The 141,027-nt window shown below is 41.8% G+C and overlaps 8 protein-coding genes across 9 annotated transcripts in view; all 8 read left to right on the forward strand.

Moving 5' to 3' along the window:
• The window catches only part of LOC118782028 (C-type lectin domain family 18 member A-like), a 15,415-nt gene extending 2,968 nt beyond the window's left edge, over positions 1 to 12,447 (forward strand). Inside the window, exons 3-12 of the mRNA XM_036535243.1 lie at positions 4,303 to 4,533; positions 4,788 to 4,885; positions 5,249 to 5,370; positions 6,412 to 6,519; positions 6,880 to 6,972; positions 7,330 to 7,436; positions 7,874 to 8,003; positions 8,225 to 8,321; positions 8,559 to 8,650; positions 11,462 to 12,447. Of these exons, the coding sequence (XP_036391136.1) occupies positions 4,303 to 4,533; positions 4,788 to 4,885; positions 5,249 to 5,370; positions 6,412 to 6,519; positions 6,880 to 6,972; positions 7,330 to 7,436; positions 7,874 to 8,003; positions 8,225 to 8,321; positions 8,559 to 8,650; positions 11,462 to 11,499 (1,116 nt within the window). The 3' untranslated portion in view covers positions 11,500 to 12,447. The remainder of the gene's footprint in view (positions 1 to 4,302; positions 4,534 to 4,787; positions 4,886 to 5,248; positions 5,371 to 6,411; positions 6,520 to 6,879; positions 6,973 to 7,329; positions 7,437 to 7,873; positions 8,004 to 8,224; positions 8,322 to 8,558; positions 8,651 to 11,461) is intronic.
• A 17,134-nt stretch (positions 12,448 to 29,581) lies between these two features.
• Positions 29,582 to 77,416, forward strand: LOC118782462 (RNA-binding Raly-like protein). Its single transcript, XM_036535831.1, has 8 exons — positions 29,582 to 29,750; positions 36,896 to 36,971; positions 64,531 to 64,581; positions 71,735 to 71,901; positions 73,170 to 73,283; positions 74,410 to 74,579; positions 76,487 to 76,540; positions 76,709 to 77,416. Exons 1-7 carry the CDS (start codon positions 29,714 to 29,716, stop codon positions 76,523 to 76,525), a joined length of 654 nt encoding a protein of 217 aa, XP_036391724.1. The 5' UTR covers positions 29,582 to 29,713; the 3' UTR covers positions 76,526 to 76,540; positions 76,709 to 77,416.
• A 5,493-nt stretch (positions 77,417 to 82,909) lies between these two features.
• uraha (urate (5-hydroxyiso-) hydrolase a) lies at positions 82,910 to 86,162 on the forward strand. Its single transcript, XM_036535832.1, has 4 exons — positions 82,910 to 83,036; positions 84,319 to 84,461; positions 84,753 to 84,888; positions 85,456 to 86,162. The coding sequence occupies exons 1-4, from the start codon at positions 82,983 to 82,985 to the stop codon at positions 85,543 to 85,545; spliced, it is 423 nt and encodes a 140-aa protein (XP_036391725.1). The 5' UTR covers positions 82,910 to 82,982; the 3' UTR covers positions 85,546 to 86,162.
• Positions 86,163 to 86,639: 477 nt separating this feature from the next.
• pdcd5 (programmed cell death 5) lies at positions 86,640 to 89,660 on the forward strand. Of its 2 annotated transcripts, XM_036535660.1 has the most exons (7): positions 86,640 to 86,792; positions 87,796 to 87,819; positions 88,415 to 88,458; positions 88,837 to 88,898; positions 88,993 to 89,084; positions 89,291 to 89,362; positions 89,478 to 89,660. In XM_036535660.1, exons 1-7 carry the CDS (start codon positions 86,727 to 86,729, stop codon positions 89,523 to 89,525), a joined length of 408 nt encoding a protein of 135 aa, XP_036391553.1. In that variant the 5' UTR covers positions 86,640 to 86,726; the 3' UTR covers positions 89,526 to 89,660. The 2 variants fall into 2 exon arrangements, with proteins under 2 accessions (XP_036391553.1, XP_036391554.1); XM_036535661.1 differs by lacking the exon at positions 87,796 to 87,819.
• Positions 89,661 to 91,168: 1,508 nt separating this feature from the next.
• On the forward strand, positions 91,169 to 95,900 carry mvda (mevalonate (diphospho) decarboxylase a). The gene is made up of 10 exons (XM_036535640.1): positions 91,169 to 91,384; positions 91,719 to 91,789; positions 91,930 to 92,044; positions 92,430 to 92,576; positions 92,769 to 92,968; positions 93,321 to 93,395; positions 93,680 to 93,898; positions 94,022 to 94,137; positions 95,372 to 95,480; positions 95,629 to 95,900. Exons 1-10 carry the CDS (start codon positions 91,309 to 91,311, stop codon positions 95,707 to 95,709), a joined length of 1,209 nt encoding a protein of 402 aa, XP_036391533.1. The 5' UTR covers positions 91,169 to 91,308; the 3' UTR covers positions 95,710 to 95,900.
• Positions 95,901 to 97,711: 1,811 nt separating this feature from the next.
• On the forward strand, positions 97,712 to 101,127 carry LOC118782156 (cytochrome b-245 light chain). The gene is made up of 6 exons (XM_036535439.1): positions 97,712 to 97,900; positions 98,363 to 98,432; positions 99,161 to 99,235; positions 99,437 to 99,520; positions 100,100 to 100,181; positions 100,555 to 101,127. Exons 1-6 carry the CDS (start codon positions 97,843 to 97,845, stop codon positions 100,744 to 100,746), a joined length of 561 nt encoding a protein of 186 aa, XP_036391332.1. The 5' UTR covers positions 97,712 to 97,842; the 3' UTR covers positions 100,747 to 101,127.
• A 2,425-nt stretch (positions 101,128 to 103,552) lies between these two features.
• tcf25 (transcription factor 25 (basic helix-loop-helix)) lies at positions 103,553 to 121,277 on the forward strand. Its single transcript, XM_036535886.1, has 18 exons — positions 103,553 to 103,868; positions 104,302 to 104,451; positions 104,744 to 104,815; positions 106,502 to 106,629; positions 107,273 to 107,338; positions 107,454 to 107,536; positions 108,671 to 108,801; positions 109,042 to 109,141; positions 110,103 to 110,196; positions 111,393 to 111,485; positions 111,824 to 111,929; positions 112,874 to 113,033; positions 114,754 to 114,841; positions 114,954 to 115,112; positions 115,704 to 115,794; positions 116,107 to 116,186; positions 118,672 to 118,747; positions 121,083 to 121,277. Exons 1-18 carry the CDS (start codon positions 103,653 to 103,655, stop codon positions 121,248 to 121,250), a joined length of 2,061 nt encoding a protein of 686 aa, XP_036391779.1. The 5' UTR covers positions 103,553 to 103,652; the 3' UTR covers positions 121,251 to 121,277.
• A 9,602-nt stretch (positions 121,278 to 130,879) lies between these two features.
• mc1r (melanocortin 1 receptor) lies at positions 130,880 to 131,851 on the forward strand. Its single transcript, XM_036534754.1, has one exon. The coding sequence runs from the start codon at positions 130,880 to 130,882 to the stop codon at positions 131,849 to 131,851; it is 972 nt and encodes a 323-aa protein (XP_036390647.1).
• Positions 131,852 to 141,027: the final 9,176 nt, after the last annotated feature.

Below are 141,027 nucleotides of genomic sequence, written 5' to 3' on the forward strand. Positions count from 1 at the left end.
CTTTTTCGTGTTATTCGTGTGTGTGTGTGTGTGTGTGCACGTGCACATACACATGCGTGCACAATCTGTAGCAGTGTGTGAAAGTTCACCTGTGGCTTGTCTGTACCTTTGGGTTTGGATCATCTGGGCAAAATAATTGACTAAAAGCTTGCATAATGGGATATTTCTACTGTAGCATTTACTGTTGCATTCTAAGACATCCTGAGCATGTAGGGGTAACCTACTAAAGATTTTGTTAAGTCTCTTCTCTCATTTATTACCTCATACTTTTCATATTCATTATATATATAAAATTATCTAATTTGCCAAAATTTCATATTATGACTATGTTAATGATACAGTCTGGCATCCCATAAAGCTATATGCACATCTAAACATGAGAAACTTGTTTTTTTCTGATGTGCAATGTAACTCTTAATTATAAGAAGTATAATTATTTTTGAATATTCTTTAATGTCATTGAAAAATCAAAAATGACATTTTTTCACTGTTGTTTTGGGGTTAACTATCTTACAAAACTTAAATACTGTAGAACCCAGAGCTCCAAAAGAGGACATGATGTTACATGTCCAATTAATGACTTACATTAAACTATTTCTCTGGTTATTATATTTGCTGATGTCATCAATGTCACCAAGACAAGCATTCATGCAAAGAGAGGGGTATTGTAGTCACAGAATAGTTATGGAAATTCTGTCACCAATGCTAAATGCACAGACACATAGGACTAGAACTCTGTGAAAAGTGACATTGAATGTCATAAGCACTGTAAGTAGTTTTTAATACCTCAAAAATGTAGTTGTCTCAAACTGTCAGATTCATACTACTCATGCTGTTCATGCCAGTAGAAATGATGCTCTTTTGAGTGGGTCAGTTTTAGAGCACTACGCATGAAAAGAATGTCAATGTGCTGAGTGAAATAAAAACTGAGTTAAATCTATACTGCATAGCATGCACCCATTCTCTCACACTTTTAACAATAATAAAAGACAGGGAAGGGACTGCAAAAACATACGATGTGTTCACTGAACCCAGAGTGAAGCATGCACATACAAAATGTAACCATAAGCAAATGAAAGTGATATTTTAACTTACAGTATGGTTAACAAAAGGGACCTCTTAGAAAGGCATGTAATTCAAGCAAAGTACCAGTGGCAGCAGTATTTTTTTTAAAGACCAACCACTGGCTGGCCTTGGCTCAGACCCAGCACTCTCTGCTCTTTGAATTTCACTCAGGAGGGAATGACTTTCAGAATATTGTCTCTGCTGGTTTGATATGAGCAGAGGAACATGTCATATAGCCAGCCACTCTGCAACAAAAACAACAATGCTGAATATGATCACAGTGCTGTAAACAGACATTTTCTACTCGATGTTGATCTGTCCAAAGGGTCTTCAGAAAGAAATTACACTGACATCATGGCAGATCTGATTCCATCTTTTTTTCGGGATGTTCACTTCACAAGAAGGAATGAATCAAGCAAAAGCACAAGTGGTGGGCCATACAGAATGCCCTCTGGCAGGCCATAGCTGCTTCAGGGAAGGACATTGCTTCGTGGCACAGGGGAAGCCTTAGAGGTGTTGAAGGCCTGTAAATGGATTGCTGGAGGAATGTCAGAGTGGCTACAGTGAGAAAGTGAGGAAAGACAAGGGGGCAGAGGGGGAAGGGAGGTGGTTATTGATGGCATGCCCAGATTTCAGATTTTTCTATAGTGAGGAGAGTCAGATGGTCTGCATGACTTCCCATTGATTTCTGCCAGTGTCCCTCACTTTCCCAGCCATGTATACATTTCAAGCTGGTGAAATGGGAAACAGTCTGGGGGGCCCTACCATGAAACCGTATCTGCGGAAACATCCCCTTGGTTTCACGCTGAATGCAGGAGTGGTGACAACTGTTGCCCCAGCAACACGCAATGGCAGTGTGGCCATCTTACATTTAGCCAGGACACTCTGCTGCCACTCGACAGTCACGAGACGCGGAGGGGGTCCTTTTCAAATGCATACGGCTCAAGGAGACATCCACAGCCATTCTGTCTCAAACAAACCCTCCCTTCTTGTTTTGGGTCTTTGTACTGTGGTATAAAGACCTTTTCTTGAGATAGCTCGGCTATGGCCGTCCTTATTCAGAGGTCTGATCTTTGTCCGTTCGTGTGAAATCAGTGTGTTGGTTTAAGGAAGATACAGACACTTGCAGATGTTGCAAGCATCTGTTTTGCTTGGGTTGGTACTGGCGTGAGTCATCATTTGGCTGACCCAGTTTGAAGGCACTGCTCTATGATAGGCCTGCTCACCACAGTTGTTCTGAAAACAGATGGGGCCCACAATCTAACCTTGAGATAGTGCTAGAAAAGAAATTTCTCTCAGCTGCTTGATTGGTCCCTGCCAGCAACTCCTTATTATCACATCTCAGTTTTTGACTGCTGCTCCTCCCACGTCCCCGTCAGACCTGACAAGCCATGTCCAACAGGGCTGTTTCTCTGCGTTCAGAGTGTGTCCACACATGAGAAAAAATTAATTTTCTCCTAGAATCTTTCCAATTTTCTAAATTTACAGTTCAATAAGCCTTGTGTGCAGCACATAAATTACACTGAACATTTCATTTAAAAAGAGGACGTTACATTTGTCAAAAGACAAAAAACAAAGTGGACGTGTTGTCAAACTGATTCCTTTGTGCTGCGCTGTCACAAAGAGCCCCGCTAATGTATCATTTATCCGCTTGATTTACAGCGCTTTCAATACGTTTCTCTGCCTAAGATGTGACACTAAAGGAGAGAATGTTAATGGGCTGGCTAATCTGATCCTGTCACTTTGGAGACTCGCACTTCTCATCACCCTGGAGATAATTAAAGTGTGTTCCTCTGCGTGCTGACCTAGTCTTCCCAGCTGAGCCTCTCTCCTCTCTCTCTCTCTGTCCCTCCACCCCGGGAGCTCCCCTCTTGGCATGAGATGCGGATTCCCAGCCCTTAGGCCGTCTGACAGCTGAGCCCAGCAGCTATCACCTTGCAGCTTTCTCTTTCCCCCCTGTCGCTAATTTGGGCGGGCTGAACCAAAATAAGTTAATGAGACGCTGAAAGGCAGAGAAGTGAAAGTCAGGGGGTGTGGGGTGCCCTCTCCAGAGAGTTCCATGAAGTTCCAACAGGAGTCACATGGTCCCCTGGGTGCAGGACAGGGTGCTGTACCCTCTAAATGGAAGCATGATTTAGCAGCAGTTTGGATTCAGACTTTAGGCTCTGCACTTATTTTAACTCTCCATGTAAATGTGGTTGTAGTGGGTACAGCCTTCTAGAAGAGAGTGAAGGAGAAGTCAAGGTGCTTGGTAATACATCTGCTTTATTCAGGGAGCGGGCTCAAGTAAAATTCTTAGTTGTCATGCTGAGTTTCCTCTTTAGTGCCTTTTGCCACATGCAAACAATTGCAACTAAAAGGCTCAGTACCTCGTGTGCCAATCAATGTTACACAGAGTAGAAAGGTTTATTTTTTTAAAATTCAGACCATTATAGTTGGATCTACATTAAAAATGTGTCGCTTTTTTCACCAAATTTACAGTTAATTAAAAAAAAGATATGATGTGAAATCTGACCATGTGAAACATCCTGGACAGGTCAGCAGTGAGACTGGTGACATCACCTTTACTGGATATGCAGAAACTTGCCTTTAGATTCACAGTGAATATGCAAAATCAGTACATAATAACAATAATTTTATTCAATATTGGCATTGTTGATTTCTGTCAGTTGGCCTCTATTAGATTGGGTTTTTTTTGGGGATGTAGTGTGTTCAATACATCAGGTTCCAGTCACAGTTGGTATATTCAGCTATACACACATGGGTGGGATATTTTATATAAGTATGCAGGTGAATGACCTCACAAATGTCAGTTTAGGATGCTCCATTTTAATTCACCTTTTTCTATCTGGAGTTCAGAGTATCTATGTCTGTAATTCAGCTCAACCACTAGATACCCATGAAAATACATGGTCATTTTTATCTTTGTCCAACTTGGTAATTAAAGTAAAAAGCAGGAATGGAAACTCTACTACATTTGTTCCCAAAATAAGTGGTAGAAAAAGGTGAGGTGAAGATGATAAGCATAAGGTCAAAACATCTGATATTGTTGAGTGAGTTTCCAGTATGCAGGGGTGGCACCGTGAAGCCTGCCCTAGGGTACAAAGGGAGGAAACAGACTCCTGGAGTTCAGGCGTCATACTGTATTTTTTATTGTTATTCATTTACTATTGCTGTCAAGGTCATCCAGCCATACTTTAATTCATTGCACTGAAAGCGGCTGCTGTTCTGCCTCAGGAGTGGAGTGAAAAGCTGGCACTGCTTGCCCAGGAGAGAGTGGCATCCTGTTCCACAGACCCCACCTTACAGGAGCCACACTCTGACCACGTTGGCTGGAACACCCATCACTCAAGCCTGGGGGCCACATCATTTGCAGAGGTCATTGATACCTGGTTCCAGGAAGGGCGGCGCTACAGCTACCTGAGTGGCCAATGTGAAGAGAACAGCACCTGCCAGCACTATACACAGGTGGTCAAACCTGGGAAAGGCATCAACATTTACCCTTCTGATATGTTTTAGGACCTGCTACACACATATAGTCATTTGCTGGCTTGGGATAGATGTCAGATATTGCAAGTCTTTTCAAATATACTATAATAAGTGAAATTGAATGTACAGTAAAATAAACTTCATTGTGTTATACTGTTTAAACAAAATTTCTGTACTTCAGCCTCTTATAATTCAGATTATCTCCCTCATCTCTAACTATCTCTGAATTGTAGCTAGTATGGGCGACATCCAGCCGTGTGGGTTGTGCACAGCAAGTATGTCAAACAGGAACTGTTCAGTGGGAGTTTTATGCCTGTGCATACTCCCCTGGGTGAGTCACTATGTCTTTCTTACCATAACTAAGATGTCTTTCTTTAATGGGGTGTGGGTGTTCACCACAAGATTAGTATTACTCTAGGGGTGAGTTAAACAGGTAAAAAGATATGATAATTTAGTTTGCGGGTTTTGGGGCAAGATTAATTATTGTATTAGTGTGTTAATTACTGTCCCTTCATAATCTAATATGCATTGTTTGGTTTAATTGTGTTTTATGAATTAATACTTGTAATATAAATAATAAATAATTACTGGCACATGTCTAAAGTCTGACAGATGTAAATAAACTTCCTAAGTAGCTATCTGATATTCGTGAAGGTGAAGGTGATTAATTAATGAAGAGGTTTGCTATTATCAGGGGGAACTGGGAGGTGAATGGCCGGATGGTGGTGCCCTACAAGGCCGGGGCCTACTGCTCTCTTTGTACCTCGGACATGTCTGGCTGCTTCCGGCTCTGGGACCATGTGGGAGGCCTGTGTGGTGAGACTCTTCTCCAGTTCCAACCTTACCACCTCATGGGATTTAATGATATTCAGAGATGTTGTTGTACTTAGTGGAATCTTCCTCTCTTTTGTTAAGAATTGTCTAGTCTGCTTCATTTGTTAGGCTCAAAGCAAAAATAAGTAACAAAGGAAAGTTTGATATTTCCTTCCTTAAGTTAATTGAAATAGAAGAAGCGAAGAGATGCAGTGTACTGTAAAACAGCTAAGCACAGCTCAACACAGTTAATATTACCTTGCTTAATATCCTAACCCCCTTACCCACATGTTTTTTTAAAACCACTTGGAGTATGCAGTATGAGGTATGGGGTATGATATCAAGGTATCATTATTACAGATATGTTCTGTGAATCACAATTCATGATGTTTGCATATATATGGCATTCAGTTATTGAGTATCTTACTAGCTCTTATGTTGAATATAGCCTATCAAAATCTGTGTGGGGAGTGATATTGTATTCTACACCAAACCTCACTCCCAGATGGTGTCTACTACCATTTTCGAGTTCTGTCTGTCTCTTCTTGTTGGTGTCATTCTGATTCGTTCATTTTAAAGTCAGTTTTGCATAATTATACCATTACTTTTTTTCAGTGCTGATAACAAGTTACCTCTTATCTTTCTCTGCCTTGTGTCTATGTGTCATGTGCTGTCACAGCCACTGCTTTTTTTTTCCTCTGCAATTATTGCATCGTGAAAAGGTGTATTACAAAATAAACTTTGATTGGCAGATTGAGATCAGTGTATGTTGCACTCTTTGGAGCAGTAACTGTGACACAAAGCCTCTCTCTCTCTCTCCTTTCTGCTATCCTGAGGTAATTATGGTTGATTATATTTCCTCCTGTTTCAATAATGCGTGGAATAGTTCATTAGCAAAGCAGAAGTTTGAGTCTCTGTGCAAAGAGCAACACAGATGCTTCAGTAAGGCGTATAATAAAATATTAAATTTCAGTGTGGGAGTGGGAATGTTGAGGGGGGTTGTCCTGCGCTCTGTCCCTATTTGTGTGTTTGTGTGTGTTTTAGAGACCCCTCGGAACCCTTGTCGGATGAGCTGCGGACAGAATGGACACCTGAATGTCTCCTCCTGTCAGTGCCGCTGTACTCCTGGGTTCACTGGGCGCTTCTGCCAGGGTACCAGTTTTGCAATCTGCCCGTTTCACGCCACAGGCAGCCCTCATGTATCAAGTCATGTACCATGACTGATTAATTCTTGCGTTATTTCTCTGATGCAGTGTAAAGCAGTCCACCAACAATGTGTTTGTACTGCATTGTCCAGATGGTGTACTGGCAACGTGTCCGTGTTGCCCTGCACATTCAGAGTGTGTGCACTGCACTGGCGCACTGGCAGTGTTTCTGTGCTGCAGCAAAGAATAGTGTGTCTCTGCCAATCCTTACTAACAATATTACTGGACTCAGTTTTATTAAAACGGTGTAAAAGTACACCTGCATTTCAGAGTATGAAGGCAGACTGACAGCGTGTCTGTGTTCCAGTGCGCTGCAGTGTCCAATGCGTGCATGGGCGGTACAAGGAGGAGGAATGTTCCTGCCTGTGTGACGTGGGCTACGGAGGAGCTGAGTGCGCAGGTGAAAGCATGCAGTGAGGCTGAGCTGTGGTGAGCTCATGGGATATGCTGCCCGCTCCTGTACGAGGGGGCACCAGTGGTGTGGTGGATGGGGAGGGGACTTACGGGAAGGCTCCTGCACAATAGGTGGGCCAGGTGACAGCAGGCAGAATCCAAGTCAGGAGCCACCTCCGTCTACTGGGAGGCAGTTGCTACTTTCTCTCTTGAATGGCTGGTCATTTCAGTCCGCAAGAAGAATGACTGTGCTGATGTCTTTTCAATGTACTGTCAGATTAGGACAGATTCGAGCCTCAGATATATCATCTGTTTTCTCACTGAATTAAATGCCAAGCAGCTTTCTTCCTCTTGTCCTACACAGAGAAGTTGCAGTTCCCCTTCCACAGCTGCGATGTGCGGATCGACGGGGAGTGCTTCATGGTGTCTCCAGAAGCTGACACCTACTATGGAGCCAAGGCACGCTGTCAGGTGAGCCTTCACATGCTGGGAGAGCATTTCTGTCTGTGTAATCATGGAGAGACAAAGCAGAAAGGAGAAAACTTCATAAAAGCACTGTTACATTTCGCTGACAGTTTTGAGATCCTTATCCTTATAAATCTGGTAAAAATGAAACTAAATGCACATTTCATGTATTGCCCTCTTTTGGTGCTCTAGAAGATTACAGTGGTCGTCAGGAAAGTGTCCCTGGTAAGAAGTTCAAGCTGTAGTCTGATATTCTATTCTTGTCAATGAATATAAGAGTAATTAAAATTTCAGTTGTGCGTGCTTAATCATATTAGCGTGTGTAGTGCATTCATGTGTATGGTGTTCTTGCAGACGTATTTCATGTATGGGTGTGTTTGTAGTGTCAGCACACGTGTGTGTGTGTGAGAATGAGTATACATGAATACTTTGTCAATCCTCAGGAGAAAGGAGGGATCCTGGCTCAGATACACAACCAGAAGGTCCAGGATATCCTGGCTTTCTACCTCAGCCGGCTGGAGACCACCAATGAGGTCACAGACCCAGACTTTGAAACACGCAATTTCTGGATAGGTGAAGGCCGCCTTCTCTCCCTGCCTGTTCGAGTGTTAATCTTGAGAATGTAGTAGTTTTTGGCTTCAGGCAGTGATCAATATGTGGAGTGTTGAAAAGGAGTGTGTGAGGTACTCAGTGGCTATAGCTTACAGTGACTGACATGAGTAGAATGCCCCCAGCTATGAGCCTCTAGTGACAAGCATTGTTGAAGTGTGTTACTGTGAGATTCTCCTACCCAGGTCTGACCTATAAAACATCAAAAGACTCGTTTCGTTGGGACTCTGGAGAGACCCCCGCTTTCACCAGCTTTGCCTTTGGACAGCCGGATAACCAGGGGTAAGTAATGAGGGATCATTGGACCCACAGCTTCACTCTGTAGTTGTGATTCTCTAAATTTTGAATGTTGTATTTGGTTGTCTCCACTGTCAGAATTTTAAAAGATGCATGCATTGCTTGCATGTAGTTGTAGGATGAAAACACCAAATTCAGGAAAATGCCATACTGTTCAGCAAATAATATTTTCTAGCTCCCAGATCTGACCACTAGGGGTCTCCCTGTTCTCTCTGGCTGTAGCTTTGGGAACTGTGTGGAGCTGCAGGCAGTCAGTGCCTTCAACTGGAATGACCAGCGCTGTAAAACACGCAACAGATACATTTGCCAGTTTGGTGAGTCCAATTCTCTCTCCCCTCTCCATATCCTATCTGAGAGCTGGGCAGTGAAAGATGGCGGGCCTCGTTGAGAGATCATTCTGAGAGCAGGGAAGTGTTGGACAATAAAGCCTTTTCCCAATATTACAGTAACCAGAGAACATGCTAGGCTATTTTCTCAGCAGTTTAACATATATTGATGTAATTACATTACATATAGGAAAAAAATAAGAGCCACTTTACACTGTTACCATCCCCTCCCAAACAATGCAACGTGTGGCTGTTGGGAAAAAAGCCACACTTTTGAAAAAAGCTGGAATTTTCTTGCACAGACCTCCATATCGTAGGCTTTAGTTCGAAGCAACAGTTGCAGACTAACCAATGAGAGCTGTGGCAGTAACAGGCTGGGAGTATACAGCAGGGGACTATTGATGACACAATAGCCCATGGTTAGGAAAAGTATGTATCTGATTACAAAATGCACTGTGGTTTTAACAAACCACTGTTTAAAGGTCAGTGCAAGTCACACAGTAGAATTCATTTTGCAATAACATTGGCTCAACAAAAGGTTTGGAGTCATGCATTATGCAATGCATAATGAATCCTGCAGACCCTCACCTATTTTTATTGCATAGCTGCATGCTTTGCAAGTAAATTGGACTTAATGTGTTTGCAGAGTCGAGATCTTTTATAACATTGTTAAAAACAAGTGTTGGCTTCACTGACCATTTCATTCCAACCTGACTCTTTCCCATCACGCATTTAAATTGATAGCATTCTGTTGCACATGCATTTTTGGTACAGCATTGTCGCACCAAAATTACAGGCATTTGAACATGCTAGCTAGCAGTATAGCATTCATCTGAATAAATAAACTAAATAAAACAAAACTACAAGGAGAGTTAGGACATTGTAATGAGACCAGAGGGTGAGAGATTCAGATAATTCAGTCTGAATTATCTTGAAAGTCTTAAAATTATAGAACAGATGACAAATGTAAAAAAAAATATATAAAAATGCTTATCTAAGCTTCCCTTACTCAAAGTCATGGAAGGCTGTCTGGTGCAATGAAGCAACAACATGGACTATTGGATCTGCATAAATAATCCGCTATTACATAGCTCTCTTCACTACTCTATGGCTGTATAGGTCTGGAGTGCCACTCAGGAGAAGTGCTGTGTTTTGGATGCACGCTATATGGCATCCCAGTATTAGGCATGCAATACATAGTGGTAAACAGATCAATTTGAAATAGTTGTACTGTGCAAAGATAAGATAACATTCATGATTTCTGTTTTTTCATGATGAAAAAAATATATGTGAAGTGGTTCAACATTACTGTTTATGAAAATGATACTTATTTAAGGAGGTAGAAAGAAGGATATGAACCTTTAAGGCTGAACATCTGAACTTTTAAGATTGAGAATATGTCCAATGAAAATGTACAAAAAAGTAAGAAAAATTCAGTGAAACCAACATTTGATTTAGCAGTTTGCCTAACAGTAGTGCACTTTGATGGTGGAATGCGTCTACTTTTACCACACAAAGAATTAAATTATCTTCTTTGTGTCTCCGGAACTTGGTAAGTGAGGACTGGCATAAAGATTTCTTGAATGAAAAAATAATGGTGTTTTCTATGTATTTTCTGATCAATGAATCTGTACATGTCTAATACATGGTTCAGAAATAACCAGTTAGGACATGTCTATGTTTTAGTGTATCCTTCAATGGTCCTCAGCTACGCAGATAAAGACAAAGACAGACCTTGAAATAAAATGTTGGTATACACTGATCAGGGTGCACTCTAATTTTATTACAGCCATTTTTTATCACAAAAACTTTTGACACACTGTCATTGCATTTTAATGATGCACACTTCTGAAGCACTCAATTCTAATCAATGGGGCGTGGTGTAAAGTGCTTTTTGTGATCAATATGTGTCACTACCATAGGGTGACAGACCATATTTAAATGCTCCCCTAGGACACACAAATCCATTGCATAGAGAGATTAGGAAACAAAGAGAGTTGTTTTTTTGTATTTTATCTCTGCAGGAGTGATGCGTATTGATCATAAAGTGTACCTTATTGTATGCAGCATTGCCGCATGATGTTTTAACAGTTTATTGTTTAGAGCTGTTCATCTTTTAAAGTAAAATGACAGGAAGGTGCTTGTTTTAGCTTAGAGATAAAGCTAGAAAAAAGATGGGTGCACCTGGATCAGTAGGTGACTGTATATTTTCAACACACCTCCCATCCACACGAGGCCTGTTTAAAAAAATAAAACTCAGCGGAGCAACAAATTGCAAAATAAATTAATTTGGCTGCGATTAATAGCCTTTTTCCTGCCAGTTTAATTGGGAAGCTGCATCCACGTGCAGTTTGTTAATTGGCAGGAATGAGAACGATAAGTGAGAAACACAGAGCCTGAAGTGTTGGCAGTGGAGTTGGGTGGGGGCACGGGGGTATGGGGGGGGGACACCAGGGCATTCTGTACATTATTCCCATTTAACTGCAGAACTATAGAATTATATGTCTACATGTTGACTAAAAATATGCTGTTAAAAAAAGCTAAACAGAAAATAAAATGACAGTCCTGAATTGTAATTGTGCACTAGGAGAAAGTTCTAGCTTGGAATTAGTCACTATGATGAAAGGCTTTTATATAGTCTCACATGGAAAATTAATGTCTGCAATCCTGAATCAAGATTTTTGTAGCTCTTTGGATTATGCAGGATTTGTCCTAAACCATTTCAGATTGTTTTATCACTCATATGTGGCATTCATTTCTGTTGTTTGTGTGTGTGTGTGTGTGCGTGTGTGTCCACAGCTCCAGAGCACATAGCCCTCTGGGACGATGGTCGATGAAGGAGCAGCTATCTGCATTTGAAGAACACAGTTCCAGGGGAGCAGAGTGGAGAAATGTGTTGGCTGCTCTCTATAGTTCTTAGTTTGAGTCAATGTAGTGACTGGTCTTTTATTGGGGGTGTGCAGAATGCTGAATCCCAGGGGACCATCTCCTGGCCAGTAACATGGCCTGCACTCAGTGTGACAGCCCTGTTCATATGTCCTGTTCCCAATGATGTCTTCAAACCCCCAGTCACTGATAGACCATCACACCCTGCCATCTATTCCCAGTCACGTCTGAGTTAGTGCTGTTGTCTCCTCCGTGGTTTAGCCAAAGACACAGCCCTCCTTTCCCTCTCTAGAAGTTCCCTGGCACGGCAATGAAAACCAGTACTTCCCTCACAGCTCCCCAGCATGCCACTCCGCTGCCAAGTAGTGAGATGCACAGCTTTAGTTAAGTATTGCTACACACTTCAGGGAGTTTCCCAGACTTTACGGACACAAAGCCACTCTGCAGTATGCCTTCTACCAGCCTGCACGGCTGCATCCTCCCTCACAGAGATTCAGATGCCCCGTTGCTCTACAGCCCCTTCACTCCTCTACAGCAGCTCAGCAGTCGGCAACACTGAACCTTTAGTCTTTGGCACATACATATTAATAAAGCAGATAAACACATTGCTGTGAAATGGCAGCACTAATCCAGACCTGCTGGAGTGAGCTGCCTCACACCCACTGGGGAATAGCGGGCTCGGGGAGTGGGGAGCCAGCCTGCAGCCTTTCAGAGGTCTGGGATGAGAGATATCCCTGGCACCCCTCACCCACCTGGCAGCTCAGCCTGTCCCCTCTCTCTGTATGCCGCTCTCCAGGGGTCAAATTATATTAGTCCTGGCCCATCCAAAACCATGTCCTGTCCAGTTACAATCATGTCCTTCCCCAAGGACATGGAGATGCAGATATTGATAAATATGAACATATTTTTGGTCCTCTTGCTAATGAGCTCAATTGATGCACCTAAATTTGTAAAATGAACTGAAGCTGATTGTTGAAGTCACATGTAGGTTGTTTCAATACCTAAATGATCACTATCTTTGAACTGTAGATGGTATGTCATAAAGAGAAGGTTCTGTTAGATGTAGACAATGTACTTACATTTTATAAGTATAGATTTTACTGCAATCTGTGAGAACGTTAGAGGTATGTGAATGTATACCATAGTAGCATATCTTAAGCACTGAGGTTCTTATGGATCCCTGTTAATTCATAAACATTAGGTTTTAGTTACCTTATCTTTAGTGCATTGACTGTATGTCATGACCACTGTTTGAATAGATCAATGAAACATTTAGTTCAATAAATATAACAATGTTTAACTAATATGCTGTGCATTTTACTTGTAATGATAAAGTGCATATATGTGCACATAAGCATGTTGTTTCTAACAGTCTTCTCATATGTCTCAATGTGCCTGCTGGCTTAGGGGTGAGAGCAGTGAGAATGGTACTTTCCTATCAAGACTGGAAATATGAGGCAAATATCAGTCTGAAGGTGATCACTTAACCAACTAATTTTCTTAGGCTGATTTCCTTTCATTGTTGATGAATGTGGACAAAGTGAAGTGATGAATCTGTGTAAAAAGAGGTGACATGCCCATGTCCTGGGTCTGAAATAAGGACATGAAGCTTTTTGTTTATATCCCTCGTAGATAGTTGTATCTGCCTATGTTTCTAGGAGGATACAGAGAAAAAAGACCTTTGTATTGTCACTGTTCAGAGTTCAGTGCTCATTGCTGAAGGTGAGGTTAGCAGCCGAAAATGTTGTGGCTAAGGTATTTACATTTCTTTGTGTGGTTGTTGCTATATAATTCCTGCTGACTTGGCTTGATAGTGTAAGATCCCTGCAATAACAGACAATGTAGTCAAATTTAATTATTCTTTTCTTTATGACTAACATTTTTTATTATTCTTGCGTAGACAATACAGAATAATATACACTTTGAAATCAGCCATTTTCTCGTGCAGTTTGTATGACTTGCCATTCAATGAATATGTGTTCCTGCAATGGCTAACATGAGCTTGTTGGCTCAGTTTAAATGATTTTAACAATCCAAGAAATGTTTTTCAGTCATAAGCATAGTAAGAGAATCAACACAAATTTGTCACGTTTGAAATCAAGTGGATGACCCTATGTACTTCATAAGTAAATTGATCTGGCAAGGTATGCATAGTTATTGAGGAACCTGTGATGCTGCTGTAGTCTTGGCCTGCTGTGATGTGGGTCAGTAAGTCCAGCTTGCTTCTTCTGTCTGTAGACTTTTGTTTTCAGATGGGAACTAAACTGGACCGAGACCAATTAATCTATAAATCAGCACGAAAGCTCTTTATGAGGATTAGATCAACGGCAGAAAACATGGATTATGAATGCGCAAGGAAGTTGAGGGGTTAATTGTTTGGGCAGAGGAGGTTCAAGATAACCGGAGTTAGATTGTGCATGCGCATTTATATTATCTCTTATTATTCCAATCTGTAAAACCCCTCATGGACTCGTATGGCCACCTTCTGTTTAATTCGCCTGTCAATCATCTTTTACAAGTAGCACAGAAGTGCCTGCCTCTGTTATGCAGAGGAATGGCAGAAGACCCCCGTGCCCCAGAAGCAATGATTTTGTTGCATAGATGCATAAGTCCCAATACACACAGGATGTGTGCCCATCTGGATAGTTCTCACTCTGGGCACAAGCTGTGTGGGATTTTAAAAGAACCATTTATTTTCTGTTAGCTATAGCTAAGCTATTTTCTCTGTGTGCCTGGACTGAGAACCTTCAAGCTGGGAACTTCCACTGTAATTTGAAAGAAAAGCAGGGTTATCAAAAAAGCGGAAGAAATCCTCATGTTTTTCTGGACTGCTGTAAGCTGCAGATAATAGAAAATGGGACAATTTGGATGATTTCAACCCCCCCCCCCCCCCAAAAAAAAAAAAAAAAATCAATTATACTCTTTACTCAGTAATCTTTCACCCCTCCCCCTTCATCATCCCAGTTCCCCTGATAAACCCTTATCTTCGTCTCTGAGCCAGTTTTCCTGATAGAAAATAACAAATTACTGCAGATAATACTCAGACTAGACTTGGTTTGCATTGGACTGTTGCCTGTATTGTCTGAGGTAATACTTGGCAAGCACAGACTCTGAGTTCCCCAAGTCTTCAAATGGAATCACATTCTCTCTCTCTCCCCCCTCTCTCCCTCTCTCTCCCTCTCTCTCCCTCTCTCACAAACACACAAGCTTTCCAGATTCATTCATTTGATTTGCTGTGAGTACACAACCAATTTATTTTCCACAACACAATAAACAGATGGGGTCACACCTCATAAAAGAGAGACACTTATCTAACTTTCACAGTGATGCAGTTTTAAGTGTCAGATGGAGTTTACCATGAAAATGCTCTCAGAATTATAAAGTAAGGCTTTTGATCGATTTATTGATCGTCAATCAAGCACAGATAAAATCATTCTGTTGATGTGAAACATCCAATAGAAATCAAGAGGTTCTGAAGCTCTTAAAAATATTCATTATTTTACGTAATAAAAAAGGCTGTGGGCAAAAAAAATTGTAGCATTGAAATACAGCAGCTAGTCCTTTTGTAAAGTGTGCATGGTGAAATTTGCTGGGAAAGAGTGCTGGCACTGTAGCATATAATAGACTGATCCTTCGCTGGGTGCAGGGCTAGTGAGAGAAAAAAACTGCATTGGCAGTACAACTGCAAGTCCCCAGGTCAGAAGAACACTCAACTCATTTCCATGACAATAGCAGCTAATTCAACTGTCACCACCTCCGGGTCACCTTCTGTTATCCGTGGCACATGATGTCCTTATCGTTTGAGCTTGGGGACACGCCTGGCCTATGAGCCCAAAAACCTCTTCAGTCAGCACTTCTGTTGTATGGCCTGCTGCACCAGGACCACTGCTGTCTTGGGAAGGGATGGATGAGAGGAAAGCTAGCACATTATGTGGAGCACCTCTACTCCAATTAAGAAGATTTTTGGGTCTTTCTGTCTTCCAAAGACTTAGTGATAGGTTGTTGCAATGCCTCAGGATTGATGCATTGATGCCCCCTCCAACAGCCAGGGCTATGACTGACAACTCTGTGATCATTAATTGCTGAAAACTACTTGTCTTTCCACGGCATATGGCCTCATCAAGTTCCATAAAACTGCACTCTTCTCCCAGCATTAGTGAAGTCAGGCAGTTTGGTCCTTGTGACCCCCTCCTGTTCAATATGTGTGGGGCCTTGTACCTCCAGAATATTGAGTGCTTGATTTATGTGGAGGGATTCCATTATGATAGGGTGCTGCAAGCCTTACTCACTCAATCAAATCTCTCCACGGAAGGGAGGGATGTGTGTGCTAATCCACTATGATGTATCTTGACACTTCATTTTATCTCTACATCCCTCATCCTCATCCCCACGGGGTCTGATTGCTGTCGTCTGCAGCGGTACAACAGGGTCACGCTTATTCATCTGTTTATTTATTTGGGCCTTTTGAATGTACCCTGTGCCTGTTTGAAAGTCAGAGTGTCCTGCACTCTCTGCAGTTGGGAGAGCCAGTCATTGGGAGCATTTCCCTCCAGCCGCACCGGAGGATCAGAGCGAGCTGGACAAGCTGCTATTCTGGCTGAATATGAATGCGTGACTTTGTGATCCCTGGGTTGTTACCCCAGCCAAAGAGTGCCAGCTCCTGGCCTGTGCCACTGAGCATATTGGAAGACACTTTAAGCAGTGTGCCCAACATTTGGCAGGATCTCTGCTCTATAAAGACAAAACGGAATTCTGCATCTGCTTCACCTCTTGTCGGCATGTAAGACAACTTGTGTCAGCTCATATGTTTGGGAGTGTTTTGCCTGTATTCCTGCTCATTAATCAAACAAACAAAGGTCTTTGGTATTCTCCTCTGTCTCTCTGTGAGCACAGCTCTCCTTCTCTGGTGTTCCAATCTCATTTGTGCACAGCTGACCTGCAAATGGAGTATTGATTGCATTGGTGCAGTGCATGAGATTGTGCAGAGATAGGTGCTACATTGAGGCATGAGAACCTATTGGACTGGAAGCATGTTCACAACTTCCATGGCTTTGACACAGCTGTCTGGAGGCGTATGCGTGCGTGTGTGTGTGTGTGTGTGTGTGTGTTCGTGTGTGCATGTGTGTTTGTGTGTGCTTCCTGGTGTCCATATGTATGTCTGTATGCATGTGTGTGCTTTTGTGCCTGTATGTTAGCGTGTGTGAGTGTTTGTGTACATGTGTGTGTGTCTGTGTACATGTGTATGTGTATGTGTACATGTGTGTATGTGTGCATGTGTATGTGTGCATGTGTATGTGTGCATGTGTGTGTGTGCATGTGTACGTGTACATGTGTATGTGTGCATGTGTGTGTGTGCATGTGTATGTGTACATGTGTATGTGTACATGTGTGTATGTGTGCATGTGTATGTGTGCATGTGTGTGTGTGCATGTGTACGTGTACATGTGTATGTGTGCATGTGTGTGTGTGCATGTGTATGTGTACATGTGTATGTGTACATGTGTGTATGTGTGCATGTGCATGTGTATGTGTATGTGTACATGTGTGTGTGTGTGCATGTGTACGTGTACATGTGTATGTGTATGTGTACATGTGTGTACGTGTACATGTGTATGTGTGCATGTGTGTATGTGTGCATGTGTATGTGTACATGTGTGTGTGTGCATGTGTGTGTGTGCATGCTTGCACGTGGCCGTCTTCTTGCCACAGTCCCAGCTAGGGCACGGACAAAGTCGCTATGTCTGCCCGCTTCTCCTGTGGTGCCCTCCAGATAAGGCAGTGTAAAAGGGGGATTCGAAATTGAGGGGGGCTGGAGGCACTGACAGTGGAATTAGCTGCCATTGTCATGCTAATGGAGGCTATATTTTTCACTTGGGTAGGACAGGGACGCTGCATTGTATGGCAAACGGGAATGCAATTTCTCAACTGGCGGCGATTGGAAAGGGGATGACAATTACAATATCCTTTGAAAACGAATGTCTCTAAATGACTTTCCATTCAGGCGAGGAGAGGGGGCCACGAACCAATTAAAGTGTGTGGTGCAGTGCTCAGGGGAAGTGTAGCTTCCTGTTATTTAAAGACCCAACACTTTCATTGAACCTGTGCACTGAGGTGTGCCTCTATACACAAATACACACACACACACACACACACACACACACACACACATACACACACTTTCACACTCCGAATTCTCCCACTGCGTTCATGTTGCCTTCATGTTTTTCAGTTTTTTTCTGTTCTGTTTATTGAGTGTTTGACTGCAACAACTCAAGCTCAACAAAAGACCTTCTCTTGCCTCTGTGGACATCTTAGATTTTCTGCCAACATTAAAGGATTTGCTTTCTCTGTCAGAGTCATCCATCTGTCTTGAGTGAAGGAACCTAGGATTTCCTCATTTGTGACCACCAGGATGTCTGTGACTGAATGAGTTATCTGTGGGTTCAGTGAAAACAAACCGTTGAAGTTCAAATTTGTATATATTTTTCATTTGATTAAAGTACCAGAAAATCTGTAAATGTTTCACTTTTTGTACGCATACATATATATATGGAATTAGGACTTGTCTGACCTGGATGCAGCGTTAGTGATTAGTGATCATAATAAGATTATTTTAGGTGTAAACAAATGGTCTTCTGGACAGCAACATGATTTTACTCAGTTTTATTCTGAGAATTCCATGCAACAAGAATCTTTTCATGTCTGGATAGCAGGGGCTTCAGGTATTTAAAAAAAGCATAGATGAACGCCCAAAGTTGAAGGAAATGGATAAAGAATGGGAAATTAACAGCACCAATAACCAATTAAACATCAGGGGTTATAGTCTGCTGAGGCCCCAGCATCCTTCCAGTCAACCAATCAAATCACCTTTTGGCATTATGAGGTGAGCCTTCAGAACTTAAACCAAAACAATATAGCTATTGCCTTGACATTACTCCTTGAGGACAGACTCCATGTGGGACTCTCTGACCCAAAGGAGCCAGATAGCCTTTGGAGTCAGATAGCTAACAAGAGGGAACATGCTGATGATGTCACCTGTCAGATCATTACAATCCCATATTATGACCCCTAACTCATCATCACACTTACAGTCGGGTTTATGGTTTAAGATCCAGATCAGGGTCAAGGCAACTGCCACAATACTCACAATGAATGCAATGAATATTGTATGTGCAATCGTGAAATATATTCACTTTTTCCCAGATCTCAGTTTTGAAGAGTGTGATGCCCTCAGAACAATGTATGTCAACTGTTTAACAACAGAAAAATGGATCAAATGGTTGCAGATTAAATATTCAGAACCACAAAATATAGGGCTTTAAATTCCAGATTAGTTCTATAAAACTAGCTGCAGATGAAGGCTGGCGGAGAAAGATGCAATTACACAAGGCGGTGATGATAACTGTACTGTTCTTGAAATGAAGTTCCACTTTGTAATGGTTGATTTGTTCTGTAGGTATTCCTTTTATACATCGAAGTCTCAAGGCGGCCCACATCATCACTGCAATCAGCAGTCAATGAGAGTGTTTTACATTTCAATAGTAATGAGGAATGTGTTCCTGTATCTGGCGCGTAGCGGGAGAGAGTGGTGGTGTGAGCCCGGCGGGCTGAAGGGGGCGGATAATCACAGGGAGGCATGGCAATGAACCCGTGGTGAGGGGAGCATCGATTGCATTCTGCCTTGAATGTAGAGTTGGTTAGTTAACTTAAGAACACGTGTTAAGCTTTGCCTTCTCTCAGGAAAACACCACCTTTGAACAATTAGGCTGGGAGCTCAATAATGTACGAAAACAAAGTGTCTGGAGAGGGAGCCGGGTGGCTGTGATGTGAATATAAGGTTGCAGTGATTAGACCTCTTCTTCGCAGGCCTCTTGGCTCTGCCTCTCCCCACCACTTGTAGAGCAGAGATCTGATCAGTGTAACCTTACATTCACATCACAACCAGCCCACACCACCTCCAGACACTTTGTTTGTTGTCCCCTTGGCTATGCCTTCCACCGACCTCTCGGAGAATAGCTAGATTTTTTGTCATTGCTTTCATCAGTCATGTGAAATTATAATTATTCTGTCAATTTAAAGAAAGAATTAGTTGTGCTATGGTGTGTGTGTGTGTGTGTGTGCATTCACATGGGTGTGCGTATGTGTATGTCTAGATTGAGGAGTGATATCAGTATTTGCCTTTGAGTTTTTTTTTAATAATCTGTGTTATCTGTGGTATGTGAATGACTGCTTTCAGTACCCTGACATTTGTAGGCTGGCAACTGTCAATTGTGTGGGATTGACACTGTGGTGCACCAGAGGCTTAAGCCTGTGGATGATCAGTTCTGTGGGAGGATTCATTCCAAGTGAGAGGATATACTGAGGTAGCCAACATACTCTAGGTTTATTGAGTGGTCAAAAAATATTTTTATGTTGGAGCTCATTATTGAGGAAAATTAATAATATTTTAGGACTATTCAATTATTCTATTAGGACTGTTCAATCTAACAAACTGTACTGTTGGATAAATCAATCATTGAATATATCCAATATATGGCAAAGAATGTATTATCCCATCCTTTTCACCAGCCATATTCTGTCCTTCCCCTGCATTGCAGGTTCTTGTTTTTTTTTTGTCCGTCTCTTGCTCTGAATAGTACATTGTATCTGGATGCAAGATTAAATTTGATAAGAGTTAATGAGAAAACTGTATTGTGCTGAAAGATAATAGCGTGTGTGTGTGTCAGCTGAATTGAGAGAGCAGGCTCCTTTTCAGAGGACATGAGCAGATCGGGCTGTTCCTACACACCCAACTGTCAGAAAGCAACCGGTAGTATTACGTACCTCTTTTGGGTTCTGTCTGGGTCACGTTTGAGTGCAGTGGTCCCACAAAAGGTGACCTTTTCTGGGACCACCAGTTTCTACTAGTTCTATGTCCAGTTGTGTTTATTCAAGACTTTTTAATCAGTGTGACATCTGCTTATTATGCCACACTTCATGAACTGCAGTAGATTACACATCTTTTCAGCCTGCATGTCACAGGTTGGTACTCCTTTCCATTAGTAAGTGACACAAACAACACTAGAGCAAATGCAAAAAAACTGAGGTAGATTAATTAGGTGCCATGGCTCTTACAGGGTCTGATGGTTTATCGTAAACCATGTCCAACTGTTCCACAGTAAACGGCAATCAAGGTTATATTCTCCTCTGAGATGCATAAACTGTAGCTCAACCCTTAAGGTACTTTGACTGCTTTGTCAATATGCTGCTGACTGTTTGCCAGAATGGTTTGGAACTCTGTGTGTGTTGGGTGGCACAGCCAGCAGCCTTCCACTGAAAAACTGGCAGACATTATATTTACTTGTTCAGCAGACCCACCAATCCAAGGGGACAGTGGTGTGTTGTTTTCATAGAAGGGAAAAAAAAACAGTTAAACAATCGGTTTGATAAATGCACTCAGAGACGGACATGCTTCTCAGAAGTAACATAGGGTAGCAGTGAGTGTGTAGCCTGGGTGGAGGCAGCACTTCAGTACAGCACTTCTGGCCGTATCTAAAGTGCCTCCCCCTGAGAGCACCAGGCAGGAGGGGCCTAGAGAATTTAGCTCACTCATGGGGCTGAGCTCCTCTCTGAACAGGGATATTTTTTGGTCATTAGCTGCTGAAATGTTTTTTTTAGCAGTGGGGGTAAGGGAAGAGGGGTGGACGTCAGAGGGTAGACAACAAAAATAAATAAATAAATGCAAATACAAGGAGAGAAAGGGCCTCTCAAGGATGTCATATCTTAATTAAAAATGACAGTGTTAATTAAAATGTAATCATTTCATTCGTTTTCTAATTAAAACGGAGGCAGCTGATAGTTTGTCTCATTAACTTCAAAGAGCGCAGTGGCGTGGCGGCTGGTGTTATCATGTGTGGGGATTCTCTGAGCGGAACGCGAGCCTGGGACGGAGGAGGTGAGGCAGCTATATGCGGCAGGGCCAGGCCCTCTCCGTGGGGCTAGCCCAGACTTCCCCCCTGCGCACAGGAGAAACGCAGGCAGAGAGCCAGGGCCAGGTCCCCTCTGCCACCAGGAGCTGCATTACAAACTGAAGTGGGGAATTTTCAAGTGTGAGGGTTCATTGGAGCCGTGCTGATATCACTGTTTAAATGTATCCATGGTAGCACCAGTGAGGGCTGATTTTGTATTATAACTCCCCGCTGTGTGAAATACATGTGGAACCGCTTTTCTGAGATTTTAGCAAGCGTAGACAGGTTAGAGGTGGAGTGTCACAGGAAAAAAAAAATGGGCAGTGATACTGATGTGGGGAAATGACAGGTACTGAACTACCTCAGTAGCTAGAGTGACAGTCTCATTATGGGACAGCCCCTCCTGTCTGTGGCCCTCATAAACTGCCTTGACAACACACTGACATAAGTCATGCCATTGAACCAGGTGACAGGTGACTGGAGGGGCTACCACCGCGCTTGGCTGATACCCACCTTGTCTCACACAGGGACTGACACTCTCTGAGAGCCAGCTGTAGGGCATCCTGGGTGGATCATTGGTCTGTTGTCTGGGTCATGTCTGGGTCACAGCAGCTCTCTTTCTGGTTTATTGTCAACCTTTTCCCCACAAACCTTGTGAGACAAAACCAAGCGTGTGGCCAAAGACGCGTTCAGGCGAAGGAGTGCCCTGATGTTACTCCCTCGGTTCATTTTCCAATGATATGCAGTACAGCTGGGACACACAAAAGCAGAGTTGGATAGTGGATAAAGACTTTTCCTTCTTTCCTGGAAAGATGAGGTAAGAGAGACCTATGAGTTTCTTAATATATCTTAAAATATCCAGGTTTTTATGCCAGGCATAGGTTTATAGAAGATTATGTGCCTTTTATTTATAATATTGACATTTTTGGAGAACCATTTGGAGATACTAATTTGAGATATCTCCCAGCTCATGTTATTGCATTCTTACATGGAGAAATTATTACATTTTGAGTTGAATGCATTTTGTGATCTGATAAAAAGGGGCTTGTAGAATGAATTACTGCAAGCTGCTGAATACAATGAGATTGGGCTTTGAGGGAGGGGTTAGTTCCGGGTGAGCTTTGAAGTCTTTTAATTCAGGGCCCCTGCTCTCTGCTAGATTGAAGACAGCAGGACGTTTCATTATGGAGGTAAGTTAGCCTGGGAAAAGTCAGGAGAATCAAAATGCCCAGGAGGGCCTCAGGCAGTTCTCCCCACACCCTGTTGGGGGCAGCACTGTTATGAGTAAACAAGGGACTGGTCCACAGCCTGGTTCAACCAGCCAGTTCCTCAGAGGACAGACTGTCTCAAGTCGAGCCCTGGCTCTGAAGTCTCAAAAACCACTCTCAAAGCTCCCACCATGGCAAATGTGCAGGTCAATCATGCGCAAGACTGCAAAAAACTAAAATCCATAAAATTCTTCACAATCGATTTTTGAGTAGGCATCGTGAAAAGAGGTCCTACACTGAAGTGCAAAAAAACTTCATGTGCCCAAATCCAATCCTCATACCTATACTGAATTTGATCTTGCAGCAAAGCCCTTTTCAGTTAAATTATAGTTCTTTACTTCAAAGGCAGTTCTTTTTCTGCTGTTTTTTGTGCAAGCATTGTTGCTGTATTTATCACGGATAAATGCTATGTGCAATATTGATCTGTCTACGACACTGGAAGGCCCACATTTTAAAACCACCTCTGAACGTGAGGTGAATAGATTGGAAGGCTGGAAGAGGGAACCGGTGCAGTCAGCCCTGTCATGCTGGCAGTGGCAGCAGACCCAGTGTGACTCCACAGCTTGCTTTTGGAGCAGGGAGCCAAAATCAATTGGAACAGGAGTCAGGAGAGATTAGAGAGCTTTTTTGTTATACCGAATGAACACCCCTTCCAGCTCCGACACGATACATGTGCACACACCTGACACGGTTGATTACCCGGGCCCAGGGATGGGACGACCAACAGGTCTAGCGCCGTTATCCAGAGCACCTCTCACCGATTCCTCTCCTGATTTATTTGCATGTCACAGTCAGCACCGCTTGTGGTCTAGCAACACGTTCTGACTCCTTTACATTTGAGGAGGACCAGCCATGCATAGCACCAGCACGGAGAGTCTGACCTTGGCTGTACCAGGATTCCAGTGGAGTGCCAGCGGATCATTTGTCAGCATTTGTTTCACAAAAAGGCTGTAAAACAGGCCTCCGTTATAAAACCAGGAAAGAGGAAAGGCTCTGCCCCTGAACAGTGCCATAAAAGTCATCTTCAAGCAGCTGTCAAAAACACTGCCCCACTTCAAAGGAGTCATCTGTGCATATCTCTTCAAGTCCTCTAATGACAACAAGCACTCATAAAGCAGGACAATGAAATCTCCAGGAAATTACTATATGGGGCAAACCTTTTGTAGATCATGAATCACTGGCTGGCTGCTGCTCTGCTGTACATGAAATCTTCACTCTCATGCGCACAGAAGACCAGAGTGAAGTGCAGATTTCTTTTAATGTTTATACATATGCTGTGAATATGGATATGTATTGGTTTCTTTATTACTAAAAGAAACATAGGGGCTCCCAATGATCAAGTAAGTTGGTAAGCTGCTTGTTGTGAATGCAAGCTGAGCCCTGGTACAAAACCAGTGATGCTATCTTTTGACTGCGATCCAGTTTCCACAGTGGCAAAACAAATTGGCTTTGATCCATGAGAGATTGGGGATTTCTCACTGTTCTCAGACGCATCACACTTCATTGAGGTGCCAGTGAGTCACTCAGTTGATGTCAGTGCAGTGGCATTTATCCTCCAGTTGGTACCCACTTCACTGTGGTGCACTGTGTGACCTGCAGTGTGAAAAATAGGTGTTGGCTGTCCATGAATGTGAGAATTGCATTTGTCTTGCTTCAGGGCTCCTGCATGAGCGCAGAGGTTGTCTTGGTGAGAGGATTGTAATGTACAAATGGCAATTCCAAACAGGGTTGTGTAAAGGGGGAAAAAAGCATAAAAGTGGTTCATCTTCGAGAGGATTTTCGGTAGTGGGCTGAGCACCACTTCATATACGTTTAAGCAGCAAGTAGCAAGGTTAGATCGCTTTGATGATACGGATGGCAATAAAAATGACAATTATTTATAAAACGCTCTAAAACATATGAAATATTTCAAAGGACGCATCCGTTGCATTGGTGTTCTTATATTGAATATACATTTATAAAGATATAAGGTACTTCCATATTGTTCGTCCTTTTGGGAAAACCTCTTGCAGGAAATATGAAGGGAGGTTTTTTTTTTCTATTTTTTCCTACTAGAAGAATCAAATTGGACCCATAAGGTGCCAACTATTTTCCACCCACTTCAGAAAATCATTTTCCTCCTTATTATTTTAGAGGTTTGAGGTTCCCCCTGTTAATTAGGAGTCACTTCTTCATAAGGAAATCTAAACACAGAATCAGATCATTACAGCTGCTGTGAGAATTGAAAATATTTCTTCTTTTCAAATCCAAAGCTCTGCCAAAATTATAACTGTGCCTCAGTGTTTCAATTTCATGTATGGCCTATTGTCTGTGTAATCCAAAGATCACTAAATAAGGAGATATCTCCCACCCTCCCATAAATGTACTTAATTGCATTCGACCCTAATTGTCTAAGCATGGGACTTTGTTGGAATGAAATATCTATTTAATTTGAGCCAGCATTGTTTTTTTAATTATTTTGAATCTCCACATATGTACTTCAATTTGTTGATGTTTCAGTGTGGAACAGGCACCGGTTATGAATGTCTGGTATCAACATTATTGAATTAACCTGAGTTAACAGAAGAGAACAAGGCCTTCCTTTGGGACAAGATGTATTGGATGATTGATAGTGAGTTCTTAAATGTTACACAGTTAAATCGTACCTCACTGTGTCAGTGTCATTGTATATAGTCAACTGCATCCTAAATTGGGATTATTTTACTTTTATTTATGGTAAACAGGATGCTTTTATATCCTTTAATGTGATTTCTGTCTTGGCTGATTGGAAAGTCGTCAGTAAGACTGTTTCAAACAAGGGAAGAACCGTCATTATTGGGTGCAACTTGAAACCAAAATTTTGTGTCTGTATTCACAAGACAGTGAATATTTTCCTGAAATATTGATCTGAAATAATTTAGGATTCAAACTTATGGATTCCTCACATGTATATGCCCAGAAGGCTACACAAGACATGAGGTTCAGTTCAAATGTGTGGGAGATAAAGTAAATAAGGAGCTGCTGGTGCATAAACAGTCAGTCAATTAGAGATATGCACAGGAATGGCAGCTGAAAATCCTCCATGGTTCTTTTTAATCTGAGACTCTTTGGCATGGGTTGCGGTTCTGTGGTTAGTTTATGCCCAGGTAGTGGAAAAACATCTCCATCTTGGTGCCAGCACTCTTTACCAAGTGGCTTCCCTTTCATCACTGCTAACTCTGACATATGGTGAGTGGTGTATGCCCAGATTCAGAAAAATCATGAAAAAGGAGAAAAGAATCAAACTTTGTCCACTTGAATCTGCTACATGGCTTTGGAGATAATTGGTCTCTTTTGCTGAATGCATTAACCAGAAAATGTTTAAAAAAAAAAGAAAAAGAAAAAAGAGAATTAAAAGAAAAGGCAGACAATGATAATGAATGAGCTCTCGGTCGCCTATAAAGCAATGCGCAATGGTGTGGTGCAGTGGTGCATTTAAAGAGAAGATTAATATGTCAAGATGGAGTAATACCTCTGTGAACGCTCGACATGTGCGTGCGTGTGTGTGTGGTTCTGCTGGCCGAAGCCTGGGCCCAGCAGCAGGGAGAGGGGCTGGCAGGCTGCCTGCTGACAGCAGCCCAGATTGGAGCTGGTTTCCTGCCTGATGAGAATGGATGTGTCCAGACCAAGCAGGCAACACCCCCCACTCTCTCCTCCTACCTCATTCTCAATTCGTGAGAGTCTGCAGGCCCCTCATAATTCCATCTCTGCCACACCCCTTTCTCCCTCCTCCAAGTTACTCCTTACTTTCAAAACCTTGCTCCTGTTTCTTCAATAACTAGAGGATGAGACTTTTAAAAGAATGCCAGGCAGATTTATAGAGGAAGTTCCAGCTGAATACCCCTGTTCCCTTCTCCTTAATTCTGCTGTCAGGTGTATTTGGATCATTGTAAGAATATGGGGAATGTGCAGAATGATGTCATAGTGGATGATACAAGATAGCAGACCTCCATTTTAAGCCTTTAAGAATAATGAACACATAGAACAGAGTGTTAATGTGATAGCTGTCAGAGAGAGAGATTTAAATATAAAGTTAAATAAACTTTAAATATATATGACTGATGCATAGGAAAATCACACTGCTTGTTTATTAATTGAACCTGTTCTTTAAGCCTGGGATCATGTTAACAGAAGGCTGATTGCAAAATGAAAGTCATTCAAGGTGCATTCATTTATGTTTCAAATCAAAGAGATGCTTTAACGAATGTTTTGACTGTTCCCAGGCAAGAGTGGAGAACAAGGTGCTAAGATCCATAAAGAGTAATCAGGACAGCAATTAGTTGTTGTTTAGATGTTACTATCTGTGGGTTTCTAGATGTGTGCTCCCGCAATCTCTCTCTCTCTCTCTCTGTATACAGAGAGAGATAGAAATATAGAAATATGTATATACTTTTTTTTTCATTTCATATTCATTTTTTGTTCAAGAGATCACCTTTCATAACATAACCTTTCATAACCCCCCTGAAAAACATGGCTCTTGTTATAGAATTTTTTTCTTAATTCTTTTAGGGAAAATGTCTTTAGAGGAAACAGGTCTTGAAGAGGAAAAATCTTTTTTTTTAAGTTAAAGCATGATGTGATCTGGCCTGCTTGCCTGAAGATTAAGGGGTTTTGTCAGTGTGCTGTATTATTAGAGTGTAATTTCCAAATGCCTGGGGTAATTGGAATGAGCAAATTACAATGATGGCTGTTTCAAAGTATAGGATGAGACTTATTAATAATTCTCACCTCATTGATTTTTCTTTTGGTTTAACAACACTGCTCTCTGTGGATTGTCCTCTGAATGCTCCAGAGAGGTTGAAAAGTGAGGGAAGAGAACACTGAGCAGTTTCACTCTCCACACACTGAACCCCCAGCTGGGTGGTTAACAAACGGAGCAGAAATCCTCCAATTAGGGAAAAGAGTGAGCCTCAATAACAGTCATACATCGATGTGTTTATTACACGAAATAGACTCTATTTTAAGGCTCCTCAACTGTGGTGCTGAAGAAATTATTACATACATACTGGGTTCTAATGTGCTCCTTCTTGACCCCATTTTACAAATTGATTCTGTGTTGCTAATCTCTTACTAGGTGTTTAGCTACTAATATCAATGCTCCTATAGTTACTTTGCAAGCTAGCTTCTTTACTTACATTAAGACAGCTAGAAAAATGCTTCTTGAATTTGACATTTTACACATAGCCATGTTTCATTAATGCCACTAGGTAGCTATTTAGCCATCTAGGCTTCTAGACAACATACCACTAGCAAGTGAACAGAAAAGAGTACCAAGTCTATATATTCAAAACAACATTACACTTACTGAAGTCACCACAATTGACAAGTGTTGTAGTATCAAGTTGTAAAGACCACATTCTCTTCAGACTGTAAGGGGAAAAAACAACAAGACCAAGTTACACAGAAGAATTTGGGAAATGCTGGGTCACAATGCTTTGTTGTAATTCTGCTTGTTCAGCTGGTCATGTGAGCCAAATTGTTAGCGCAATTGTTGATGTCAATAATTGGAGAATTAATGGGAGACCCTTTTTTGTTCATATGGGTACCATAACATTTTTGTACATGTAAGTACCTTTTTTGAAGACTGAAAGCATAATTTATGGACATTACATTTTATTATTATCAGTGTAGTAGATGATATGTGGCATGTTGAGCATCACACTTTTTACAGTTTTTGGGTGCATATCTTTCTTGTGCTCCCTCTCTTCAGTATTGGCTTGTATAGATGTTTTTCATTCCCTTTGTGAATGTGTAGTTAATTAACCTTGGTTAACTTGAGTGAGGTCCTCTGTACCTGCCAGTAATCTTTTTATCTTCCCATTTAATTACTCAGGAATGAGAGATCTGTGTTTGTGTGTGGTCACTTCTTCCATATTCATAACATTCCCTTCTTTGTATCAATACTGTAGAGTGGGTCATGTGATCAACTCATGTCACACAATGCTTTTCCAATTTCCTGGTGGTTACAAAAGATTTTAGGGGCTTTGATTTAAGGAAAGTGCAGGGATGAGAGATTGATTGAGCACTGTAGCGGTCGGCTGGATGAAGGCTCTTCTCCTCTCCTGTTTTCATTAGTACCTCTGTGAAATGCTTCTCTGGCTAAGATAAGCCTTAATTAATGTCTCTCTCTCAACAAAAGGGAGGCTTATTTTCTCTCTGTGCTGGCTTATAAGCTTCTCATAGATTAAGGTTGATGTGTTTGTCTCAACCATTAAGCTTCAAAGGGACGCTGTAGGCTGGTGCATTTGTTCTACTGTGCTCATTTTGTTGGCCTCTTTTAATATTGCAACGTATATGTAAAATAAAAAGACTCGGTCATTACTTCATGAGATGAAGAAAGTGATTCACCATTCATTTTCATGAAATGATTTGTTATGCTCAGGCATAGGGAAGAAATTCTTTTAAATTTACATGTGCTTTCATTTTTGCCTGATTGTGCAAAGGGCCCTTCTCTGTTGTTAAATGAATGTCATAATTTGAAGGTGAACTTCTCCTCTGCTCTGGCTCTACGCACCACACCTCAGCATGACCTGGGTAGAATTTCCTCAGTTCTCTGCAGCCGCTGACATATCTCTGGGCTGAATTCCTTAGCTGTGAGACTCACTGAGGCAGGCAGCTCTCAAGCAAAACCAGCTGCACAGTTCACTTCCCTCAGCCTCCTCCCCCTCTCTTCCCCCTGCCAGCTTCTCATACAATGGGCCAGCCCGGTTCCCCCCTTCTCTTGCAGCAGTTCTAGAGATGGTACGGCCTGCCGGTACAGTTCTGGGAGCACTGTCATTGATTCAGTAGTAACAGAGCAGACAGCTTTCAGAGTGGTTGCACTGAGACAGAGGAAAACCGAGGGAGAAATTGAGAAAAGAGGGAAAGACTCTAGCCATCTCCTGCTTCTAGTCCGCTGTCGCCCACCACCTCCTTTGCTTCCTGTCCCTGCTATGACCCTGTTTAAGAGTGAGCATCGCAGCCCGAGACGTGAGTATTCCGGGGAGTCTCTCCCTCTCTCTCTTTCTCTCCCTCCCTCTCCCCTTCTTCGCGCTGTCATTGTCTTTGTGGGTCCAAACAGCACGGCAGCAGCAGGCGTCCACAGCTCGCATGAGTGACTGGCCAGCAGTTGCTCGGGGACGGAGACAGGGTCAGCAGGATCATGAGCAGGGGTGACAACAACTCTGGTGTTTACTCCCACCAGCAGCTGTGGAGCACACACTCACTGAGGGCAGGCAGCCAGTCAGCCAGTCAGCCGAGTCACCGGAGAGGAGGAAGTGCGTGTGTGTCTGCGTGTGTTTGTTTGTGTGAGTGAAGCGGGAGGTGGGAGCCGAACCAGCTAGTTAAGTCCATGACAGTTCCTGGAGTGGTGAGAATTGATCGGATGCTGAAGCTGGGGCCTGAGAAACTCTGCAGCTGCCACTCACCGGGGCAAGAACAGGATGTGAGGCTGGTCCTCTCTGGTGAATCTATCAAGAGGGGAGGAGGCAGCATCCAGGACCGAGGGGCTTGAACTGACCCTGCTGGCCAGCTGAGGTTTCATATATACTGGGCAATCAGCACACACTGTCTGTGCAGCTGGAGACCCTATAAGGGGACAGTATGTGGAAGAAACTGACATTATTAGACACTATGAGGGAGTGGACACACATGGCTGAACAAGTTGTACAGTATAATGTGTCTCTCCTTCTGTTTTTGTCCTGCTCTATCGCCATGCATGCATATCTTCAGATAGCCTCGGCTATCTGAAGAGCTGCTTTTGATACGATGTGCCTCAATGAACTCAGATGAAGGAAAGTTATGACCCATTGTAAAGGAAGGAGAGAGAATTGAGACAGTGGGACTATCTGTGTGTAATGGGAGGGTCATCCTTGTAGTCTATCCTAACACGAACATGACATAGTCCAAAGGTTCAGTTCGTATTAATTAATTAATGGAAACTGAAAAATGGAAACTGCCACTATTACACTGATTTGTTGTTGTCTGTGCCACTGTATAGCACAGAAATTGTTTTATTTTCTAATTTATAGCATATTGCTGTCACTTGTAGTGTTCATGTACCCCTCAACTTGTGTTCGCTGTCAGATTTTAAGTGCTGGATCTTTTGAATTTATGTGTATAATGATAATATGGAATTATATGTAGTTTTTTTCACAAAGTTGTGAGCCTTTTTAAGACTGTAGCTTGAGGACTTGTACTGAAACACAAACAAGTGCTATATGTGGGTGGAGAAACAATGGTGTTGAAGTACTGGTGTCTCAGCAGGTTTAATGGAATGAGTTCCTCACCTTTGCAGTCCTTTTTTTGTTGGCCTGTGAATTCAGGTACCCTCAGCGTTGTTAACGGTTGCCGGATCTTCCTTGCTCAGTCTCCAGGCTGCTGTAGCCCCACTGAACTGTGCAGTGCTTGTAAGACAGTAGAGCAGTTTTCACTGGGTCTTTGAGTCAGGGTTGGAATTGGAAGTGAGTGGCAGAGGTAATCCCCCGGTCTGGTCTTGAGCTCATTTGATGCACTGCTGTGATCGACAAGTCTGTCAGCCTGCATCAGGTGAGGAAATCAAAGTGCGTTCACACTGAAACGGCCCCTTGTAGGACCTCTGCAGTCTATAAGTGCCGCGAAGTTCCCTTATGAACAGCGGTGAGTGATGATCTACTGTTTGTTCACCACTCTGTGAGCACGACTCTGCTGCCTCTCTCAGACGATCCATACCGCCAATGAAGCAGCCATAACTCTGAGGGTATGTCACACATGTTTGCAGCAAACATTCAACAGAACAGGTCATTCCTCAGTGGCTGAATGAGAACCCTATGCTTCCTGTCTCAGGGTGACATAGGAGTGTGGTCAGAGGAATCGCATAAGTACATTCATCTATAGGAGTGAATTCAACTGAAGATCACAAATATAGGCAATCCAAGCAATGTGGAGTGGCAGTAAATTATATGCAGCTACCCAGTCAGAGTGTAATGGGAGATCTGGCCAAGAGGTGATTTAGGCAGCTGTGTGCAAGTTCCTAGCTGATCAATGTTACTACAATAATGTAATTGTTTAAGAAAATATAATTGTAGCCCTGAACTCCCCTCTCCCCTCCCCTCCTCACCATAATGTGTTAGTCACCTAGGTATTACAAGGCAGTTTGAGGTAAATGGCTGCAATTACCCAGCCAATGATGCATAATTATCCTGCAAGCAAACTCTGAGCATGCTTGTGACCTGACAACAATATTGATCTCTGAGGCTGGCAAATTAAAAGCAACCGACCGGCAAACAGATGGTAGGTATTCATAAAGCTCCGCACTAAATGGACAACAAACATTTCAATTACAGTGTGCTTTTAAGCCATACTTGATAAACAATGCCTCTCCCCCTGTCACCGCAGTTGGGTGCCAGACTTGTTTTGATGTGTGGCTGCTGTTTACAGTGTAGCTCTGCCAAAAACACACAATGCCCCACGCTGTGATGGTCTCCCCCACCACTAAGCAGGAACTCCACAATTCATCCGATTTTAGAATGTGCAAAATTACCAGCCTGTTCGACATTCTAGTGGTTTGTGACCCCCCCCCCCCCCCCCCCCTTTCTCTATTTTACATTAAAATGACTTCACCTTGTACTACCTTTGAATGAGGAATATGTACATTTCAAAGGTTTAAATTCCCTGGCTCCAAAAAAAGAAAGAAATGTCAAATTCGCTTGCCTCTTGCAGTGGCACAAAGGTGGCTGTAGTAGAGGCACATTTACAGTGCAGTGCAGAGAGATTTATACTTTAATCCTTTGAATATTGCTAGGTGCAGATGGCACTGTGTGCCTTTGTTCTCTGCACCAGCGCTGGGGCTGGGCTCTGGAGATTATGGGTGTAATGTCATACATTTTGGGAAAACTGGAACTCCAGCCATTTGATGCAGCTCTTTTAGCGCTGGTAAGAGAATCCACATCCGTTAATCTTATCCAGCCCACCACTGTTTGAAATGCCAGGTCACAGCCAGGCAGTAGGATAAACAAGCAGCGGGGAGAAAACACGGACACCCTTGGGTCTTGTTAACGTGACGTGAGAGAGCAGTAACAGTCTTGAAAGACTAATGTCAGCTGCCAGCCTTATTCAACCTGATACTCTTAAACATTATTGTGTACGCAGGTTTGAGTTGTGCTTTGTTATATTAACAACATGGTGGAGTTGGGTCACTTGTCTGACTTCCCCACCCTGCTAATTGGGATGCGTGCCTGTCCCAGCGCTAGAGTGGCTAATATGCTCAGGGCCCTGGTTCATCTCATTTGGTTGTTTTACAGCTGAAATGACTGTCCCCTGGCCCCTGGTGTGAGAACGTCTCCTCAGCCCTCAGCCAGACAGGTGCTGATTGTGTAGGGATTGTGGGAGGGTGGAGAATATCTGTGTATGTGTGTGTGCCATTCTACCATTTTCCATATAAAAGGCCATGGCACTTGATACACTGGAAGGAAGGAAGCAGGTGAGCCAACAGGTGCATGAAAGTGAGTGAAGTGCGGAAAAGTGGCAGCTGAGCCGCCCCTACCTCTGCGTCGCACACAGACTGCTTTCATCACCCCCTGCGCATTAAGTTGAAACTGCCCTGCATTTTGTTTCACGGTTCAGTGCCTTCACAGCTCAAGTGTATTAAAGATATTCATAGTCACAGGTGGAACCTTCACATTTACAGTCTTTCAGCCAAGGTGTTAATGGACTGCTTATTAACAACATTACGTAAAATGACATTGAAAACTTGTTGAAAAAGTCAAAATGGTGAACAGGACCTTCATTATAAAGCACAGCACCAAGCGTAGCACCATTGCAGTTCCCTCCCCATGTGTACTAAAAGCCAATGGCTTTTTCCTTATTTGAAATAGTTTATCGTATTGAAGCACCCTGGAGTGTTTTCGCATGGAGATCACAGTGTAAATGCTAATTGTATTGTATCGTATCGTGTTTACCAAACATCAGAAATTGCTTCCCACAGGCTCCAACTTCAGTTGTAGGATTGCGGGGTCCTGCAGCCGTTTTCTGTAATGGCTTTATAGTGTAGTAGATTAGCTCAACAAATTTAACATATTCCCCCAGCCTCACAGCCAGTCAAGCTTGCAGTTCTATTGTTCTGTGGCTAACCTACAGTAATTTGAATTCAGTGTGCGCACTGCTTTCTTTATTTAAGAAAAAATGTTCGGAGCACGCATTTTCTTTATAATAGCTATGATTTTCCCCCTGAATGAGGGAGGGGGATTAGTAAAAATGACACATGAAATGCCTTCCCCTACGGCCTTGCCCATGTGCGCCCACAATGAGTGAATGAACTGGGAGCTGCCTGTGAGATTAGCGTGCTTGTCTGCACACAGGGCTGTTAAGATGGGGGTTAAAGGAGAAGTAAAGAGGGGAAGTTCCATTAGCAACCTATTAGAGGGGCTTTGATCTGATTTATGTGCCAGGAGGACAATATCCCTGTCACTGTAAACAGGTTCCAGCAACACGGCTGCACAGATGTGTCAGCCTGGAGAGCTCTGTGCAGATGTGCGAATGTCAAACACTTACATTATCATCCCCGAGACCCCATACGTCTGCGTGGTGCTGTGGTCTGGGGTGGCTCAGTGTTAACACCAGCAGCCAGTATTGATTTCACTGGCTGAGAGCACAATCGGCTCACATCCACCCAGAGGTATTCCAGAAAGGCATCTTTTTCCCCTCAGGTTTCACAGGAGAACCACAGCTGATAGAGTTTTCCTCTGTGTGACAAGGCTTCGACAGATCAATCCGCCTGTCACCTCACGTTTCCCGAGGAATCAATAAATCCTTGGAGGTTGGGAGAAGGCAGGAACGGCCGCATCCCTTTCCTGCTGCGGGGAGTGGGTGCATCTGCAGCCACGTTCGCTCGCAATTTTTGCAAAGAAACCTGGTTCTTGGTTTCTGTCCGCCACCTCTTCCCTCGGTGGCTGCTCAGGTGACTAGCGACCGAGCATCATAATTACCTCTCCCTCTCCCCGCCGAGCACAGTCATTATGATGCACAGGAAGCGCTTTGTGGGAGAGCCCGGGGGGGTGGGGGGGGGGGCGGTTGGTCAGGGGTGAGGAAAACTGGTTGAAGCATGAGAGGCCACTGAGGAGGGGGGCAGTCTGGTATCAGAAAAAAAGGATGGAGATGAAGAAATTGTGTTGCAATGAAAGTCTTTAATTCAGTAGAAAAACAGTATTGAAGCATGTGAAAAACACAGACTTCGGGTTCAGCGGTGCCGGAGTGTACCCCGAATGTTCAGACTAATTCCCATATATACAGTTTAGGTCTTAATGTAAATGAACCGGACTTGTAGCCTGTATGATAATGAAGTCGGAATGACATGTTTTTCTAGGTTATGCTCTTGATGTGAGTGAACAGAACCTGTCACCTGTATGATAATGAAGTCACAGCATCGGTTTTGAGTAAGCCAGGATAGGATTGTTTGAATATGCCTGGATAACCCTTTGTCTGAGATAGTTCTTGATTGCACACTCCTGGTCCCATTCTATAATTGTTTGCCACCTCGCTTGACCAAATTGTTAAGGTGTTGGCAGAGGTGTGGGCCATCCTGTTTGGGATGCCGCAGCTATTCAAATTAGCTCATGCCTGGTGGAATACACACTATGGAGCAGAATGCTGTAATTTCTTACACTGGTTTCTCCCATTAGATCAGAGGGTCCGTGAAGACACTCAGTATCGACAAATAAATGGTCAGGGCACCAGGAATGAGGGGAAAGGGATTACTGAAACGTAGCTAATCCTGAGTGACAGCAGAGAGAGGCAGCCTGGTCATTTGTTTTGGAGAGGAGGAAAATAATGTCCCTATTACCCTATTATACTTTGTGTCTCTTGCTGTCTCGAAAAGCACCTCCCTGTTGATGAGCACTCATGCTGGTTTGGTTCCATGCATGCCACTGTCATGGTGTTATTGTTTCACCCATTGGACTGCTCTTGGTTTTTTGTTAAACTTTGCCATTAATTAGAGCCAGAAAGGTATGTAATATGAAGAGATACAGAGCCTGTCAGGTGGGACTGGAGGCAGAATTCAGATGAGGTCCATTAGGGTCACAGCTGTGCCGAGGGCAGTTAGTCCTCAGTGACTCACTGTGACGGGCAGGTGTGTGTGTGCGTATGCAAGAGAGAGAGAGAGAGAGTTCTGGTTAAGGTATTTGGTTAGAGAAGGGAGGTACAGGTGCAGGCTTGGGGGGTGTTGATGGAAATTGGGCTTTTCAGGTCTTGAGCAGAATTGAACATGGGAATGAGAAGCAATTAATTTCACAGTGGCAGATGGAGGGCAATTAGACTGTAAAGCACTTCATTTATCTGGCCCTGCTGTCTCAATGTGTGATTCCAAGGCTGTCAAAAGGGTCAGGCTTTCTCTGGCTACGTGCAGTGCCCGCCTGTCCATCTCCACCAGCCTGGTCGGGGTCCATGGCGCAGGGTGGAGGGGGGAGGGGGGAGACGGGTGACCTCGGCTGCTGGGGGGCCGGCCTCTGTCAGCCGGCAGTGCACCACTGTCAGCCTGCACTGTCAGAGCGGAGCTGGGTGGTGTGGCCCCAGATGTCCCCTCATACTGATGCACCACTTCTCATGCTCAGAGGTGCACTGTCCTAGTCATGCACAGCACAGTCTATCAACGGTGCCAGTCTGGTCACTGACCAGCCCTCTCTCCCATCTCTGTATGCAAGGATCTCTGCGGCTTGTATTGAAAGAAATGTCCTTTGTATACTCCCCTCAAAAATGTGTAAGCCATTTAGTATATACCAGTGATCAAGATAATCATTTTTGCAAAATCAAAATACGGAGGATTCTTTCTTTAATGAATATTATTTTAAACTTGAACATGTGATGAAATGTTTTAATTAGTTGTGACTGGCTTCTGTTTGTACTCTGTTGGGAGGGTACAGTGTGTTGTATTGCTGTGCGGAACAAAGGCAGGAAATTGCCCTGGCAATTTTGATTCATCTGAGAATTGTTTCAAGACAAGAACTTTGCTAATGAGTTTAAGATGACTGAATGAATTGGCATGAGGGACATTGGCAAATCACAATACAAACTGATACTTTTCAGCTAAAGGATTGCATCCTGCACTGAACCAGATACTTGACTGTGTTGTTCTTGCCTGAGTGCAGTTTGTTCTGTTGCAGACATAAGCATGACTGGAGAGCTGAAATCGAGCCGCCCCAAGGCAGGACCCAAGAGGCCAAGCAGTGCAATGTACGGGTGAGTCCAGGCCCTCTAGTTTTCACCCACGCACAGAGTAGTACAACATGCACAACCGCTGCTTGTTCTGCTCCACATCGTTCTATGATCCTTATTTTCGGCTCCACAAAACTGAAATCAAATGGTTTATACTGATTTTTCCAACATTACACATGCTGCTGTTGTTTCCCCAAGATCCCCACAAAGATTCATCTTGCTCAGAATCCTCAATTTCTCAGACTCCATCTTGGCATTCTTGCTAAACTCTATTACAGATTTTGAGTTTAAAAAATTGCAGGTGCCAGTCCTGGTTCCAGTGTTTTTGCAGTTGAGCCTGGTCTTCTAGATCCTTTCTTCTGACTATTTAGGAAGTGGTGGAATCTGTTTGTACCTGTAGAACTGAATCATTTGCCCAATGGCTCAGTACGCAGATGTAAAAAAGGTTTACAGACAACAGTATCCAACAGCATCATGACTGGTGACACCCCAACCTGGTGTGTGTGTGTGTGTGTGTGTGTGTGTGTGTGCGTGCACGCGCGTGTGTGTGTTTGTCTATGCACGTGTGTGAGACACTGAGGTAATGCTCCAGCTAAGGGTCAGTTGTGACATAGCTCAGTAGCCATTTAGCATGTGAAGAATGTCAGAGCTCTGGGTGAGCACTGGGGGAGTCAACTCTAATTATAGTTTCCTGAGCCCATGGTGGCTCCTCTCATGCTGTCTCTGTCTGGCACAGTACCACTCCCATCTACAAGACAATCGCACATCTCCCCAAACACCTCCCATTCAAACAGGGACTACAAAAACACAGGGAAGACGCCTGAACAAAGAGGGCACATGTGCTCATATTCATGCCTGTGGCACTACTGATCTGACTCCATAGTACACCTGCATGCAGTGAATTCCCACTTTAATTAATTGCAGCTGAATTCCTCTTGACCTCTATTTTGCTGCTGGGGCTCTATGGGTGCATCCCTGGTACCCAGCTACTGTGTCACTTAAATACAGTGAGTTGAAGCTGCACAGAAATAAATCATGTGCGTGGGGAAGATTGTGCTCTTTTCCCGGTGAGACCCTTGACTGACATGCTATACAGGGTCACACTGGAGGAAAACACAGTCTGCCTGCAAATGAGTTATGATTTCTCCTCTCCTCCTCTCTTAAGAACATTGCACTGATGAGAACAGGCCATTCAGCCCATCTTGGCTTGTCATTTTGACTACATTTAAATGAACAGCAATACATTTTATTTATCGTACATTAAAAACAATTAAAACAACAGCAGTAACTCATAAAGCAATAGTGGATAGATAAAAAAGGCAAACTAATTTAAAACATCTGTAAGACAACCATAAACTGCAAGAAGAATAAATAAAAGAGAATTGTAAATTAAACATACAGTGCAAACAAAGCGAAACAATCGCTCAGGTCTGTTCTTCAGTGATCCTTGGCAAACAATTCTGTGCATTAGTAGCTTTATGAAGAAATGCTAATGTCAGTGTGAAATTTACTTTGAGGTAATTTCAGGAACTGCCTTTAGGGGTTGTTGACAAAATTCAACCTGAAATAGCTTCCATGCAACAGCCTTATTAATGTCTTTTAAATTTAAATACTTCTGTCCCCCTGGACCCCCTTTCACAGAGATCAAAGAGATTGAGCACATTAACTGTCTATTTGTAGGTCATGGGTTTAACCCCTCAGATCAGTTTTGTTGCCCTTCTCTGTACTTTTTTACAGCTGGTATATATTTTAATAGTGTGGTGGCTGAAACTGAGCACAGTATTCTCAATGCTGTTTAACTGTTGTCCAATTATATATTTTTATGATGACATACTTCAATTTATATTCAGTATTGTTGCCCATATACCCTGGCATCCCATTGGCCTTTTAAGGGGTTTTATCACAGTATCTAACTCCTGACAGAGCTAAATCTACTAAACTAGCTTTGTACTCTTAAATAAAGTATTCATGCCTTGTATTTTGTATTGTCAATATTCTGGGTTTGCATTTGTTAATGATAAATTTAGTTTTCCTGATATTTGCTCATTTATAAATCTTATCTAAATCTTTAGGCATTATTTTTGTCACTTCAAAATGATTTGCTTCACCTCAAAGTTTTGTATCATTAGTAAATTTAGCTATTATCACTACTCCACTAATGTCTTTAAGAAGGTCATTGATGTATGAGTAAAAGGAAAAATCCAAATACTGATCCCTGGGGGACTTCCTTCAACTTCCTAAAACACCTTGCTCAGATGTGATCTGTCTCACACTTCAGTTGGAATGCTGAAGCCAGTTTTGAATCAAAGTGGCAGTAACTCCCTTGATTCCCACTGATTTTATTATCAAAGACTTTTTTGAAACATAAATATATAATGACAAAACCTCATTTGGAGCCAAAAGGTTTTGTAAATTGAAAAAAAGAAAAAATCCAGAAGATGAGTGAAACCTGACCTCCCTCTGCAATAATTGCACTGCATATCCCTTATGATGTCATTTTTATCCAAAAAATCCTGTAAAATATCCCTAATAATATATCCCAATATTGTGCACAAGATGAATTTTAAGGAGGCTTGTAGTTTCCGGTGCAAACCTCTTTCTAATTCACTGGTAGTGGTGTTACCTTGTTTTCAGTCTTCAGAAAGTTCACAAATTTTACAGATTACATAAATATTGTTATTCCTGGTTTGTAGATTATCTCACCAAATTTATTTAAGAACCTATGGGAATAACCTACTAGGGCCTACTGAATTATTTTTAAATGTATGTTTTCATGATTTTTAATGGCATCTTTCATGTTATCTTATCTTATCTTATCTGAGTACCATCATTTAGCATTTGAATATTTGTAAACACTTCACTCATGTATCTTTTGACAAAGGCTTTCAGGCTTTATTTTTCCTTCAGCAATTTTTGAGAAAGCATTTAGAATTGTACTCTTCATGTTTTTAGTTAAGTTACTTTGTCACTTTTAAGTTACTACGGCAATCTTAAACCGTCACATAATGATTTATTCATCTATTGTGCATACTTTTTATTCAGCTTCTTTAAATTTTCACAATTTCTCCTTCGTGGTTCCACTCTATTAAACCTGTCCCCAGTCTGTACTTTGTAAACTCTCTCATCTTATAACAATGTACCTGCTTTAGATTGAAAACCCTAGTGTTAGAGGAGGTTGCTTTGATTTGCCATCATATCTCAGACATAACCATATTGTGGTCACTTGACCATAGTGGCTTTCCTGCATTAGTTCTCCAGATCCAAGGGGATTGTCTCATATTCTCTCCCCTCTTCTATTCTCCTCTCTTCTGTCTTGCCCAGTCATTCCATTTTCTGTTATCACCTCCTTTTCCTTTCCCCTCCTTTCATTGCCATTCCTCTCTCTCCCCTCCACTCTTGTCCTCACCCCCTTTGCTTCCTCTGTACCTGGAGCTTGAAAGATGCTCTGACCTTGAGATATGAGGGTGTCTCTCCTGCTGTGGGGAGCAAAGACTGCACTGATCAGAGTCCGATTTTGACAGAAAAGCTGTAGTTTGGTTATTTTTCAGGAATATGATAATCAGTCTTTTTTGAAATTTGCTAGAGTAACTCCAACAGCACTCTCATCTTTTCAGTGTAGAACTAGTGTCTTTCCTAGACCAGTGCCTCAGGCTTGCTTTACTGTATCTAACCTATACCTACAGCTAGCAATGGCGCTGTTTACTGTGCAGCAGAAAGCTGTCAGAGAGGAATGTCGGTGCAAATGCTTCTGGACTGTAATCAAGGTGGCTCAGCTGTCGTGACCCAAGAGGTGACAATGGCAAAGTGCGCATATGCTGGATGTTCTCCAAAGACCCAGGCTGGCTGTCCCTGCCAGGGATTACTGAGTGCCATCATAAGTCCAAGTGGTGGGATCTGTCCTGATTTATGTGGGAGCAACAGGGAATTTAAGGGGCAGGGCCCTGGCCCCTCCTCCAATCTCACACACACACAATCTCAGCTTCCAGATAATGCAGAAAACACAAGTCACCCCCCTCTCATTGATCTGCTGCTTCTATGTTTGACTCAGATCCTGAAAGACCACGAGAAGCCATAAACAAGTGCTTAATGCAGAGGAAAAGAGACACTGCTTTGATCAACAAAAACAGACCACTGTGGCCTCGCGCAATCACAGGGTTCACAGGGTTTGAATGCTCCAGCTGTTTTTTTAAAGCAAAGCGCGTGTGGACCAGATGCCACATCTTTCACCATGGTCCAACAAACAGTCACACAAGCGTATGTTTTAATCAGGGACCCAGATGCTCTGTGCTGCTGATGTACCCCAGAGACACTTTATAGGACTGAGAGATCAGGGGGGCTCTAGATGCACAAAGAACAGTTTGTCAGATGTGAAGAAACATCTCCCTAAATGTAAATTTATGAAAGTTTATTGTCTGTAGATGCTCTGGAAGAAACTTATATATGGAATACAGATCTTTTTGTTACAAACAAATGATTGACATATTGAGTATGTATTTAGTAGAGTAGGCATTTTGGCATATATCAACTACCTTGTGTATCATATTCTTTCAGAATATGATATTAACATAAAAATACCAGTGATTCAGACAAAATGCATTGCATTTACATCAGAAGATTGCATATCTTCTGCATCGTGATTACAAATATGATTTAATGATGATTTCTTTTCACATGTTCACTGTTGATGCAATTAAGTGTGTATATATAAGTAAATATATATGTAAGTATATAAGTACATGTATATATAAGTATGTATAATTTACATATTTTATATAAATATTGTAGATGCTCAGTGAGACAGCTGTTTTAGTAGCTGTGTCTGGGGATACTCATCAGTGGAAATCCACAGGGAAGCTCTCAAAATAGAGGTGAAAATTCAGGGTGTTCTGGACTGTGATGTTCAAACATGTCCACTGCCCCCGATGGTGTGCCTCGCTTGAGGCTCAGATGTTGGCTTTTGGATGTGGTGGCTGAGACACAGCTGGAAGAGATGACTGAGTGCAGCTGCCTCCCCCGCTGACAGCCCGGGAGAGCTGGCTTCTCCAAGGGCGGCTGGGTGCAGGGACATCGGCTGACTGACATGCGCTTTTACTGTGAATAAAGCCTGCTGAGGGGCAGCCCCACCTCCTCTCTGTCTGTCAGGTGTATGGGCCAAGGTGTCTGTGATGAAGAGCCCAGGCGTTAGGCCGTCAAGACATTTTATCGTCCCATGCCGGGACCGTTAAACATCTTATGGTATGCCGCCTTTCTGGTAAGTATTTCTATATTTACACCCCATTCCTCTAATGCAGTGTCATTTGTTTTCATTACTGAGGGGAGAGGCAAGAGGCAGGACAGGCCGAGAGGCTGTAATAATAGCCCAGGCCCATCTGTCATGGCCCAGAGTGGCCAAGAAGCCTGGGTGTGGCACGGTCCCGTCCTGCAGCTGCTCGGGATGTGACGTGCCTGCAGACAGACGGATTAGGAGGGCTGAACTCTCTGAGGGCCACAGGGGGAGTGGAGAGGGGCTGGGTGGCTGGGGGGTTAAGGGTACATGTCACCACAAGGTGTAATGTGTGAACCTTTACTTTAATGAAGTATCATTCAGCACTGGCTACCATTACAATTCTGAATTTTCATTCTTGTTTCTTTTTTATGAAGCATCGGGAAGCCCTTGAAAGTACTACATGTGTGGGAAGCCTCTGCATTTCTGGGTCCTTTTTGGGCAAATGGTGGATAAAGACATGTAGATTTGGCTTTCCCACTGGCCCTGGTGATAAACCAGTACAGTAGGGCTCACAGTGCCTCCCTCCAGGTTGAAGAAAGAAGTTCATCTTTAAAATCTTGGGTTGAACCACAAATAGAATGCTTTGATAAAGTTCTTTAATTTAAGTCAGTTTTGCCATGACAAAATTGGTGGGTGGGCTCCAGGTTTTTACTGACCTTCCATCCTTTTCCAAAGACAGAGATTAAATGCAATGGCCATTCCAACCGAGGGTGAAAATATTTCTTTAAGAATAAAAAGTGCACACCAGAGGTGATACTTTTTTCAATTTTAGCAGAGTTATTTCTTTACTTTTTGATTCTTAACTTAAGACTGAAAACCTTTCTGTGCTTTGTGCTATTCATCTTTGTCAATGTTAATGTGAAATACATTGAAAAGGTTGGTGCTGTGGGCCTTGTGAGTTACTGTGTTTGGAAGATAAGGTCATAATCTGATGTGGTGCACTGCACCATGGGTGGCAAGTACGGTCAGGCCACAGAAGAATGAAACCAGTCCTGTCCCCCAAGCGTTTGGTGGCAGGGGAGACCAGGCATATTCTCTTTCCTCCCTCGATATATAACTTACCAGATCACTTATCTTCCCTTGCCTTTAGCTTATCATTGTGTAGGAGCTGGAACCTGGGTTAATGGAGTCATTCCTACCCCTTTTCTTTATTTCTGAGACTGGAACAGAGACTGAAGGAGAGAGAAGGAGTGAGAGGAGGAGAGAGAGAGATAGGGAAAGGGAAGGGAGAAGGAAAGGGGGAGAGAGCCGGCTGCACCGGGTGTCGTTCGCCACCGGCGTGAACAATCCATCTCAAATTGATCTCACTACTTGCTCCCCCCAGGCATTGCGAATCAATCTCAAATTGATCTTTCTGCCAGAGGTTGGGAAAACTAGCAGCGGACCTTATCAAAAATATTGTGGCGTTGGGGGAATCTGACAGGGAAACTTATCAAAGAGGCGCGGTGAAAATGGGCTCAGTGGCCCCAGGCGGGCAGCAGGGACTGTGCAGCTCGCCAACCGGCAGCCCCTGGTGCCCCGGATCTGTGCATCCGTCATCCATGCCTCGCTGCCACTCCGTGTGGGCCTGCCGCATGCGCACATGCAGCCTCTGCACTTGCTTGCCCCAGAAGCCCTGTGCATGAGGGGTCAGAGAAAGGGAAAGAGTGGTCTGTGTGTCAAGCGTTATACATGGCAGTCCAGCCAGCCACTCCTATAACGTCCTCTGTTTTAATTTGTCTTGAACTTTATACGCAAAGCTCCGGAAATAGACCAAATTGGACTGAATTGCACTGATGATCTGAACTGACTACAATTAGATTTATTTGTATGGAATCTTACCTCAGCTTATAGAGGATTATCTTCTTTTTTTGAAAAAAACGATGGCAATTAGAGTGCGTCTGAAAGAATTCTCAGCCACTCACATGAAAAGGAATAGCTCTGGGAGTCAGCAATGGAAAGGGCAGGTCCAGAGGCAGCATCTGGCACTGGAGCTGCATTGGCTTTCATCTGGATGCCACTTCTATCTGTATCCACCAGGGGCTTCAGAAAGAGAGAGAGAGAGAGAGAGAAAGCAAGAGAGGCAGCTCAGATGGAGCCTGCGAGTATGTGTCTGTGGGCACTTCTTTGCAGCTTGGACTTGATTGTCTTTTGGTGTTGGTTCTAAGGATTCTTTTGTGCTTGAAAGTGGCTCATCTCTGGGTCATGGTTCTCAGGGTCTTGGTGGACTTCAGAGAGGCCTTGTCTGTGGACTCTGACTGCCCTTTGGTGGCTCACTACAGCACGTGTGTGGGACGTAATTCTCAGTGTCCCACTGTGGTTCAGTATGAATCATCAGTGGGTGGTGGCTCTGAGGATGCAGGCATTACTGCTGTGGACACGGGATTGATTTATACCTGTGAGCAGAGCAGAGCGGCAGGAACTCAAAGAAGTTAATAACATGGCATCCAGAGCAGGGAAATAGGTGGGCTGGAGCGCGCTAGCATTCAGCAGGATGTGAAGGTGCTCTGGGTTGTCGTGTAAAGCTGTGAAGTCAGCACTACTCCTGTAATAGAGGTGAGCATGGGTTTAAAGACTGGGTTATTGGAAAGTGACAGGGCAACGTGGACCGGTGGCCGGGCTGTGCTGTGGAGCAGCCAGTCCGGGATATCAGCAGCTCCCATCACTACTGTGTAGTCAGACCCGTAAGCCTCAGAAATAAATCTCCTCTCGGTGGGCAGAACGCACATGGAGCTGTTGTGAAGTCACTGCTCACCAGTTCCTGTAGTTCAGCAAGTTGGACCTGGTTGGCCATGTCAGACCAAATATTAAAATGACCTTTTGCAAATACAATTGTTTGTACTGTTAAAAAACTCAAAACTATTTGCAAAATATTATTTTGCAAAACATAGATACACTATGAATACAGTGCAGTGAGGCAGACAAAGGAGACTGAACCATGTAGAACTGATCCATCTAAAGCAAAGGCAAAACCAGCAGACAGCTGAAAATGAACATTATACCATTGCCAAAGGACTGTATAAGGCACAAATGCAATGGTCCCGGTAGATATATGAACTATGCTGGTTTAATTCCCCCGAAACTCCAGTGTTATTGCAGATGATTAATTTGGCCAGACCACAACAAATGGAATCCCACAGTGCGTTCATTCTTTCTGTTAGCACTCGAATGCCATTTCCTTCATTGGACGCGTTGAAAGAGAGAGAGCAAGAGGGAGCGGGTGGGCAGAGGGCTCTGAATAGCACACTGCAGTGTGCTTCTCAGCTAGGTGACGCTTTGCTGTTATAATTGGGTTCTGATGAATGGAAACCTCGCTTGCGCTGAGTTTTTCCGTGACAAACATTTCCTTAATTTTAGAATTCAGATCTGAGTTTTTAGAAAAGGTTGTGGAGCCTGAGGGCTGACCTTTCCAGGAGCGCCCAGCCACATGTCTTCCTTGACAGCCAGGTTGTGTCCTTAAACACAATGCGTGATTAACTTTAGCTAGGCTCCTTTAGATGTCTGCCCCTCCCGCCCAGCACAGCTCACAAAATATACTCTCACCTCCTCCTCTCTCTCTTCAGCCTCTAGCGCAACCCCATGATCCATGTAACAACATTTGATGTCCCCTTTAGAGCATGTCATCTTAAAAAACCTGACCTGCCTTTATTAAACGGGTCCTCTTCAAGAAGAATTAAGAACACATTGAAGTTACATACATGGTTATGAGCACATGTGCACATGCACAGTGTAACAAATGCAAGTGCACACACACACACACACACACACACACCCACACCCACACACGCACACACACACATACAGATTCAAACACACACCAATGCCTGCATGCATGCATGCCTACACACACTCATACACAAACACACACATGCAAACACACACTAATGTCTACATGCATGCATGCCTACATACACACACTCTCATACACAAACACACACACACACACACACACACACACACACACACACAGAATTTACACACACATTCATACTCTACACTGCATTCATTTACATATCAGTAAGACAAAGCGAAGTTGAGGGTCAGCCATCATTGTAAATTTTGTTCTGCTGCATTAACTCACAAACTCATCGTGCTCATTTCCTTATAATGGCCATTATTTGCTGTTGTTAGCATCTTTTTGAACTTTGGTGCAACTGGTTGTTTTGTACTTAATTTTTCTCTGTAATAGGAGTGTCTTACGACCTGGCTTTTCTGCCCTCCAACCAAATTCTTCAGAGAATTGCTGTTTGGACTTTGAATGTGAACTTAAAAATGTTTGGATTCGGTCTGCATCTCAATGGCTTCCCATAGGGTATTTTTCATATTTCAAGGAGAAGCCTCTTAAAAGGCTCCGTCTGGAGCTGGAGCTGTATGTATTAGCGTGACATTGAAGAGTCAGAGGCAAAAGTGAAGGGAGGGCTGGACTGGGATTTCTCAGGTGATTTGGGCTGCATGCACTGTGTGTGTGTGTGTGTGTGTGTGTGTGTGTGTGTGTGTGTGTGTGTGTGTGTGTGTGTGTGTGTGTGTGCGCGTGTGTGTGCCTGTGTGTGTGTGTGTGTGTGTGTGTGTGTGTGTGTGTGTGTGTGTGTGTGTGTGTGGGCAGGTGGGCATATACACTTATATGTGTGTGCATGTGAGCGAATGGGCTATGGATAGCTTGTTGACCCGTGTGCTTTGATCTTAGTCGGGGAGAGGGGGTTTGGTGGGACCTGCAGCTGGGCCATGTGAGAGGGGAGAGGGGATGAAACGGGGATATAGGGAGGTATAGATCGCTGTGGAGTCCAGGACCGTGGGTGAGAGGAGCTCTCCTGGCTCCCAATCGAACCATCCTCCTACGAGGGCGAGAGACTGCTGCGTGAGGTTGACTGAGCAAATGTCAGGCCTGTCCATCACCAGTAAGCCCCAGCCAGCTCTCTGGAGGCCCTCCTGATTGATAGCCTATTATTCCTCCTAAACACTTTTCTCTCCCTGTTCACCCAGCGCTCCTCTCCTCCTCTTTAAAAGAGACTGCCAGCTGTGGAGGAGGCAGAAGAAAGGTTCTGAGTCCCTCTGTTTTAAATCCTCATTGTTGACACCTCTGAGACACGTGGACAACCCCCCCCTCCCACCCCCACCCCAATAGGGGAAGTTATTAAGCATGATTTCATGGTGCGGGGTGAGCGAGCACAGCCATGGCCCTTGAACACTTAAGAAGTGCTCAGCTTTATTTTTGCTGCCACTTGTCATGTTAATTTTGTCTAATGTGGCAAAATAGTCTGAATGAAAAGCTTTCTTCTTTGAAGTTTCCAATTAGTTCATCTCTTATTCCTGCACTTTGCTGAACCATGTTACACCCCACCACTGACACTTAATTTAAAGTGTCCTATGTGTAATCCAATATGAAGTGGAAAAGAGTTGACTCCAATGCTTCTGTGGCTAAGATGGGGTCATACCTATTTCTCTGACACATTTAAGTCTATTGTTCAAGTCTGAATTGAATAGTTTATCATGACTGTCCAAACACCAAGGCACGGGATTAATAAGGATTCCAGGCATCAGTCTGTTTAACAGAATTTATATTAAGCCCAGCTATTTAGGACAACTGGGCCACAATTTGTGCGTTATACCAGAAGGGAAGAGATTAAAAGGTGTACTGCTTTCTGAAGTCATAGGAGCCAGAGCTACAGAAAAGAGATGTAACCCCAGTGTGCTCAACACTAACCTCTCCTCTGTTCTGAGAACCACCAGGCATTTATGGAGCTTTATGCAGAGATGATGGATGAAGAGAGGACAAGGTGTATATTAATGAGACCCTGAGCTTTAATATCTCAGCCCAGTCTGTTCAAAGCCATTGTGTTTGAAAGGGTAGACTGTTAACTGGGTTTTTGGAGAAGGAATTGTTTTGGCTATGGTTGACATCACAGATCCGACTGCCCTTCGTTAAATATCAGAGGATGCTGACAGCTGGGAAATCCTACTAGCTTTTTTACACACAGCAGGAGTTATTTTCTGCACACCTGGCCTTGGCCTGTGTATCTCTCACATGGTCTTCTGTCTCATCTCTTGATCAGCTTTTCTCCTTTGAGGCTGAAGCGAGGCATAAACCCACTGAATGAGACCTCTTTAAGCCTACTCAAGCCTCCATAAAGTATATCTGCTTGCTAAATATATATTCAAAGAAGACACACATATTGGCCACATTTGATTTCTGAGCTTGACTGTAACAGGGAGGTATATGATTATGTTTAGAGAGCCTTGAGAATAACAAAGTACCCCAAACCCCACAAGGGTATGCAGTAACACCAAACTTTGTCAGGATGGTGGTGGAAACCAAGATTAATGTTCAGCTCTTTATAAACACACTCGGCACCCAGCATATGCAATAAAACTGCTGTTTGCTCCCCACACATTTGCTGTGATTTACTGTACAATGTCACTCGAACCCTGAGCCCAAATGCATCACATTCCCCATAAAGTCTCACAATTACAAGGCAATGTGGAGAGTGCCTCTCTGAACTGATGCATATTTCATAACAACCCCTCGCAAAGTCAGAGGGAGGGGGTGAGAGGGGGAGAACGCAACCTCATGACTTGAAATAAGCACCATTAATTTCCCTTTGATGCAGTGCGTTTCCGCCTTTTAGGGTTTTTGCAAAGTACACGTAGACCTGGAAAATAACGAGGCACTTAAGAGCTCAGGGAGAAAAGTCATAGGAAGTTGTCTGCACTGTGTGGTTACGCCTTCACTGAGGTTTGTGGTAACATTTACTGCATTACTGCTGTAAAACCCAGTAATCATGTTGCTGTCTGAGGGGTCTTTGGCCTCAGAGCACACCACAGAACTCGTATCCAATTTCTCCTCCCAGCAGGGATAATACACACCAGCATGGCAATCTACTGTCTCCTTCAGCTCTGACATTTGGCTTTGGGAAAGGTTACCAGACCAGAACGGCCACACTCTTCCTAAAAGAAAAACAAGAGATGGAAAATAACTGGGACAACTGGTTCTTTTTAGGTGCTTCTTGCAGGGTTTTTACTGAATTTTTTTTTGACAATGCAATTGCTCAAAAATGATTTCTTGCCAATAGATCTGGTGGGAGCCTCAAAAGTGAGTTTTACATACCTGGCTGAATTAATTTTCAGGTGATGCTCTGAGGTTCATGTCAGTTGCGTCTGTGTGAAGATTTGTGGAGATTTGTGGTTTCAATACTGGCTGGTGTTCTGTACTTTGCATACACAGCAAAAAACCTATTAGTCATGGCTTACAATGCAGTGTCTTTTTTCATCTCCTTTGACTCACGGTTCTTTGAATTCAAAAGATTTAAGATATTCTTCAAGAAATGGAAGTAAAAGAGATCACTTTCCAAGTAAAACTGAAGGACACTGAAGGCATTCATTTATAAATATGTGCTACAGATGGTCTCAGACGATGCATTTTAAACACCCCCTTCCCACACTGAATGCTCCTCCCACTTCAAAACAATAGAATAACAGAATAGCAAATAAAACCTGACATCTTCTGCTTGTACTAATATATTGTGCATCCCCCCAAAACAGGTTTTTGAGTAATATTTGTACTTTAATCCTCCAAATGGAGTCTTTCATTAAAAAAATCATCATTATTTACTTATTAAATGCTCTTATTAGAGGGTGACTTACAAAGCTTACATTCTACACATTTATACAGGTTGATATTTGCTGAAGCAGGTAGAGTCAAGTAACTCACCTAACACCAACCTCACCTGGGAAGATGCAGCCTTTTGATTGTAAGCCCAGTTCCTTAACCACCGTGTCACCTGGCTAGCATGGAAGAGGTAGAGGTCCCATTGAGACAGAAAAATACTTCAACCATCCCTGTTAAATGTCAGACAGTAGTAGTAAGACTATTGTTTAGCTTACAATTACCTTTAAATACTCCGCTATATTGATCACCTGTTAACTCACAAACATCTCTCAGTATGTTCTGTGGGTGACATGTAATGTTTTGTGTAGTCAAAGACCGGTTTATACTGACACGTTTCCCGCATGGTCCAATGCTCTCATTTCTCTGGGGTAGCTAGTACACATTTTATGAACCCATTTGTCACTTTGTGACATTGTAGCAAGGCTCTACAGTCCCTAGCTTTTACAAGCTGTCCAGGCCCATGTGACTCTGGGGGGGCATGATTCACTCCACCAGAAGTTCACATGTTGCCATCAAAAAGCATTTTTCATCACCCTCTCGAATTAGACACAATACAGATTGTCATGAAAGCATCACTTAAGCACCACAGCTGCTGCTGTTCCATTTTGACTTTATTCAGGAACCTGTGACATCATTTTGGTGACCCTGGAGGCTTTGTCATGAGCACCGTAACAGCTGTTGGAGGGTGAACAGCTCATCTTTGCTGTACTCCTCATTCTTAAAAGGATGGCTGACTGTCCTCAGGTAGTTAGCTTGTCCAGTACATCTGCAGTAACGTAATATGCAGCATTTAAGCAGTACATTATAAGCCTCCAGAGAGTGTAAAGGGACCGGTGGTCAGATCAGTGCTCATCAGTGGGTTGTTTATACAGCATCAGTATTATGTCACATGCAACACAGCCATACTTGTGCCTTCATATATGATGTCATATTTCACAAGAACAGAAACATTCACAGTAACTAAACAGTGAGGTCACTACTGAAAGTATTACAACCCTGAATGAGTTTGGGTGTCTATGAATACAGCCCTTTATTGAAATAAAATCCCTGTCAAGGCACATTGCAAAGAAATGAACACATTAAAAAATGATGCATAATATGTTTAAGGAGAAACAAGTTATTGACATTTGAGTCTGACTTTGAGTCAGAGTACCAGGAGAAGAGGTGTGGAGAGGGCAACACTGAGACTGAGGCAGGTGGGGGAAGGTGAGCAGGAAGGGGAAGGGCAGGGAGGGAGCAAGAGGGGCAGGGAGGGCAGTTGACTTGGAGGGGTTACACAGCTGGAGAGGGAGGACAGTGTGCCGTGTTAACGCTGAGGACTGTGAGGAAGACTGGAGATCTGGCAGCCCATCAGGAAGGGCCTGCTGGTGAACCTGAATAACTAGGCAGGGGGGAGCTGACTGGCAGTGACCCCATGTCTGAGTGATGTGGGTAATTACAGTCCTGATGTTAGAGAGGCCCGCTGTTTATAGAGACAGTTTTGCCAAGCCAGCACTGATGGGTTCTGTAGCTGTGGTGTTAGTGACTATGACTCCATGTTACCCCTACTGAGTGTACATGTGTGTGTCTGTTCGCGTGTGTGTATGTTTGTGCTTGTGTGTGTGAGAACGTGTGTGTGTGTGTGTGTGTGTGATTGTTTGTGTGTGTGTGCATATGTTTGTATGTATATGTATCTGTGGGTGGGTCTGTGTTCAGCCTCTGTTGGCATTTTTGAGTTGGCCATTTCAGAGTAAAGAAAAATGGGGAGCGGTACTGAAGACTCCTCTGCAGCCTCTCTCTGACGGCACTTATCTGTCTCTTCACTCTAAATGCATGTAGAAGCCTCTGCCCTGCTATTTGGAGGCTGTTCCCCCAGCATGTTGTAATCCCCACATGCTTTCAGCCTTCTCTCTCCTGTCTGTCTCTTCCCTTTTGTCCATCACAACACTGCTCGGATAATTGCTCTGCAATGGGTGGGTCCACAGACCTGAACTCTTTGTTTTGTCCTTTATATTTGTGATACAGAGATATTTCAGAAGTGCATGAATAACAGGAGGGAAGCATACTCACTGTCCTTTAAGGTTATTTAAAGAAAAAATACTAAAATTATATGGTTTGAAATTCACAGTATCTTTTAGTAAAACATAATAGTATTTAGATTCAAGTGGCATTTTATTCTTCATAATGAAATTTGCAAATATTCTGACATTAAAGAGCCTTTTGACACATTGGAGTGGAGAATTGTGAATCATCCAGCCATCCACAGGCTCACTACTCAAAACAAAACTCCATGCACAGTCACAATACAAACTCAAAATGCTCTCCACACAAGCATAATTCAACAAACTTGAAACATGCACACACATGCTTGCACACTCACACATGCACAAACACACACCAGGGTTTTATAGGGACTACTTTTCTAGTACAGATCTTCTCTTTATGAAATTCAGCTGAATATGCAAACCCTGCCATGCACAAAAGTTGACACGATCCTTTTCCTTATCAATGCAGAACACATGAATTCACAGCGTTATTATTGCTGCTTTAATACTGTTCAGAGAGGTGTGTGGTCAGAACATTCACTCCTCAAGCTGCCACTTCCCTCTTATATTAAAAAGGTTTTTTACTTTTACAAGTGGTAATATTGTGGTCCAATGGCAAACCACGACAGTTCCTCTTTATATATTTCAAACAGCCTTTGACTTTCCAACATTAGAGGCTAGTTTGCTGTAAACACCATCAGGCGTTGACAAGAGGTATTGACACCATTCAAACTCTCACATGAGTCTTGAAATCAAAAAGCAGCCCAGTGTTAGTCTCAGTCATTTTCGGTTGTATTTTACAGGGACAGCCCACATTACAGACAGAAATTTCTCTATTAAGTTGAATAAGATTTGTTTATGAATTCCAAATGCTTTTCTTTTATGTTAGGCACAGATCCTGTACTGGCAAGGCCAGACTTTTTTTATATCTTTTCAGTAGAAAGGTCAGCCAGCAATCTACAGAAATTTGAATTTCACCACTTATGAAGGGCTGCCTGTATTGCTCGCATTGCTTACATTGCATACAAGCCAGTTATACATACAGTTTTTTTACCTTAGTAATTCAAAATCAGTCCTTTGCCCCCAATCGCAGGAGGGTAATGTTCCACCTGGGATTGAAAACATAAGCTAAGAGCCCTCACCATTGCAACACACTGCAGACCTCCAAAGATCAATGTAATAATGGGATACTAATCTCAGCCACTGAACTTCAGACATGTGATATCCATTCATCGTACCAATGGCCTCTTCTCTTGTCAGTTTCAATTACTGCGGATGCGTCTCTGGCTGCTTTGTGCTGGCCATGCACTTTACTTGGAAAATCTCGAAGGCTGCAACAGTGAGGCATATTTCCTTGGTAATTTAACAAACCAGCTGCACATAAGAAGACCATGCAAGGCAATTTCAGGCGCTGCTATTTTACTGCATTATTTGTTCATAGGCGACACAAAGCAGGCTTAGCATCCAAGATGAAGACTGGTTTTCTCAGCGGCACATTGCCTGAGCAGGACTGTGTTTGCTTCCTCCAGATCCATAAAGAACCCTTTTCCCCTGGCAGGATACGGAAGTAAATATTCCTTGTAAGACCAGCACAAGCCCTCTCAGGCATTAAGATATAGCAGCGATTATGTCCCCCCTGGTTTGGGGATCAATGAGCCTGTGGCTGGCACACATCGTTAAAACCGTTAGGCAGTATGAGCGGGTGTACGTGTAGCAGCATCGATGCAGCTCAGTCTATAAAGTACAATCAATCAGACCGCTTCGGTGAGTGGCAATACGATCAATGGGGGGGAGAAGTGGGATGGGAAATGGTCATCATGCAGAGGGAGCAGGCAGTATATATTGATGGCCTTTTGAATTTTACAAGTGTCTTGAAGAATGACCTTTACACGTTGCCTTTGCCCTGCCTCCACATACATACTTTCAACCCCTCCATTCCCCGTCACATGAGCATTGATGAGAGAGGTGCAGATACCTCTGCATTGGGGTAACCTCCACATACTGCAGGGACCACACTCAGTGGACCAAAACAGGCTTGAGATACAGCAATTCCAGAGGTCTGGGTTGTGTCATGATTTTGCTTATTTAGCTACATCTTTAACTTGTTTTCCCTTTTTAAAGAGAGGAATCTTACTACAATCAGGCCTGTCTTGCCAGAGGTTTGAGTCTGTGGTTTTGTATCTTATCTTGTACTTTTTAAATGATATCTTTTACTGCCATAGCCCTCTGGATGAAACCTGACAAGTCGGAGCTAATCAGGGAAAAAATGGAAATAATGTGCACCAAGTAGCACTTAAACTGACAGTGAGACCTCAGCACTGTGTGCGTGTTGCCGTGTGGCTGGTTTCTTTAGTGTCAGCCTTAGGTCCTCAGGCCTGACCCTGCCCTGCTTCTCCAAATCCTGCCTTGGTGTCCTACTTTTACAATGCCCTCAGAGTCCAGTACTGCGCAACTTTTGGAAGTGCCAGGGAGAGAGGGTGTAGATTTGTCCCAGCCGCATCTTGCCACATTGTGGAGATTTGTGAAGTCATAGTGCTGACCATTTATTTTTATGAGTTGTTTATTAGATATGGTGTTTGGTCAGTGGGTTATTATCACTCCCACTGATGTGCCTGATTTTTAAAGTATGGGAAGGAAGGATCATGCATCTCCCTTTATCACTTTGTGTCTTTCTATGTTGATAGATCACTGTGAAAAACTGAGAGATATAAGATGAGGATCTGATAGTGTTGAAATAGAAGCTTGGGGAAAAATATATATTGCAGATATGTTATCAGATTTAAGACTGAGATGATAAAGCTTTTCGGTGGTGAGGTTTGAGTTTCTCTCTGCACATTAGCATCAGTAAGGACTGTGTGATAGATGAGAGAGACAGAGGCTGATACGAAAACACTCTCAGGCCCTGTCTCAGTCTCTAGTACAGATGAATCTAGTACAGATGAATCCAGGCTGAGGCCTGAGGGTGGCTTGTGTGGTGACTGTTAGCAGTTCCTGGGAAAGTAAGTGGCTGGGTTGTGTAGTGTGGGGGCTACACTCTGGCTATGTGTTGCATGGACCTGGGTTCTGGTGACACAGCCAGTCTTGGGACAGTCCCTCTCTAGAGGCTAGAGAGGGGCTTAGCAGCTCAGTCAAGACAATACCAGGGCCTAGTGACCGGAGCTCTGGCAGCCAGCTCGGAAAGTTGGAAAAGCCAGAGTGATCAAACAATAGTTCTCATTTTAACTCAAGCTGTGCCACAGTGCTACGGGTCCTTCTTCTCTACCTCTGTGACCTACGTTCGCCACATCCAATCTGCCTCACATTCCCAGTGTAAACAGTTTCTAGAAAAGGAGGGCAGTCATGCAGGTCTGGCCAGTGCTGACTCCTGGCCTTAAGCCCAGATTGGAGGCTAGCTCATTTTCTCTCTGATCAGTCATCCACAAACTGAGGAGCCACCAACAGCCAGCCTCTGAAAGCTTACTCTAATCAGGGCCGGATTGAGTTCTGTGCAAAATACTTTCGCACTATTCACTTGGGCCTTCTGTTAATGTGGTGGGCAGCAGTGAGAATCAATTAGACCCTGTCTCGGCAGGCATCCGTCATTACATTTGGCGGGGTGATTCACTCACTTCATTTGAGTTTGAGTCTCCCTCCGACATCATGAAAAAAAGCGCAAGGCTTTACAAGATCAGTAAGATAACTAGGAGAGATCAGCGTTGTCTGTCTTTGTTGATGCATATATAGAGCTTGTAACAATGAATGGAGAGGCTGAGGTTTAATTGCAGTTGCTGGTATCTCAGTTTTCTTGACAAAGATGCTAAATATTTTACACTGACATTAGGGGGGTATGCAAGGAGATGGGAGTGTTTTGCAAGGCCTGAGTCATCTAATTGCCTGTATTCCCCCTGGATCTCACCGTACACGGTCTGTAACGTCCTCACTGTTTTGTCTTGGACTTTTTCCAGAGGAGTCATGTCGCTATTACTGAGAAATGTACTATACAACTTTCAAAAGTTTCTCTGCAGAGAACTTCCTTTGGTCTCTCTGACCTGAATTTAGCCCACTGTCCTAAGATGGACTAATGTGGAGAAACAAAAATATGTCCTACACATTGACCTTTATGTTTCTCATCAGCAACCAGGAAGCACTGGAAATTAAGCTTTTTGACACAGACATTTCACTTTCATATACTAACAACCTTTACAACTGTCACTTGATTATTTGTCTGCTCACCCACTATTTGACAAGCAACAAACAAAATAAATAGATCAAAAAGTATGGGAGATTTTAGCCTATGTATTATTCAGTTAAGAAGGCAATGAAGAGAAAGTGATGCTGTGTGTGAATGCAGCTTTTCTTAGCGTGATAGTGACAAGGATGTGTCTGCTGACAATTGGAGTGATTGATGATGCTGGTAACTCAAAGCTGTTCTGTTGTATTATCACTAGAGTTAGGGACAGGTGTTGTCCTTTCCTTCTGTCTGCCTGCCTTCAATAGCCCTGACAATGTTGAGCAGATCTGGCTAAGGGATAGAAAACTGAATGTGTGTGCGCATGTGTGCGTGTTTGTTTGTGTGAGTGTTTATGTATGCGAAAGGGCACGTATGTGCATGCATATGTGTGTGGACATACAAATGTGTCTCTGTCAAGGATCAAAATGTTTATGTGTTCGTGTGTGTGTATGTGTGTGTGCGTGTGTGTGTGTGTGTGTGTGTGTGTGTGTGTGTGTGTGTATGTGTGTGTGTGTGTGTGTGTGAGTGTGTGTGTGTGTGGATAACTGTGTGTTAACATTGTTATGCGTGTGTCTATATCCATATATGTGTGTGTGTATGTATGTGTGTAGGTACGCGTGGGTGTGGATGTGTCAGTGTGTTGTGAGAGGTGTGATTGGCAATTGCCCACACTCCCCTGATGTCGCTGTGCTGAATTGCAGAGGTGGGCTGAGCAGCTGCCTGGGAGCCTGCTGCGGTGCTCAGAGAGCGGGTACACGGTGTAATTATGTCTCAGTCCCAGAGACGGGCCTGTTCAGATGTGCATTTAATGGAAAAGAAGAATCAGCACTTTTTTAATAGCTGTCTAATATTCCAGCAGTAGAAAACCAGAACCATTTAACCTCTTAGTTTCTGCTAAGCTGTTTTAAAGTGAAGCAGGCAGTATTTCTATTGATTCTGGCCAGCTGTTAAAGGACAGACAGATTGGTACAGTGCACAATGGCTGTGTCAGAGGTTGTAAGCGACAGTTTCCTGCACTGTTTGCAGGAAATGCTCACTATATTATGGCAAAGTGTGGACCAAGCAAAGCGCAGTCTTGCACGGCCCACCCCTGAGGAATGATCCATGATGTAGGACTCAGTGCTTTTTATTTAAGTGGTGAAATGAAATAACAGCAATGAAAGCACTCAAATCAATCACTCTGACTTTAAGGTCAGTTTTTCTTACATGCGCTAAATATGTTTGTTAATTTATGTGCATATTAATTATCTTATAACATGTATGACAATATTATAGCACATCCACAGCCATTCACTGGGCGGTTGTTCTCCAGAGAGTGCATGTGGAGGGTCAGGATCGTGATGGATTTTTAGGTGTAGCACACACAAATGAAATGAAATACACACATCACGTTGTAAGCTCTGTGCACCCAGAGCACCTTTGGTCTTGTACAGAGCAGTGCAATTTGCTTAATTACCCATGATTACATACAGTGTTCTGGATTGCCAGTGTTAATGTTCTGTTAAAGTACAGCCCCTCAACGTATTTCTGGATGCGGCGCCTTCAGCGTAGCACAGCTGGGGGGGGGGGGGTCATTCTGTGGCACATCCTCAATGAGCCTTTTAAGTGAGTGAGAAGGAACAAAAGACTGCTACTGAACACAGTGATGTAGGCCAACGTACTCTAGATGCAGTTAAACAGAGAGTAGTGTCTGGGAGTGATGTCAGTGTGCGCTGCAGACTTGGAGGTTGACCTCTCTCTTCCATGCATTAGCAAGGTGCTGCTGGCTCACAGAAGGTAGCACATCAGGGAGTTTCTCTTCAGCTGAGGCGTATGGAAAAGCGTGTACATATCTAAATGAAACATCTTTTTCTCTCTACCTTGGGTGGCTTGTGTTTTGAAGTTTTGAAGTTTGCGTAATATCTACTTCTGGTTCATTTCTTTTTGTGTTTTTTCCCTGATTTTACCAAACGTTTTGTGACCACCAGTTTTACCTTTTAGCTTCGTCTCACTGGTGTATATTGTATATATCACCTCACGGGTTTTAAGAATCACTCTGGCTGTTTTACTCTTACCCTGGTGGAACATAGTTTGGGACAAGCACATTAAGTGACTGAGCCACTTGAGAGCACTGCTTCAGATTCATTTCATTGCATGGCTGTGTTACCACCACTCTATTTCCCAATCAGCAGCTGTGCTCCACTCTGAAATAGGACCCCAGAGTTAAGTGTTTATTGTGAGTGAATGTACTACAGAATGTTGTGCTTTGTGTGTCTGTGTGTGTTTTAGGTTTGAAGCCTCTTGGTTTTTATACCGTTATGTATTTGGTGGGAGACTGCTGAGGGGGATTGGGGAAGATAAGACTGGAGCGTTTGTGTTTGGCCGCTTGTCCTGTGTGTGTGTGTGTGTGTGTGTGTGTGTGTGTGTGTGCTTGACGTCTTTGGGGTTTGACACTGTTCTGTGGTTGTGTGAGAATATCGAGGGGGGGGCTGGGTAAGTTGACGCTCCTGCCTTTGTGTTTGGTGGCTTGTCCAGTGTGCGTGTGCCTGACCATCAGCAGTTGTAATTCAGCATTAATCTCACTCCCTTCCATTTGAGAACAGCTGAAGTGGCAGGAAATCAAATTTCCAGCCCATTAACCCCCGTCACGGTGTGGCGAGCCTGATTTATTACATTGCAGCGCATTTTTGAGTGTGAACATTATCTCAGAATAAATCAATCTGTACCTCGGAGGGGGCTCCGGGATGGGAGGGGATGGGGTGGTGTAGGGGAGCAGAAGAATTTGGCATTTAGGGTCCCATGATTTAGTGGTTATGTATGTGTGAGTTCAGTTTGTGTGTGGGGAAGGGGCAGATCTCAGAGTAACCAGTCTTTGCCGAAATCAGTCACAGACAACCTTTAACCCACCTCTGATGCAGGTCTTGGAGGCTATTTGTAATGATTTCAGAAACAACTGTGCCGTTTGGCCTCTTAATCCTCTGCTCAGTCATATGAAAAATGTACCATCCCAGCAAATACACAAAAAAACCACAATGAAAAAAGAAAACAGTAAATGGGCTTTCACATGATAATTAATAGGCTCCTTTGGCAAGTGCTTATGTGTTCTATATTATTGATACATTGTGCAGTTTTCTGTGTTCCCATATGGGAGCTACGATGGATGTTATTAACTTATATTAGACAGCAAGTGGATCATTGCTGTTACATTGCAGATTATAATCACAAATGTGATCTCAATGCCTTGCTACAATGCAGACAAACTGGAAAAAAAAGATTTCTATGAGAAGGAATGTGTGACAATACACACAGGTATAAAGAGGATTTTACAGCCCCTACTCATCTGAGTTGCATTGTGTAAGCTTTTTGCAGAAGATTTTTACTTATTTGCTTTGTATCGGCCGTGAAATTGTAATTGACGGTGATATGTGTGATCGGGGGGTGGGGGTGGGGGGGGGGCTGTATTTTGTGGCGCATTCCATCATACGGAGATCAATAGCGAAGCTTAAGGATGATCATTACACTGATGAGAATGAATGCTGGGGATCAGCTGAGAGGCTGTTACGACCGGGCTGCGCAGCCTTTTGGGAAGCATTTGCACAGACGGCGGTGTGTGCCGAGCGGGTCCCGCTCCTCTGGCCTTCCAGCGCTCCGGGCCTTGCTCTGTGTATTTTCACTCCGCTGTTTATCAGCTGGCTCTGCGTGAACAGCCCGACGCTGGGGAGAGGGGATTATAATATTCATTCCTCTCATTAATACCAGTTAAAGTTGATAGTCACTCTGTTTGGGTTATGGACTGCGGGCCAGCATCGCTGGCTTCCCTGAGGTTCACCGCTGCAGCTCATTTCTCTGATGGGAGAAACAGTCCTGCTCTTAAGAGTGGTGTTTACTTTCCCCCTCATTGAGATAGATTGCTGTGTTGTTTAACATTGACATCAGCCGTGGCACTGTTTACACTGTCTGAGGAGTGTACAGACCCTTTTAAAGCGGTGGCAGATGAAGACTTAGATCAGTCTTTAAGTTGTGAATGTGTGTCCCCTCTGTCTGACTGCACTTTGTGAAGATGTGCATTGCCATTATCAGGGTGAGGGCAGTCTGACCGTCAGTCTGCCTTGGGTTAAAAAGCCCCCATTTGCTGTGTAATGAGGGCCATACGGTGACATCGGTGCTCTAAGCCACAAAAGCGCAAAAGTCCAAGCCTTCTTCTTGAAAACAGGCATCTCACTACATGCATACAATTTCAGACAGCCCCCTCTACCAATACCCAACACACACACACACATACACACAAACACGCACACACACACATTTACACACACAATCACACACATATACATACACTCACACCCCCTCTGAAAGACAGACGGGAAAGAAATGATTTATAATGAGCCGTGTCTAATGGATTGCCCTGGCGCTAGTGAAATTATGAAAAAAATTTAATTAGCCTTCAGCGACCCTGCTGTCAGGCTGAGGCCGTCTCCCCCCTCCCACCTTCCTCTGCTCTCCCCCCCATGGAGGCGAGAAAGCGGGGACAGCCTCCGCACGCTCTGCCTGGCGCCGCCACCCCACCAGCCCCTGACACCGGCCAGCCCGGAGTGGAGGTAATTAGAATTTAAATGTGTGCCACTTGTCATGGCAGAACCCTGATGCTCCCATTTCCTGGGCTCTCGTTTGTGAGAGCAATCAGCACCCTCTGCACATCAGGGCCCTAATCACCTGTCCCCGCTCCGTCTGCAGCTGTGCAGGGGTCGCAACTCCCAGCAGGGGCCCAGGGGATGATGTCACCTTGCAGAGCACCACTGAGCAGAGGGGTGGAATCGGAGAGATGACGGCATGACCGTCCGCAAATCCTTGGTCGTTAAACAGGTTACGCAGTGGGAATACAGCTCTGTTGGGCTCGCCATTATCAGATTTCACCTTGCTCAATTCAATTTCAATTTGAAGGAAACATTCATATTCCTGTTGAAATTGTTGCCTTTTTTCACCATTATTAATGACACAGATTATCTGGCAGAACGTTCCTGTGGAAGTGTGTGCAGGGAAATGCTCAGCCTCCTCTCCCTGAGAGTACGGCAAATTATTGCTATTTCCTCTCCTTCCGCTCAAGCTCCCCAATGGAACACGGAGCCTGTTATTTCAGCAGGACCTCGAGGCGCTGTTCGCGATGTGGCACGATTTGGAGATCCAATCAAAGTGCTGCGCTAATGGACAGTTCAGCACTCAGATGGGCAGACAGCCTCTGAAAGGGTTTTTAGGATGATGGAGTGGGAGAAAAAGGTGGGACTGCGGCTATGAAAGGTTGCTCTGTGTGGCTCAAGTGTCCAATCAGCACAGGAAAGGTCTAAAGGCAACTGGAATGTGAACGTTTCCATTTCTCTCTCCCGTGCCCATCCTGAAAGAATGTGACGGTGGGTAAATGTAGATGTCTGCCGTATGGGATTTAAACTCTCTAAAAAAAAACAGGGAATGGTCTTGAATTTTTTTCATATTGAGACCAAGGTGGTAAAATATGGTTGGCAAGGATGAAATGTAAACATTGTGCAACTTTGCTCATGATTCGTAGCTGTCTCCTTTCAAGCTCTGAAACAAAATTGCCCCCAGAAAATGAAAAAGCTGAATGTTTTTCAAGGACCTCTGTGGGTAGTTGAAGAGAACTTGTGTGCTATCATTCTCCCCACATCTTTCTGCGATAGCCTTGTATTTGTCATGTTGGAGAGCACCCTCTGTTGATGGATGACCTAAGCTCTGTATTTCTTTGATTTGGCAAAAATTTTCTTTATTTTGTAGATCCTTAGCCTCAGTGTCTGTGTATGTGAATATGTGTGTATTCATGGATGTGTATACATATATCTAGGCATGTGTTTGTGTCTATGTGAGGACACAGCAATGTTTATATGTCAGGCCTGGAACAGAGCAACACCATCATTTTCAGCCTCCTTTTACTCCCCCCCACTTGCGTTTAAGTGCAGTCACACATAATGTCCTGGGGGAGTGTGCCCAGCATCTGGGCTTTTGGGCTGGCCCTGTTTGAGCTCAAGAGGATTTAAAGGACTGTTTGTGACAAGGACAAAGAGAAGCTTGGATCAAAACAAGCAGCCTGTGTCTCTGCTGTGCCTCTCATTTCAGCTTGTTTTCCACTCCCCGCTGGCCCAGGTGTCCGTGTGCTGTGTAGAGTTTCTAATTCCACACTCAGACATACGATCCACTCCAGCTGCCCCTGAGCTCAGCTTCAGTGTTCAGTGCTTTACTCTGGATCCGAGGACACTCCCACTTGGGATCCCAGCCATGCCCTGATGCTGCCTGGCTCTGACATGTCTTCAGCATTAAAACAGATCTCATCACAGAGAGCTTATGACTTGACTCAGAGTGACCAGCCATGGTTAAACCTGCAATGATCTTACAGCACCTCTCCATTGATCTCAAGGACTTGGTAAGGCAAAAGCTGGCGTTTTTGGTATGTGTCATCAAGCAGTCATGTAGTCTCCACAGACCACAGAAGCCTGATGGAACAGCTCAGGTGTATGAGGACACAGTGCTGCTGACCTTCTGAATGCTTGTCTGCGTTTCTATGGTATTTTGTTTGTTCTCCCTGCACTACCCTGGTATTTATACACGCAGTGCTCGTGTGCTGGAGGCTTTGTGTTCCCTGCTGCTCCATGGCCAAGGTTGACATTTCTAAAGGTAACACTGAAGATAGGTCAAGCACAAAGTGAATGTCAGGGGCCATTAAGGCTCGGCATGGTGTAACTCTGAAGTAACAAGCAGGCTTTCAGGAAAGTGAGAGTTCTGCACTCCCTGGGTTAACCTGGACCTCTGAAGGCAACGGAGGTTGGATTGGTATGGTGAGCCCATCACCACATGTATTAGTCACCCCGAATGTGGAGGATTAGCCACTCATCGAAAATCGCTGAGCACAACTCATAAACGGGGCAATGTGCATCTGCTACTTACTATTAGGCTTAATGTCAGTCTGACCTTTAAGGTTTATTCAGATGGTATTAGGAAAGATTGAAACAGCCTGGCTACATGCACAACCATCTAACATTCTATAAATAGCTGCTGCTGGGGTGAGGAATTGGGTATTGGTGCATGTAATGAGAAGGTCTAAAAGGAGGTCCCCACTGTATACAAGGTGCGAAAATAAGAGAATCGTTGGGTGGGATGATGGTACAGTCCATAAATAAAGTTGGAAAGAGTCCGGCGTGCGTATGCTGGATCCGTGAGGGGTGTCCAATCAGTGTGGAGTGAGACAGGTGACAGGTGGAGATTACTGTAAGCTCTCCAGAGAAATGACTGAGTTTTACCGCGGTGACTGGCTCTGCGGTAAATTAAATGGAATATGTAAAGACATATCTGGGGCCTGTGGTCATCTGTGCGTAGCACAGGACAATTGTTATGGATTTTCCACCTTGGGAACAGTGAAAATACAAATTAAATGTCATGCAGGAGAATCACTTTTTCCAGCTGGCTTGAGACCATGAATACAGTGTTTCTTCCAGTTGGAAGCACTCTCCTGTAGCAATGTACATATGTATTTTGCTTTAATACCTGCAATCCACTTTACATGTTCTGCAGTATGTATTTTGCTCATTTTCACCTCTATTTAGTTAATATGATAATGGACAAAGATCTGACATAGCTCCAAAAGACATTATGAGTTGGGAAAGGTCTCTCTGCTAGACCATATTCCTTATGGTGGTCTCTATTAATATATATAATTGCAGCAATCAGCATGTGTAAATGGACTACAGTACATAAATGGAGCCATGAATCTTTGCGTTAGCTGCTGTAGAGTCTCTCCCTCTGACCCTAATAGTGGGGCCATTCAGTTTAACAGCACATTCCCCTGCCCCAGAACGTGGATCTCACACAGTTAGGTGTGAAAGCATGTGGCTGCGTCCCTGAGGCCCTGCTCTGAGATTGTTTCCTGTTGCTGTGTAATAAAAGGAAACTTCAGAACCCGTTAACACATGCCCACTGAGTACAGGGAGGCATTTTCTACACTGGCCCCTGAGGTCTATTCCCTCTGCAATATGCTCAGAGAGTATGACAAATACGCCGACTGATAAGACACGACGATGTTGGCATATGAATATCTGCATGCGTAACGTGTAACGTGTTTATGCACGCCTCTGTTTATTTTTATTAGTACAAACGCATATTGACATTACACGTTATAAAAACACATTTACATACTTGTTCATCTATATGTACATGCTTCGTCATGTCCATGCACACACACAAGAGTGTGTGTATGCAGTGAGTGCAATGTGTTGGTGTGAAAGGTGACTGTTTTTATATATAGTGTGTGAGTGTGTGTAAATGCGTGTTGTGTGCGTGTGGATTTTGCCTTTAGAGACTCCAGTGTCATGCAGGTGTTAAGAGAGTTGTGTCTCCCCTGTGTCAAACTGTCACCTTTTCAGTCCTGTCTCTCACTGACAGCTCACCTGTCCCTCTCTCCACAGATCTGACTACGACCTAGAGTACGACTGCTACCAGGATGACTTCTATGACAGGTACTGTCTTTTGGCTTCACTCTAAACCCTGGGAGGGTTTTTTTTAGTGTTCTCTGTCTGAAAAGGACAAAGGAAATGTTAAAAAAAGTGGTTTGCCTGCCCCTGTCTCCTCTCCTGTCTGCTCTTTGATCTCCCATCACATCGAGGGATTTTTAGCCCTGGATTAGTTTTACTTTTGAAATCTCTGCTTGTTACTGTTCACAGTTGTAAAAAGCTACCCTTGTGCCGTCTTTGTATTTCATGCCTATGATGTCATATGAAAGAAGGTAACACTGAGATGTCACTGTACATCATTTCTTCAGTATGTTCTTCAGTCATTCATTCATAGTTTTTGTATAGCGGTTGACAGTGATATTTTGTAAATGTTTGTGAACAGACGGAGCAATGAACAGACCTGTCAAAAAGGAGGAAGAAAAGTATGAGCAATTTCCAAAAGAGTTGCATAAACAGCCATGTCTGCAAAGAGACCCACCACAAATAATGTGTTTAACTGTCAATCAAGAGACAACTGAGCACTGTGGTAGGAGATTACCTTTGCGGGACTAGCTGTTTATGTTTTAACTTCTGTCTGAGACAGATTGTGCTGCTGGGCCTTAACAGTAAGGACTCCACTGGCTTCCTAGAGATGAGACTGAACCTGAAAAAGCAGACAGAAGATAAATCAGCAAGGGCTCACATCCTGTAATTGTGCTCTTGTGTTAAAAAGTTGTCAGCCCTGTCTGAGAGCCAGCTCCTCTCTCTCTGTTCACCTCTAATTGCGTGTGTCTCATCAAAGCCTGTCACTGGCTCCAGATGGCTCTCTGACACATTTTGGGGTAATTCAGGCCGGTAACGAACTGCTGTGTCAGGCCTCTGGGTACAATTGCAATGGAATATTTCACCAGCCTTTCAGATGGCCTACAAAAAGCTATAAAATGCAAAATATCTGATCTGCTCCAGTAATTCTGTGGAATTTTCTGAAGATTCCTTTTTGTACTAGCACAGAGACACTGGAGCAGTCTGCTGGCGATAACAGACCGACTGGGTGGTGAAGGGGCTTGAAAGAGAGAGAGACACAAAGTGGGTTCTCAGAAGAGCTGGTGATCCAGGAGTTAGCACAGCAGCTCTGACTTCTGCTTCAGAGCTGATGGTGTGCCTGAATAGAGTAATTAGCAGAGCTTTGATTGGCTAAGATTATTTTGGTGAATTCAGAAGGAGGGAGTTGGAGGGAAGCAAAGATAAGAGACAAGCCTTTGGATAGAAACAGCAGGAGGAGAGGGTTTGATGATTTGAGCAGGGAGCTGGGGGATGGGTGAGTCTGAAGTTGAAACTGTTTCATCCAGTTACAGAGACTCTTTTGCACATAGTTCTGAAAAAGCAGTTTGAATATAAGAGTTTAATAAATATGGGTCTCCAAGTGTCTGTATGTATTTAGGTGGATTTACAGAATATATGTATATGTTCTATTACTACTACTACTACTACTACTACTACTACTGATAATAATAAAAATAATAATAATAATTATTATTATAATAATAGAAAAAGATAATTTCTGATTATCAAGGCATCATCAAGGCATTATCAAGACATTCCACAGAACAAAACATGACACAATTTATGAAAGCAATGATATAATGGGGGTAGACATGGGAGTACCCTGTTGCATATAATAAAAATATTACTATCTGCAGTAAAAGATTTGTTAAGCTAAAATCATTCATTACAATTAAGCTAAAATCTAGATGTGCATCTAGAGCAGCAGTACAGTAATGCTAACAGTATAGCATTATGAGTGAGTTTTATTCAGTTTTAAAGGCCATTTTGAAAAGGTGGGTCTTTAGAAGAGATTTTTTAAAGAGGGCAGAAACTCAGCCAATGTAATGTTTATTGATAGAGAATTCCACAGCCTAGGGGCTACAGTGGAAAATACCAAAAAAGCCAAAGTTTGTAAATGAGAGGCTGAAACATGTGAAATTGGAACATGATCTGACAGCCCAGAAATGGGTGCATTCTCCAGACTGCTGCTCACACTGATAATGGTTAAAAGAGGGTACTGCTGCCCCGTGACAGACTGAAGGTGACAAGTGTTATTCATAAACCCAGGACTCAGCAGATTCGAACAAATGATGCCCTTTGTGGAAGTAGGACACAAAGGCATATTGATGCGGTTGATCAGTCCCAGAGTTTCATCTGAGCAGCACTTCCATGCTTTTCTAACACAACATGCACTACAATTTGACATTTGTCATTTCCTTCAAATGTAGGTACTGCAGAAACACTGGCAAAAGGTTTGCAAATACAGCCCTGTTGTGTCAATTAATCAATTAGAAAGGAAAATATGCTCCTCACTTCAGGGAGCTGAATGCACTGTCTAGTGCCGATTACACAGTGTCAGTGGAGCAGCTTTTTTGGGCATGTGCTTATTCTTGATCCAGTTGGAGATTTCATGTTGGCAGCAGCCTGTCAAATGATAATCTGTGGTTGAAACGTGCCTGATGATAAAAATTAAAAAAGAAATTCTTATTCAGTGTATTCAATCTTATGTTAGCTAGTAAGATAGCTAGTAGTTACAAGCTTTGCTCAAGGGATGATTTGTATCTGTGATAGATTGTTCTGTCTGATCCTGAACACTAATTTATATCTCATTACTCTCATCTCATTAATTTAATTTACCTCATTACTCTGTCAATTACATTGAAATTGTAAATATCTCAAAAATATTTTAGGTATCCACGCAAAATGCACAAACAATGCAATCCCATACTAGGTAAAGTTTCATAAGTGCAGATGAAAAGGCATAGGAAGAGTTACATACAGAAAAATTACAAGAGAAAGATGTAGGAAGAACAGTTTTTGTTTTTTAGCCAGCTTAATTGACACCTGATTACATATATACAGCAATCATAAATTGCATCTGTCATGCATATTTGAAACTGAACTCCTCTGCATAGGATTTATACTCAGAAGAAGTTTCCAAGGCTGTACTCTGAGGCCCCTCTGCTGTCCCTCCTCCCCTCTCTCACGCAGAAGGATTTTGGCAGTGGAGGAGTCCATTGGGGATCCTCTCTGCTTCCACCAGCACTCAAACCTCTCCTCCGTCGCAGTGGAATAGCGGTCCATGTGCAAACTGAGCCCCAGAGTGTGAGACTAGATCCGGAGGGCTGTAGTAATTACCCATCTTCACTAGTGCTATTCACACAGGCCCAGCTCTCCACTTTAACCACCTGTTCCCCCCTCTTTGGTGTAGCACTAATGTTGAAGATATGGTCCCAGAACTGGTGATATTCCTGCTTTCTGTCTGCTGCCTGTGCTCATTTCAGCTGGCAGTCCGCACACAGTTTCCTTCCTCCTGGGCTTGGTAAAAGGCTGCTTTTTCTCTCTGCAAATAATTCTGAGCGAAACCAAAGAAGGCGCCTTGTGGTGTGTGGGTACAGAAAGTGGGAAGGCTTCCAGCTCTGTCACCCTGAACTTTAACAAGCACTTTCAGCTTTTTTACTTTCAGCCGTTAGTGCAGTGCAGCCTGCTTTTCCCCTAGCAGTAATGAAGCCTGGCAGATAATAACGTGGTGAGGAGGGAAAGTGCACTGTGAGTATGCTAGTGTGTGTGTGTGTGTGTGTGAGTGTGTGTGTGTGTGTATGCGCGAGCATGCATGTGTGCAGGGTTCAAGTGCCAGGATGTGTTCCCACTTGGGTGAGGCAAAGAATTCATCTCAATCTACTTCCCTGCTGTCACTGGCCCCACCTTTTTGAGAACTTACCCAAGTGTGCTCTAGTAGCCGATCTGTGCCCTGGTGTGCTTTCAGCACAAGAATCCCTATCAATTTATGTCCTAATCACATGATCTGCAGAGCACCCCCCCCCCCCCCCCCAAACACCTCCGCCCTCATTGCCGGATTGCAGTGACATCACAAATCACTGAACATCACCGTTTTGCACGGCTGACTGGAGCACCCGCTGATCCTGCACAAAGCACAGCAAAACAAACTCTGTCTGTCGGCCTCTACGGTGGCGGAGGGGGTAGAAAGGAGGGAGGGAGCGAGGGAGAGAGTGGAAACGGCTGACAGCATGAAAAACGAGCCCTTCACTTGCAGGCCCCGATCAGCATGAGGAGCTAATTCAGCTGCTCCAGACTGATGGGCGATAAGCGCTTGACTGCCCCGCTCCCCTCTTTTCTTCCCCCAGTACAGCCCCGCTGCACCAGGGTAAATTGGCACTGTAATCTTGCAGTGCTGCCTTCTCTCTCTCTCCACACCAGAGAAAACATTTAGTAATGATTTCCAATTTAGTTTGCCCATGGTACATGATTTTGGCCTGCCTTGCTGTTTGTGCACGTGCTTTTCCATAACCTCATATCATGTGCACAGAAAACAAAGTTGCCTCTCCTGTCTGCTAATCCCTGCATATCTGGAGAGTCTCCATCTTTGTCTTTGCTGGGGATTCATTTTCTAAAGATACACTTCAAAGCACCATAATAGCATGCTTGTGTTGTACTTTTGAATAAGAAAAAGCACTCTCAGATACTTACCTGTGAAGGTGTTTTTCTCTATTTTTGACTATGGCAGCAATTGCGTAAAACAGGTCATTCGTGTTGCTGTGAACTGCTTAAATTAACATTGGCTTGTAAATTAGCTGTATGCAATCTACAAATTAACTCCAGCAAAAACCTATATGCTTTACGCACAGCCTCCTAACAGAGTGGCTGTGTAATTGTTTACTTATACTTATCTGCTTAGGAGCGGATTAAAAGCTTAAAGGCTCTCGCTGTTTAATTCTCTCTCCTTGATGCAGCCTCCATCAGTTCGCACTTTGTGCCTTTATGCAGAGATAAAGATATGTGCAGTCCCAACCAGGCTGAACTGGCTGGTGCACAGCCATGCATTTCAGGTAGGGTTACGTGGCAGGCCCACACCGGGTTAATGATGTTTCTGTGGAGAATTCTCTCTTTCTGTGTGATCTTTATTCTGGCACCCTTTGTCTTCAGTCCTGAACCACCCTGTGCCTCTGCAGCATGTGCTGTGCTGATGTAATGGGATACAGCTGGATGCTACGTGAGGGTCTGCTCCTGACGTACTCAGAGTCCGGGCCTGCCCGAGAACCAGGGGGCTGGCAAGCACTCATTTCAAAGGCCTGCTCTTATGTAACGTTACTCTTTTAATCTTGTGTTAGTGCCTGTTCCCTGTCCATTTACTTATTTGCTTTGTTATTTCAGCTGTGCTCATTTTTTTTCTTCGTTTTGTCAAAGGTTCAATATCAGGTTTGTGGACTCCAGCAGACAGCAGGACAGCAGAAAAAGACTTTTTTTTTTCTGGTTAAATCAGTAGATGCTCACCAGAGTGTGAAGGAATTGTTCATGGTCAAAGTGGCTGTGTAGAATGTCACAGACTGAGAGAGTCAGCTTTTGAGGACACCTGGATCGTGACCCATTTGGCCCATGTTGGCGAGTGGGGGGGGTGTTTTTCACCCTGTGCTGCTGTCTGACAGCTGCCCCTCACTCTCCATGCCCCTCAGTACCCACAGTGCTCCTCAGTTCTGATTGATTGCTTCTTGTCCCTTTTGGCTGTGGAGGGGAGATCAATAGCACTTTTAATTAAGATGATCAAATATGACCCCTTGCTATCAGTGCCCTGGAGGGGAGCCCTCTCAGTCTGTCTCTTTCTTTCTCTCTCTCTCTCTCTCTCTCTCTCTCTCTCTCTCACACACACACACACACACACACACATAGTGTAAATGGAGGTGCACTCACTCCACTCTCATCCTCCCTAAGAGACATGGGAGGCTGGGAATGGGGAAGGGGGGGGGGGGGGGTTCAGGCACCTCTAACACTGTGCCTTTTTTATGGTTGCCATCAGAAGCGGCATGATACACACTCAAAATTCCCCCGCGATTGTCTTGGAGACATTATGAAAAAGCTTTTGATTCGAGCTGACAGTACCAATTTGATTTACGGAGAGATAGAAATGGCCTCGTTGGGCTCCCAGGAGGGGAGTGGGTGACAGGCGAGGCTGTGCAGAGGCTGCATTCAATCAGAGGGATGATTTCAAACAGGATAACTTCCTGTCCTTTCTACTTCGCGTGTGCTGGCACTGTGAGTGACGCCTGCGCTCTCAGAGATGAGTAAGACAGAGGATGACCGATAGTCGGTGTCCACCCAGGTTAACCCCGACGGAAATGTTGACAACCCTGACTGACTGAATAGCCAAGTGGAAAGCAGTGCTCTGGCTCACTGTATGCTGTCGATGAACTGAAAGGATTAGGTTTTTTTTTTTTTTTTTTAGATTGCCCTAATCTTGGGGCAAACAGGAGTGGATTACATCTCTGTGACACAGCCATGGAATTCTGCGGTCTGTGCAGATCCATTGACTTTACTTCAGTGAAGAGCCTTTATCATATCTGTCTCTTAACTCCAAAATCTGTCTGTCTGGTTTTTTTTGTTATTGTTCACTCAAAGCTTTGCTGGCACCTCAGAGCAAGTGTCTGCATGGAATTCATATATGAACACAGTCATCATTAGTGACAGGATCCCATGTCCTGCAGATGAAAAACAGGAGACAAAAGCAGTTCAGATAGATGGATATCATCCATCACAGGAGAGAGATGGAGTCACTGTCAGACACTCAGCACTGTCACACACACCCAATACTGAGGCACACTGACACTCATTATCAGCACACACACATGTAACACTGATGCATTTACACACTCACTACTGACATGCACACTTGACACTCACACACTGAGACACTCAACACTGATGCACACACACTTAACAGTAACACACACACACACACACACAAATACCTCCCACTTCCAGAAGACTCTCAGAACGTATATACAGAAACAGAGCACTGCTGCTCATATCATATTCCTTCCAGCATCAGTTATCTGGCCTTACAGAGTACTATATTATTTGTTGCTCCTTAAAGTGGACGCTGAAGTTAATTGCTATGTGTTATTATTCTTTCAGATTGACTCTAACAAAAGGCTGCATTCAAACACTAATTCCTCTGAATATTTGTTTATACAGATTTGATTGGATTGAGATTTGAGATTGTTCGTGCAATCCAATAGCTCATTAAAGTCAGTCTCTGTAAATACTTCTCTGACAGAAGTTGAAGGTGCTCAAGAGTGCAACCATTTAGATATGGGGGGGTATTGTGTGATTCCATCCACAGGGTTTACGACTACCAGCGTGTCCCAGCCTCAATGACCTCTATCCCACACGGGCCAAGCCTGGCCAAGCGATCCCGCACCTCCTCTTCCAGCCTGCGCCGTAGCAGAGACAGACTGCCATCCAAGAGCAGCTCCCGGCCCAGCTCCTCAAGCTCCAGCAGAGCCAAGTGTGAGTGCCACTTCCATGGATTCTGTGACTCACTGATTCATTGATCACTCACATAAACACTGGGCTGAGATCATCACACACAGAGAAATACTGTGATGTCAACACAAGGGTTCCCACTGTAATGTCATTTCCCATTCAGAGCTTTTAGACTCTTCATCACGGGGGCCGGATGTAGTTGCAGGAGAGATTTTTGTCAGATGGGTCCTGTTCTGGGTGCTTTGTATTGTTTCAGTATCACGCCACTCAAGAAAGTGTGACAGCACATAGTCAGATGCTGATATGGTGGGACCCAGTGGCACTATCTGAACTGCTAAATAAATGAAGAATACCTGTGCCTACATTGCATCTTTGTTGCATTACCACTCCTGTCTCTGAGCTGCAAGTTGCACAGCAGGAAAGAGAAGTTCAGTTTAATCATGGCAAATGCTTGTATACATTTGTGTGTGCGTGTGTGTGTGTGTGTGAGCGCGAATGTAAAGTGATCTTGGCTGCATGGGTGTGTTTTTGCCTTTGTGTGTTTGTATGAGTGTATGTGTGCATATGTGCATTTGTTTTTGTTTCAATGTGCAGCATGTAAGTATGCCTGTGTGTATTTGTGTGAGCGTGTGTATACAGCATGCTGCCCTCCCCTCAGTAATGGCTTGTCTTTATGGGGGCGGCAGTGCTGAGAGCTCCAGGGCACAGCGAGAGGCACCAGATGGTCCCTCCATTAAAAGCCTCTCTGCTGCAGGCCCTTTTTTCTTTAATCGAGCTGAGCCTATCAGGGCGTGCAATTATACCAAATTAATAGTGCATAACAAATAAGAATTGTTTATACTGGTTTATTACGAGCCTTAATAGTTTTTACTGCCTGCGCATCAGAGTCAAATTAGTTTGCCTTTGTAGCTCAGAGGTCAAAAAGCTTTTTACATGGCTGTGACTAGCTAAATGTCTCAGTGTGACTCACTGTGTGTACTGGGGGCAGATCTGTGAGGGCTACAAGTGTGTGTTATTAAAGATCACAGTGAAGATGAGAGCAGAGGATGCTGATGACACAGACTTGCAGAGAATGGATTCTCTTTGTGATTACCAGGGAAAGTAGATGAAGCAATAGCGAAGGACACAGACCTGGAGCTCTGTAATGTCATATTCTCACATTTCTTGCTCTCTCCCACACCCCTGTCCTCTCCCTTTCTTTTTCCTGTTGCTCCCTGCTCCCCTCCATCTCCCTCCTGGTGTCTGTCTCTATCCCCTTCTCCCTCTGTCTCCTCCTTCTCCTCTCTCTGCAGTGAAGATGGAAGAGCTGCAGACAATAAAGAGGGAACTGACTCTGATTAAGGTGCAGATCGATGGACTCCTGGAGAGTCTGGACAGGATGGACCGACAGAGGCGGGACCGCACCGGTAAGGGTGAGGGAGAGTGCTGTCCTTGCCTCTCTGCACCTGTGTTTGGAATACAGAAGGTTGCCCTGGGCTGCTCCGTGTCTTTGTGCTGTGTGTACAGGACCCTCTGTACTCAGTGTAGACTTTACCAGTGACAGTGATGGTGCTCAGAGGAGATGAACACAGCAGAAGCTTTACAGGGAAGAATGTGTCCTCAGAGCTCTGCAGGTTCCTTGCAGGCACTGCCTTGTAATTTGAGGAGCCCCTCTCCTTCATACTGTGCTTATAGACACGTAGCTATGTGCATGTTTGCAAGCACACTGTCTTGATGTGGACACTATTTTCTCTGTAACTTTAATGTCTGATCCATGCCTTTAGGTGATGGACAATGCTGCTAGGTTTGTCTATCTTTTTCGTCTTACCTCTCTTTCATCTCCATATTTGTTCATATTCTCTGCAGTGCTGCTGTTTCCGTTAATTACACCCACCCCTCAATATCCTCACTATTGATTCTGCTTCGTGTCATTGACAGACAATCAATGGTTTTGAGTTCAGTCTGGCAGCTTATTGTTCTAGAGCTGAGAGCGCTAGAGCTGAGTACACACACATACTGAAAAACCTATCTGAGCTGTCCCAGGCTCTACTCAATTCTAATGTTATTTTGACATTATTCAGGCTGTTACCTCTGTATGATAAACACTGAAATAGGAGTCTTGTGGGACTTTCATAGTTTGCTGAGTGAAAGTCTGGATGATAGATGTATCATGAGGTTTTTTTTTAACCTCCCCATTTGATATTGATTTGATTTTCTTGGAATTAAATTAGACGGCCCATTATTCATTTTCTCTCTCATTACCTGCGGCGGACCATGTCTGTGAACATCAGGAGGGCAACACAAAGGAGGTATTGACAGTCTTTGTTGTGTGGAGGCCTGCCAGCCTGGTCTCTGTGGCTCTCTCCATAACAGGCCCTACAAGTGACAGCAGACAGCTGAAATTACCCACCATTATGTAACAGGGGTGTATATCTCTGAGGATAAAAAAAATGCTTGGATAAGTTGTGTGTCAAGCGAGAGGTCCTTCATAAAAATTTGTTCGTTTAGTGAGCCCCCCACTTCACTGATCACCTTTGTATGCATGTGTTTCAGGGTCCCCCCCAACGAGGGAGGGCAGCTCAACGGGTTCACCCTATCACGGACTGGCTAGCAGTCCTGACGGCTCCCCCAGCAACCACAGCCCCCATCGCCGTGCCCGGAGAGACAGGGATGCAGGGGAAAGCCCGGAGCTGGGGGAGGCCAGTGATGATGACCGCCATACGGTAAACAGACTTACCCTTTAGCACCCCCTGCTGGAAAAAAAACATCACAATCTGCTTGTATTCTTAATGGTCATGAACTGTACTTCTGCATTAATTTTCTGCAAGTAGCTCAGTTAATATAAAACCAATCAAGATATTAAATCCCACACCTCTGGGTTTAGTTTTTGATACTTACACTATGTCAGAATTTATTATTTTTTCAGTTCCCTAGTTTTCACGTGGTGGTGGTCTTAATGTTCTCTCTGCACTAGTTGGCTGGTGTGGAGACTATGGGCTTGATATCAGACTTACTCTAGACACATACCACACCACACCACATTCTCACATAAACAGTTCACACCACGTTCTCCCTCACATTCCACCCCACACTCGCACACCAAAATTACAGTTTTTTCACAGTAACTCAGGCTCTACTACATTTACACAAGCATTCCTGTGCTGATTTTGGAGTTGTGATGAACACAATGGACTTGGGAAAATGTATTACATTTTCAACATAATATAAAGTAGACGTATCCCCCAGATGTTTCATCTGGTTGAGTCATTTGAGTGAGTGATTTCCTCTCTCCTCATGCTGCAGACAGACAAGGCTAATGGTACTGAGGATTTAAATGGTTTGAGGATTGGAGCTGATGTGTGGGGAAGCAGAGATAAGCATAATAAAGAGAACAGCAGCATGGTAAATTGCCCTGACAACTGATAAATCACGTTCAAGAGCTGGAAATGCAAAACTATTCATGTCTCACAGAGACAAGAACTGTTTCATGCAAAGATGCACAAGCACTCAAAATGTTTCCTTAGACATCTACTGTAGGACACACACACACAATATTATTCATTTCCATATTTTACATTTCCACTCCTTCTTTGTGTTATCGTCCTTCTTCGCTAATTTGTAGGTAGCAGTATTTCATCAATGCTCCTTGAGCTAAACATGTGTAGAGGCAAGACATTTAAAGTAGAAGAGAGAAAGATTTTAAAAGAGGAAAATTATTCAACATTTTTTTCCCTGTCAGATTTGGGGGACCTGTATACAGAGTGTTATTATCTGCTGAAAAAAGAGTATAATAATCTGTAATTACACTCAAGTGTGTCCCTACCTGGGTGACACATTAAGTACTTTCTATCACTTTCCATCTCTTTGTGCACAATAGCAGGGAATCAATTAACCGCCTGCTCTGGAAGGCCCACCTGACTGTGGGACCCCAGTTGCATCCCTGGTAATGTAGGGCACCTTTATTTCACTGACAGAATTTATACTGAGGCAGAGAACACAACCCACAGGACAAGCAGTCCAAATTAGTAACACTGACAGTACAGTTTTCTCTCACACTTTCTCTTCATTCTTTATTTATCCCTCTCTACCACCACTAATGTCTCCTTTTTCATTTTTTTTCTCACTCTCTCTGTCTCTCTCTGTCTCTCTCTCTCTCTCTTTCTCAGCCCCCCCCCAACAATGTAAATCCACATGTCAGATTTGTATTTTTCCTAAAATGATGGAAGAGAGTTGCCCCCCCCCCATGTCCTCCCCAGGGAAGATGCCACATGTTGGTTCATTAGAGCGATGTGTGAGTGCAGCAGGTTCCATCCGTTATTCTGAGCTGCTTGTTTTTCACTCCTGAAAGCTGCGGCTGTGAAATTGACTGTCGTTCTTGATTTTCCAATCAGCAAACAGGGAGTAAACAAGAAACCGGCACTTTGCTTTGAACTGTTGCAAACAAACCGGCCAGTTCTCCACTGAGAATGAGCTTGAGGGACAGCATACTGTGGTGCCTGTGGATGCCAACAGTTGAAGGCGTACATTTCCTTTTGTGTCATTAAGTTCCTTTGGCTCGTGGTTGGTAATGTATTTCACTGTACATGTGTCTGTTTGATGTGTCAGTGTCTTGTATCTGTTCCTTTCACAGATGAATCATCACAGCTCTGATCTGGAGGACGACATGTGAGAATCTACAGCTCAGGTACCTGATAAAACACCACCAAACACACAAACCTCACACAACCCCTTGTACTCACACATAAATTATTATTACAACTACAATTTTTCATATTTTGTTGTTGTGAGACTTTTGTCAGCATTTTTCCCCTGACAGACACAGGCCTCTTCTAATGATGGTGTTCCTCTACAGACTAAACAGGTGCCCAGTGACAGAGCTGAAGTGGGGAGCACTATACATGGAGGGGGTGACCATCACCAGACCAGCAATTACCATGGAAACACCTGTCTCCATCCCCACCCACCCTCGTCCTCACGGGACTCTAGCTAGCCAGTGTCCATTTGTAAAAATGTCTACAGATTCCCTTTGTTTCTCACTCATGTTGACATATTTCTCCCAAAGTTTAGAGGTCATTTTTTACCATCACCACCTGTTCACATATGTCTTTATGGTTGCCACTCCTCCACATTTCCACTCGAGTAGAGTTGTGGCTGTACTCTGCCTGACAAAAAACATGCCATCTGTGATGATTGTACTGGCATGACAATTACAGCTTATCTTGAGAAATGAGGTTCGTATCTCCTACAGATGTTCCCCCCTGAGATTAGTGTGCACACACACTCACAGAAACTCACACACATATGCACACACATACACATCGATTTTATCTGTAGAAAGCAATTATAAATCAGAATAGGAAAGTGAGATTATTCTGATGATTATAATCCTTCTTAGCCCAGGTCACCACATATACAGAATATGGAATAAGTCAATGAAATAATCTTGTCAGTTCAAGTTCATTTGAGCCCTGACGAATGTATATATATTTTTTGATGTTTTGAAGTGAAAGGCTCAGTGCTTTGAACTTTGTGACAAGGCATGAAATGTCACCCTGCAGATGTGTGTAATGCAGCTGTGATGGTCTCCCTCAGCTTCCCAGAATTCATTGCGCTGCTTTTATTTTATCTGTACCAGGAGCCCCCGCTTAATGCCGTTAACTAAAATCCTGTCAGTTTTACAACAGCTGTCAACACACTGTTATCAGCCATTCATTAATCACAGATCTCTCCAGACACAAGGCTGTGGGAATCACAGCAAACTAGCTGCCTGGCACCAAAAACAGCACTTTGCCGATGTCTCCTCACACTCACACAGGACTTTCCTTGGATTTCAACTAGATTTTCTGACCAGGGCTCTCTCACAGATTGTGCCATAGCATGCATTGATCACCTGTCTATGAACCTAAGTCCCTGTCAGTGGAAGCAGAGGGAGTTTAGACTACATTATGGACATGCTCAATGTTTGTTTGCCAGTGCGCATTTGTTCAGGATGAAAACATTGAGTGTGAAGACCTTGAGTACACCCACTCTCCTGATCACTCGAGCCTTTTAATGTTCTTAGAGTAGCACTTTCACGGAGTTCAATTGCAGTCTATAATCTGTGATTTGGCTCATTGTCCGAGTCTGTAATGGCTCTGTGCCAAACCGCTCTTCCTTTCACTGCAGCTCTGGGTCATCACACAAACTCTTTTAAATAGACATTAACGCTGCCATTAAACCTTTTAAACAGATTCCCCCTCCGCTAAGTGCATTTGTTCCCAGAGTTATCAAAGTTTACTCTCAAGCCAGCACGGTATGGACTAAATTTTAAGAAAGAAAGGTTTCCTTTTGGTTAAGGTAGGTTCTAGTGATTGGCTTTGTAAAATGGAATGTCACCCTCTTGTATGAGGTGAGGTTCTTCTTGGTCCTGCTGACCACTCAACTGAGTTTCAGCTTGTCATAAGACATTGGTTATCTTCAGAGAAATAGCATGGTCTGTGTGATTACCTACCTGTTTTTATCATTCTGTGAGACAGGTGGCTGTACTGTGGAGTTACGCTGTAACAAAGTTCTGAGTGCCAATGAAGTCTCACCGACTTCCTCACCACTCAGCTCAAAGGCCTTACCGTTGGGATACTTTGTGGGACAAACTGAGCCTTTCCCACCCATTCAGAAACACGTATCACTTGTCATTGTGGATACATGAACAAGGTTATCATAGAACATAAGCTGTACCCATCCTGCAAATGGTCACTGCTTTGTCTTTAGAGAGGTATTTGTAAATTATTATCAGTGTAATTAAAATTTTCAAAGCATGGCTCTGTTAGCAAACTGCTGTTGTTGAAATAAAGGGAACGGGACCGTCTCCTTCCGGCCTGCAAGGAGGACCATCATGCCCATGTCTGTCCTCGTGTAATGTGTAATAGATGATATAAACCCATCTCTCCTTCCATGTATACAGTGCAGTGGACTGAGTGAACTGACTGGGTTGATGTGTAATATTGTGTAATATTGTAAACTTTCTTGTATTTGGTCAGCTCAGTCTGATTTTATCCTGTATTTGTTTGTTTTTTTTTTAACTATTTGGTTATCCTCTACTTCCAGTGCTGTTTGGTAGATTTTTTAATTTACTTCTTTCTTTCTTTGTTTGCATTCATAAAAAGCTGAGTGGAAACACATACACAGTAACAGTAGTAAAGGTATTTTCATATTGATTATATTGGATCCTGGGTGGATTATTTGATCATAAATGTAAACTATCTTGGAGGGTGGAGATAAGTAAGACAGGCACTGCAGTATATTGTTATTAATATTGACTACATGAAATCTGTGATGTTAAGCAACTAATTTAGAAGTTGCTAAAGATTTTTCATGGGTACAGGTTTGGAAAAAAAGTCAACTATGAATCAAATGTTTGACTCAGATGAAGCTACAGGAGTGAAGGCCACAAAACTGCCCACATTGCCCCGCATTCATGGAATCAGAGGAGGCATTCTGCTCAGTCCTTTCGGTGTATGTTTTAAATGTAAAAACTGACGGAGCCCCTTACAGTACCAGACATTCACGATATTTGTGTGCTTCACATTTCAGTGAGTGCTTATATAATACAACACAATGTACCACAATTAACAATCTGATGTCTAACTAAGTGGCTTGTGTACAAAGTCTAGCTGGTAAATGTGAATGGATGAATGTAATCAGGCAGGGAATGGGCATTTTAACAAGGCCTACAATTTTCTCCTGGGAGAAAATGGAAAGTGTTTTAGGTAGACAGCAGTAAGTCATTCATAATGACATAATCCCTTTATTACATTTAGATACAGGGGGCAGTTAACTGATGCATATCTGGACATGAAACAGAATAATCTCCAGCACTGATGCTGGAATACCACTTTCGTGTTTTAGATTTCTTTTTTGCTCCCTGCTATGACCTGCTTTGCTAAGTACTATTCTAAACAATTACTACCTATTATAAAGCGTGAAATGACCCGTGGTTAAATGAAGCAGAGGTAAACAATGTGACCGTTTCTTCTTTGTGTTGGTTGCGCGTTTTTTTTTTTTTTTTTTGTCATTATTAGATATTTCCACTAGAGGGCAACGTTACACTGGTGCTTCAGAGTTTGCTTCAAGCTGCGAATGGAAGCAGGTGATTCGGGGAAATAAAATTCAGTTTATTTAAAACTGTTCATGGATAATAAAACATCGCCAAATCCAGCTAGATTTATCTTAAATGCTTTCTATTTCGATAGGCATTCTGTACACCCACCATAAAAGAGCAAAAGTAAACCATATTTAGTGTGGACACACAAAAAACAAGATTAAAACGATTAAAAGTTCATCATTTAAATAACGTTTACAATTATTCCACCCATATTCATAGACTAATTAATCACAAGTCCAGCGTTGGACTCAACCTGTGCAATGTTTAAAGAGATGTCATTTACAATGTATTTTTTAAATAATGAAGGTTTATGCAGGTTAAAAGTTACAAAAATACCGATCTACTGCTAACATAAAACATATCACATATCTTTTGGAGGTTTAACTATTTTTTTCGTTTATAAAAATTAAAGGAGTCAGAACTGATTTAACCCACATCAAGAGAGAAGATATGCCTGTTCGGATGTGATTCCTCCCCCAAGACTGTCCCACTCCCTATATCACCACAGGGTGCTCTCATAAGGAGGTGAACACCTTTTTTTACCACATGAGATGTCAGGGCTAAAGTAACTTATCTCCTCTATTGCACATGGTAAGTTTCTTGACTGCTATTACGATGCTGTGTTGGATGTTATTTTAACCTGAATATAAGATTTAACTTCAAATGAATACTTTTTTCCTCAAATGGATTATATCTCCCTGATGCAGAATAATAATAATAATAATAATAATAATAATAATAATAATAATACATTTAAGGACTAATATTAAAGGATTTCTGTTACAGTCTAATATTTGATCAATAATCAATCAGTTCACTATTTGATATTCAAGACCCTGTGGAACTCCCTACCTCCTTCAACCAGCTGCACAATGGCTAATTGTTTGATCATCCATAGTGATTGCATATAATTAGTTGTGTTCATGTGGAACCAGTTTAAAACCCAAATGAAAGAAGACAGATGCACATCACCACTTGGGGTTTCTGTGGAAATCTCTTGTAAGTGTAGAAAAATGTTCAGAGGAGACTGCGGAGGAATATATGGAGGTGTTAAACTGCATTGTTTTCATACAGCAAAGGGGCTCAGTCGTGTAGCTCACCACAAATAGCCAAGATTTCCGAACATAGGCATGAGCTGTCCCTATGTAAGACCTACTCCCCTTGTCATTACCTTTCACTCATATTATTACACTTATGCAGCAATATTTACAAATACACAACACTGGAAAGATATTAAAGAAGAAACATTCATTGATATATTCAGTTTAGTATTTATTTATGACAGAAACCAAAAATATACCATACCAATTACATTTCCACAATATCAATTACAAATTATCACTTATCAGCCATAAATGCAGGTAGAATATAGTGGCCCAGAGGAGTTAATGCAAGGGTGATTCATTCATTTACAAAACTCTGCTATTTTGGTAGTGATCAAGGTAATATGCCAGAATACTACACAACCATTGCACAAAAAGCTATGCACATAATAAAAAAGTGTGCTCACAAATATAATTGTAGAATTGTGAGTAGATGACCCATGCTCAGGATCAATTAGATGTAAATGTTTCTGTTCCTGAGGAAGTAACAATATAGCTCTCCAGAAGACATTATAGCTATCGGACAAATCTAAAAAGGGGTGACACAATGTTGGGTCTGTTGCCATTCCAAAGAGTTAATTGAAAACCCCATGTCACCAATATAGTTAACAATTAGTCAATGGAGTATCTTTGCCCCAGCTGTATTTTGGACTGCAGATTTTAGGCTGACCTCGTGCTCAAATCTGCAAACACACAGGCTGAAAAATACAAAGTCCCTTTGCCTCATATAACAGAACAGCTGCTGAGGTGCAGTGCCATGCAGTGCCATGCAGAACCTTTGAAAATTATCATTTAGCATCTAGCACTGCTATAGTATCAGTGTCAGGATATAATCATATTTATTTGCTGTAAAAATTTGAACAGAAACTATATTCTGAGACATTAATATGACAGAGCAGGGCATTCTAAACTGGGTTATGGACAACTTTGTTGGTGACCATCAAAAAGATTAGTTGTTTTAAGTTCTTTCAACACAAAAAATAGTTGTTTGTAGTCTTGAAATGAGTCATTGACAATTATGCCTCCCGATGTTTAGTACATTAACTGCCTGCTCGCCTGCTCATAGCCTGCGGATTACCACAGCCGATGCTCTTTATGTTCAGTGATAATTTGAATTGGATTATGCGCCGTGGCTTCTTAAAACTGCAGCACAAAAGCGCAACAGATACTTGGTGGAAAAAAGTGTGTACACTTAAAACAACATGGAATTGCTTGGTTGCACAGATCATGACCTTTGGTCCACACCAAACTGCATATCGCTGCAGCTAGCTGTACGTCTATCTTGTTCAAATGGATTTGATTGACGTTATAAAAACGCACGTGCCTGGGGTTATATTTGTGTCAGATGAAACGGAAGGTACTCCTGTTAAAGAAGCACTTGTAAATCAAGTCTTTTTGTAACTCGTCGTCTTCCATATGAAGGAGGAACGCCTTAGATGGCTATTTTCCCTTTTCCTAAAATATTTACGTTTCATGGAACTGTACGCCCTGGATATCATAACGAGGTGCATAACTGTCTACAAATGAGTCCATGCGTAACACTTTTTTCGAACACTTGAGTGGAAAGTTACACGCCAAATATCGGACTGAGAGAAGTATTTTCTTTGCTGTTGTTTACATGTTCAAGACTATTAACTGTTCCATAGCGAATCTGCAAACCGGTCAGTTGACACCATTTAATACGTTTGTTTTCACGTGCACAGGATGCCCACTGTTTCTTAACGATTTTATGAATCGGTCAATTGTGGTTGACAAGTAAATGTGTGACGCCACTGATGACATAATAAGCAAACAATATCGACTGGCGACTTGTTTTTGTGTGTGGAAACACTTGTGGCCAATCCGTCGTCTGACATTCTCTAGGTAGTAAGAAATCTTCCCACATGCATACAACCCGACTTCGGCGCATCAAGGATCATCTTTTGGCCGAAAATCAGGTAAGTATTTCCCACTACAGGATAACTCGTAAAATGACATGTGGACTGTGAGCTATATGGCCTAGTTAAGACTAGATTCAGACTCTCTTTTGCTCCTCGGTAGTACGATATTTCTGGCCTGCGCCTTATGAAATTATCATCTAAATGACTTCAATATTACATCAATCATTTTAAAATAAAGTGGACATCAGAACCAGTGCTTTCTAAATAGACCATATTCTCTGTTCTGTAAATAAAGAATAAGAAAGGTATTTAAAAATAATTTTCGTCGTCAACACATTTAGTTAAGGAAGAGTGAAGAGGCCCTAATGCTTTTCATAGTTTTGACAGTCGTACGCTTTTATGATATTTTTTGCGACATTCTTGCGACATTTCAGTGGGTTTATACAACACAAAAGGCAAGGACGCGTATGCATGTCGAGAGCGCGTGCCTTATTTGCTTGTTAGGTTTCAGATAATTCTTTTGTGATTGGGGTTAATCTCTGCAGTTTTGAGTTCTAGAGAATCGGAGTATGCCAAAAAGTAAGGGGATTTTGTGCTGTGTGGGTTACCCAGTTTCTTGTGCCATACACCTTTACGGCAGCGTTTCCCAACCCTGCTCCTGAAGGCACACCGTCCTGCATATCTTCTATCTATCCCTGCTCTACCTACCTGACTGAACTCATCAGTGGCACTTTTGATTAGCTGAGCACACCTGATTTAGTCAAGCAGGAAGGATACATAGAAGATATGCAGGACAGTGTGCCTCCAGGAGCAGGGTTGGGAAACACGGCTTTACGGGACAGTTTGAGTGCCATAAAAAACCCCTTCAATTTCACAGTAACGGTGTGTCATTAAAGCAAAAGAGCCAGACGTCGTGCCACATGAATGTAACATTTATGTTGCTTAATTTTTAGTATTGGCAACATAACAGTTGGAGCTACATTTTGCAGCGATATTAATCAATAGTGTAGTCGTATTATGTGAGTTAAAGATATGTAACATTATTCTGATGGCTTTTAAGCCACATTATGAGCAAAATACTAACCATGCATGCATGTTTTGTGTGAATTTTCCCCTCTGTAAATCGATGCAATGCTTACCAAAGTAAACCTTCCTGACATTGCAGTGAACTACTGTTTTTTTGTTTGTTTGTTTTTTATTTTTGATTTGTGTTCGTAGCCGCATAATTCAGCTTTAAGGGGAAAAAATACTGCATTTTATCAAATATGGAAATGCAAATAAGCATTGAGAAGAGTTTGTGTATGCATAATGTTTTTGGATTGCTTCTCTCTTCATTCAGTGTTCAGATATGGCCACACCTCAGGCGAGTCCTCTCACCACTCATGTGCTGAACACAGCAGAAGGTGTTCCAGGAGCCCGAATGGCCCTCAGCCTGCACCGCCTGGATTCACACCTGGCTGTCTGGAACCTGCTCACCACAGGGTACGGGAGGGCATGTGAAAGTCATAAGCAACTCATGGTTAAACATGAGTCAGTGCTGGGGATACTTTTCTGCTCAAAAACATAAAAAACCTGTCATACATTAATCTTAACAGGATTGCACAGAGCAAAGTCATGCAGTTCACAATTGATTTTGTTACAGAAATACGGAAGGCACTGCAAGTGTGTATAGTATGTATTAATGTGTGTGTATTTAAGTCAGTTAACCATTTTTTAAGATATAATTGGTTTGCTTTTGTACAATTAAAAGTAAAGGTAGTTGTCCATTTCTAGGACCACGGATGATGATGGTCGCTGTCCAGGACTTATCGCCAGAGAAGCTTTCATTCCTGGAATGTACAAGTTGCGATTTGAAACTGGCCAGTATTTTGAGGGTCTGGGTCAGACATGTTTTTACCCATATGTTGAGGTGAGTGAGGAGTCTTGTTAGACAGAGCCATCCTTTACACATTTTTCAATGGTATGACACCATTTGTTAAATTGAAGTTGTTAAATTGAATTTGTTAAATTTGTTAAAGTGAATTTTGTGACCTCAAGATGATAAGAACAAGAAAAATACTTGAAAGTTTTTGACTATTATCAATTAAGTTTAAAACGTTTAGATTTATATTTTCAAATTAAGGTTTGCAAATGCTTGAAACAAGCCAATAAAAATAACCATAAGCAAATTAGCTTTGAAAAAACATTATTTAATACTCATTTAAAATGGAACTGTGTTTATGGTTTGGTGATCTTCATAGCTGAGGAAGTACAGTCAGATTGAGAGAAGTTGGGATAGGGCTTTGTTGTTTAATTCATAACTATTAAGGTAATGTAGAATCAGGTAGTATTTTATTATGGTAAAATAGTAATCATGATTAACTGCTTGTTAAGATGTTGCAGTTGTAGTTTAAGGGTAATTAGTTTAGTTTTCATCTTACTTTCATCTTACTAGAGTGTTGTCCTCAATCTGATTGTCATTTTAATTTGCTTGCAGGTTGTCTTCACCATAACTGATCCAAGTCAGAAGTTTCATTTGCCCCTGCTCCTCAGCCGTTTCTCCTACAGCACCTACAGGGGGAGCTAGAGACATGCTTCTTGTGGCTACAACCTATGGACTGAACTTCACAGCTTCTGATTTCTCTTTACTGTATTTTTTCTTGGGTCTGAAATATGCCACTAGCTCACTTTTGTCAGTCCTTATTGACAGCTTCTGTAATCTTAGCTAACCATTGAAGGATTTTCTGTTACATTTCAGACCACACTGTAGGTGTCATTATGCAAAGAATTTTATTAAAACCTGCTAAAATATTACATGTGGAATTACAGAATATTACTATGTGCTTATAATGTGCAAGTGCAGTAACAGAAATGAAAGAAAGTCCTTCCTGTTCACATTTTGACTGTGCACAAGTTTGCTTGCATCATAACATTGGTGTTCATGCTAATGGCTAAATGATGATTTTCAAGGGCCCCTTCAAAACTTCAGGGATTTGCACCCCAGCAGCAGTGTTACACAAGGCAAAGGGACTTTCTGTTTTCAGCTTGTGTGTTTGTGAGTTTGAGCATGAGGTCACCCTAAAAATGGTATTCCAAAATACACTAAGGTAAAATGGCTCAACACAGCTCATAAGATAAAGCATAATCTTTGTCCTGTTTAGTAATTTAGATCAGTGTTTGTATGACCAGCATCACTGAAAGGAGTGGCGTACTGAATATTATACTCTTTGCTGGGTAAAATATGTGGTATATGAAGTTCACATGTGAAGTTTAATTCAAAACTACATTCCCTGATTTATTTTCACTTTGAGTATGTTTTAAAAAGAGCATTCTCAGATTCATGTTTTATGCTTTCCCTAAAAATTATATTGAAGAGGAAGTTTTTGGCTTTTATTTCCATTATTTATATGTTTAAAATGAATTTGTACCCAAGGATGGAACGGATGTAATACCTAAATCACGTGATCAATGAACATTACGGACAATATAAGTTGTATCAAGGATGGAAAACATGTATACATATTTCAATAAATTGGAGTTATCTGGTAATAAGGTTTGTATGATATAGCATGTCAATATATTCTCCTCTTTTTTTCTTTTTTGACATAAATTTTACGATGAATCGATTGGTCGTCCTTGCCTGTAAGTACGATTATGCTGCAAGTGATTAACTCATCCTAGTTAGGGGCCTTTGCTGCCTTGCTGCTTCATTGTGGTGTTGCGAACAGATTTCTCCCGAAGAGCTAGGTAGCAAGTTACAGACAAAAAATGGCAGACGAAGAGCTCGAGGCAATCAGACGGCAACGTATGGCCGAACTTCAGGCGAAACATGGGGTAAGATAAAAGGCCGCCTTTAATAAGTCCTGCTTTTAGTGGAGTGGGTAGTAGCTAGCTTGCAGGGTTTCAGTGTGGAAACGTGCTGTTGATTTATAACGTTAGGCAGCGACCCAGCATGGTGACGGAAAAATCTGTAAGCCAAGTACCTAGTAAGCAATCAGTTTCATAGCTAATATCACCATAGAAAATTTTATGAATGCCTATGATTATGGTTCGGAATGAAGACTTAGCCAGCCAACGTAACCTGTAAATATCTTACAAGTTCGCTATAACTAGCTATCCAGGAATAAGCAGTTTAGACTAGCTAGCATCGTATTGGTAAGGAACTGGTCAGATTACATGGGAGACGTCCTGATTAGTTGACGCTCCTCGTGTTTCCTGAGAAAGTCTCCGCGTAAATTACATTAAATTATTGCAGTAATCCACGAACCTTGGTGCCAGGTTTGACTATAGCACGAGCCACCACACATATCGTTGATAAAAACTGCAGCTTCCATTCCAGCGGAGTAGCTACTATCTCACTAGCTAGTTAGTTAGAATGAGGATTTTCTTTCGGTTGACAACACCCGTTTAGACACTGTTTTAACCAATAAATTAGCCATCTGATCGCCACAATTGCAGATTTAATGAACAGGAGCAGCAGACGTATCGTTTAAGATACGTTCCATAGCCAGATATGATAGCTATCAACATCAGTCTGTGGGTGTTTTTTTTTTGTTGTTGTTTTGAAGTCTTCAAGTAGCTGTTTTAATCTGCACTGTAGAAAATGGATATAATTATATCCACGTCCAAAGAATTGGCTCGTATATATTACATCTTGAATTCATGGATGTTTAAGCAGTTAACAGTGAAGGGGAAATCAGTCATCCACCACACCCACCTGTGTGATGCCCCTCACCAGAGCACAGTCTGAAACAAGAAAAAGGGCAGTGTTGATAGTTGCAGTGACACTGATTCCTGTCCCACAATTCACTTAATGAGTATAAGCTGTCCTTTCCAGGTAGTATGGAGCCAGATGGACGGGGTAAGGCGCATTTAGCAGTAAGAGACGTTACAGTGCACGTAAGGGTGTTCTGCTAGCTTATGCGCATACGTATCAGTTATGCAGGCCTGTCCCAGTGCTTTTAATTCTGTATGTAGTAGTTAGAGTTGACATATTCTGCAGAGAGACGATTTAACATGGCAGCAGTGCAATGGTGTGGAGTGGAAATTGTCAGGTATTGGTATGGGCTTTCTGATCAGCATATGGCTGTTTTGCTTTTGCCCATTTTAAGGCCTTGACAGCCGTGTCTAAACCTTTAACCATTTTTACAGTATGGGCCAGGCTGATACTGAGCTGCAGTATCCCTGCATGAAACATCACTGCTTAAAGGGATGTTAACACTTCCAATTAAGGAACAGCACCTTTCTTGATACCTAGCGGAACTCAGGTACTCTGTGTTTGTCAGCATGAGATGGTGATAACTAGGGTCTCACAGTGCTAATACATGCACCTGCTTCATACGTTGCCAGAGTTTTCTGAGCTACTTTGGAGTCAATATTTGCTAAGCTTTAATATTCTGAGCTTTGGTGATGGCTTTCATCAGAAGTGTAATATTTGTATCTTCCCCTGTTGTTAGGACCCTTCCAATGACCAGCAGGGACAGCAGGAAGCCAAGCAAAGGTGGGATTCATCTGTTATTGAATCAGCTAGTGGTTTTGTATGTCCTTGTTTTTGATTTCCATTATGTGTGCAAAATATGATTTGTATAATATAATTTATATAATTAAAAGTTGTGCACTCAGAAGTTGTTAGTTGTGTGCATTGTGAAAACATCTAGTTTGAAATACTGAGAGTGAAACAAATATGTACAAATGTATAGCAGCATGAACAAGCAGAGGACAACACAACTTCAAGTCCTTTTAGGTTGTCATTATGTTAGATATTAGCATTATTAACCTTTTCAAATTATGAAAATAAAGATATGGTGATAATTTTTGTTTTGTAGGAATGCCAATTTCAAATTGCAAATACTTCTGTTGAATTTCTTCCCTCTAACAGAGAAACTGAAATGAGAAACTCCATTCTTGCTCAAGTTTTAGAACAGTCTGCCCGTGCCAGATGTAAGTTTGCTCTGATTGGTTGTCATAACAGATGCAGTCTTATTGTTTGTCAGTAGATGGAGCTATTATTTTAAATCCTCATTCTCTGCTGCAGTGAGTAACTTAGCATTGGTGAAGCCAGAGAAAGCCAAAGCTGTGGAGAACTATCTCATCCAATTGGCCCGCTCTGGTCGCCTTTCTGCAAAGGTGAGAGTTGGGTATTTTGGTATAAAGCAAGCTTTTCTCATCACATTTGTACATAACACTGCACACAAATAATTGGGTTGTATTGTTTGTGTGAGTGGGAAATGGCTATGACTTACAAGAATGGACAACTTTTTTAAAATCTTGGAATATTCTGTAGTCTCTCTGCTGGTGGGGGTTTCCTGATTCACTTAAATTTTTTTCATCAGGTTTCAGAAGTGGGATTGATAGAGATCCTCGAGAAAGTCAGTCAGCAGACAGAAAAGAAGACAACTGTCAAGGTAAAGGATAGAACTTCAGAAAGCCCTATTCCCAAGTTGTCACCTTATCTTTGAGAACAGCTCTCTCCCTTTGCTACTTGAAACAGGACTTTACTGTATGTGTGTCTGTGTTCAGTTCAACAGACGGAGGGTGATGGACTCGGACGACGAAGATGATGATTGATGCAAGTAGTTGAAACCTGAAGACAGTCTGAAGGCTGAAGGGGGCTGGGCTGCTTGGAGCCAGCCATCTGCAGTCTATCAAAGGCAGTTTGTCTGAGGATCACATCCTAGAAGTCAGAACGTAACTAAACATGGAGAAGGAAAACTCTTCCTCAGTTTTTTCTTGTCTTTATTATTATCATTTTTTTTTTGGAGTTAATTTTTTTTTTTTTTTTTGCTTAACTGTTTTTTTTTTTTTGCCATAAGAAAATGCCCAAAATAGGGTGCAGTTGCATTTTGTAATAGGGACTACTTAAAGAGTACTTCAGCCAGTCCAGCGCTGGTGTGTTGTCATACTGTACCTGGCCCCCATTACTTTCATGCCTGCAGATTTATTTATCTTTTGTGTTTTATTCTTTGCTGAATTTTATCCTCAACAGTTTACATAATAAAATGCCTTAAAATACAAACAGATCTTTGCTTTTATTATTATATATACTTTCCCATTTCTTCAGATGTAGAACAATGTTAGATTTCCACATACTGTTGGGTCTGGCCAAAAAGACATTAGATGGTAGGACGTTTTAACAGTAATTCTTAAATATTCTGTGTAGAAATAATGAAATGTAACTTGTACAGCAAGGTTTGTTTTCAAGGTTAGTTGATTATATCAAAGAGTTATTTGAAATACATACCATCATACGTTCCATACAATCAAATGTTACTTCGGTAATTTTGCTGTTTTAAAGCTTCTGAATTTTAGCTGTAAAATGTAATATGTGCTGTGTAACATAAATTCTTTGTATGTACAAAACATCAAAATTATTTCTTAAAAGGATTTACAACTGATAACTCAGATTTAAATCCAGATAAGCAAGCAATTAACTGCTTGATTAAATTGAAATTATGAAGGACTTTTGCAGGCAAGACAAGAATACACAGTGGGTGTCTAAGATACCAGCAACATACCCCACTGTGGTTAAACTTTCAAACTACAAGATAATTATTTAAATGCTCAATACTGGAAAAGGAATAACACAAATTAAGTGTGTTAGGGCATGATGACATGATAGTTTCACATCAAAGCTGTTTATATCCTATCATGCATGCGGACACTCAATGTATAACTACATACATGATCCTGATTACAGCAGCAGGTATTTCAAGGATGTAGGGTACAAATACCACCTCGGAGGTACTTCAACATCCACTTTAAATATTTAAAAATCTGTTTTGACAGTGTTTCCACTCTCCGGTAAATGTCTTTTCCTTTAGGTAAAACGTCTTAATGACCTGTGGAATGATTGTGGACACAAACCAAACAATGAAATGAAACATACAATCCCCTATACTAATGCAATAACTCATTACCCTATCAGTAACTGCATGTAATTAGTTAATCTTTAGGAGGTATCTAAACAAGCAGCAAATAATACACTGGTCAAATTCAGTGAACAATTCAAGACAACTTATTTCTATACTTAACAGCGTACCCCCGGCGACTCTGAAGGAAGCGGATTGCGCATGAGTATGACCTTATTTTCGTGTGACATGGTCTGATTACTCTCATTGGTTACAAGCCTCTGTAAGGGCGTAGTGATATTTCTCATTGGTGGAAAAGCTTTCGTCCGCTTGTGCGTAGACCAATTGCTGTGTGGGCTCGTGGTGACAGCAACAGCAGTGTGTATGGCAAGAAGGGAAAATAGCGAAGGTTTATTCGCGCTGTAAGAGGTGCGTAACCACGCGTTTTGTGTTGAGACTTTCAAGGGTTTCATCCTATTGAATTTTGATAACAGACTATAACTATGCCTGAAGATAACGTTCAGAGCCTTACAGTGGTGACATGCACTGCGCCGGTGAATATCGCTGTCATTAAATACTGTGAGTATGAGCGTTCAGTGAGTTACTTACGTGCTAGTTAGCTGTCTGTTTGAACTGCATGTGATTATTCGCTAGCTATAAAGCTAAAGGTTGTATAAAATTAAAACCTTGGTGTTGCATCAATGAACAAGTACTAACGCAAATTAGCTGCGTAATTTACACAAGTAGTACTACGGAGATGACCTGACACGTTAGCTGAAGCAGAATAGTTCCAAAGATACAGGTGTGCTGCAAACAGGTTGAACAGCTGACCACATAGACTTAACCGTGGGTGATTGTTAGCAAACCTTGTGAGATGTTCAGAAAAGTATTGTCTCATTGCCCATTCCTTTAGGGGGAAAGAGGGATGAAGATTTGATTCTACCAATCAATTCCTCTCTGAGCGTAACACTGCATCAAGATCAGGTAAAGATCCTTGAAGACCGCCTTGCCAGTCCTGTTACTGTATAACCTTGGCTAGTCTTGATAAATTCTATAGAGATAAACGGAAGGTAGTTGTGTGATGTTTTAATGTTTTCAGACCACTCTTCTCCATCACATTTCAGTTGAAAACAACCACAACGGCAGCATGCAGCAGATATTTTAAGGAGGATCGAATATGGCTCAATGGGAAAGAGGACAATATCAACCAGCCCAGATTACAGTCCTGTCTCAGAGAAAGTAGGTCCTAAGGCTTGCATGCATTCAGATGCTCTCTTGTCTGTAAGAATGACTTAAATAGTTTGAACACTGCACTTGCCTTTCTCTTTTAAAACACCTCATAATTACTTATCCAGTCCCTAAAGCAGTCCAAATTTTAATGGTCATCAGACCATATTGGTTGTTTGAAATTTATTTTCTACAACATAGTTTGGTAATGATTAAAACAGAATGTAAGAAAACGACCACTCTCACTTTCAAAAGCATGGCCAGATGCTGAAGAAGTCACAAGCTGTACTTACTTTTAAAACAAGTCAGCAGTGGAGTGGAACTGAACTGGGGAGATGTGGTTTTAGAACAAAGACTCAGATCGCTTCAGGCTGCTGCTTGATATTTTTCCCTTTAGTTCGGCGGCTTGCCCGTAAGAGACGCAGTGACGGCGATCCCAATGCAGATGCGCTTGGCTATTCATACAAAATCCACATCTGCTCGGAAAACAACTTTCCCACTGCTGCAGGCCTGGCCTCCTCTGCCGCAGGGTATGCCTGTCTGGGTGAGTAGGATTCTCTCCTGACACTGTTCGCCCATCTTGCTCTGCAGCCACCTCTGTACTTTCAGGCTGATCAGGCTTCAAGTCTTTCTTTTTTGTATCTTTGAGATATAGTTTTTGAAGGGGGAAGGATGAGATGCCTTATGAGCATTGTTTATGCACCTCTTTTATTTTCCTCTCTCTCTCCACTCACAGTGTACACATTGTCGCGACTGTTGGGAGTGGATGGCGAATTGTCAGAGGTGGCAAGGCAGGGTTCAGGCAGCGCCTGTCGCAGTATGTACGGGGGCTTTGTGCAGTGGCGGATGGGGGAGCAAGAGGATGGGAAGGACAGTGTGGCTGAACAGGTGGAGGCAGAGACCCACTGGCCAGAGCTTAGAGTCCTCATCTTGGTGGTAAGCAGCACCTACTGTATTTTTGTCCTCTCATGACATTGTCAGCGTGAGACGATGTGTAAAATAGGGTGATTACCACTGTTATGTATCTTGCGTGGGTGCTGAACTCCAATTGCCACATAAACAAAGGGTGTCTCAAGTACACGGCTAGACTTCTGGAGATTCATCACATAATCTGAGGACTGCTCAAGTACAGGGAATAATGAATTGGCCAAAGAACATATCAGAAATGGTAACCTCCAGGTTGTGTAGCTCTTCTGTGTGTTTTGTTTATATGCATTAATGTGTGTATCATTGCCTGTTTCGTCAGGTCAGCCTTTGGTGCCTTGCATGTAATAATCCTTTCTCATAGGTGAGTGCTGAACGAAAGCCGGTGGGAAGCACTGCAGGCATGCAGACGAGTGTTGAGACCAGCGCTCTCTTGAAGGTGCGGAGGAGTGCTCACTATAACACCTGTGGAAACTGTAGTAAAAAGTGACCTAGTCCTTCAGAGAACTGGTTTTGCCACACCACATAAAGCAATGATAATGTCATATGTAGAGCTTTGAGAAAAACACTTGGACAAATTCATGATAATAATTGCATTACGAAACACAACAGCAAGGGATAACTATAATGCTAAGCTGAGAGGAGAACAAGCCTTGATGACCCCAACAACTGTTACAACAGCTGTGTGTACATTATAACTATGTGTGTCTCCTACCCCTTTAGCATCGTGCTGACTCTGTGGTCCCAGGAAGGATGGAGGAGATGATCAGTGCTATCCGACAGCGGGACTTTGCAGCTTTTGGGGAGCTGACCATGAAAGACAGTAATCAGTTCCATGCAACCTGTATGGACACATATCCTCCAATCTTCTACTTGAATGATGTGTCACGACGTGTCATCAACCTGGTTCACCGCTACAATCACCATTACAGGGAAACTCGGGTGAGTAGCAAGTTTGGGTGTGCAGCAAGGGATGACTTTGGGCTAGAGAGAGAAATGATACTGCATTTGATTAATGATTCCCTTTTAATTTAAGGCATGTTTGAATGTCCCCCCTCCCCTCAGGTGGCATACACTTTTGATGCAGGCCCTAACGCAGTGATCTACACACTGCAGCAGCACGTGGCGGAGTTCATCCAGGTGGTCAAGCACTTCTTTCCTCCAGAAACCAACGGTGAACAGTGAGTTCTTACCCATTGATAAATTCAGATGTTTTGTCTACAATCAATATTATTCCTCTCAATTAAAATTAGAACTTATCATTCACAAACTGATTTATATTAAACTGGCTTTGTTTCAGTGGCATAGTTTTATTTTGTTCAGGTATAGGCCAGTCTTTTAAGGCATATAGGAAAGCTTGCTCTGAAAACCTGCAGATTTTCTTGTCTTTTCTTTCTTGTCCACTCTCTCCACTGTGCACAAAATTCAGAAAAGCCTAATTTTTTATGTACAGCCACATTGTGCTGCGCTGCAGAAATGTTCTATGAAAATTCTGACCCTGTAACACACTGGGTTTTACAGGGACCCAGAAAATGGGGTGAGTTGGCAGGCCGCATATGCTCTTACTAGGTACAACTTAATGTCATCACATACCATCTACGTTTTACTTGTTGAACGCTGAATTCAAAAATTCTGCCACTTCTACACCTCGATGGGAATAAAAGAGTCCGTGATCACCCCCCACTCTGCTTTTCTGCGACAGAATGGCAAACGCTTACTTTTCATAATACATAAACAAGCGGGCACCTGATTTTTTTTCCCCCCCTTGTCCCTGCGTAGCACTTTGGCAACCCTCTCACTGATGTGCATAAGAAGCACAATCTGCTAAAGTCGGAATGCAGGGAAATGCTTCCAGCCCCCCCACCCCCTGTGACGGAGTGCCGTCACTACGGTTGAGTATGCGCTCTGGCTGCAATACCAATGAGCCTGGCTCTTTGGCGTTGCGGTCAAAGTCACGTTTGGCACCCCGTAGACGCGGGTTCAAGGCTGGGTGGGGTAACTGTTCTCACCCTTCGCTACACCCCCCATGTTTACAACATTCTCTACTGTATGTCAAGCACAGGGTCCTGTGTCATTTCATTAAGTGGTATCTACTCCCAGGTCCCTAGTCCTAGGTCCTATAGCATTGTAAACAAGGAGGCTTTTTGCATGTTCTTGGTCACTTACAGATTGTTGTTGAACACCATGTCACACTAACGGAGAGAAGTTATTGGTGTCCCAGTAACTGATTACTTAACATTTGCATACTGAAGGTTTTGATGAAAAAAAACTGAAAATTCGCTTGAGACCATAAGAATGGTGCTACACCAATCTTTGATATAAGTGAACCACTGGTATGTTCATAGTGGCTGTTTTATACAGCGGACTGATAACTACCTATTTAAGTAGCACTTACCAGAACTGTTTTCTTCACAGGTTCTTAAGGGGTCTTCCAGTGAGCCCAGTATCCCTGTCTGAGGAGCTGACAAGGGCTATCGGGATGGATCCCCTGCCTAAGGGAATCAGCTATATCATCAGCACAAAGGTGGGGAAAACTGGCTGGATGGGCCTAATGTCTAGCCATGACTAGATTGTTGACGTGAATTATGTAGAACTATTAAGATGTTTGCAAACATCTTAAAAACATCATGCAAACATCATGTTGCTATAGCCCTATATCTGTGATTCCTTAGGCCGGTCCGGGTCCTCGAGTGGTGGAAGACCCCAGCCTTCACCTGCTGGGACCTGATGGGCTGCCCAAGAAGAGTGCCTGAGCGCGGATTCTCTTTTTAAAATATGCACCTTAATGATGCCCACATTGAAATGAGACTTAGAAGGGAAAGGCATAAACAAAATGGTTTTCTAGCTCTGATGTGAACACCTGTGCCTACCCCTGGTGGTAACAGGTGCTGCTGTAATTTCCCAGTGTCATTAGATAAAAGAACCTTGAGTAAGAATACAGAAAGAGGGCAAAAAAAATTGTAATATAATATGTTATTTCTCTGAAATGTACCTTTTGGAAGTATCAACTTTTTGACATATATTTTATTAAGACTTTGCTGATTTTGTGTATGTAGGCTTCATAAAAGAATTAATTTTCAATAAATGGGATTAGTTCCATTGTGTTTAGGTCTTTTGAATTCACTGAACTGTTAAATGATAGGTTCAGAGATGAGTTGGATGATCCACCTGGCTGGCAGAAAGAGCAGCCACCACTTGACACTGAATGTCGTCCTAATTGTGATGTTTACATGCATAAGTTCCTTGGTTTAAAATAGTTTAGACAAATTGCATAACAAGTGTCATAATTTTAAACTTGTTATGTGCAATCCTCATTCATTTTTGAAGTCCATCATACTTGAAAAGAATGTGGTGTAAAGGATATCTAATACATACATAAAGGCAGGGTTACATTCCTGTTTTAACCTGCAGTATGAAAAAAATTAAACAGATGCCTAGATACAAGTCTGGGTATTTGTTTTTGGTTTCTTGTTCTAGGTTGTTTGAATATCTTCTTTAATGTCATATCTGTCATAGCTTCATTTTGTGTGATTAATTTAAAATGCCCAATGTAATTTGAAAGTAGATTTAACTGATGATACATTTCTATAAAGTATCATGCATAATTCTAAGAAGTTAGGATTAAATTATGGAAAAGAAACCTTTAAAATTCTGTTTCTCCTTTTAAAGTTGCTGAGATACACTCAGGAACTGAGGTTGAGGTCAGGCTGGGACAAAGACAGTTTATTCAAATATGGCCTGCGTAGAGGTCACTTTCCTCAGAGTTCCTCCCCTCCCTGTAACAATCTTTAGCCAACTGTTACTGCAGTGTGATTTGTACTGATCTTTACTGGTTGTTTGAAGCTGTAGTGGAGTAAGTATTTACTATATAAATGACTACATATGACTATTTGTGTAAGCATTGTATAAGCGCATGTGAGGCATGTGGTCAGGCAGGGCCCTGGGAGGAGGCACGCTGAACCATCGGACACCTTTCTCTCTCTGACCTTACTCAATCCTCCTGCATGCCAGCCTCCTCCTGAATCTGGAGGATCCAATGACTGGGACAGAGACATACCCACTTTCCCATAGCTGCACCCTATCTCTTGTGGCCAGCTGGACACTCTTTGTCAACTGCCTGGGGCTCTGCCTCTCCCCCAGCCCCCTGCATGTCCTTTGCTACAAACATTCCTGAGCTCTCTGTACCAGCCCAGTAGAGGGGCTCATTCATACTGTGTTCAGGGAAGGGGAGAGAAATACTCCACCATCTTTAAGTGACAAAGAATGCATGCAATGACCAGTGAATAAATTCCAATTCAATGAAATACAATGGGACATATATAGGAATATGAACATATGCCTGAATTTCAGCCTATCCCGGGTCCAGTCCCTGTCTGGATCACCCACTTCCTCATTGCCTGGACAATGGGCTTGTTTTTTTGGACAGACCTCTGTTTAGAGCAGGTTAGATAGAGGAAAGATTGTTCGGGCTCATGGCACCTTTCACCCAAAAGTTTCTCAGTAATCTTACAGTGAAAATTGTGCATTTGTGATTCTCTATAGGGTGAATTGGATACAGTGGCTATTCACTTAAACATTCTCTTAGCTACGTTTATCTGTAATAAACCCCCAGGAAATTCAGAACCGACTAAACTGGACTCATTATATTAATCTAGCATTGCTCAACCTTGGCTGGAAACTCCTGAATGTATGCAAAATATCCGGAAGTGGCGCAAGTGTGGAGGCAGGGTTAGTACAGCTATTATTTTCCCATCCTTGTTCTTCGAATGATAGTGTCGCGGAGGTGCAGACTGAACGATTCGATGTGACGAGCTGGACATAAGTTGTACACCAAACAGCGTAATAACAATCGAGTTGGCGTTACCAGCGACCGTCGAGTGTTTGCAATGGGGAAAATTGAGTGGGCTATGTGGGCAAATGAGCAGGCTCTGGCAGCTGGACTCAGTAAGTCAGAACACCCGATTTTTACATGTTGGAAATTGCTGGGATGGTCTCATCCTGTTAATATGTTATGAAGTAGACACAATTTTCGAGTATCAATTTCATGTATGTATTTCATGCTAGGGGCGGGACGGTTTGATGTTATTTTATGTGATGTTAAACAGCGTTGCTACTTTGTCTCGTTATGTCTATTTACCATTTTACTTTACAATTTGTGCAAGTTTCAGAGACGAGGTCACTTATTCATACAGAAAGTAAATTGTGTTATTATTGTTTCAACTTGTGCTAGAGCAAGGATTCACACAAGTTACTTTTTGTTGAATGGACGTTAAACGTGTGATACATTTTAAGTCGCTTGTGCTTTAAGGCACTGACTGTACATTTCTTTTCTTGGCTAAAAATATGTCAAAAGTGTTTCTTTCAGGAACTACGGTGATTGCTCTCTTGCTCACTTCCCTGTTTCAGTTCTCCTCACCGGCGGTATAGTTGGGGTAGCTGGTCAGTTCAGGGACTGGGAATTTGCTGCCTACGGGGTGTATCCTTTAATGCAGATTTGATGGGTTCATAATCTACATGATAAGTGAAGACTTACTTGTCAAAATCGTCGAAAAAAAAAAAGCAAACACAAAACACTGATAACTGTACATTCAGGTGTGGGGTATATTCAGACTTGAACCAAATATTTCCAAACAACAGATAAGGGGAATTCTGAAATACACACGTGGTCATTAATACGTTAATAGCATCTGTAACGTATTTCTTCATCTATGTTTGAAGCAATATTACTGTATTGGACATTGTGCAGAGACCATTTTTTCCCAAAAGCACATTATCATAGACTTTTGTTTAAAAGGTAAATTCCTTGTAAACCAGTTTGGTGAGCTATCCACCCACTTCCATGCCACTGGCCATGTCTGTATTGTCTTCACTATGTACTGCATAGAAAAACAAATGCTACATTAAGCATAATTTTAAGCACCTTGAGTTCATGCTATTTTATATAAATACTTACAGTTGTCCTAACTAAAACTACAAACTTTTGCATGCTTGTGCATAATAAGCTTGCTAAACTAAAACTAAAATCATTATTGGATGCAGCTATGCAAACGCATTTTTAAACTCCCCAGTAATATCAATCCCACAGTAGGAAGGTATATGCAAAATTGCACAGTAGGCAAGGAGAGACCTGCTAGGAGTAGTGTTGTGTGAAGAAACAGTATTCTGATTGAAATGTGTGTGTCAGATTCCTTGACTGACACACAGGGCTGCAGGTGTTTTCATCTGTCTCCTGGAGTACCCACGGGGGAAGAGGAACAAGGGCACTAGTGTGGAAAGGACGTGAGTGCCAAGCAACAAGGGGTTTACAACTGCATGGCTTGAATTTTTAAATGCTAACTGTAATGTCATGGGATTCCTTTTAATCTCTTACTGCAGCTTATTGTTTATTATGTAGTATGAGCACAAATGGTTAAAATGAATGTTTATTATAGCTGATGTGCTGAAACAGAGAGATATAATTCTGTTTTTTTTTCTTTCCAGGGGTCAGTACTGTCTAACTGTGTGTGTGAAGGCTTTTGGCCCGGTTACCAGCAACTACTATGTCAGAGCAGCACTGCATGCTGCGTAAGTTGTTGTCAGAATTACCATGCATTCATTTCCTTCAAATCATTTGTTCTATAATTCCCATTTTAAGATAGATAGAATTCTGTCTTTGACTCTGACTCAGTCCTTCTTGTGCTTCCTCATTCTTGCACTCTCCCTTTTGTGGAAACTTCCTTATACACTTGTTCCTCTTAACTTCCTCCACTCCCTTGTTCAAATGTCTATTGTTTTCTGAAATTGGTTTCATTCTTGTGTAAATTCCTGTGTAGACGTTTCCTATTCACACTGATAATAAATGTAATATGTTTTGCAAATATTTAGTGTTTTACACAAAGAAAGATAATCAGTCTTCCTTTTAACATCTAACCAAGACCAGACTACTTTCCCTTTGTTTAATGAAAACAATTATATAATCTGGAATGTACTGATTCAAGCTTGTGTACACACCCCTGCATGTAAAAGCTGAAAGTGTTCCAGAACCTTGATGACATTTATTTGAACTTGTATGCACATGAATAATCTCATTGAAAGCGTGTGTGTGTGTGTGTGTGTGTGTGTGTGTGTGTGTGTGTGTGTGTGTGTGTGGTATTTTTTCCTCAGTCTCTGCGTACCAGGGGCATTTATCCTGCCTACCGTTCTGGGCTGTGTCTGTCTGGCTATTGCCAGCCTCATCTACCTGGCGGTGAGTCTTGCATCTCTTTCCCAGCTCAGGTGCTGGAGTGAGCATCTAATTTACTGTTGTGCAACATCACTACAAATTTCCAATGATTTAGCTAGTGAAGGTCACAGAGAGCTGTCATGAGATGCAAGGACAATTAAGCAATGCCTTCATCCCACACATCTTGTCATGGGGTTAAGATTAGAAAATTAAGGAATTCACACATAGTTATTACAATAATAAGGAAGTGGGATTCCTATGAACAGTTATTCACCAGACATAGGCCAAAGCCTGTGCACAGCATTTCCTTATATCTCAGCTAGTCTGTATGGAGATTTCATGAATTGTTGTGTGTAGTACCCACATTGCTAATCCTGCTGTTGTCATTGGCCACCAGGCAGCTGTACGTGGTGAGCACTGGCAGCCCATTCTGCCCAAGACAGAGACTCGGGAGCGAGTGGGAGAGAGCATTAAGGAGCCTCCCCAGAACCCCCCTCCTCGCCCACCAGCAGAGCTGCGCAGGAAACGACCAGAGGATCTAGAGGGGGCTGCATATGTCAACCCCATTTCTGTCACTGCCAATGAATAATAACCTCCAAAACTCTGCCAGCTCAGCTCCACCAGGCTTATGTTAGCTTATAGGGGTGACCAACCACTCAATACTCAGATACCCTGCTCCTGCAGTGTCATGGGGAGAGAGACGGTACTGATGTTATTGCACATAAATGATAAAGCATAGCTTGCCATGAATGGCGATTGTGATTGTTTGATTTATTTTTAGACATTGCAGGCTGTTGTGTCCTGTCTTCTCTTTTGGCCCTCCACAAGATAGAACTATTCTTGATTGTCAATGGCTGCTCAGCTCTTAATTTCTTTCCTGTTTTCACTCATCTTTAAAAAACAATGTGGGTGATTTTTTTTCAACTGGGTTTTACCTCTTAGTATATTAATACTCAAACCAAAATGCCATGTGGGGATTGGAATTTGGTATTTGTTGTATACCTTTACATTCTGTACAATGTCACTGTATTCCATTAGGGTATTGTATAAAAGTTATATTTTAACATAAATCCAAAATATGAAATGACTCAAAATCTGTGATATTAGGTAGCATATAGCAATGCTTCTGTCTCTAATGACAAATGCATATAAAATCAATGCAAACCAACTCTATGAAGAATTAGATAAAAGAGTGTGGATATTGTTGTTTTTTGTTGGTTTTATTTGTTTTTTTTTTTTTTGCCTCGCATTATTTGTATTCCTTATTTACTGGAGTTGGTCAGCGGTTTTGTCTTGGCCAGTTTACCATGTTTGTGACTGTGTATAGATTGAGAAGTCACCAGTATTTACTGTTGTGTATTTTTATGCTTTTGATACTATCTAAAAATAAATCACCTTGGAGTACCTTCATGATCTTTGTTTTTGTTATGTATGTCTTGATACTGTATAGAGAAAGGGACTGCTTCCTTCAAAAACTGAAGGGATCATGTTAAGCATACTCTGTGGAATTACAAAGACACTTCCTCCTTACAGCCTTGTGTATTACTTGGTTTGATTAACCAAAGCCCAGAATTTCGACAGAAGGGAAATGCCTCTTCTCTGTGACTTCTTGTTGCACACCAGTGTCTTTGCAAGGGTTTGTCAGTAGAAAAAACTGCATAGTCTGTTGGGGACTGGTGGCTGTGCTTTATAGCAGGTGGATATTTGGAGGCAGTCCCACAGGACTCTAAAACAAAAAGATGGCTGTGTTTCCATTTCTCAACATTATGACATGATGATACAACACGGGGGCCTTTGTGTTGACCAGGAAATACACATTTTTACTTTTGTGCAAGACTTACTGTTCTTGGTGATGTGTTCAGCTGAGTATACTGCCTTATATCAGCCTTGACCTTTGCTTCATGAATAGGAAATACATTTTAGAAAAGATTCATTTCCTGGAATTCCACTGGTCATTTACTGGAGCTCTGGGCTTGGCAGGATACACATACCATGAAAGGAGGAACAAATAGGCCATTTTTCTGTAAGTCTATTAGAGTTTTAAAACTGTCATTATGCGTCAAAGTGTACCTCATATGTAAGTGCAGTAAACAACATAACAAAGATTTTCATAAAGTAATCCTGATTCAGAGGCAGTCTGCCACCAAGATATCCCCTTGCTTCCTCCTCACCCTTCAATCACGTTCATAGATCTCTTTGACATGGTGCATTACAAAACTGTCCCGCCTTTTCTTTTTGAGAGGAGGATTTAAGGTGCTATTCTGAGTTGATTCCCTTAAACTGATGGAACACTCCAACCTTGTCTTTGAAAGAGGCTGGCTTTCTACTCCTGGACTCTTGCAGTGAGTGTTTTTCTCTCTACACACACAATCTGATGGGACCCTCATAACCTAAAATGGGTTTTCATATCACTGTTATGCAATCTTTTTTATTTACCTCCACATATATAGGCTGACCATACACCTGTTTAAACAGTGCAAACTCTGTAAGACAGACAAACTTTACAATTAAACGTTATGTTTATACTGTATTCGAACCCAGACATTTATGGCAGTGGGAGGAGACTAAGGTGTTTGTCTGGTAGAAGTAATAATGAGAGAAGTAGTCACTGAATTTTCTGTCCTGTCTTGCAAAAGTTAGTGAAAGAAAAAACCTGATGACAATTACTCTGTGTTGTCCTCTAGTGCCAGAATGTGTTTCAACTGAAAAAAAAAGATGGCGATCCACTTTTTAAAGAACACCTTCTGAGCAGTTGATCATATTAATGCAGGCCTCTTCCTATCTGATGGTAAACTACACAATGATGACTTACGCAAATCAAACATTTAATTGCTGAAATTAAATTTAAATTTTTAAATAATGTCATGTTTCAACACATCAACAACTGATTTCTAATACAATGACATGAAACTTGAGAATTCCACAAAATTGGACAATCTTGATCAATCATAAGCACGTTCCATATTGTTTTCTTGTTAATGCGGGCTACTTTCAACATTATAAACCTGAAGTGCTTCGATTCAAATCCATTTAGTGCAATGCACCTATCTGTAACAAACAAGCCGTTAATTAAGGTAACAATGTTTCTTTAGTGCCAACTGTTACTTGTATTATTCTGTAATTATATCAATATTTTTGGTGGCAGAGATGTTTCTTAGTATGCATTTGCAGAGTATTTCATTTGTACCCCGAGTAGGGTGCGCTGATTTTGTTGGAGATTCCATATACTACCCGACGCATGCTATCAGTCGCTTCCCTACTGCAGGGTGTATCAACAGTATACGTAACATATATTTATGGCCCCAAATGCCACCCGTACTATTCTGATGTCACTTCCAGGTAATGTAAAACCATTTCCCCAAAAACGTCCAATCAGAAACTTCGTATTATGCCAATGTTGTGTGTCGGCTGATGTGGTTTAGATTGTTCGGTTAGGTTACCTACCTAGAAGAGTGTGGTTAGGTAGCTATTACCCAGTTATCTGGTCCCTGGACGATGTCGAGTCGTGCTCTGCGGAGACTGAAGGGGAAACAGCGAGGACAGGAGGCCCTAGATCTTGGATATTTACAGCTAGACGTGGGAGAAGAGGCAGCGGAGTTGGGGGAAGAGGATGAACAGGACGAAGGTCCTTTAGAGCCAGCCAAGAAGAGCAGCAGCCGGAAAGCGAAGAAAAACAAGTCGCAGAAAAACCTCAGCAATATTTACGAGCTGGTAAAATAGCTGACAGTGTAGTTTATCTGGTTATGGAACATCAGATTGCATCTTGACGTTTAGCTGTTGAGCTATCTCGGTTAACTCTTGTCAATACAGATTTTCCTGTAGCCTACTCAGGGTGAGACAGAGTTACAGAATGTGTCTCATTGCACGATTTATTGGTAGGTGGCTGAAACGTGTAGGTTTAAGCGTACCTTACTGTATAGTCTGCTAAATTAGTTTCACCTGTCTGCTTCTGGTAATAAGGCAATTCATAAAAGTTTGCTGATGTGTCCCCTTTAAGGTGGAGGTTCAGCTACGAGTAGATAGCAACATAAGAAGTGTAGTGGTATAACTGACTAGCCAGTTAGCTTGTGCGAATTCTGTCTGCTTGTGTTTCATCATGCCCCTTGTTTACTTTGCTTCAGTGTTGGCTCTTCTTCATCCGTAGATATGCGATGCTGAAACTGAGTCAGAGAAACCCACCGACGAAGAACTGGGCGTCGGTTTAGGACACCTAGATGGTGAGGAGAGCAAGGAGAAGAGAGACAGCCAGGAGACTGAGAAAGGCGAAAGGCAGCCTGAGCCGGAGACAGAACCGGTGAGAATATAATAATCATCTGTCACTTTTCATGGAAGGAGTCTGTCAGTTGACTGTATGAAAGACTGGTTTGATTTTATGCTGGTGAAACTGAATTTGCATAAAAGAACTTCAGTTTTGTAAAGTGCTTTTTGACAATCAATTATGGAACCGTGCGTCATTGTTTCATATAAATTTAACTAAAAATCGGTATGCCTTTAACAAGATGTCCGTGTGTTATATAAGTGTGTATTTTGTTTATGTAATGTACTCCAACGTGGTCTTTGAGAGAATCTGTGTTTATTTTGGTCAGTGCAATGTGGGGAGCAAGGCAAGCAGAAAGAAGAAAAAGAAGAAGAAAAAGACCACAACAGGAGACACACAGGTACCTCCATCTGTATCGTAAGGAAATGGGAGCCACAAATTTGAGTTTGACCGTGAGAGTATATTGTCTTTTGTTGGAGGGTACTCTCTCACAGTGTGCTGCTGAGAGCTGATAGATCCAACACGAAAAAGTTTTTCATGCTAAGAACCAGTACACATATCACAGTTCTTTCAAATAGCTACTGAGTTAATCTGATACAAATCATGACATGACCAGTGCAGAAACAGGGAAGCAGAGACTGACACCCCACCAGTGTTTAAATAGGGATTCATACTATCATCATATGACTTGAGAGATTTCAAAGGTTATAGTGCCACCCTTCGGCCACCGACAAGGAGTGAAGTGCCTGAGTGCAGTTGACCAAACCCTCTGATGTTCAGCGAGCATTCCTACAATATATCAGCTTTTGAAGTGATGTACTTACTTCTTTTAGACTCTGAAACGAGTTACTTGTCTTAATGGTCTTGCTATAAGCTCTTTAAGTATGTGCTGATAACTGAATTGGACAAATTAAGATATATATAAGATATGTTATGATACTTAAGCATCTCAGCTGGAAATACACAGCAAGAGTATGCAGTATAAACACTTCTTCTGTGTGGATTCATACTATTTGATGAGCAGTACAAACATTTATGAAATTGTTTTTTGATTTTTTGGGCAAAGGCATGAAATTTTGTTTTATCTTTCTGCAAATAGCTATCACTACAAAGAAAGCGAGAACAGTAAGTGGAAAAAAAAAGCAGGTGGCATGATAGAAACAGTAAGTGACTTTGTGTGTCGAGCAGTTATGGCACATGCTGATAGGGAGATACTTCACCCCAGGAGCTTCAGTGAATGAGGAGAGTCAGGAACCCAGCAGTCAACAACTAAAAATTATTAGAACATATGCATATGGAGACAAATATATAGAAGGTACTGTGTGAAATACAAGTTTAAATTACTGACTCCTGAGGAGTCTCTTTACTCACTGAGCTCCCCATGCCATCTTGCTTAATTTATCTTATGTTGACCAAATGGTGGCTCCAGTCTCTCATAGCCTTTGAGAATTATGTTTTTGCCTAGTCTTGTATGGGGGCATAGCCATCTCCAGATGCTGTCTCAATGGCAGTTTGCCTGATCTGGGAGACAGACGAAAGGGTGCACCTACAATGATTGGGCACAGTGTATAACATATATTATCCATGCTGAGAAGAAGCTAGACAAAGGTAAAGATATAGAAAGAGAGTGTGATTAAATATACATATAAGAAAATGAATGTACTACAAGATTTTAATAGCCTCCATCAATACTTTATAACTTTGCAGAGCTGTATTAGTAGCCAGGAGATGGCAGTGTGTTGCCAAGTGCTGAGGTGATGACATATTGTGTGATTCCCCAGTTTCAAAACCCATATTGTCAATAGGGCCTAACTTCCCCCCCGACTGTGTACTTACACAGTCATATTGCCTGACAGGTTAGCTTGTAATGCACTCACTGGATAAATGAAAGAATTGTAATATGTATACTAGCTCTAAGAGTAGACTGCGTACTCAGTTTGTAAGATGAACTTTAGTCATTCAGATTTCATTTGAGCTTCCAGTCTGTAAGTCTATGGGCCAGTGCAGATAATGGGTTGGGGTCAGAGTAATAGAGAGCATCATTTTTAGTGTATGTGTTGTACAGTTATAGGACTGTTTTCTACAGCAGGTGGAGGCAGCAGGAGATGATATTGATGCCTTGCTGGAGACTATTGAGAAGACGAACGGTATTTCCTATCAGAACGAGAGCTGTGGCAGCTCAGATAACCGTTCCGTGCTGTATGTCGAGCATAAGTAAGTGAGCTCCAGTCAACCAAGCAACCAAGTCAGCCTGTTAGGCCATTGGTTCCAAAGTATATCTAGTTCAACTTGTCCAAACTGGTCTGGAGGGTGGAATGAATGAGTCCCATCATCCAACCAGTCATTCAAAATGGAATAATGCCCTTAGCAACAAACCGGCTAATTGGAGATTTTAAATGAACCTACTAAACATTGTAAGTTTGCTCCAGAATAGTCATTGTGGGCAAAATGCAAATACACATCCTCAAACAATTTGATTGTTATTTGAAAGTATTTTTGATAAAGAAAAAACATGGAGTATCTGAATTTGCAGAAGTCTACTAGTCATACTCCAGGTCAAAGATTAGAAAAAGACCCATCGTGGGTGAAAGGAGAAAGTCTGTTTTGGAGAAAGGGGGAAAGATATTGGAGCACGCCTCCACCCAATGTGTGTGGGGAAAAGGGCAGTTTTATATTTGTGGTTAAGGCCAAAGGCAGGTAAACTGGACCAGATACAGTTAACGTAAAAGTACCACTTCAGTTGTGCTGTAGTCTTCTGTATGTACCTGGATTGGCCAGTCATGTTGGCATGAGTGTTTGGGGGTTTTTGGTTTCACGTTCTCCCTGCCAATGAAAACGTTTTCTTTTTTCCAAATAGGAATCTGAATCCAGAGACGGAACTGAAAAGATACTTTGGAGCCCGTGCAGTGTTAGGTGACCAGAGGTAGAATCAATACTTTACTTCTGTTGAGTATGATATGATGCTGGGTGCTCCCAGCACAGTTCTGTTTACATTGCTGTGTTCCACTGGTCTTTCCCCTGTGTTCTATTTTCCTCAGGCCCCGGCAGAGACAAAGACAGTTTCACCGCAGCACGTGGATGACAGTCCTCAAAGACACCTGGCCACGCTTCAGTAGACCAGGTGAGTGTCACTGCTTCAGACTGCCATTAGGGAGAACTCTCTTAAGGGGTATGCTGCTCGCTTTCAGATTTTCTGAATAGGGCCTACTTTTCTCGTTGTCATGGAGTAATATCAAGGGACTAAGTGTAATCCCCATATTTTGAATATAGAGTAATACATACATGCAAATAGTGCACAGAGTGTAGTGCACAGAGGACAGAACCACAATCCTACAGCAAAGCACATTTGCTTAGTTTTTGATTAGTTCAGTGAAGGTTTGAGTGGCAGAGAATGCCTTTTGTTTACTTCATACAGTAATCAGTGAGTAGTGCTGTACAAGTCACAACCAAAAAAAATCCACTGAAGAGCTTTTAAGTAAGTGAACTCAGAAGACTTAAAAGTTTTTAAATGAGTTTTCTGTTCAGTCTGATGTGCCAGGAAACAGCAGTGGAATGGCCTTTGAAAACATATTTCTGTGTCCAGTCAGCCAGAGACTGTCATGCTAGCACCAAAAGAGCAGCAAGTTGAACTTAATCATTTCTCGTCTACTGGCAGTTAACGGTAAAAGAACTTAGGCAATTACATATTATTATTTCCACAGAGCCTTTGGAAAGTGTTATTCTTAGAATCCTGGTTTGCTCTGGTAAATCAGATCTACAAAGTGCCTCTTGTTGGTGCTCTGTGAGAGTAACGGTTGGCCCAGTGTTGCACTGAATATTTCATAAATATTTTTCTTATGCAAGGTGGCTTTGATCTCATTTGTGTCAATTTATTATACTCATACCGCCATAAATGAGTGAGCAGTGAGTCCCTGAGTGAGGCAGGCATTGTCAAAGGCACTATTGATGCTGGATGAAGGAGCCTGTGGTGGGAGAAACCCTGTGATATTCACCCAGGCCTGAGGTAATCCTTTTGTCCAGAGCCGAACAAAATCAGGTATTGTTGGAATGGGCTTTATTTTTCTTGGAGGCTGCATTTGATTTATGATAGCGAGAGTATAGAGAGGCAGCTGACTTAATAAGTGTCATCAATGGTGCTATGCACCAGGCTGAATCAATAAGCCTCAGAACGCTATGTGAAAAAGCCTCCCTGTTTCACATCCACTACTCCGTGTTCCCACACTGGTCACGGCCACTAAAGCTCGTCTCCCCTTAGGGATCTCCATGAGTCTCCTGGAGTCCAAAGAAGGCCTGCAGTATTTCACCTTTGAGCACAACAGAGACTACCAGCAAGTGCAGTTTAAGTTCCTGGATGCTGTTGAGTCCATGGATCCCAACAACATTGTGGTAGGTGTAGTGTTTGCTCCAGGATTACCTCAGAGGGGATTAGGGTTAGGGATAAGGCAGGTCCATCCCCAAAGATTAGCTGGCAGATTTCTCCTGAGAGACTGTTCAGTGGTTTTTGAGGGTCAAAAATAAAGCCCTTTTATAAACATTCATTTATAAAATCAACTTTGGGTGCTAACCAATTGGATGGGTGTTGGCCCCAGGGCCCCATTTGACTGGTGAATGTGTCTTCCCTGGTAGGCACTGCTGCAGATGAACCCCTATCACATCGACTCCCTGCTGCAGCTCTCAGATGTGTGTCGCATCCAGGAGGACCAGGAAATGGCCCGGGACCTTGTTGGTGAGTGGATTAGTTTGTGGCTGTGGGATTCCTGGTGTGCTGATGTGCAATACAAAAGATGTGCACTCTAGGCCTATTTGGTGGACATCAGGAGACCATGAAGGTCCCCAAGGACCAGGGTGGGTCTGCTTTTTTCAGTCAAATTAAATAACTATTAGAAACCAAGCACTTTTGTGCTGCAACTGACATTTCTAGTTATATATGGCTTTAGCACGAAATACATACTAGATGGTTTAATTGATTCATCCAATGATTTTAAAGATACCTGTAATAAAATGATTTTTAATAATCTGACTGAATTATATAAATGAGCAGAATACCTTCTGACAGTTGCTTTCTTGAAAATGATTTGAGCATTTCACTGAAAGTACCTGAAACATAGGAATTATATATTTACTTCAAATAAGGAAGTGATAATAAGGTCATCATGAACAAAAGAATTCACGTTTCCAGTCTTGCATTAAACGTATTAAATGAAAGATTTTTTGCAATGATTTTCTGTTTTCCAGATTATCTGAAAATGAATTGAGCTAATTTTTGGCATGATTCTCAGAGGACATGTTCATGTCAAGCAGCTGCTTGTATCATTTTAGAACGTAGAGCAGTGCATGATTACCAAACCATATTCCAATTTTAGTTGTTTCCTCAAATATAGAAAGATAGAGATAAGATACATCTTTAATAGTAATAATTGTTATTATCTTGTTGTCCAGCAGAGGGCCTCAGACATCTGTCAGACAAAAGAATAACAAGAGTTATTTTCAGAAAAGAACTTATCAAGTCCAGCATCAGATCTTAATTTTAAATTGGAGATGCACTGTTGCATTGTCAGTGTATGGCTGATGGATGAGGCACAGCTGCATAGGTTAATGAATGTTGGCCCTTTACTGTGGTGTGAGTTGATAGCTGAGGATATTACATATGGCAGGTAAAAGCTGTGAATGTGTTTTATGTGTTTCAGAGAGAGCTCTGTACAGCTTTGAGTGTGCGTTCCACCCTGTATTCAGCCTGACATCAGGGACTAGCCGACTGGGCTATCTGCGGCCAGAGAACAGGTGATCTCTGCTTCCGACACCACAAAATACACTGTATTGGCACCAGATTTCTCCTGTTGGACCCCCTACAGAGGAGAACATGTGCTCACAGAGCTTTCATCTGTCATTTGAAAATACCCTTATTTCAGTAACTTTTCAAAAAATTTCCTATAAGTTAATGGTGGAAAAACTTCTGGTATGAAAATGGCACAGAAACCTCTAAATCAATCTAAATGTTTATATGCATATGTAAATATTAATTATCTTTAATTGCAATAACTGAACACGATATAGTATAGCTGTGTTTTTCTATGAACATTGGCAAAGATCTTTGCACTCCCTAACAATTTTAATGGGGGACATTTTAATAGCATCCGTGTTATATGCAATCCAGCAGCCAGAAAACATAGGATAATAGGCATGTGGACTAGCCTGCTAACCTTCCCTAGCTAACCAGTAACACAAAATATTAATCTGTCGCTATCATCATGGCTGAGATGGCCTCTACTCATGACAAGAGGACAAAACAGAATGTGTGTTCTAATGTTCACCCACTCTATAATTGTATGATAGCTGGAGTCAGGGATGACTATAAATATGTCACTAGCTTCCATACAATTACAATTTATGGTTGCATGGTTGATAGAACAAATGCTGTTCTCTTGGTGCTGTTCACCTGAACAGGTGTATTGTCAAATAATAAAATCCTGCAAATTTTTATACTGTAAGTTTCAAATATCCAAATATTTCTATAATTATGACTTGTAGATGTAGAGTGAGAATGGAAAAACTGAAAACTGTCAAAATTGGTCCTTTGATATAAAGCTTTGCCCCCAAGAACTGATTAGAATAGATCTGATAGAGGTGTTCTTTTTCAGCCTGTGCCCCTAAACGTTGTCTTCAGATGCCTGCAGAGGTCCCCTGAGTTCAACGCTAAACCATCTGTCACTCAATAGAGATCTCTGTTCTGTCGCAAGCAGTTGTGAAAATGAAACCCTCTGAACTCATGTAGATCACACAGTAGTTTGAGGCTTTACTGTCTGCTATTTTTGCACTCTCCCTCAAAGCAAGGATGTATGACGTAACTGTGCTATGGTACCTCTTTGTTGGGGGGGGGGGGGGGGGGGGGTTGATCAGCGTTCAGAGAGGAGATACAAATCTCATACTAATTGCTGTTTTCCCCCCATCTCCCCTTTGCCTCTGTTGTGGCTTTGCAGGGCATTTTATCTGGCTCTCTTTAAGCACATGATGTTCCTGGAGAAGAGAGGCTGCCCCAGGACAGCCCTGGAGTACTGCAAGCTCATCCTGAGGTACACATAACAAAATACACAACAGAAATATTGCAAGATGTGGTCACAATTTTTCCAGTATCTTGGTGGTTTGTCCCCACAGCCTTATGGGGAAAATGAACCTGCTGCAAAGTTGTAATGGATTATTTCTTTTTACTGCAAAGAGTAAATTACAATGTTTACTGTAATCTCAAGTTTTTGTGGCTTGCAGTTGCGTTATTGTCATTATTGTAATACATTGTACTGCAGCTGCAGCCAGCAAATGCCCTCCACAAAGTTGATACATTGAAATGTTGTGAAAAGAATGTGAAAAGGTAGTACTAAAGGACTGAACGAGTGTTCTCTGGACTCCTTTACAGCTTGGACCCTGAAAATGACCCTCTGTGCATGCTGCTACTGGTTGACTACCTTGCCCTGCGCTCACGGGAGTACTCTGCCCTAATCCGACTCTATGAAGAGTGGGAGGTGAGAGGACAGAGCTTCCCTACAGTGTATTTCAGGGCCCGAATCACCGGGGATCCTGGTCCTCCCTTGCTTTTAGGGTTTGCATTGCTCTTCCATGTAATACAACATTTTAGGGTTAATATCCTTTTTTGGAAGGGGGGTTTAGGTGGGATTTTCCCGTTTTTTTGTTTTTTTTTTAACTCACCTGTATAAACTGCCAATGGCACTATTTAAGCTCAACATATTTACCCCCATACTGCTGTTTTTGACACTATAAGTCCCACAGTGGGAACTCTTTAGTGGGTGGATGCTGCTCCAATGACGTCATCTGAGCAATTCTTAGATGCCCGGTGTGTCCTAGGGTTCTGTCAGCTTGGCATGACCTGGGAACCCTGGCCTATCTATCTACCCTTATTCCTAGCAAAGTAAAGCCAGTCTATTTCCCCATTGTAGGCTCTGGGCCTGATGACATGACTGATTTCAAACCTAGAGGGTAGGGTCCAGCTTGCACTCATCCTGTTGTATTTTTTTAACCCAAAGGTTGTGAAAGTATTAACAGCCTCAATGCTTTGTCTTCACAATGTTATATATTGATCTATATCAGATCTCTTGCTTTTCTTTCACAAAAGCGTGGAACACAACCAATGTGAATTTATTTTCTGTGTTCAAAATCTAAGATAGTTCTCTGATATTCCCTGATTGGTCTCTAATATGCAGCTAGGGGAGGATGAGAGCCCCTTATCTTTATGTCTTATCTGCATGAAAATGGCAGTCATCCCCACATGCATTTCCCACTAAAAAATTCCCAAAAATGTGTAATTGTAAAACATCTTGAAGCACATTATTTAGTTTACACCAAATCATATTGAGGATTGTATTACAAAACAAATAGTATGTAAAACCAGTTGATATCACTCCTTCAGTCAGAAGTAGATACAGCATATCTTTTTTTCACCAAATATCAGGTGCATAGAAACTTGTCCCAGCTTCCCAACTTCGCCTTCTCGGTGGCCCTGGCCTACTACCACCTGAGCCAGCAGGATGACATGGTTCAATCTGAGAGTGCCCGCATGAAGCAGAAGTCTGACCAGTTGCTGCAGACTGCCCTCATCATGTTCCCTAGTGGTGAGTCCAGAACACTTCCTGAGTCTCCACCACCCACCACCTGCTGAGCTACACAGGGCTGCATGTCTTATGCCATGCTAGTCCACTGAATATATTGCTCTGCTGTTGTACTATGTAGCACAGCAGACACTCTCAGGGGGTTTCTCTGAGTTGCAGATGAATGCAGCAGCACTTAGTCGGCACACTATGCTTTCATTGACCTTGTTTGCATGTTTATAGAACATTGAATACTGAATAGCTTTTATTGCCATTTATTTACAATAATACTGGAAATGAGGGTCATTATTTCAAATTGCTGTTGTACCCTTGAGTGAGGTACTTCAGCTCAGTTGTTCCAGCAGAACACTGAATATGTGTGCTGCTAAGTGGTGTCTCCCTGAATAAGGGCAGCTAATTACAATTAAGTTAATTACAAACTTAATTACAATTAAATATTGCAGTGCAGTGATGCTAATTTAATTCAAACTCCTGTCTGACTGTAGCACTCAGCTTCAACAGAAACCTGTGTTGAAGGAGTGAAACACAGCTGTGTGACCTGCAAAGCTCCAGGCCCACATCACACAGAGAGAGCATTTACAGCCCAATTTTATGCTCCAACACTGGCACGAAACTTGGAAATGAGTGTGAAAAGAAAGGCTAAAACTTTGTGCAGCATGTCGGCATTGTGTGACTCATTTCCTTTTCAGCAGAAAGGGAGATGACACTATGCTGGCTCTTAGACATGTGGAGCATGTCCAGTGGCACTATCCTGTGAGGTTGAGCTGTTCAGTACGGTTGTCTCCTCATCCTTTCAAACAATAACAGGAATTGTCTTCCAGGGCCTTGCGTTTTATGCTGTGAAAAGAACACTTAACTGGCGTTAGGGTTGAAGTGGTTTCTGGGAACCTCATACTCAGTCCACTGTGTATTGGGCTGACCAGTTGATCAGATTATCTGGAGCTCTGTCCAGGTCACAACATTGAGAAAGGTGTAAGCTTTGGTTTGTCCTGGTTCAGGCAAACAAAAGCATTGATCAGTTTTGAGCACCATCTCCATCCATCCACCATGGTGCTAATATTGGGCAAACACATGTCTGCTTCACTGGCTTATTCCCTGTACATTTCCACATATGCCATCCTGTACTCTCAGCAGCATAGTGGTTCTGATTAATACAGTAAAATTACATTTTTAGTGTGCTTGTTTTCTTTCTGTTGTAATTATTAATTTCCTCTTCAATTTTTTTATTGAAAAAAAGGAATGTCTTTTGATCTAGCAAAAGTGAACCCTGTTTGAATTTGTTTTTCCACCCTTGCTTTCCTACTGACTTTTTGAAAGTTTTGAAATCTATTCCTCTCCCTCTCCCTTGAGACGCATTGTGGCATTCTTACCCCTGACTCATGACACTGTGCTGACAGGCTGACTGGCAGCTGGCCTGTTTTATATTCTGATATGCTGTGTCAGACAGGTAGGAAGGGCAAACCTGAGCATTCTCCTCCTGCCAAAACAATGGCCATGTCTTGCATCTTGGGGAGAGGCTGCTGCCCAGCATTCTGCTGTCTGAGTGGCATTTTATATTATCAGGTTAGAGGAGGAGAGCGAATTTGGTTTAAGTGCGTTTGTGTATTTTGGGAAGATAAGGATATGTAATTAAATCTTCTCTGATAGGGGTACTTCAGTAGCATGCTGCAGGTGTTGCCCTAGTATCACTGCTTTTCGTGTGTGTGTGTCTCTCTCTCCGCAGTGCTCATGCCCCTGTTGGACTTGTGCACGGTACAGCCTGATGCCACCGTGTCCTCACATGTGTTCTTTGGACCCAAAAGCCAAATGGGGTAAACCTGAGCATTTGATGTTTTTTTTGACTCAGAGGTTTTACATCATCAGTCACATGTAGATCTGAATACCTCCTCTGACAGTCTCCTCTTCCTGATTCTGTCTGAGCAGGCAGCCCCCGGCCCTCAACGAACTGGTGTCCCTGTATGTGGGGCGCAGCTACGCGCTCTGGAAGGAGGGTGGGGTCATGGTGTGGCTGGAAGGCAATGTTGGGGAGGTCCTGCGTAGAGTGGACTCCAAGGATCCCTTCGTTGAAGACTGCGAGAACAAGTAAGCATCCGCCCTGCCAGTGCACAACCAGCATGGTGGGCCTGATGGAAAGAGAGGCTGTCTTTTACACAATTAGCTAGAGAAAATGAAAAGCAGCTGACCCTCAGAGCTGGAGTACTGAGACATCTCCACATAGTGTGCTCTCTGTGTTGTTCTCAGGCCACATGGGTCATAGAGAGGGGAAAAAATAATACAAATCTGGCTTCTTCCTCTCTGCCACCCCCACCCTCTGTATCTCCTGGTAAAAGTATTTTCGGTTCTCTGTCTTGGATACAACCCTATCTGCTCGTCCAGGCTTAGAAGTGGTCTGTCGTAGAAATGAAGCCAGCAGCCGCATTGATTTCATAACGTTGAGCCAAATGCTGAGAATAAAATGCCTCAAGGACCAAACTTTTTTTTTTTTCCGTTGATGTTTTGGTGACATAACTCTCAATATATGCTATACAGACCAGACACTTTGTGTTTGTGGTTAATGCTGTGTATCTGGTTTCTTTCTGAAATCATCAAATTGGCTGCATTTTAATCAGTTGTTAAAGTGTACTAAGGAAGAATTGCATGCTAATTGTTTTTTTTATACTTGGCCACCCACAGGAGAAAGCTGAGATATCAGAGCGCCCCAAGGAACATCCATCGTCATGTCATCCTGTCTGAGATAAAGGAGGCCACTGCTACTCTGCCTCTGGTGAGACAGGGGTAAACCCTATTCTGCCTTCTGTGAAGTTCAAAAACCAGTCAGAAGGTTTTAACTTTGAAACCACATTGCAAAAAATTGAGTTGAGCTCTGGTTTTTAGAGATTGATGTATGTACCAATGATAGGGCCGTGGTCATGTGACACAGTAAAGAATATTCCTGTCACAGTTGACTTTGTTTGGTTGTTGTCTAAATTATCACAATGGGTAGTCATGCAGTGTTATTGTAGCCATTTGAACAGATTAAGGTCATGACATCATGAAGTGTGTCCACTGGTAATACGTAAAGTTTTTCCTCTTGTAGGAAGTGACCACTCAGCCCCTGATGGGGTTTGACCCTCTCCCTCCTCTGGACTCTGTGGTGTCCTACACCAGGCCTGAGAGGTAATCTGCCCCTATACACCCCTATCATTCTTGTTGATTGAAAGTAGTACCTATGTCTTTCAGCTTCCAAAAAATGGATTGAATAACTGACTAATAATTCTGTATTGAAAAGGGAGAGTAACAGTAAAAACAAGAATTAACCAGGCATTGCTTGGGGTCTTTGACCATGTATCATCTATTGGTAAAGGAAGGTACTGATGTTATTGCTAGGGGATCTGCAAACCAATGAATGTGGGGATAGGACACTGGCCAATAAGGTTGTTTCCCAGTGTTGCAGCAAATAAGGAAAAGCTAAGTTTAACTGCTTTTGAAGTACATTAATGATCCCCAAAGCAAAATATTGAGTATTTCTGTTAACTCTGGCGCTCTTGCCAAAGTGAAAAGCACTTTTCTAGTGAATTATGTGCATAGTTGCCTAATCCTCGTTTACAAAATATTTTGGCAGTAAGCAGTTTTGATATTATCGAGCCTGTAATGGCTATGTTTTGTGAGTGCTTTCTGGGCAGGAGTGAACGAAAGAGAGAGAGAGTCATCCAGTTCACGTCATGCCTCTTAAGATTCCAACACCCAAATCAATGATGATGAGCACGAAACATTCATGAGTGGAATTCTTCTGCTCTGAGGTCAGGGTTGGCGTAATCGTTCCTGGGGACATCTGGATAGATTTCTTAGGCATCACTTACACAAGGCCTTTATCATTTCATCTACTCTTTGTTTTATTGAAGGCCTCTATTGCCTACCATGTTTATTGGATTAAAAAAGGTCAATCTGTACATTTCCCTTGCCAAAAAGGAGGCTTAATGAGATGGTATGCAGATGTTGGTTGAGTGACAGGAGTGTGAAGTTTTGTTTTAACAGCAGCTCAGTGTGTATGTATCAGTACAGAGATTATAATGGGATATGGTCTAAGTGTAAATTGCCCAGGATTGTAGCTAATTATTCCCTATTTTTTGTGCCTAAATAAGTAAAATTGTGTCAATGACAAATAAATACAAGGCACAGAATATCATCACTATGAGTTTGCTTAAATTAAGTGCATTTTAAAATACCAGTCAAAGGAAGTACCTACTTTTTCTGCAGTGGCAAAAAAAGAGTGTTTTAATTTGTCTTCACACATTAGCTTAGATGTGCCACAGTATCACAACAGCTGAAATAGGTTGCTTTGCCATACTGATGAGTTGTGATTGCCTGTCGGGCTAACATGTAGTGAGTCCATGGTGAGGGCGGAAGCGCTTTTCTCCCTGTGGAAACACTGCTCTCCCTCTGCCTGTCCCTCATGTGGGAGGGCCTGAAAAGAGCAAGTAGCCAGCTCCTGACAAGATGAGATTTCCTTTATTGACTGCAGTGTGTGTTTATTTTCCTTTTGATTCCTCCAAAATAAAAGTCATGTGGGTGTGACAGGAGTATCTTGGCACTTGGATGGGTCCATTTTCTCTGGTCTTGTGATAGCTGTTAAACAAAACCGTAGGGAAAAAAAAAGATCTAGAGGTAGATGACAGACAAGACACAAACTGCTGGAAAAGGCCTTGATTTAAAAACAAGGCTTCAGTGTATTGCCTCTCTCTTCGGGGCATTTGGACAATACTTGTACTCTGAATATTGGCTCCTGAATTCACCCTAAGTGATGCTTCAGTAGGGGGCACAATCTGTTTGTATTCTCTCTCCCGGCCAGATTTAGAGTGTAAAACAATGGTGTTGTGATGAAACTCAAGACACTAGCGTAATAGTGCTATTTTGGGAGGGCAGAGATGGTAAGAAATAACACTTCTGCTGAAGTGGCTAATTTCCCCCTTGCAGCTCTTGCTGCTTATTCTGAGTGTTGGTAGGGGTGTACATTTGTTTTGTCTGAGGGGTGCATTAGTTAAAATGCAGAGCAGGTTAATGTTTAAATTGTCCTTAAAATCTAGCAGGTAAAAGGTCATTTTAACACAGTCGTTATCGAAACACTCAACCGGGTGATTATGAGAAAATAAAGATTTATTACGTGGGTGAGGCATAGATATATACATATAAATATTTCATTTTTAGCTATGAACTGCATGTATATCGGTAGTGTATGGTTTCAAATAGAGCAAACTGAGAAGATGGAAAGACTGGTAATCAAACATCTATTGTTTTTAAACATGACAGAGACTGAATGGAAGGACAGCTTGTCTCCCTTCACAAGCAGTTTAGAAAGTGTGGCAAAAGTCAGCCATTGTTGAAATATCAATATTATTTCAGACATGCATTTTTTGATAACAGCCAACTGACTATAATACATAGAGGATATGATATCATTCGCTCCATCTCTTAGATTCAGTTGCTTCTGAGTGTGAGGTTTTTAAGGACAAGGTGAAATCAGTACAGAACCTAAGCCATTCCTTTACCAATCAATGGCACATTGAATGCATCTTACAAAGCTGTTTTTGTTTTGGCCCAAATAATAGATGTTTTGTTTTTTTTTCTTTACATGTTTTATATTTTTGCCCTTTTATGTCTTCAGGCAAAATGGCGCAGCCTCCAATGAGAGCACCTTGTCCCTATTTTTCCGTTCCCTATTGCCAAACTTCAACATGCAGGTGAGTGTTCAGATAATAGTTACTAGAGATTGACAGCAAAGAGCTCTTGTGCTATATCACCAATGTCAGCACATCTCTCCCTGAATCTGTAGCAGATGCTGCTGAATAGATTTTCTTAAACACAATGAGAGGGAGTCATTGACGTGCTTAATCAGCATATCACAAAGGTCCTGTGATTTTATCTTCTGTGAATGTGTCCAACACTGATTGCTCTGATAGAGACTCTGGAAAGGGAGAGCTTTCACACAGTCGGGACGCTCCATGTAACAAAGCCTCACTGCGATGGAGTGAAGCTGGAGTCAGCCTTGGTTTTCACCCCAGTGCAGACAGACGTGCTTAACGTTGCATCAGGGCAGAGGTAGTGCATTCCCTTTGACTAATTATTCTGGTTGTCTCAACCATGTAGCATAAACATCTGGAAAACATCCTACCCCACTATGACAAAAGACCCAAGCCACAGCCATAGCAGTTTTTTAACCACTTGCAATTTAAAGATTTGCAGACAGCTCAGTTGGGGTAATAAGATCCATACCGTGCTATTTTGTTCCACTAATGGGCCCCATGACACACAAGGTCTTATTGCATAAGATTTTGACCAAAATCTCTACATACCTCCTTTTAAATCTGTTGCCAAGATGGTTGACCTTTGCGCATTTGCTTATTAAATCACAGAGACCTGATTACATTTCATCAGGGATACATAGCTACAGTATGCTTCTGTTATTGGCAACCAAATGTCCCGTCAGATAATCCTTCCAGTTCGTGGCAAGAAGAAATTTGTCCGTAATGGGTACAATGAAGCTATCATTAGTACCATTGTAAATTAAAACCTAAGCTTGATGGTCACTCCCCCTGTGGTTACTTGGGGTATCGACAGAAGCCTACTTGACACGGACATGGCAACAAGCAGTGATTGAAGCCTTGGGTTTTCCCATCATTACCATTGATTAAAAATGTGCCATGGACCATATGGCTGAAAATACACTTTGAGATGAAATGGGTGCAGAGGCTGATTGATGCACTGATCCTGGAGCACATACAGTGTGCCTGTGACTGTGCTGTGTATCAGACTGCGTCACAGTGTTATACAACATGTTTTCTGGAAAAGGCCCAGCCACTTAAGGCACAGTTATGTCTCACTCAAGTTTCAGTTTGAGTTTGTTTGCCCTCTCTCTGTATTCTCATCTCTTCCTTCAACAGTGTCTCTGCAAAAGCAGCAAACTCATTTATGACCACCTGTGCCTTAAACATTTAGTTGCAGAAATTTCTCATTGTTATGAATACATAAGTTCTTTTTGCTGCTCATTGTTTTAAGGTCATCGGAATAGGATGCCAATGTCAGCAGTGCCAGTCTATTTGTGATCCATGATACTACAGTCACACTGGTGGAGTCAGGTGCATCTTAGATACTAGATCTGAGCAGGGAGTGAAGAGCTCCTTGGAAGATCTCACGAAGTCAAAGAAAAGTAGAGGCCTTCTTTATGAAAAACAAGCATGTAATCTCCTAAGGAACACCCATGAACACAGGAACATGTGTTCAAAACAAATCAACTAACTAGTAATAAAAACCTGATCTTGAAGCAGATGACCGCTTCTGTTCTCATTCTTGGAGTGTTGATTAAAGAAAGAAGGAAGGGCATTGTGTAATGCAGCCTGTTACACACCACCTTGACTCTGCGAACACGTTAGAATAAGGGAAAACAGTGTTTATTTTTGACGTATTTTATTACATGGTTAGAGGCAATTTGGTTTTGTCTGACAGGATTTTTCTGAAAAACACAATTTAGGGTGGAAAATGAAATCAATTTGGATTACCTAAGACATGTGCACCTAAAATTAAATCCCTTAGATTTCCTTTATGTAATCTCTCGCTGTCAGATGATCCCCTTGGGCTAAAAATGAAAGCAATGTGTAACATGTGCAGGAGTTTGGAAAATCATCATGTTGGCTTTGCACCTTATAATAGAACAAATCCTTGTTTGTCTCAAAGCACAAAATTGAGTGTCATGGATTTTGTTGAATGACTGGAAAAAATAATACAACTTCTGAAGAATAGCAACACCCCTGCACCTAAAGTGCACAATAGAGACTTCTAGGAAGAGTGGCATTAATGATTAATGGATCTGAGCAGTGAATCTGGCATATTAAGAATACAGAGCAGATCTCCTAAGGACTCCAGGAAGGTGTGGACTGATGACAAGCATTTACATTACATTTACACTTATTCATTTGGCAGATGCTTTAATCCAAAGTGACTTACAAGTGAGGCAGTGTATAACACAAGCAAAAAGGCCACATAAGGAGAAACATGGTGTGATGCGCACTGTCCCTGCAGGGTGGTGTGCGGCCCGAGGACGACCGAGAGGTGGCTCGTGCTGGACGAGAGCTCAACCAGGAGGTCAACCGGCTGATGGTGGCCATGAGAGACATGCTGGCCAACATTCAGTTCCAGGAGCCACCTCGAGAGGATAACCCAGAGAGGGACGAGGAAGAGTGGGACTGAGAGAGGGAGACAGGAAAGAGTAGCAGGAGGGGGCCTGGGTAACACAGCAGCACAAATACAATCACTGCAAACAGTTTTTTTTAAGTTAAACTGATTCACATATTGTTAATTGCCTCACACCACACATTCATTAAACAATTTCTCAGCCATATCTCCAGAATGGCTTGCTGTTTCACCTCCAATGGCATTGTTATTTTTGAAGATACCTTGATGGTTGTGCTCTCAGCCCCTCTTAAGCTGCCTTGCAGAGTCCAAAGGAAGCCACACAATTCTTATTCCCTAATGCTCATGTTGTTTTCAAGCCTTTGAAGGGAGCACTGTGCAAAAAAATCAGAGGTCCTCCTCTGCAAGACTGCATTACAACAAGGATCCTGTTTCATCTGAGAAAATGTTGTCATCTTGAATAAACACCCACATTATTTCTGAAGTTCATAATTAATCACTAAATGTAAAATAAAGAATTTCAGTCGAAGGATAAGTTGTCTGCGTCTTGCTGATATTTTATGAATTCAAGCTTTCGATGGTGGGTAAAAGCCAAAAGTTTCATTCAAAATTGTATAAAGGAAAGAAACCTTTTATATAGCCATAAACCTTTTCTTTGTTAAGTTAAGAGTGTAGAGTTGGGCATAATATTTTAATTGCAAGCGGAATTATTTAGTTTTTATTTTATTTTTGAATGAAGTATCCTGATGGTTTTTGGGTGTACTCTACTTTCATTTAGATGATTTATTTCAACATGCACAGAGGGGCTTTAGGAGTGATGCATCCTAAAAATGCACTCTTTACTGATGTTCAAACCTCAGTAGGACAAAACTGATATGTCAAAAATAAATCTCTTGGTAAATTAAATGATTCAGTCTTTTGCATAAATCTTTTCTTCTGTCCTTTTAAATGAATTGTTAGCAAATAGTGCAAGTGTAAGAGTATTGGAGTCAAAGATATCAGAGGAAGGCCATGCTACATTCTGTCTGCTTGCCCTATTTCTCACTTGATATGCACTGTATTTTCCAGTGTATTTTCCATTTTTACCACTATCATAACTGAAAAGAGGTTTATGATCAAGTACAGTTTTGTTTTAATTTTACTGATCAAAAAACACCCATTAAAGAAATTAATGAAAATATTTCCTATTTGTGCCAACAATTTTGCAAGCTCCAGAGGACAGCCATATTGTTTATAATAAAGTAACATTCTCTTACAGAAAAAAAGACCCCTTCTTATAAACATGAAATACTGAGGGCAGCAGTTTCATACTCAAGGGCAGAAGGTGAAGTAAATACACGTCATAAACTAAATTGTTTGGCTAGAAACACTGAAGGCAGCTCCAACATAATCGGTCCCGCTAGTGTCATCATGCCCTTTTTGCTTTTGCTTAAGTTCACCCTCACATTCTTGTCTCACTGTTTCTGCCAACCTTTGCAAGAGCATGTTAGTGTATCACACTGTTCAAAGTGCCCAGTACTGAGAGACAAAGACGGCATATTCTGGTCCCTCTAATGTGGAAATTTAAGAGCTCTGGATAAGCAAATCATGCAAAGAGATACCCCTCGTCAAAGTAGACGTAGATGCTGTGAAGCTGGTGCTAAACAGAAAGTTGATTAACTGAGATGAAAGTAGTGCGGTAAGAGGACCCATGCTCCATGCTTACTATAAGGTGATGCTGTCTGTCATGGGTGCTCTGGTTGGCTGCCATTTCACAGATTAGTTCCTGGTGCTGTCACCAGTGCTGTCAATTATCACTGACCTGTTGCCAGAGGTCCAGGTGTGTCATCCACTGATTGTTTATTACTCAGGGATGTTTGTTGTACATCAGGGATTAAACCAGGTTCCGTTTGATCATTTTAATGTGTGGCTGGGGACACCATTTCCCTTTCAGAAAATGGAGACAGTTCTAAGACATGGGAGGAAAGTTAAAAGGTAAGGAAAATCATTTCAGTAAAATTAAATTTGGAAGCACATGTCAACCTTCAGTTTAACATTGAGTATAAATAGAGTGGTATATGAGTTGTATAAGGTTTCTCGCATGTTTCTGAAACTCAAAGATACATAAAGAATCACGTTGTGGAAGAGAACTTTGTTATTTCACCCATCATTTTGTTGATGTGAGGAACACTGATTATTAAAAGAAGGGCCTTTGTTTTATATGCATTGGAAAAACTGCAAGTGTTTCAATATGACAGTGGATTCCTAGGCAGAATGTGGCACAGGCTCAAGATTTATCCTTATGAAAAATCATCACATGGGATTTGATTGAAGGAAAACATGCAGCTGGCTTTAAACAAAACATTCTCTTCTGCTTAGATACTCACCAGTGAGCAGACTTTCTTCTGCTTCTACATTCTTCCATTTTTGAATCTTGATTTACCCTCCTGTATTGTCCCTATTCTGAAGGGACTGTCTGTGAACATTGACTCCCTGCTTAGTACTTTTCACAATCTCTCCTCTTAAAGACACCACTTAAATGTTACAACATTTACTTGGTCTGTAATTCTTCTACTAGTCTGACATGCCTCAGTTGCTCCTTGAGTTCACCTGGATGTTGCATCCTTGAGCAAAAACCATTTGATTTTGTCTCTTTAACTATTTATCTGATTTCTAAACTTTTATGCTTGACATTTAACAGCTGCAATGTGTCCAGGCAGTCCCAATGTCTTCCAGTGATTTTTTAAGAGAATCTTGATCAAGAGTGAGGAACAGACACCAAAACACTTTTAACAAGCATTCAACATAAGCACTACAGCCAGACAAGTATAGTTGGCAAGCCAGACATGGTATTCTAACAAGTGTGTTCGATAAACACAAGATAACATATTAGATGTTTACAGTCCTTGAAAGAAATTGCATTTCATTTTAATTACACTTGTGTTCTACATCCACGGTGCAAATTATTTAAAAGCTTTCTGTGTGCAGCAGTGTTCCAGTTACACGCTCACCCTAAATGACCATTTACTCTGGCAATGTGGAGGAGGATCCCATGACTCATCTGTAGATCTGAAGGCAGTCAATTGACCCTATGTGCATGAGCAGAATTGAAATGGTGCTCTTGGTGTCAACACAAGTACAACCAGAGCAACTAAACTGAGTGTTTTATAGAAATAACTTCTCCATGGAACTGATACTGTAGCTGATGTATTAAAAGCCACTGGAAATCTTTTATTGGGAAATCCCTCCATCCTGTTTATAGAGGAAATAAATCTTGACAAATTTTAAACAAATAAAAATAAGTAATGTATTTTTTTTACTCCATTGTGGGTTGTTTTATCATTTGAAATTTCCACTGCACTTGTGTAATGTGATATTAATTGAGTCATGGCTCACTTTGGTCCTGTGTAGTAGCCTTGGGAGGTACAAGAAAGATGGAAGAATACTCGCACTGTAGAACGCTGTTGTTGATTTTTTTTTTTTTTTCAAGAGCCACATGATATTTTAATGGTGATGCTGAAGTGGAAATAAATAACATTAAAATGCCAGCCTTGTTCCCTAGTTCACCTGGAGCTACTGACTGTGTCATGAGGGGCTTTCATGTGGGGTGTCACCCTGCTGGGTCTGATAGAAGCTGTCTTTTCTGATCCCAGAAGCCATCTCCCTTCACAGTCCCTCATGAGAAATGCAGCCAGCCTGATTGGAGTCCTCTAACTGTCAGTTATCCATTAGTGTTTTATACAGCCGATGAAGAGCAATAAATAGCTCTTGGAGGTGCATTATTGGTGCTTTAGTTATGGTGCCACACATAAACCCTCTGTACAGAAGCTTGGTTAGAACAAGCTTGGTTAGACATTTATAATTGTCTTGTCTTGACATGCTCACCTTCAGCCCTTTTAGCCCAACCACAGGTCTACTTTGTATACAGGGTAACATTTGGAGAGCTCATCTGTTAGAGGGACATTACACTAGATTCAGTACACCGTAGCTCAGTGTAATTGATCACTCCAGATATTCCCAAAGTATTGCATTTTTGGAAATAGTGCCACAGCTTCCTGCCTGAAGTCTCACCATAAAGGACAGACATCTCCAGAGAGATCACAACAAGGGCAAGTTCATGCATCATACAATACACTGTTTTTCTTAGTCCAAGTTAAGCCTCATTGAATAGCACTGTGATGAATAGAGAAAAGCGTAAAATGTCTTGAATGTGAAAATGAATGTAGTGCTCCAGCTCTGTATAGCTAATTCTCTGCTTCACTAAATGCATGTTTGTCTCCTTACAAACATTAAATATGTACATTACATCCATGTACTGTATATAAACACACATTCAACTACAGATTTTGTTTAGGAAAATACAAGGTAAATAGGTTTCTGTATGTTTCTGTGGAAAAGCATCCGTTTTACTAGTCATATGCTGTCTTGTGACAAGAAAAAAAAAGCATTACGTGACCAGCTTTCAGAAATCTATACTGTTATTAAAATGAAGTGTATGTTCTGTTCTGCTGTGTTGCTGTAGGTTGTTGATGTTATTTAGACTATACAAAGGCAGTAGTCAGAAATGGGTAAGTTGTCATTTTTTGCAAACATAAAGTGTCCCAGATTTTAAATGATCTGGAATTGAAGCCAGGGGTCCTGTTGTGTGGTCTCAGGATTGTGACCTCCTGGTTATTCTGGGGTAGAGACAAGGGTTTAGCTGCCAGAGAGAAGTGCACCTTTGATGCCCTCATTCACTGTAATCCACCTTCGGCTTTCAATGTTGTATACATTAGTTGTATACACAGAATGTAAGGTAATATCTGTCTTGTATCACTCTTCTTTTTTGCACAATATCTTTCCAGCACATTAGCATGTAGGTTGCAACAGATCACAGGTCACTAAGCACAGACCTGTCAGATTTACATTCACTTCAGTGACATTGCTCTGGACTCAAAGTGAAAAGCTTGGATAACACAGCATAAAGTGACACAAAGTCCACAAAACTAAAACATACTGTGTTATTTCCCATTTTATTGCTAATATTATTCACAGTTTAAAATACAAATTAGCCACAGCTAAAACGGTTAAGTACTTGTAGCCCAGCAGCCTAAAACTGAAGACAACACATTACTTTCTTAGAATCACACACACACACACACACACTCTGTACTGTCCTCACCCCCAACTCGCCGGTTTCCACCCTGACATTAGCCTAATTTGTTAGTCAGTTAAAATCGCCCCGTTGCCTCGTTGATGTGCGGCAAAGATATTCCCCAAAACAACTGTCTGCTCAGAAGGTGGGCGCTGTGATAGAGGCGCTGCTCCTCCAGATGCGTGAGAATTCAGAACTACTGTAGCATGAAAGATGTATATAAATGGCTTTATCTTTCCTGTTCACTCTTGCCATGAACGGCTCTGTCTGAGGCCAGTTTCAGTTGGCGCCAAGGTTGAAACAGATAAACTTTTTTTTTTTTTTTTAACTTTTAATGCGTGTCGTTTCAGCCCTGGGAGTTAGACATTTGTTTTGTAAAGGACGATATTTTATTTTCTTATTGCAGATAACAACTGTTGTTTTTGCAAATAAGCTGTAAGCAATAAACAATTTGCGACGCTTATTCGACTATGTCATCCCTCTGATATCTGAACAGATTCTTTTTTTATCTAAGGTAACGGAGCGTGCTGCTATTTTTCCATTTGCACTTTTAAGTAGTAGCCTAATTTCAGTCCATTAGATTTGTTTTCCTAGCTTTTTAATGTTTTCTGTGAATTAAACAAAGACGATGTAGAAGTCATAACAAGTCAGGTAAAACCGAAGCACTTTGATCGAACCCCCTGACAAAGTTTACCACAAGAGACTAGGAAGGTATACAGATCAGATCATGAAATCGTATGATGCACAAAGTTGCTATCTCTACGAATTATGACAGTAATCGTTCATAAAATGGGTAGTAGGCTAATAAGAGAGATACACTTTAACAGCCTACTAATCTTCATATCAACATAAGGTAATACTTATACTCGAAGTTTAGAATGAGGCAAGTAATGAGCCCCGGAGGATTCTGGGTACCCATGAAAATAATTTTATATTAACTTTTTCAAAGAACGGTGTAGGCCCACTATTAAACTTCAGTTTGGCTACTAACGTAGCTCTGAAACGGAGACAACCAGGGCTTAAATTGGCCCGGCACTGTGTCCCGGTTCCTTCTGTTGGTTAAGTGATCAGAGGGGGTGGACAAAATAGCGTAAATAGCAATCAATATGTGAATACTTATCAAATAATACGGAGTTGCGCCGCCCATTACAACGGTTTCAATTGGGATACTGGACCATTCTTCTAGACGGAAAAGCTCCAGTTCTTTGACAGATGAAGGTTGTGGAACGACTCAGTGTTCTACGTTCCAGAATATCCCATAAATATTAAATGATGTTTAGGTCTGCTAATTGGGGAAACCATGGGCAGTTTTTGACCTCATCCTGGTGTTCATCAAACCACTCTTGAATCCGCATAGCAGTGTGTATGGGGGGCGTTATCGTCTGGGAATATGGGAACACGTTGAGGAAACAATGTCTGCACCATAAAGTTCACCTGGTCACCTAAAATTACTTGCTCGTAATTATACCGCGCGTATTAACAATCCGAACCAATCGACTCCCACGAGATAAATGCCACAGACCGGCCACCCCGTTTAACAGTTGGGAACTGAAGGATTCCCTTGGATTTCTCAAAACAGGGAAAAGAAAAAATGAGTAAAAGACAACTCATCAGATCATTCTTCCACATCGGGATATGTGTCGTTGAGCACTGGCCTTGGTTACAAGCGGTTTTCGAACGACAGCGCTACCGTTGTGAAATTCATGATGCACAGTTTTTGTTGAGACCGGCTCACCTCGATTGTGTTCTGTGGTCATTTTTGATGTTGTTGTTTTGTGGTCTTCAGCGACTATCCTGTTGGGTAGCCTATCTATAGTGTCCTTTTATCTCTGTGAGCTTCGACTTGGAACAACTGTTCGTATACGTAATATCCTGTGTGTGGAAAGTGCCGTCATGACGCACCTGCACCTGGGGCACCAACTATTTGATCTCTTTCAAAAACCTGTTAGAGCTTCATAAACGCATATTAAAATGGTGATTCTACATAGTCTTTTTTACGTAGACATATTGCTAATTAGCATTGATATTAATATAAAACAAATGTGTAAACTCCGTTTTAATTGTGATTTACTTTATTTTTACTTAAAAATCCGAGTCGTCTTTCATTTGGTGTTTCAGTTACTTTGTCTACCCCCTCTAACAACGCTTAATCGGGGCCCACAGCTGAACGACAATAACATAAAGTTCATCCTCCACATTTGCATAACGTTTATTATGTTTTACCAGTATATCCTCTCAGTCAATCAGAAAAAAACACTAAAACGGTACCGGTTTAATGCTAACATTGTAAAAAATACGATGTATTAGAAAAATACTACCCGAATGAGTAACTATAGTGTCAGCCAACTACCATATAGCTCAGTTTGAGAGGAGGAAAAAAAAAAGCTCGAAAACAAAACAGTCAACTTAGGGACGGATGTGTAGCCTACATCATTATATTTAGCTAGCAGTATAATTTCAAAATACTTTTCGCAGTTGAAAAAAACAGTTCATATGGACGCTGGGTACCGACTAGCTAACTTTAATTAGGCTAAAAATACTGATGGTTGGCCTGGACGTTCGCCAGCAACGTAATTAGTAGAAGCATATTTGCTTGCACTTAACTTTACATGTCTAGTGATGGCTAGCCATTTATCATATCGTTAGATAACGCCTTTGCATTGCTAATTGATAAAGTTTAATGCCTGGTAAGAGGGGAAGAGGAAAGAGGACAGAAGAGGAAGCTGACATTTGAGGGTAACATTTTTTATTGTGTGGTGTGATTGAAGTCTTTTATATTAAATGTTGAATTTCTTAAATGTTTTGCCCCCCCCCCCCCCCCCCCCCAAAAAAAGCTTATTTTTTTCTGAAAACCACCACAATAATACATTTATCAGAGGGTCCTCATTGTGTCCTGATTACATAAAACCAGAAACATGTTAAAGTTAATATCAGAATGAAGTCTTTTACAGTTTTACTGTTTAATTCTCCAGTGATAATGCGATACATCTGAGGTAGACTATTTAAATTCGGTTAATCTTATGCTGTTAGAATGATTTAAATTATTATTATATAACTGTATTTTGATTCACGTGGAGGACCAAATTAAACAGCCCATTTAAAGTAGAAGTGGCATAATAGCAGCAGCAACACAGACTAGAACAGGTAGCCAGTGAAGATTGCGAAAGGATTTCCTCAGAGATGCACAATGCGAACGCTGCAAAACGTAATGTTATTCAACTAAAATTCATACTCTTTTCTTTGATTGGGTGCTCAAGGTGCTGAAACGAAGGGCATGTAGTATTCAGACAAATAGTCATCATTTCAAACATCTGGAAACTCTAGAGCGGACCCTCATGGTTTGTACTATTTTGCTTAATTTATTCACTGTTTTCCCTTGCCGCTTACTATACATTGCTGGATCTTAGGGTTCCCCGCCTATTAATTTCCCCTGGCAGCAACCAATACAATGACTTTAGAAGTTGCCCCCCCCAGCCCACACCCAAATAAATAAACAATAGAAAGAAAACCCCTCAGTTTTCAAAAAGTAGCCTTAATAATGCATTAGCCACTATAACTGCATTTGGGCGTTTGGGAAGGTTCCTATAAATTCGGTAACATTGCACTTTCCACTGCATCTCTGGTTTAACTTTTCTTTTTGATGCTGTCATTTACTAAAATGCTAGATCACAGGGACACGCGCACAGACAAGACTCCGAATCATGTGGTTGACTGTCGTTAGGCTAAAGGGAGGAGTCAAAGGTCTGGACCCTTTATAGAAGAAGGAACTGTCACTTCTGATTCTTGGGTGTTTCAATTGAAGATATTAAGATTTATATATTTGGATTATTCGTAATTGAATATCCAAATGTTACATTGCTATCTGCAGTTCAGGAAAGAGCAACAAAATGTTGAAAACATTAAATTAAGAGATGGTCTAGGATGAACAAATGTTAACCGTTCAGAAAAACTGGTCACATTACTGCGATGCTCTCGGGGGAAAATTAGTTTTGATTTGACGGAGTACATGTGCGTATGAATTCCATGAGGATCTACAATAAATCCACTGAAACGGAACTTATAAACGGTTACAGAAAATTACTGAACAAGAAACGCCAGTGTCCGGAGGACTTTTGAAGATGAATGTTTAAGACTTTTGAAGAAGGAATATTGTTAGCTCATGTATACCCACGTGCTGGATGAAGATTGCCCTGTGCAGGTAAAATCATTGGCCATTTTCAATTAATGGTCTATGTCTGATGGTGTTAATAAATTGATGTAAAACGCACGTGCAGTTTCATACGAGTAACTTTTTTATGAGGACATGTACATTTAATTATCATGACGACGCCTGTGTTTTGCATGTGTCTTGATTCCAAGTTCACTGTAGAAAGCCTACATGGTTTATGCTTGGGAAAAAGAAATGCATGATCACTCGGCAATGACTGTGTTACATAAAGGTGTAGTCTAATGGTACACGAAAAGGAAACTGATGTCTGTTTTTTTTACAGCACAACTGTATTGCGCCGCGATCAAGTCAAGACAGTGTGTTCTGAATAGTGAAAACGCATCAGTCTATCCGAAGGAAAAGGACATGAATGATACACCGTATCATAATCTCATAATGAAACACCTGGAGCACAACCCTCTGATGTACAGTTTGGAAAACGTCACTAACAACATCTCTCTGGGCGACCAGAACTCCACAGAATGCGCCCAGATAATGATCCCTCACGAACTATTTTTGACCTTGGGTTTAATAAGCCTGGTAGAGAACATTTTAGTCGTGCTCGCAATTATCAAGAACAGGAATCTGCATTCCCCCATGTACTATTTCATCTGTTGCCTGGCAGTCTCTGACATGTTAGTGAGTGTCAGCAACGTAGTGGAAACGATGTTCATGTTGTTAACAGAGCACGGACTGCTAGTTGTCACACCGCATATGATGAAGCACTTGGACAACGTCATTGACATCATGATCTGCAGCTCAGTGGTTTCGTCACTGTCGTTCCTCAGCACCATCGCTGCAGATCGATACATCACCATTTTTTACGCATTACGCTACCACAGTATCATGACAACTCAGCGTGCAGTGGCCGTAATTGTGATAATCTGGTTGGCTAGTACCATCTCCAGCACCCTGTTCATTGTGTATTACACCGATAATGCTGTGATCGTATGTCTCGTGACTTTCTTTTGCATCACGCTGGTATTTACTGCAGTCCTGTATCTGCACATGTTCATTCTTGCCCACGTCCACTCACGGCGCATCGTAGCATTCCACAAGAGCCGCCGCCAGGCCACTAGCATGAAAGGCGCCATAACTCTGACCATCCTACTTGGCGTCTTCATCATCTGCTGGGGGCCCTTCTTCCTCCATCTCATTCTCATCCTCACCTGTCCCAAGAGCCCGTACTGCACCTGCTTTTTTAGCCACTTCAACCTCTTTTTAATTCTCATTATCTGCAACTCGCTCATAGATCCGCTCATTTACGCGTACAGGAGCCAGGAGCTGCGTAAGACTTTGAAGGAGCTAGTGTTGTGTTCTTGGTGCTTCGTAATGTAGGACGGCCTAGGAAGAAACAAACATTTAAAGTAGTAGGCTACTACTTGCCGCCAGATGCCTTGCGCTGTTCCTATAAGCTTTCTCATCTTGCGTGCTACGGTGATATCGAGTTTATAATCGATGTTCAGAAAAAGAGAAATCAGCATGTTGCATGAACTTTAATGGTTTTATTTTGGGAACAAAAGCACGTGATACAGCTCTGTTTTTGACCCCCAGCTTGGTCGATTTGACATACCCTGGGGAAGATATGTTGAGAATATAGGCTACATGCGATAGGAAGGTACCGTAACGTTGTTTTTATTAAAATAACAACTTATTTAATGTTGCCAAATAGTCCGAAAAGAGATTATATTGCAAAATGCATCCATTGTTTTATCAATTGTCTCTGTGTTGTGTAGGATGATACCTGCAGTTTTATCCTTTAGAATGCATGTGAATCTGCTTATAATCAAATAAATGTATTCCTTCAACCGCTGTTGAACATTTGGTTTTTAACTAGTGTGGATTGACCATAAAACGTTTTACTCAGATTAAGATATTAATGTGCAAAAAGTGACAACTTAATACAGCGTATGCATTTTATAAATAGGTTACCAGCAGGCAACTATAGCTGCATTCGTTAATTGGAAAACCCCTCAAATCCCGAAGTTGTCATCACTCATCAGCAGGTAAGCAGGGATGCTATCTACATGCTCTACTGCTGGTTTTCATGGCCGCTGTCTCTTTCAGTGACATATTAAACAGAGAATGAGAATATGGTATATAATATGCCATGTAATACTTTCAATCGGCAATTCTTTATTTGGTTAAACGGTAAAGCATTATTGTCGTACACGAGATTAAATCTAAATTGTTTGTCATTGATACAGATTAGGAAATTACATGCTCTGATTGCAACCAAATTAATATCAAATTGTCCATTTACCCGCTTATAATAAATCACAAACGCGCGCACGCACATACAGACATCCAGACGTTTTCTCTGTATGGAAAAGTGTCCTGGACGTGCATTTCTCAAATCAATAGTGTATCATTAGCCCAGTGCACTAAACATTAAAATAAACGAATTTATCAATATATTAATGCATAAGTGTATTTTTAGTTAAATATATCAACTTAGGATACGTATTGAATAAATGAGGTCGTTTATGTATTGTATTCGAATTCCTGCCTATACACTTGTTTTATTTCATTTTGACCCCGAAAAGGTTGTGAGAAATTCGGTTGGATTCGCATTGATTGAAATGGGGTCTCCAAAGTTCACCACTGTTCGTTTGCTATATGTCAAATATGTGAGGCAGTTTACCGAACTACACTTCACTAGTTGCAAATACCCTACTCAGAAGTCGGTCACCTTGTTTTTTTTCCCCAAAGGGGACCATAACGACCCAAAATGGAACTAATCGCTGCACGGTCGTTCTTTGTGCCCTTTCTATTTCATGCTTGTGCTTGCAATTCTGAAAGTTCTCATTTTCAAAATCTGTGCACCTAATTACTGAATACACATGTATAAGCTTTACATTTTACTTTACAGTAAGAAGTAATAATCACATGTTGATAAATGGTCATGCAAGGGGAGAATGTAGATGATTGTCACATTTTTGGCTGTTTACACTTTTTTGATTTCATACATTCTTGGCAAACGTCTGTTCATCTGTAATTTAAAGGGTAGCACCTATTACACAAATTGATGCTTTTATATCAACCAAACATATTAAAAAATACAAATGTGTAGCTGAAATGATGGTGGATTTCCAGTGCCATCCTGCCCAAGTCTGGGTTTGATGGTTAACATGTGGCCTATGAAATAATTTAGGAAGAACTGTGTTAAAATGTATATTTATTGTGTTTATTTATTGGTTTATTTGTAAGTGACAAGTATCAAATGAATTAATACAAATAGAAGTGCAGTATTTTATGTTGTGTATATGTGATCATAGCCAAGGTTAATTTCTGACACCACTCCATTGATGGTTGCTGATAGGTGATGTAGGTTGTGCTTAAATTTCCTGTTTTGAAATAATGTACAATCTAAACACTGATGTTTCCAGTTAAATAAAGTTCACTTCCTAACAAAAATGGTATACCAACAATCAAAATTATTACCTCTACTTTATAGTTACCATCAGTTTATTAACTGTTCAAAACCTCAATCCCTTCCTTGTAAACATGTAATAATATATGTATTAATGCCTTTAAAAGTTTAAGTAAGTGATTCAAATATAGTGTGACCACAATCAATAAATATGTATAATGTTATAATGTTATAGTATATAAGAAAATTGTTCTAACAAAACAGGCTATTCAACTAATAGATTAAAATTACATCACAATCAGAGTGACACAATCACTATATCCAGTTTGGTCTTAAATGTTGCTGTGGTTTCTTACTCTAGTGCAAATCCACTAACTCTCTGTGTGATGAAGTGTTAGATGTATGTTTATGTCGTTTCTAGTCGTGCCCTCTTCTTTTGTTGACAGAACTTCACTATCTCTGCATTCCCTTATCTTTACCCCTGCATACCCCTGCAGTCTCTTATCTTTTTAGCTGCTTTAGTACAATGTGTAGTTTCTGACCATGGATCTACATCACCTCAGACCTTTTCAAAGGGTGTGCATAAAGTATTAATGCCTGATGATTTTATTGGCAGAGCATTGCATTTAGTAATGTTGAATTTCATTTGTCACATACCTGCTGGTTTCTTGATCTTGTTTAAGTCATTTTGTTTTCCTTTATCAGGTTCAAAACTCTATGCTTCTGCTGCACAGTTTTGCACAACTTTTGTATTTTAACTATCTATCAACTAATGTTTTTATCACGGTCATTTATGAGAAAGAGAAAATGTTACAACACTGGTCCCAAGGGGACTTCACTTTCCTCCGTATACTCAGATGTGATTCCTTAAATAATGGCTCTTTGAGCTCTATGCTTAAACTACTTTTGGGTCCATCTGGAAATAAATCCTTTAATAACTACAAGTTTTACTGTAATTATCAATTTCTCATGTGGTACTTCATCAAAGGCTTTCATTGGTAAAATAGTTGCTGAATATATCAGCTATGTCTTAGATGTTATCAAGTAGATAACAATCAAGAGATAAAAAATTTGCTTCGTCCTGCTTATATGTTCAGATAGATATGCATGCATCCACTGTGGAGACTGTTCTTTCAACTTATTTTCCTTAGTTTTGAAATGTGTGTATGCTGCATGCTGAGAATAATTTCCGCTGTTTTTCATCTACAAATGTTATTTGCAAGCTACTCCCAGTCTTTCATACTTAAATTGTCTCATATTTTCTTCACTCTCCTGAAATGGAAAACCTTCAAAATACCCATGAGCACACATGTGACCATTTTGTAGTCATTTGTATAAGAAGAGAAAGGAGAAGAAGAATGTGTGTTGATGTAAAAGTCAGCCTTAAATTCAGTAAAAAAACAGTATCGAAGTGCGTGAAAAGCACTGACTTCCGGTTCAGCGGTGTCGGAGTGAAGCCTGATCATTCAAACCAATTCCAATATAGACAGTTTAGGTTGTTCTTGATGTTAATGAACCGGACCTGTCACCTGTATGATAATGAAATCAGAGTGCCAGTTTTGAGTAAGCCAGGATACCATTTGTTTGAGTAAGTCCGGATACCATTGCTGCCCATTTCCGGTCCCATTCTATAATTGTTTGCAATCTCGCTTGAGCCAATTGTTAGGGTGTCAGCAGAGGTTTGGACCATCCTGTCAGGGTCTCTGTGATCTCAAGCCCTTTGGGGTGACGCGGCTACTCAAATTAGATTATGCCTGGTGGAATACACATTCTGGGGCAGAATGCTGTAATTTCTTACACTTGGCCCAGGTGTTTCTTCCCCATTTCTTGAAATTCTTTTAGGATTAGTAGGATGGCAGGTATGTCATCTATCAGGGTATGGGTTGCAGAGCATACCCCATACTTACACTGAACCAAGCAAGAGGCCCTTTTTGGAGTCTGCTACAGAAATAAACACAATGGCCTTGAAGTTTGAATAATTACCAACATTTATTTCTGTAGTATATATGTTTTAAATATAACCCATATATAACATTTAAAAACACAGCCATTGGGTATGATTTCATATGGTTTGACAATAAATACCCAGACCTGTATCATTTGCATTGTCTTCCTCAGACTTTTCTGCTTCTTCTTCTTTTTCTCCATCTTAATTACATCATCACATGAAGGTATCACATCAGGTGAAATGCTCTGGTAGTACCTCAATTTATACTTTTTGGCTGGCTAATTTTTACTGATAGCTGAGCTTGTCAGCTAGCTAATTAAAGGGCTTGTGTATTGTCTCACCCACTGGCTTCATAAGTCACTAGGTAGATAATTAACCAATTATATTTTCATGTTGCTCGCTCACTATTTAACTAACTAACAAGCCATCTAATGTACAAGTTAGTTCTATTTTTAGCCAGTTAGCTTGTTAGTTTGCTTAGCTAGCTAACTGAGCTTGCTAGCAATGCTGAGAATGGATTACATTTGGTAAGTAGTTTTCTCCTCATTTAGCCTAGGTAGTTATCCTGTTATATACCTGTTACTAACATGTACAAAGTACTTATTCTTTGTATGTCAGTAGAGACACTTGAAGCAATAGGTCTGCCATTAAAATTGTTGGTGTCAAAATAAAACCAAGTTATTGTGAACAATTTGGACCAGATCATCCCCAACAAACTGAAGAAGAAACATTCATAAACAAACCTTTCAAGTGTTACCTAAATTCTTTAGTGCAAAGTTTTTTGCAACCTGTATTTTTATCTGACCATCACGCACCTGCACATTTAAATGCATGAATCATATGATGCTATCTAATTTGGAGCACTGTGAAAACCAGTCCATGTGCCAAACAACCTGGGTCTGAACTATATCTACAGAAAGTTTCAGTTATTTGACAATGTAAAGTTTGTGTCTGTGAAATTGTTCATAGCTGCTCTGCTGATTTAGCCCATTTGTATATCATTTAGAGTGTGTATATTTTCTGTTATTTTCTATTGCTGTTAAAACTGTATTCTGTGTTACAAATGTACCATAGTGTTTCCTCTCTGGGTTGTAACATAACAAATGCTTTTCCATGCAGCAGTTACTTTTAAGTTTCTTTTAACAAAGCATACAAAATCTACATCAGACTGTGTTACGATCATTGTGTAAATTACATTTAAAATGAAGTTTTTCTTGAAGGTGGGAATCATACACAGCTAATTAAAATGGTTGTATATGAAAAACGTCCTTTTAGAAATCATGACAGCTCCAGTCATGTTCAACTTATGAAAGTAAACTAAGTGGACTGTAAAGTCACTGTCCACTGTTACATTGTCCGCAGCTTTTTTAAAAAAGAAGAGGCAGTCCAAATGGATGTAGGACTAAAATAAATTTGCTCAAGGGCACTGTAACCATGTCCCATCATTTTCACTAATTCTTTCACTCTTGTTTTTAAATCAAAGCTTCATATGACTGACTTTATTGCCCAAGGGGTGGATAATTGCCCATCTAACGCAGAGGGTTTTGTATTCTGGAGGCTCAAAACTTGTTTTTGTTTCTGTCTTAAAGCAGCCTAACCCTTTCTGATTGCAATTCAGATGACGTGTATTCTGATTGGAAAGCGATTGCATTTTGCCTTTGAAGTTATGCTGAAACAACTCAACACAATATCCAGATTGTTTAGTGCTTATTTCTTATGTCGTATTTCTTGCAGTTTCACTTTCAGTAAACAGTGTTTCTGTTGGCCTTGTAATCAAGATGGGCATGGGCGTCATTTTGTTTTCGAAAAGTGCTGGGGACAACGATGGGTTCCATATGTTCACACCTAACCAAAGGCTTTCAAAAAGTTGTGGGGATGAAATGGGCCACGACAAAAAGTGTTGGGGACATGTCCCCAGCATCCCCAGCATAGATGATGCCTGTGAAGATGAGGTTTTCATGTACTACCATTTTGAAGCTTTTAAATACTATGGCTATACCAGTTTTAACCATCAAGTAAGCCTTAGAAAATCTACATATCCAATCAGGGTTATTGATTAAGAAGTGAAATATATTTACCATCTACAGTCAGTAGATCACAGTTCCACACATTTTCATGCTAAAATGTTCCTTTTGCTTGGCTGTAAGTCTCCCACTCTTATTCTTTTAAGATATGAGTGAACAGCCAGACTGTGGAAAGAGGGTAAGATAATTCAGGAAGATGACACCTTTTTGGAGCTGACTATACCTTTTTGGTTATACAACCTATACATGTTTACAATCAATCAACAACATAACAATCAGTCATCGATGGTTACGTAAAATAGCAGAAAAGTATTTAAAATTCAAACCCTCCCCAAATGTCAAGCAAAGGTTAATGATAACAAATCACGCATAATTCAATAAGTTGATTTTGTGATAGAACAAGGCCACAATCCAGGAATAACAAGTCATATCCCTTACATCATATTGGCAAGGAATGAATAATCTATCGTCTGCTTTTTATACTGTCTGGCAAAGAGGACATTTGCCAAATCCAGCTGACCTAGTATTCAGTGGTATTTTCCAGACTGTAATACAGGTGCACTTTGCTCAGCTGGCCTCAGAAGCAGCTAAACAGTAGCAATGAGCCACTTCTTTTGTCTTATCCTAGGATCAGCCCAGTCTTGTGACCCCATATTTGACTGTGTGTTTATGTCTGATAGTTGGAGGCTGATTTAGGAGCTATGGGGGGTGGGAAACTGTGGGGAAATGTTCATTTTCCGCTCGTTTATTTGGCACTATAAAATACTTTTTTAATTTCTGCTTAGGGAGTAATATAAGGTAAATAAATGAAAAATGTGCTTGATTTATTTGCTTATGCAGTAATGACATTTATATGCCATGAATGAGATGTGTGTGATGTTATTACGCATGTTCAAGACATGTTCTGGTTCTTATAGATGTAAAAAATGCAATTTAGGTATGTCTTTGTAAAACTTGAAAATCCATTTGTTAACATGCAGGTTCTTGTATTTTCGATGTGTGCTTTATTACATCAACAATGGAATTAAATGATAGGTTCACCAAATAAGGAAAAAAATTGTTTTTAAGGACGTTCTAAAGGACACCAGCAATGTCAGTTACAGAAACAATTTGATGATGCAAACATCCATGTGGGATACATGTAGCAAACACTGCATAAATCAAAAGAGTATTTATGTTTTATGTTTTGAGTTTAAGCAGGTGTTATATTTTCCCACTTCCCAACAACAGTGAATTTAGTAGCTTCTGAAATTACCAAAAGATCAAAAAGAAATAAAACTGCAGAATTGCTTAAATGCAGTGTTGAAGTTTGAGGACAAAGTGCTTTGCAGTAATATTGAATTGAGACCTGGATAAATGTTCTTTGGAATGTTCAAACTTTGGTAATGAATGAAGTGAGGAAAGAAACACAAAGTTTTACACAAAGATTTCAACAGAGGCCCCACAGAGCTACTTAAGAGGTGCACACACAGTACTGTGGTGTATTGTGCTCTATTGTGTCTCTGTCATTAGTTGAGCACTGAGGAAGTGATGCCAACTGGGATGTCTTCCAATCCGTTCTTAATACTCAGTGTAACAATCATTTCAAAATGTCTCAGTCAGACAAGAAAACATTTGTACTTGCTGTACTTTCGCTTTTATGTTTATGTTTAGAAATTCACTTGAACTGTACTGTGTGATGTATGGAATCTTCTATTCCCACTGGTTGATAGCTTGCCGATCCTTTTGTAAAGAAGCTGTGTTAAAGCGCAAGGGCAACTCTCAACATTCCCAACAGACTTTGGGAATGTATCCTTTGCCTGTGTCACAACTTTAGAACTGGAAGAGTCTCCTTCTCTTTCACGTGGCCTCTGGACCAGCCCCCAGGGCAGACGAAGATATTTTAGGAGGATTGCACTCCTGGAATGTAGTGGAACAACTGAGGCCTTTGATATCAACAAACAGTTTTTGTTTGGGCCCTTTATAGGGATTAAATATGAATTTCTCTCACTTTGCTGAAGCATTGGGAGCGCATCTTGTTTCTTAACCGATTTGCATGGCTGGAGCCACACAAAACAGAGTTGTTCACCATTGCTGGTTGAACTACGCAAGTAGGAATGTACGCTGTTGCTACACAGATGTGTTTAAAATAAAGTTTAAAATAAAACTTGTTTTTATGAAGTGAAAAAAAATCCATCTAATGAATCATATCAGTTATACAAGTTGTGTAAAATGGCAATATTGCACATATTTAAAAACTCACTCTTAATAAGATTTTTATTCTTCAGTATGTTGAACAACGGTGGCTAATCCTGGTCAACATCCACAAATCAGATTTGTCATACAACCAGCTGCTGATTGACATGAGGAGCAATTAATAGCTCCAATTTGTTAATTATGTAAACCTTTGAATCTGAATTGGCCAAAATGGCCTTGGAAAATACAGGAACAATACTGTATGTGTACTGGTGCCCAGTGTAAAGTGCAGCCGTTTTACAAGACATACCTCCAGGCATTTTAAATATAGGATTAAAAAAAAAATTCTCAAAGCATCATGGTTTTTTAAAGTTACAGAATGGAATCTATTTAATTAGGAAGATAAGATGTGTGGAGGACAGTCACATGTCTGCTTCTAACATGATGTGTAAGGGACAGTTGTTAGTTAGCTCCATTATTCCTCCCTGCAGAGTGCTGTGCTTGGATAAGGGTGCGTTTGAATGAGCCATGTGGAGGCCTCTCTCCCTGGGCAGCCCTACTCCTGACCTCTTGGGTGCCCTAACACCTGTCCCATCATTCATCAATGAGGAGACGCAGTTTGTTACTGCAGCTCATAACAGTCCCTCTCTTCAATGAGGCTCACAAGATCTTAGCAAAAAGGCCCACTTGAGGCTCCATTGCTGTCTATGGGGAATATCTCAAAAATATGATTATTCACTTAGTGACATGTAAGTTAATTTTCCCTATAGACCAACCAACTAGTGTTGTCTGGAAGTCATGACCCTAGATAAATGGAACTGGCGCCTGTAGCACACATCTTGGACCTATACAATACTTTGAGTAATTGAGCAAGTGCATTTATGTGTGTGTGTGTGTGCGTGTGAGGGAACGTGTGTGTGGGATAGATAACAAATCTATTAATGTTTTTGTTCATTTCCAAAACAAACCTTACACAACTTATACGTCAACTGAA

This window comes from Megalops cyprinoides, chromosome 8, assembly GCF_013368585.1.
Source record: "Megalops cyprinoides isolate fMegCyp1 chromosome 8, fMegCyp1.pri, whole genome shotgun sequence".
NCBI lineage: Eukaryota > Metazoa > Chordata > Actinopteri > Elopiformes > Megalopidae > Megalops > Megalops cyprinoides.

Coding starts and splice junctions, on each gene's coding strand:
- mc1r (XM_036534754.1), top strand. CDS start 130,880: ATGAATGATACACCGTATCATAATCTCATAATGAAACACCTGGAGCAC.
- uraha (XM_036535832.1), top strand. CDS start 82,983: ATGCATACAACCCGACTTCGGCGCATCAAGGATCATCTTTTGGCCGAA. Junction 83,037..84,318: donor ATCTTTTGGCCGAAAATCAG/GTAAGTATTTCC, acceptor CTCTTCATTCAG/TGTTCAGATATGGCCACACC. Junction 84,462..84,752: donor TGGAACCTGCTCACCACAGG/GTACGGGAGGGC, acceptor GTCCATTTCTAG/GACCACGGATGATGATGGTC.
- pdcd5 (XM_036535660.1), top strand. CDS start 86,727: ATGGCAGACGAAGAGCTCGAGGCAATCAGACGGCAACGTATGGCCGAA. Junction 87,820..88,414: donor TATGGAGCCAGATGGACGGG/GTAAGGCGCATT, acceptor CCCTGTTGTTAG/GACCCTTCCAATGACCAGCA. Junction 89,085..89,290: donor CTGGTCGCCTTTCTGCAAAG/GTGAGAGTTGGG, acceptor TTTTTTCATCAG/GTTTCAGAAGTGGGATTGAT.
- LOC118782462 (XM_036535831.1), top strand. CDS start 29,714: ATGACCCTGTTTAAGAGTGAGCATCGCAGCCCGAGAC. Junction 64,582..71,734: donor CAGGATGACTTCTATGACAG/GTACTGTCTTTT, acceptor TTCCATCCACAG/GGTTTACGACTACCAGCGTG. Junction 73,284..74,409: donor ACAGAGGCGGGACCGCACCG/GTAAGGGTGAGG, acceptor CATGTGTTTCAG/GGTCCCCCCCAACGAGGGAG.
- mvda (XM_036535640.1), top strand. CDS start 91,309: ATGCCTGAAGATAACGTTCAGAGCCTTACAGTGGTGACATGCACTGCG. Junction 92,577..92,768: donor CGCAGGGTATGCCTGTCTGG/GTGAGTAGGATT, acceptor CTCCACTCACAG/TGTACACATTGTCGCGACTG. Junction 93,899..94,021: donor ACCATTACAGGGAAACTCGG/GTGAGTAGCAAG, acceptor CCCTCCCCTCAG/GTGGCATACACTTTTGATGC.
- tcf25 (XM_036535886.1), top strand. CDS start 103,653: ATGTCGAGTCGTGCTCTGCGGAGACTGAAGGGGAAACAGCGAGGACAG. Junction 104,816..106,501: donor CCACAACAGGAGACACACAG/GTACCTCCATCT, acceptor TGTTTTCTACAG/CAGGTGGAGGCAGCAGGAGA. Junction 107,537..108,670: donor GCCACGCTTCAGTAGACCAG/GTGAGTGTCACT, acceptor GTCTCCCCTTAG/GGATCTCCATGAGTCTCCTG.
- LOC118782156 (XM_036535439.1), top strand. CDS start 97,843: ATGGGGAAAATTGAGTGGGCTATGTGGGCAAATGAGCAGGCTCTGGCA. Junction 97,901..98,362: donor GGCTCTGGCAGCTGGACTCA/GTAAGTCAGAAC, acceptor TCCCTGTTTCAG/TTCTCCTCACCGGCGGTATA. Junction 99,521..100,099: donor AGAGCAGCACTGCATGCTGC/GTAAGTTGTTGT, acceptor TTTTTTCCTCAG/TCTCTGCGTACCAGGGGCAT.